This window comes from Lagenorhynchus albirostris, chromosome 21 (assembly GCF_949774975.1).
Source record: "Lagenorhynchus albirostris chromosome 21, mLagAlb1.1, whole genome shotgun sequence".
NCBI classification, from domain to species: domain Eukaryota; kingdom Metazoa; phylum Chordata; class Mammalia; order Artiodactyla; family Delphinidae; genus Lagenorhynchus; species Lagenorhynchus albirostris.
The window spans coordinates 12,080,055-12,224,233 of NC_083115.1; the positions used below are offsets into that span (position 1 = coordinate 12,080,055).

Below are 144,179 nucleotides of genomic sequence, written 5' to 3' on the forward strand. Positions count from 1 at the left end.
TTATAAAATCTATTTTATAATTAGAAAAAGGACAACAACAACAACAAATCCAACTGTAAATACACAGGAAGGGCGGCAGAGGGGCCTGGCTGTGAGGACAGGGTTAGAGAGCAGGAGTCGGGCCTGGGTCTGGTGCGGGAACAGTGTCAGCGTGATGGGGAACACGCCAGGCCTGGCTGCTGGGAGCAGTCAAGATTACTAATGGCAGGACAGACAGTAACAGCAACAAAAGGAGAGCGAGGTCCAGGGCTGGGAAGACAGTGCTAATGAGAACACTGAGAAACATTCCAGGCAAAAGGGTCACCCAAAAATGTAAGCAAGCCTAGAGCCAAGATTAGTTATAGCCAAATAAGTCTCGCAGGATTCAGGGGGTGCCGGCAGCTGGGTGAACGCTCGGGCACCTCTGCGTCTCTGAATCCGGCAACGCGATGCTTTGTGTAAATACTGACTTTTTAGGGAAGACAGAGAGGAGCCTCTTTCTTTTTCCACTGCAGGGATTAAGAAAAGTTTATTGATTTTTAAACAGGCTGTTTCTAATCTGGGCTTATTTTAGATCTAATAAGACTGTTATCATTATTTTTTAATTGAGTACAGGGAAGGGAATTCAACGTCAATCTGTGGATAAAGTATTTTTAATTGCTTTGGAAGAGTTACATTAAAACTGAGATTGTAGGTCACACGCGAGTCCCAGGGCACTGGTCCCACAAGGATATTCTACTGGAAGCAGTACGTCGCCCCTGCTCTCAGCCCAGCATTAAAATGGCTGGGCAGACGAGCTGGCAACCTTTGAAAGAAGCAACCTTTCAGTTATGCTGGGCAAACTTCTATTCCTCCTTCCAAGACCCAAGTCAAGTGTTGTATGACATCTTCTCAAATTCTCTCAGGTATCAAAATCTCTCTGAGGTGATAAAAATCACCTCCCTTTCTACCTCACAGGTTATTCTAAGGAATGAGTGAGCCCAGTTTTTATGGAAGTGCTTTGGAGTCTGCAAGGCACCACGTAAATGATGGATGATGTTATTATAAAATATCTGCAGGGAATGCCCTGGCGGTCCAGTGGTTAGGACTCTGCGCTCTCACTGCTGAGGGCCCGGGTTCAATCCCTGGTTGGGAACTAAGATCCCACAAGCTGTGAGGTACAGCCAAAATAAATAAATAAAAATATTTTAATTAAAAAAATAAAAATAAAAATATCTGCAAGTTAATGGTATGTGCCTGTCAGCGGGCTAGGTAACTGTACCTTGGTACAAAGACGCTTCTGGGAGGAAAAAAGTCGACCAACATTGACGATGGATAATTCAACCTATTTGAGTTCGGCAGGACATGTGGCTTGCATCCCATATTCCTGACTCTTTCTCCACCAGCTGCTCAGAGCTGGGACCGCTGGCTTCACTGATGCGCACCCCTCAGTGCAGGTTCCTTTGGCGCTCAGGCAGGAAAGGATTACAGAGTTTAAGCACCACCCCCCATACCTGTGGGTTTAGGGACCCTGGACCCCTAGCTGACCCCTGGGCTCACATCGTGGTCCCAGCTGTGCTTGGCGGCCAATCCCATGGGGTGTCCAGAGCCTCAGAGAAGCCCAGGGCTTCATCACCACTGGACAGGGCATCTGTGTGGCCCCAGGTGTAATTCTGGACAGGGCATCTAAGATCCAGACTCAGGACCGCCTGATCCCTGGATTTCCTGGGCTGCTTCCCCCTCTCCAGGTGGGAACTTGCTGCCACCAGGGACCTAAATGAGGTTTGAGACCCGAGACTCTGTCAGTGGCCGGACATGCCTTCCCTGTCCTGTTCCACGTGGCGGGCCGAGCTGGACCCCCCTCCTCCCCACCTGCCCTGTTTTGCCAAGGAAGCGCCCTGCTTAGTGCCGGTCTTAGGTTTTAACAAGTTTCTTAACTAATTTGTTGTTTGTCTCTACATATATTCAGGTGTGATCTCTCCCATTATACCTCTCCAAACTGCCAAACCTCTACCAATATTTGAATAGTGTCCTGCTCTAATTTAGAATCCCTGCTCTCATTTCAAATATACTGAGGACCCACATAGCAATAACAACCACAACAATCAAATAGCGACTGTTTATAGAGCACATCCTATGTGCCTGGCACCGAGCTGAGTGCTGGACCCTCCCTGTGAGGTGTGTCATCGTCTCTTTACAGGTTAGGACCCTGAGCCCCAGGGTGGACAGCTGGTGGGTGACAGAATTGGGATTCCGCCCAGAGCTGTGTGGTCCCAAAGCCTGTGCTCGTGGCCGTGATGTGACACAGGTGAGCAGACGACTCAGGTGCATAAACTGCGTGGAATGGATAGAAACACAGCCGAGTTCCTGCAATGGACATAGGTTGTGGTACGTACTTTTGAAGGTTTTATTACATTTCCAAGTTACACGTTATTTTTTTCCTCTGGCAAATCCAAAGGGCCCACGTCCATCCTATCCTGTCTTCTCCTCCAGTGCTTTGCCATTCATATCCAAAGCATCCTGCTAGGAGCTGTGGGAAACAGGAAGAGTAATCAGATGTAGCTTCCGCGTTCAAAAGGTTTTAATGTAGGAGATGAATAGGAAACGACGTGAGAGCTGAATGAAGCTTTAAGTCAGTCTCTTTTCTGTTTCCTTTCGGCTACCTAGAAATGGCTCGATTTCTTCTGTGGAATATCTCAAATTGGGGAAAGGCCTTGAATTCAACAGCGAATGGCTGAGTTTTAGGAGTCCAATTTTTTTTTTTTTTTTTTTTTCCCGGCACGTGGGCCTCTCACTGCTGCGGCCTCTCCCGTCGCGGAGCACAGGCTCCGGACGCGCAGGCTCAGCGGCCACGGCCCACAGGCCCAGCCGCTCCGCGGCACGCGGGATCTTCCCGGACTGGGGCACGAACCCGTGTCCCCTGCAACGGTAGGCGGACTCTCAACCACTGCGCCACCAGGGAAGCCCAAGGAGTCCAATTTTTATGTGTGCTTTAAGGGGCAAGGATAAGACTTGAAGGGTGAGGGTATGTGATACTGTCCATTGCTGTGAAAGGTTGCAGTCTGCCCAGGGATTCGGAGAGGGGAATCAATTTTACATTCGGTCACCCTGGAAGCCATTCTGTTTCCCAGTCCCTCCAGCCTGCCTTGAATTATGGTTGGGTTCAGTTAGCAAAGCTTTATTGACGGCCCACTCTGAACCAGATAGAGCGTGGGGAAAGCAGGGTGCTAAAGTTGCGAAGGACATGGTCTTTGACCCGGAAGGGTTTATCATCGAGATAGGAGGACAGATTTGTCAGTAAAAGCTGGTCAGTTCAGTGACAGAGGTTGGGTGCTAGGAGAGCCCGGGGAAGGGATTTAGCCCAGTCTTACAGTATGGTGCAGTATGGGCTGTGTGTGTGTGTCTCTGTGTGTGTCTATATGTGTGTCTGAGAGTGTCTATATGTGTGTCTGAGTGTGTCTGTGTGTGTCAATGTTGTAAAAATTAATAAACAGAAACCTCAATTTCTTTTATTTCCTTTTTTTTGGCGGCACTGTGTGCCATGTGGGATCATAGTTCCCGGACCAGGGAGCTAACCCGTGCCCCCTGCAGTGGAAGCTTGGAGTCTTAACCACTGAACCGCCAGGGAAGTCCCCCTCAATTTATTTTAAATGGAGTTGGGAGACCAGAAAGGGGAGATCTCAGGGCCTGTGATGACAGCAGAGCCCACCAGGAAGAAGAAAGACTCCTTTCCTGGTTAGCACTCAGCCAATGAAAAGCCATAGACTCTTTGTTTACTGTAGCTCCCCAACTTCTCTCCTCCCTGTCCCATAAAAGCAATCTCCTTCCCTTGCCCCTGGCTCACCATGGCTGCAGACCCCAAACTGCAATTGCTGGGGAGTAAGAAATTTTCCTCTGCCCCTCTAGGTTCTTCTGGCTAAGAATTAAATGCACATGAGACAGATTAACAAGAGAAAATCAAACAGAAGTCCAGTAACATGTATACATGGGAGAGACCCAGGAAAACTGAGTAACTCATGAAAATGACCCAAGCCCTCACCTTAAGTACCATCTTCAGCTAAAGCCAAAAAAGGATGTTAGGGGTAGTGGTTTGGGACTTCAAAGGGGAGAAAGGCAATGCACATGGAGATGGAAAAGCAAATGTTTAGTAAATAAATGTTTGCTGGGCCTGCAGAGACAGTGGGACCCAGCGTGGACTCGGGTCTCTAGGCATTTCCCCCACCACTCAAGCCCATACTCTCTGCTGATGTCTCTGGTGACAGCTCTGTTCCGGGAACAGGCCCGCTATGCAAACTCCTTTAGGCAGTTAGGGAGAAGGTCAAAGGTTCTGAGCTTTGGGGCCCTTGACTGTTCTCAGCTTGAAATAATCTGCCTGACAAAGAGGCATTTTGGGGTGGCGTCTTGCTCCCCTCCACAATTCTTTGCTGATCCCAAATAAACCCATCTTTGTTGGAGAAATATCTGGCACTCTATTTGTTTTAGGTCAACAGTGTATATACATCTTCCTTGAAGACAAGACACATGACCTAAATCTTGAAAAGGAGATTCCAAGCAAAGAGAAGGGCAGAGCCAGTCAGTACACAGAGGCAACAGTTGACTTGCCGAGACCCATCAACAGGGTTGGGAGGTGAAGAGGGGCAGGGATTATGACTGGGAAGCACGTGGGTTAATCCTGTAATAGCAGAGGGCCCTGGGAAGCAAGGGAGAGACAAGGTTACATTAGCCCCTTGGAGACACTGCTCTGGTGGCAGCCTGGCGACCAGAGTGATGGCGAGCACAGGTGGCGGTGGGACACTGAGCTTAGTCACCAGGGAAAGCAGTCCAGGAGAGAGGCAACCAGAGCCCAGATTCCAGCAGGGGAGAAAGCGATGGAGAGAAGGTGCCACATTATCCTGCTGTCCCACAAGCCAAATGACATTTCCGTCTCTTCCTCACTGGCCTCTCTGCCCGCTCCAGCCCTTCCCCAGCCTTCCATGGCCTTCCGTGATCCAGCCTCTGCCAGGCTCCCCTTAAACAGTGGGGAAGCCGGCAGTCGGGGAGGCGGAGAGACCGATCAGAGAGGGGGCAGAGCAGAGTCAGCCCAGCCTGCCCACCCCCAGAGTCCTTATCTGATCATCACGTAGTGTCATTTGCTCTTTGCAGTTTATTAAGTCCATTACTTCTCCATCGGTCTAATAGAATTGTACACCTAGACACATATGAGGAGTTCTTATGCTGTTACGGGGATAGGGGTTCTAACCCTGGAGTTTTTACAGCACCGGTACCTTTTAATGGAAACAAATTTTCCTTCTTCCTCCTTTCATTGCCCTCCCCTGCCATGCTCCGGGTTATCCAGGTAAAGACTGACCCCTCCCGGGGGGCGGCTGGTGTCTGTTACCACCCGAACAGGCTTCCATGGTGAGAGTTTCCTCATAAGAGCTTGTTCTTTGCTTCTAGAAATCTTTTCAATAAATATCCAGCAGATTAGATTCTCACGTAAACAGTATCTGTTGTGAGGACAGGAGAGAATGACAACGTAATGAGACTGTTAGGAAACCGCTCTGTGACCCCAGCTTTCTTTTTCTGGTGGAATCGAAGGCAGCGGGCATTTTTGAGCACCTGGCCCGTTGAAGCATCGCACTTGGGAGTCGGGTAGGTAGTGAGTGAGGAGGGGAACAGCCCTGAGCTCCAGGAGGTAGGTCCAGCCCATGGAGCTGTTGACTCTGCCCAAGGGACTGGGGTGCTTGTGATGAACTGGGTTTTTCGATGGTGAGTGGGTGTTTGACAGGCAGAGACAAGAGCATTCCGAGCTGAGGAGACAGTGTGACTGACGGCATGCAGGGGGGTGGGGTGCTGGGGCCGGGAGACACGGGGTGTGGCTGGAGACTGGAAGTCATCGAACATGTGGAGGCGTGGTGGATTCTGTGTTTTGGGAAGATGACTAGAGACGGGGGAGTGATGAAAAGCAATCTGGAAGCCGTTACAGGATGAAGGTGATGAAGCCTGCTTCAGGCGGTGGGTGGGACGGAGAGAAAGGGACAGTGTCTCGAGATACTTAGGATTGAGCTGGGCTGGCTGGTGACTGTGTAGGAAGGAATAGCGCATGACAGAAAGTTTGCTAGTTTGGGAGAACAGGTCCTTGAAGCCATGCACTTGGATACCTGAGAAGAGGTAATGCTTCATAAGCTGGTATCATCTCAGGTGACTCTAAGGAGGCAGCTGCCTGGGGATTCGGCAGAAGGTACAAGGAGGACCTACAGGAGGCCCATGAAGAGAGGCTTGCTCTTCGCGCCCAGATGGAATCTGCTAGTTTTTCCTAACGTCTGCAATAGTGCCACTGGTGGCAGCCACTGTATAAACTGGGACGGAATCAAGCGGGACTCACTCCAGACCCCCCCCCGTGAGGCACCTCTGGGAGGCTGGTCAGGTGGAAGCTCACGTTGAATGCAGGGCTAGGAGGCCATCGGGTGGTGCTCTCTAGAAGACGGCCGGAGCTTGGATATCAGGTGATAGCCAGGTTGGAAATCCGGGCCACAATTAGCAGACTGGAGGCAGCTGAAGCCAGGGGCATGGGTGAGATGACTCACGGAGGGCCCCGGACAGAGCAGTCGAGGAGGAGGTGCCAGTGGAAACCGGTATGAAGAGGACGAGGAGAGGGCAGAGGCTGGGAGTCTGCTGTGGGACGGACTGGGCTGGCTAAAGGGCAAGTAAAACCAGTGAAGCCAGTGAGGGGAGGCTGGCAGAGAGGGAGCAAGGGGAATGGGGCGGGCGGGGTGGGGAGGAGGGCGGGGGACGGGGTGTCAGCCCTAGCAACCTGGACTGTCGTGCCCTGACCCGTGTACTAACTTCTCTGCATCCAGGCCCAGCTTAGTTTGCTCCGGGCCCATCCTTCACGGCTCTAAGGGAGGCCACCATCGTGACCTTTGGGGGTTCAAGCCTCTGGGATCAGAGGTAAAACAAGGAGGGTCTTAGAACCTCCCTTCACTCATCTCTTGGATAAGAGCTTCTGGACTACTGGGCCAATGCCACTCTTCCTTGCTTTGCACTGAAAAAAAAAAAAAATCAGCGTAGATAGCATGTAGCAATATTTCTGAGCGTGGCTTTGATCTTGGGGTAGGAACATTCCAGGAGAAAAGCAAGAAAAAACTTCTTAAGAATCTGTCGATTGTAAGCTGAGAGATTGGGTGTTGGGCTGATTGATGGAGGTCCCGCCGCTCAGCAGTCAGGGGAAAAAGGCTCTCCCCTCGCTCTCTGAAGACCAGCGTGGCATGTTCTAATCCTGGCCACCAGCTGCTGCCCTCATGGTTAAGCACCTCTAACATCTACCATGTGTCAGCTGGAAATTTTACTTAAAGAAACAAACAAAAATCCTAATAGTGAAATAGGGTTTGTGTATCTAGGCTCACATCACAGGTGGGATCATGTTCTATAAATGCAAACAAACTTTTTAAAATACATGTATGAAGTTTGATAATCACCTCTGAAGATTTTTAGTGTGGGGATGTGATGGGACAGGGTTGGAGAATTTAACAATGATGTAAAGACTCTACAAGTCAAATTGTTCTTTTACTTTCTCCGCTTTGCATAATCACAGTGTAAACAACACATATATTAGTATTAATGCTTATTCCTTTGGTTAAATAAAAATTCCAATAGACAGGAGGTAGCTTTTAGAGGTTCTTAACTGTGAACGAAGCGAGATAGGGTAGTTTTTCGCCTGAGATAAATCCAAGAAAATTACATTCAACTTGGTGGGTTGGGACCAAATGCAGATTTTTTGAGAAAAAGTAAAGAGACATCGAACCCACAAATTTTCTTTTCAGGAAATTAGTATTTTCAATTTGATTAATGATGGAAATTGACCATGTCTACATTGCCTCCTTTCTCTTCTTATCAATTCAGAAAATAGAATATATTCCATCTGCTGTCCCTCCTCTCACCCCCAATCTTCTTAATCTCATTAAGACAGAATTGCTAAATAATAATAGCTGATGACAGTTTCTGATCAGATGAGGAGAGGTGGATGATCATAGAGATGAAGGGGCATCAGGTAGGTCTGACTGAGGCAGGAGGCTGCCTATGTGGTGAAATCTAGGGGGTCTCATTTTGACAATTTTATTTGACAACTCATTCTCTTCTTTAAATGCCGTGGGGTTGTTTTGTTTTTCTGGACTGAACTGGAAACTATTAGGGTCATTTTTGTTTGGATGTTGTTTGGTTCTCATTCATTTACTTACTGAGTGTGCACCATGCACTGTGCTAGGTACCTGGGGAGAGGTAATGCTTTTATAAACCTCCTTCTGGTATCATCTCAGGTGAAACAGGATGGACTCACCTAAGGATTTGGCAGAAGGCAAAAAGGAAGAGCTATAGGAGGCATATGAAGAGAGACTTGGCCTTTGTGCCCAGGTGGAATCAACTAGTTTTCCTAATGTCTGCAATGGTGCCACTGGTGCCAGCCACCGTCTGCTGTATAAAGTGTGACACTCACTCCAGACCCCGACATGAGGCATTTCTGGGAGACTCGCAGGGACTGCACTAGGGCCGTTGGCTATACAAGTTGGTTCTTGAGGGCAGCATCTCAGATCCAGATGACAGATAACAGAAAAATCCTGTTTGGTTCGATTCTGTGTCTCTCTGACCTGCACTAGAAATATTTCTTGAGAGTCTTATTATAGTTGAAACCTTCCATTATATGTGATGGGAACAATGGAAGTTACTCTTTTTTCTTATTTGTCATGGCTACCAAGAATCACAGAGATGTTTTGCAGACCAAAATACTGGGGACCTTGTTGCCTCCAAATTTTCCAGTCAGAGATGGAAGAGCTAAACGTATGGGAAAAGGACATTGCTAGTTTAATCTTTTTTTTTTTTTTTGGCCGTGCTGCTTGGCTGGTGGAATCTTAGTTCCCCGGCCAAGGATCAAACTCGTGCTCCCTGCAGGGAAGCATGGAGTTCCAACCACTGGACTGCCAGGGAGTTCCCAGTCATTCTTTTTTAATTGCTGAAATGCAAGGCTCAGATGATCCTGAGTTAGAAGAGCAAGCTTGGTGCTGCACTGTACCAGAAGATTCCAATCCAATGGCATCTTGTTCCAAAATTATTTTAAAGCCTTAAAAATGAATGTAGCTGCAACTTCATGAGATGAAATAAAATGGGTATTTGAGAAATGTAATACTGGTTATGAATTATAATAATACTGTCTATGACTTATTAGCCCTTATCACGTTCCAGGTTTCCTGCTAACTGCCTTGTATACTTGCTCTTGAAGCCAAGTCTGACCGGCAGTCACAGTGGTTAGCTAGTTCTCGGGGTTAGGATGTCTGCTTCGCCTCATTTTCCCACTTGCTCTGTTCATGTCTACTTTGTTAATCTTTTTTTTTTTTTTTTTTGGCTACGTTGGGTCTTCATTACTGCACACGGGCTTTCTCTAGTTGTGGCGAGTGGGGGCTACTCTTCGTTGTGGCACGTGGGTGTCTTATTGCGGTGGCTTCTCCTGTTGCGGAGCACGGGCTGTAGGCATGCGGGCTTCAGTAGTTGTGGTACACGGGCTCAGTAGTTGTGGCTTGTGGGCTCTAGAGCACAGGCTCAGTAGTTGTGGCGCACGGGCTTAGTTGCTCCGCGGCATGTGGGATCTTCCTGGACCAGGGCTCGAACCCGTGTCCCCTGTATTGGCAGGCGGATTCTTAACCAATGTGCCACCAGGGAAGTCCCTACTTTGTTAATCTTTTTTTTTTTTTTTTTAAATAGAGTAACTCTGTGGGTCTCTGTGAGGTTTTTCAAGACAGGGTATTAATTAATTAATTTATTTTTGCTGTGTTGGGTCTTTGTTTCTGTGCAAGGGCTTTCTCTAGTTGTGGCAAGCGGGGGCCACTCTTCCTCGTGGCGCGCGGGCCTCTCACTTATCGCGGCCTCTCTCGTTGCGGAGCACAGGCTCCAGACGCGCAGGCTCAGTAGTTGTGGCTTACGGGCCTAGTTGCTCCGCGGCATGTGGGATCCTCCCAGACCAGGGCTCGAACCCATGTCCCCTGCATTAGCAGGCAGATTCTCAACCACTGCGCCACCAGGGAAGCCCCCCTACTTTGTTAATCTTAATGTGTACACATTATTTACCTTAACCCACTTCAAATTTCTTTTGGAAAAAGGCAGCATTCTGATGAATGAAGTACATTTTTGGAATGATTTTTTTAGAGAGTGATTGATCGTGAAGGCTTTAGTTTGTCTCAACTTCTAAAGAATCTATGGTTTACCTGAAAGACAACAGCCATTCTTGTTAAACTATTCTGCTCACGTTTACTTTGTAAGACAGCGGTATTTTACGCAAAGTTGGAAAGCCTTGACTTGGGCTCTGCAGGGGCAAAGGCCTTTCCTCTGCTACCAAGTACAGAATATGGTCCCCAGCTTAGTTTGACTTACAATTTTTCGACTTTAGGATGGCGTGAAAGTGATAGGCAGTGAGCAGAAACCGTACTTCGATTTTGAAGTTTAATCTTTTCCTGGGCTGGCGGCATGCTCTCCGGTGACACTGGGCAGTGGCAGCGAGTCTCAGCTTCGGGTCAGCCCTGCGATCATGAGGGTAAACAGTCAATACACTGACAGTCATTCTGGACCCAGACAACCATCCTGTTTTCCACTTTCAGTACAGTATTCAATAAATGACATGAGATATTCAACACTTTATTATAAAGTAGGCTTTGTGTTAGATGATTTTGCCCAACAGTAAGCTAATGTAAGTGTTCTGAGCATGTTTAATGTAGGCTAGGCAAAGCTATGACGTTCTGTAGGTTAGGTGTATTAAATGCATTTCCAACTTACGGTATTTTCAACTTATGATAGGTGTATCAGGAGGTAACCCCACTGTAAGTTGAAAACGATCTGTACTGTCTGGTGGGGCTTCAGAGGGAGGGTGTGTCATTTCCACACCTGCCCATGGATCATAAGGGACAGGTGGGGTGATTGTCATCTAGAATGAAGTCTGGCTCGCTCTCCTTTATAGTATTTTTTCACGTACACATAATCTTTACACTTGTACTTTATGGACAGTCTACGTGTGTGCATATAAATATAGTATAGATGTGATCATTTCTCTAAGCTGTTTCATTTCTCCGTGAGTCACCCTCCGTAATTATGCACAGTAACCTAATTGAAATATAAACTATTCAAAGAGAATTTACAGATTTCCAGAGAGGACAGGTGACCATTGACAAGGACTCCTGGCCTTGGCAAGCAGTTTTTGAGGGAGCTGTCAGAAGTCTGAGAGGGTCAACGAACACCTTCACTCAAGGGCAGGAAAAGCCACCTCCAGCTGGCAGCTCCCTTCTGGCCCTTGGGTGGTGGTAAGTCGGGATGGGCGCTCCCTCTGGGGCTGGGATCCCATTATCACCCCAGGCAGACTGCCTTCGGAAGAAGCTTCGGGGAGGCAGGGAGGGGACATCAGGTCTGGTCAAGGCTCAGAAATCTGTATTGTTGACTTAAAGATCGTCTCAGGAATTTCCAGGTGCCTAACAAGCAAGGTTTAAAGGGAACTGCACATCAAAGCAAGTGGCCCATAGACTCTGAAGGGGAAGGCAATTCAGTATCCCCAAATGGAAGCTTTGTTATTAGAAGAGCCCTTATCCGGTAGCCTCTGAGGTAAAACCAGTCAAGTCTTGACTACCTGTTTCTGTGTTTTAACTGTGGCGAGTTCTTGTTTTGACCTAGTGAGGCTAAGGTGGGTGGGAGGGATGGACCTTAAAGTGATGGGAGGATTTTTACTTCTAATTTTCTGATAACCATACTGCCGGCCTTGCCTGGAAAATGCTTCCTTACAGTGTCAAGTAGTACAAAATAAAACCAAATAGTCTTTGTGTATTTACACTGGGGCCTTAGTTATATAAAATATATGGATAGGGGTTTCCCTGGTGGCGCAGTGGTTGAGAGTCCGCCTGCCAATGCAGGGGACACGGGTTCGAGCCCTGGTCTGGGAAGATCCCACATGCCGCGGAGCAACTGGGCCCGTGAGCCACAATTACTGAGCCTGTGCGTGCGATGAAGAGTGGCCCCCGCTTGCCACAACGAGAGAAAGCCCTTGCACAGAAACGAAGACCCAACACAGCCATAAATAAATTAATAAAAAAAAAAAAAAAAATATATATATATATGGATAGGAAACATTAGTAGAAAATACGATTAAATGGTACCAGTGGTTTTCTCCTTATTTTGGGGTTGTATATGGTTTTTTTCCCCCAAAATTTTATGTACTGAATGAGACATATTTATAATGAAACTGAAATACGGGAAAACAAAACAGAAAAAACAACCCTACCCTTGTTTTGCAATTTATGCCACACATTTTGTCTGAAAATTCCATCAAATGTAACAGTCTTCAAACTTGGGGGCTGTGTGTCACCTGGAAAGCTTTTAAATTTTTCAGAGACTATGAGGTCTGGCCTGGGGGCTGACGAACAGCCAAGGTAGAGGACCTATGAGCTTGTAAGCAGATAGGTTAGGGGACTTTCCTGACATGAGAAGAAGCCATTTTGGGATCTAAGTCTGGCCACAATGCTCGCCCTTGAACATGTCTCAGTAATTAATGATGCTAAGGGAACAAAGGAATACAGGAACAGAGAAAAGGCAGTCAAACAATAGTGAAACGATAAAGCAGAGTCCTAGTTCTTCCTCAAGGGATATACATAATAATGTCTTTGGGTTCTGCGGGAACAAAGGCTCCCCCGCAGGTAGAGGAGGAATGACCTGACACTCCTGACGTCAATCAACCAAAGCTTGGACTCCGTTGACCTCTGACCCAATTCTGTGCTGAATTCTCCTCTGCTCAAGCCCCTTCATGAATATGCATGTACACTTAGCTTAAAGCTTCCCCAATTTTGTGGTTCAGAGAGACACTGCTTCGGGAAAGATCACCAGTGTTCTCCTTACTTGCTGCAAGTAATAACAAACCCTTCTCCTGATCTGTGGCTTGGTTGTGTCTTTTGGCTTGATGCCCAAAAAGAGGCAAACCCAGTTTTCAGGTAACAGGCTGATGGTTTCCAGACTTCCTCACTAATGGGGGGGGGGGATGATGACCCTCCTGTGAAGTCCATGACAGCAAGACTCTGGCTGGAATCAGAAGCTGAAGGGAGTGTCGGCAGCCACCACTACTGTGAATGGTGGATAACGGGGTGGGTCTCCTGCGTTCGTCCAATTGAACAGATTCCCCATGGGGGCTTCCACGTCCATTATTAGCCTACTGGGTACTGGAAAATGGTCAAACTTAATTCTCAAAGCCATATTCATTTAAATTCATTAAAAAAAACATACAAATCTCACAGTACTCTTGGAAACAGGAGAGAGTTTGTGAAATAAAATATATATGCAACACTGCAGGTTGGGATTCACCTCTTCAGATGGTTGATATCAATCAACAGGCCAACCGTGACAACTTTTAAGCTAAATATTCAAGGAGGCATCTGTCTTTTTAGCTAGTGAGTACGTGGGTGTGTGTGGCAGTGGTAGTGATGGTGGCCAGGATCTGAAACTGTAACATGGGAAGTGACACAAATCCCTCAAGGCTTGGTTTGCAATAAAGATAACATAATGGAGATTTTGATCTAAAAGATCAATAAGTTTTCTCTCTTAATTATCATCTCCATAGGAAATGAGAGTATTTCATTTCAGATTCTAGAGACTCATACAAATGAAAAGTTCCTGAAGTTCAGGCATACGGACAAGCAAGTTCATGTTCAGTTGAGTGGAGCGGGAGACACAGATGGGGTGTCTCTCCGCCTCTGCTCCCCTTTCCAGGGGCAGCGTCACACTTGCTCCACAGGATGCTGCCTTCCTGGCTAGAGCTGATGGGATTAGCAGTGGGACTAACAAGAGTCTCAATCCTGAGAGTTTTGAATTGGGGCTGTGAGGCACTGTTTAGTCATTCCTGCAGGGCAGTGAACGCGGAGGACGCGGAAACTAGGGAGTGAGGGCAGGCACTCCGGGTCAGGGGCACGCATGAGCAGTGGTGGTTGCTTCACTGAGAGATCAGCAGAGCGGATAATTTGAGAGAACTCGAGCGAGGGAAGCTGGCTGCCGGCTTCCTGGGCCAGTCCTCTGTTGGTCCCAGCCAGGCTGGATGCCCTTGGATTCCATTAGCCACATGGAGAGCCTTCCATAAAGTCTTTTTCCCTTAAACTAGTGTGAAGTGATATCTTTATCTTGTGACCCAGAAAGCCTTGACTAGAAAAAAATGGTAACCAAAGCAAAATGCATAACTTAACCAGTAACTAACATTGAGAAAGAAATGTTAATGGAAGCAGACATTAAGAATGCATTAGTCATTTTTTCCCCAATGAAAATTTTAGAGCAGTCATTCTTAGCTTTTGCGGGGGTGGTAGTGGTTAGAATTCTTTAAGAAATTCACAGAAGTTATGGACCGTGACCATCTTTTTAGGAAAAAACCCACAGTTTGCATATAATCCATGGACCACAAGTTAATTAGTGTTTTGATTTGAGCCTTAATAAATGTGCATATATAGGTGTTATTTTCATTATACCTCCCAATTCGAGTATAAGCTTCGTTATACCTCCCAATTCGAGTATAAGCTTCTTTCTGAGGGATAAAACCCGTGTTTCTCTGTAAAATTACTTTAATTCATTACCTGATGGCTCAATTAGTACTGTTCAATGCAGTTATTATTATCTGTTAAATTATTGGATGTATATTTTATCAAAATATTTTATAATGGGACTTCCCTGGTGGTCTGGTGGTTAAGACTCCACACTTCCAATGCTAGGGGCTAGGGTTCAATCCCTGTTTGCAGAACTAAGATCTCACATGTCATGTGGCCCGGCCAAAAAAACCAAATAAACCAAAACAAAAACAAACCACTCTATAATATTGAAAATACTTTTTTCAATTACTAAAATACTTTTTGCATGCAAGCCATGATCTGTGCCCCAAACATCATTAGTCATCAAAGAAATGCAAATCAAAACCATAAGATACCACTACTTCACACCCACTAGGATCGCTAAAATAAAACAGACAAATATTAACAAGTGTTAGTGAGGATGTGGAAAAATTGGAATCCTCATTCGCCGCTGGTGGGAAGGTAAAATGGTGCAACCACTTTGGAATACAGTTAGGTAGTTCCTCAAAAAGTTAAACATAGAGTTACCAGCAATTCTTCTCCACTCCCAGGTATGTATAAGAGAAATAAAAACTTGTCACACAAAAAAACTTGTGCATAAATATTCATACCAGCATTATTCATAATAGCAAAAAAAAAAAAAAAAAACAACTAGAAGCAACCCAAATGTCCATCAACTGATGAACAGATAAACAAAATAAGGTATACCCATATACTGGACTATTATTCAGCCATCAAAAGGAATGAAGTACTGATACGTGCTATTACTTACACGAACCTTGAAAACATTATGCTAAGTGAAAGAAGCCAGTCACAGAAGACCACATATGACATGATTCCATTTACATAAAATGTCTAGAACAGGCAAATCCACAGAGACTGCAAGTTGATTAGTGGTGGCCAGAGGTGAGAAGGAAGGAGGAAGGACTGCTAATGGGTGTGGGGTTTTCTTTTTGGAGTGATGAAAATGTTAAAAAAAAAAAATTAGTCATGATGATTGTATTACTCTGTGAATGTATTAAAGACCACAGAATCATACACTTTTCTCATAAATCTCTCTTTAGTTTTTCCACTTGTCCATACCTTTATTGCTACATCCCAAGCTACCATCATCTCTTGTTAACAAAGTTTCTTTTCTGCCCTGTTTATTCATTCTTGCCCCTCTTCAATCTGCCACCCATGCAGCAGCAGGCAGTGCTGGGTTGCTCAACAGATGAACCAGGCTTGTGCTAACTACACGAGCAAAGCAGGCCACCAAAAAATTGAGGCGGGAAGACTGCCACCATGTCCTGCCTGCTGTCCGCAGTACACAGGGGGGTGTTGCTTCAGGAACTTACTTCAGACATAAACTAAGAAACTAAGACCCCCATCCAGTGGAGGATGTTGACTACATGCTGACCACAAGCATGTAGACCCCAGACTGGTTGGAACCAGAAGACTGATGATTAAGATTTCCAAAACATCACCCTGTTACCTCACCACCAACCAACCAGGAGAATGTCCATGAGCTGATGACCTGTGACCCTCGCTCCTAATGCTGCCTTAAACAAACCCTTGCTCCAAAGCATCAGGGAGTTCAGGTCTTTTGAGCATATGTTGCCCATTCTCCTTGCTTTGTGTCCTGCAAATAAACGCTGTACCTTGCTTCACCACAAAAAAAAAAAGAAAAAAGAAAAAAAAATTGAGGCAAAATTTCTTGAAAAATTTTGTATTTTCTGTAATAGAAACCCCAGCTAAGACAATGAGAAAATGTCTCCCCTAACAAGTTCAGGGTTAGGTAGGCTCTAAGGTTAGGCTCAGCCATGTCTTGGAGCACCTATCTTTCCATTCTGCTGCCTCCCCTCATGGTGGTAAGGTGGCTGCCAGCAGCAAAGAGGCAGCCTATTCCCCTATACACATCCTGTGGCAGAAGGAAAATCTCCTCCCCAACTCTTAAGTCCTTCCCTGGGCTTGAATTAAGCAAATTTAAGTTACATGTGCAATTGTGGACCAGGGAAAGGGCAAACACGCATTGGCACCGACTGACTGAGGTTTACTTGTGGATTGGGTAGACAATTGAACAAAAGTTGAGGATCTACTCAGAAGGATGCAGCGGGGATGGATGCTTGCCCCTGATCTAATACAGCTCTTCTTTTATGCAAAGCTTGAAATATAGGGAAGGGGCCCTTGTATACTACAGAAAGAGGAAGGTGATTTAAGCAAAATGTCATTTACAGCATGACTTTTCCCCCTTCTTATTTCAATATTCAAAACTCAACTGCACTTGATTTTTTGTCATCCAGCACAAACACACTTTAATAATTTATTTATAATTCAGTAAAGAGCTTTCTAATTTTTCTTACTGCATTATGATAAAGTTAAAATATAAAGGCTGACAGCATATGGGATCAGGTGTGGGTCATTCTTTCCCCTATTAAAAAATATATCGGGCTTCCCTGGTGGCGCAGTGGTTGAGAGTCCGCCTGCCGATGCAGGGAACGCGGGTTCATGCCCCGGTCCAGTAAGATCGCACATGCCGCAGAGCGGCTGGGCCCGTGAGCCATGGCCGCTGAGCCTGCGCGTCCAGAGCCTGTGCTCCGCAACAGGAGAGGCCACGACAGTGAGAGGCCCACGTACTGCAAAAAAAAAAAAAAAAAAAAAAAAAAAGTGGATGGGCCTTGAGCACCAGTCCTATTTTTCACAGAGAACAGAGACTGGTTCAAAGGTCTGAATCACAGGAAAGTGGAGTTGGTTTAAGAAACAGAACATCTAAATTCAGAGCCTTAGCCCTCAAACTCACATGAAGTTAGTGTGGAAACTCTTTTGTGAGGGATGCTAACAAAGATTTGAGAAACCTTTCTTTGCTAGGTCCCTGGTGGGACCAGCAATGCTTCTCTGAGGGAGATGCCGTGCCCGAACCCCCGTTTGAATGTGTGTAGCGTCACTGGTTCTACTCCTGGTAAATTCTCTAAAATGTTAGAATATATCTCCCTTTGAAGGGGGCAGGCGAGGAACTGTTTCTAGATTATGTTTAATAAAATATGTTTAAAGTAGCCTTAATATAGGTTGGATTACTAAGGATAATAAAATTCTCTAGGAGAACCCAATTGCTAGCCAAAAGCAGAAAAAATGATGCAGTTTCCCTTCTGTGATAAAACAGCAGGCCTGCAGTGGAATTATAAAGTTCTAAGATTAAATTATCTTCATTTACCTTCATTAGCGGTTGGATTGCACACTAAGAAGTAGACACTAAAATGATAAAAGTGGTGGTGCTTTAGGGTGGGCCATGAAATTAGAAGTATTTCCTCTCTATCCTCTTAATGTCTAAAATGAAATTATATTACTTTTATAAGTAAAAACAACAATAAAAATACCACCACAATTTACCACCACACTTAATTAGTAATAATAAGCAGAAGTAGTTCAAAGTTTTGGACAGAATGACCTGTAGCCTTATCATGAGAATCCCTCTTTGGGTAATTCTTACTGAATTCAGTGGGAAGACCAAACAATTCTTTTGAAATTTTCCTATTGTTTTGTCTCATGCGGTTTAAAAACTTTAAGAGAAACAAAAACTAAGCAAGACAAATCCACAGCTGTTTTCCTAACTAGTATTTAGGAAGCTCACCAAGCTATGGAATCTCTATCTTAGAAGGTTTAACCAGTCCTCCAAATGGCAGCACTGAAAGGGGTTAAGGTTATGAACTCCGGAGCTGAAATGCCACTTACCAGCTGAGTGACCTTGGATGATTACTAAACCTCTCTGTGCCTCAATTTCCACATCTGCAAAATAATGGTAATAAGATTACCTACCTGATTAAGAGTATTAAGTAAGTTAATAAGTTATGTGTAAACTGCTTTAAACAGTGCCTGGCATGTAATAGGTTCTATACAAGTTTAACAAATACATGCAAATTTTTAAAATGTCAGTGAGTTTACTAAGTACATACTTTAGCATTTCTGTATGATTTTCAACATTCTCTCATTCAACATCCTTATCCTTCAAGATTTTTATTAATAATTTCTATTAGGCCTAGACAAGTTAAACTGATGCTTAATGAAATGTATGCTAAATTTAGGACAAGTAATCTAAATGTCTAAGAAGACAGGGTTTGGGCTTCCCTGGTGGCGCAGTGGTTGAGAGTCTGCCTGCTGATGCAGGGGACATGGGTTTGTGCCCCGGTCCGGGAAGATCCCACATGCCGCGGAGCAGCTGGGCCCGTGAGCCATGGCCGCTGAGCCTGCGCGTCCGGAGCCTGTGCTCCGCAACGGGAGAGACCACAACAGTGAGAGGCCCGCGTACTGAAAAAAAAAAAAAAAAAAAAAAGACAGGGTTTATAGTTATGAGATGAAGATCTTGAATGATGTCATGTGTGTGCCCATCAATAAACAGCAGTCCTTCCTAAAGCTTCCCCACAGCATGGGGGCCCCTAAGAGATGCTGATGGTGTACTAGGGAGGAACCCAGGTGGGAATGATGTGTGTGTATGCTGGCAGCTTTAGAACATGAACAGAAGTTCTTGGATGCTCCTCCCTTCAAATGGTAGGACCTAATCACCCCCCCTTGAGTGTGAGATGGACTTAGGGACCTGCTTCTAGCAGATAAAATGCAATGGAAGTGGTGGTGTGCAACGTTAGAGACTAGGTCTTTCCTCGCTTGGATCTGGGAGAAGCTGAAGGAAGCTGAGGGAAGACAGCTGCCCCATCACGAGGACACTCGGTAGCCATGTGGAGAGGCTCAACGTGTGCAGAGCTGAGGCCTCCTGCCGACGGCCATGTGAGGCAGCCACCTTGGAAGTGGACCTTCCAGACCCAGTTGAGCCTTCAGATGACTGCAGTCTGGCTTGAGTGAAACCTGAGGGGCACTGAGCCAGGACCACCAGCTGAGCCGCTCCTAGATTTGACCTGAAGAAACCACGCAAGAAGATAATACACATCTGTTGTTCTAAGCTGCTATATTTTAGGGTAATTTTCTACACTGCATAGATAAACCCCTACAGTGTGTGTTAATGGATGAGGAAGACAGCAGGGTAAAAAGTACCCTTTCTAGACCTGACACCACCTGGTGAAAACCCATCATCTTGACCCAAGAACTATCACCAAACTGCGATGATAAAATGGTTTTTTTCTTCTCCCTGCTTAGTTGCTACTTTTTATGTCATCAGCATGTCAGGGTTTGTCCTACCACTTAGCATAATTGCCTAGAATATCTGTGCTGAAGTTTGAGTATTGAATGCGGTCTCAGTGAGACAGAGACTGTCACCAGGAGAAGGCTGGGGGCCTGGCTATGGAGAAGCCCCAAAGAGTAAAGACTGCAATAAACTGTCTGGGCTTTGATTCTCTGTCCTGAAGGATCATAAACTATTTTATTAGAATATTCAAAACTCACAGACTAAACTGACGGACATGGAGGCAGAACTACACAAACTGAATTCACATGATACTGATGTATAAATCAGAAAGCTTCATCTAAGTTTACTATGTACAGAATGGAATTCTGATGCTCTCATACAGAGCTCCCCCTTTTCCTGAATGACAGCTTAGAGTCCACATCGACAATCAGAAGGTGGCTCAGTTAAGCTTGCAGTTAGAAGACAAAGTGGCAAGTCTTGAGGTATGCTCTTCCCAAGGCACAGCAAGTCTTCATAAACTGATCCTATGGGAAGTAGAGAACACCTCTGGTCACTGAATGGCTCACATCTTTGGATTCAGCACCTCCCCTCCGTGGGTTAACACTATATTCACACTGTCACTTTTGTTTCTCTAAACTCTTGGTAAATTGACATTTTCTTTCCTCAAATGAGTTAATAGTGATTAAAAGCCACAGTGTACCTGGGAAACGTTGAGGCTCTTCTCACATGATGATTAAACTAGTTTGACTCTCTGGGGATATCTTATTACCAAGTCCTCAGGAGGGATCTCACTGCTGTTTTCACATACTACCTGTATAGTTTGGAGCACAGGGCATTTATTAGCATATCAGAGCCTGTCCAGAGATAATACTTCAGAACTGGTACAGCATTTCAAGGGCAGTTTTGTAATTTCTGATCTTTTATCTAGAAATTTTCATGATCAACAAAATCCTAAGTTGATCACCAGGGGTTGAAAAATGAATAAAGAGCAGTTATCAAAAACAGGACATTTATGTGATGTTCTCATTTTTCAAACCACTATATGTAGTAGTGCAGTTTTCTAACTTGAGCCATGAATATTCTTACCAAAATCAAGTCGTTCACAACTGGAACAAAGGCTAATTTGTACCAGTTTCAGAAATTCAAAAATAGTTTTTTACTATCCACAATTAAAAATTAATCTTGTAATAATTTACAATGGAAAAGAATCTGAAAAAGAATACATATATATGTATGACTAAACCACTTTGCTGTATACCTGAAACTAACATAACATTGTAAATCAACTATACTTCAATGAAAAAAAAAGTTTCAAGAGAAAATATTTTAGCATTTAATGTCTTAGTATTAATCAACATCTACTGATTCAAAAGTTAAAAAGTATGTCCCATTGAATGTATGCACTTGAATTATTAAAAAAACTTGGAATTACAATAAAATCCTCAATATTTTGCCCATTATGTAATTAGGTAAATAGAATTATGACAAGGTCGATAATTAGTGATTAGTAATATACCAAAATAATTTCATACATTTATAAATATATCAAAATCTCTTCTAGTTTCATTGTTCTCAGAAACCTAAGAATACCACTCAATGGTCATTTTACTTGTCATTTTCATCAGACACCATTCTTTTTGATTTTGTATTCTACTGAATACATCTTTCCCTGATTAGTTTTGTTTTACTGAAAAAAAAAACAAATCTTTTTCTTGGAAACAAAATGAAGTCTAAATTAATTCAATAGCTGCTGGAATTTCACTGAAATTTTAAACAGCTACAAATCCACATTAGCTTTAATATATAGCTAGTACACAATAAAAATTAAAAGAGCTATTTTGGGAGAGTTGATGCAAGTAGAAAAATTGATTAAAGTATATTCACTGAAAGTCCTGTCATCAACATTTTTATTTAGTTTAGTAAATGTTAGAATATAAATACATAACAATATGTTCTTTCTTATCATGGGTAGTCTTTTATATAACTAAAATTCATGGCCAACATTTTACATAACAAAACAACACAAAATAAGAAATCTGTAAATTATCAGAAATGGGACAAGGACATCAGAAAATAATACATTTTATATAAATTATAGAGGACAGTTACAATGAAAACCCATTTCTTTCCTCTCTAACTCAATTTTACAAGATAAAGTCAACACATATTATTTTGTGGACTGCTAAGAGTGCATAAACACTGTGGCTCTTTCAAAAGACAGTGGTCAAAGACAAATGTTATCTTGATGTCATATATTGTTCTTAGTTCTTAACTGGAGTTGAGCTTCCTTTCATAGTCTTCTTTAGGTGATGGTAGTTTGGCAAGATTTTCATCAGGAAATCCAGCTGTAGTGTCTGGGGCTAAAAAGATAAGAGAATTAAGAACTGACCAGCAGAAAGCAAAGAGTATCAGGTAGAGATGATTATCACCATGTCATGGGATTACAGGTGATTTTCAGACTTTTTTTTTTTGGCCCTGCTGTGCAGCATGCAGGATCTTAGTTCCCTGACCAGGGATCCAGGGATTGAACCTGTGCCCCTGCAGTGGATCCCATTCACTGACTTATTTCTGCTTCTGTTTTTTCAATTTACAATGAACATACATTAAGTTTGGTAATAAGAAAAAGCCAAAAAATTTTACATATAAAAATATATGTTAATCAGTTTTCAACCTTGCTTTCGTAGATTTCACCTTGGTCTCTAAGAATTGAAAAAGTTCCAATTATAGTGGACAACACAAGTAAAATACCCCGAGTACACTGCTTTCTACATGACCTTCAGAGCACACAGCTGTGATACTCACCTGATCTTCACTCTTCATATACCAGCTTTGCTCAAACTTCCCTCACTGTAAATCTCACTGGGAGTACTTGTGAAAATTACGGACTTTTAGGCCCTTGTCCTAAGAACTTTGTTTCCAAAAGTCTGGGTGAATCCTCTGTAATAAGGACCTCTACATGATCCTTACGATCAGCAAGATAATGGAAAACAGAGCTGCATACACACCATTATGTATTAAACCTCAGATATTTCTGCTCACTTAATTCTAATCTCCCTTAACCCAACTCCAGCTTCATTTCTCCCTCTTCAATTGTTTTGCTGTTATGCAGAAAGATAGTGAAAAAATACTGGAGTTGTTCTTATTTCCTTTTTGGTCTATAGAGGTAATACCTGCTTATAATAATAGTAATAATAATAAAAGCCAAACATTACAGCATTACAATAACCCAGAAAGAACTGGAATTTTAATTTCTGATAAAATATGGCTAAGAAGCAAAAGTGCTAAATGTCTTGAAAAATACTTTCTTTGGGGAAAGGGAAGGAGGGTGGGTAATATACTGAGTGTGCCAAACAGTGCGGCTCCAAACTTCAATCAGAATATCTTCTGTCCAAAGGAAGTCCCAAATGCCCTGTCTTACTTATCTCCTACTCTAATGTGAAACTCCCAATACATACTTCCCATTATTCTTGGTTATTAGGAGGGGACAATTTCTCCTAAGACAGGAAAATATCTAAATATACCTGCATACTCACAAGCTGTGCTTATTTTCAAGGCATCTATGTTAGTAAACTAATAGATGAACCCAAGTTGGCTATTCAGTATAAATTTGGTAGGTTCATTCCTTACCCTCGAAGGTTGGTATTTTTAGGAGCAAATCTATATAGTTTGTAAGGCTTGGTGATGCACCTCCAGTGAAAATACATAAGACTAGGAATAATATCCCTGGATTTTCTTTTCCCATAATCAATGTGTCATTGTCATCTTTGGACATATTTCTGATATTAAGGACTCAATAATTACAAAGAAATTATAGTTTTAGGAACGTTTCTCTCATGTTTTATTTTAATTATTTGCTTTTTAAACTGCTGACTTGCTGCCCCATTAAAACAATTATGTAGTATTTTGGGAAAATTAGCAGCCCTGGAAAAGACTCTTTTTAAAAGAGAGGTTCTGGTACCTGTGGTCGCTCAGTCTGCACCCGACGAAGGCAGTCTGCACCATAAATCACTGTGTTCTCAGGGATGACTTCAAACGTGTTCAGGTTGCAGCAGGCCCCGATGATGCAACCACTTGTCAATATTACGTTTCTGCCTACATACGCTGCAGGAAAGACACAGAGAGAACTACCATGTAAGACATTCAATGACTAGAACACTATTTTTTTTCCTAAGATGATGCAAGTCTAAAAATACAAACTGCCCTTAAAAAAATATTAAGAAATCACTTTAGTCCAGAGTTTGTACAGCGCAGAGGCAGGCACCAGACTAGTATCAAGAGCATTCAAAACAGAGCTCTGCTGCTATCTGTGCAATCTTGGGCAAGTCACTGTAAATTCTCTGAGCAAATTCATCTATAAAATAGAGACCATCCCACTTCATAGTTTGCTGTAAGGAATAAATGAGATAGTAAATGTAAAGTGTCAAGCATAGGTTTGACACATAGTAAGTATACAATAAATAGAAAATGACAGTGGGAATCATCATCATCATAATTGGTAATCCAAATTAAATAAAAACCATTATGCAGATTAACAAAAAGCCTAATTTTTTTTTTTTAAAGAAAACATTTTCTTTCATGCCAGTCAAGACCAAGAAAGGAAAGGCACTATTCTAAAAAAGTCTTATCACTCCGGTTCTTTCTGGACAAGCTCTTGGAGCTGCTTCCCAGCAGTGATGGTGACTTACACGCCCCCCACATTGCCCCACCTATGATAAAGTAGCTTACGTTTGTTTCTGATGGGCTAGGGGAAAGCAGTCCTGAAATTCAAGAAAGCAAACTGCTAGAGAAACTAATTTTTTTTTAAAGGAAGGAAGGAAGTTTTTTTTGGTTTTAAAAAATCATTTATTTATTTATTTATTTTTGACTGCAGTCGGTTTTCGTTGCTGCGCGTGGGCTTTCTCTAGTTGTGGCGAGCAGGGGCTACTCTTTGCTGTGGTGCATGGCCTTCTCATTGCAGTGGCTTCTCTTGTTGTGGAGCATGGGCTCTAGGCACGCATGCTTTAGTAGTTGTGGCATGTGGGCTCAGTAGTTGTGGCGCATGGGCTTAGGTGCTCAGCAGCATGTGGGATCTTCCCGGACCAGGGCTCGAACCTGTGTCCCCTGCACTGGTAGGCAATTCTTAACCATTGAGCCACCAGGGAAGTCAGACACTAGTTTTTAGGAGAAATCTTTTTCAAATCTTTCACCTGAAGTTTATGGTTTAACGCAATCCTGATTTAAATGTACATAGCTAGAATTTTAAATTAATGTATGAAACACATTACTAGATTAGGTTCCTTAAAGGCAAAGAATTCATCTCATAGCTGTGTTAGCCCACTTCCGACCACACCTTCCTTCCAAGCACACCGCTTTGCCGTGGTCTGTACTTAGGTTGTTTTCTGGAACACCACAAAGAGAAAGGAGGTAATCAGTTTTCACAATAAAGTTCCAAACATAACTTACCTTTTGATTCAATAACATTATTATCTCCTATTTTCATGGCTTGGGAATCTGTAAGCCAGAGTTAAGTAGACATTGTGAATATGTTCATCTTTCTTCCCTACTAATTCACTCTGTCCTTATCCTGCACTGGGGCAGAGACAGAGGCATGGGAGGGGCCACGCAGGCTGGCCTGGCCAGAACTCCTTGCCCAGGGCAGTCTGCAAGTAAAGTTTTAATCTTTATATAGAAATATCTCAAGTATAAATAAATGTCTTCTATATTTTTAAAGAAATGAGCACCTTATACCCCGATTTTATGAGTAACATATTTTCACAATTGTTTTAAGGAAATGAAAACTAACACCCAATCACTTAAGGGTAGCACTGTTAATGGCTTGATATATCTTTATGTAAATATGTATAATTCCCTTTATGTAACTGGAAATCAAACTGTACAAAATCAAACCGTATAAACGTCTGTAGCTCGCTTTATTCGGTTCACTTCCATTTGCAAGCCTTATCCCATACCATCAAAAATCTTTAAAAACATAATTGTAAATGACTGCTTAATGGTTCTAGTGGTCCATTTTATGCTTGCAGTTTAATTTATTTAAATATTTTGCTATTGTTAAACCTTTAGATTTTCTCCTTCAAGTAGTTTCTATTATAAAATAAGGTTTCGCTGACATCTTGAAAAGATTTTACTATCTTTTTAGAGTATGAAATCAGCAAAGACACTGGTGACACTTGGGGGGAAAAATGCAAAGAATGAAATATTTTCATCTCCATCCACCATTTCCTTGTATCAGACAACATACTGTCAACCTGAAACTATATAGGAATCAAATGGACAGAGTGTGGTTCTTAAACCAGGACTGAAGCCAAGATTACTCTATTTCATGTCTACTGCCACTCAGTCACTGTACCTACCAACAAGATGTAGCAACAGGAGCAAGATGGCTCCTAAAGGTGAGTGTGAGTTTGTGTGTGCATGCATGCACACCTGAAAACAGCATACTTCTTTTACTCGGGTTATTCAATGGAACAGAGGGGATTATACTGTAAATAAGTCCTTTCAAAGAGCTGGATGGCCTAGTCCTAAAAACATAGTTTATATATGTTTATATATACACATAATATAAATTACATAATATATAACATATATTATATGCAATTATATTATGTGTTAAAAAATAATTATATATATATAAAATGTAAGTATTTGATAAATAAATTACAACAATTTCTACAGAGGAGATTTAGGTGCCAAAAGACAGCTGGAAACGATTTATCTTAAATTATGGCAAAGGATACAGCAGCCAACCTCAAACACATTATTGGTGCCAATGACCATAGGTTTGGGCTCTGGATCTTCAGCATCAGGAGTGATATTTTCAGGGTGACTATAAAAAGGAGAGACAAGTTATCAACAAGTTAACAGTGCAGTAAGCAATTCTGTTTTGGAATTTGGGTTCATTCTCTCAATTTACCTCCATCAAGCTTAATATATGTAATGATGTAAGTAATTTCTTAATCCAAGTGAATTATTTATCCTCTATGCTGCAGAAGACTTTATTCTGAGTTGAAAAAGAACTACTGAAATGTAAAGAAGTCATAGGTATGTATAGAAGGTCAACCTTTCTTTGTTTATTTTTTAAACTCAAAGCCCAGTGTGCCTTTCCCAGGACAAGGTAGAAAAGATGCTGGCTAGGACTTTCGGCTTGTTGAAATGGAATCAAAATCATGCCTAACTTGAAAAATTCCCTTTCTTAATAATCATTCAAGATTGTGAAATGTAAACAGATATTCACATAAAATAATCATTTTATGCTGTTAGGTGGATAGCTGAAACATTTAGAACATAAGATGTTTGTGGTCTAAGAGGAAAAAGCCATTTAAAAACAGTGCTTTATCTCTGACAGCTGAGTTACTGCAGAATATAACTTGTTAATTGACTTACACTAAAAGTGCCAAAATATATTTTAAAAAGAAACTGCTTAATATAGTAAGAAACTCCCAAATTCTAAGTAAGCATTAAGAGAAATCAATCTCTTTATCACAGTTAAGTATTTTCCCAAGGTCTTTATTAAAAATTCCATACACTGTTGCTATAAATTAGGTATAAGCTTGAATTTCCTGCCAAAATTTTACCTAGAAAGCTTTACAAATGCTTATAAAAATTTCACAGGTATTATAGTCTAGTTCACTAAGATCATGTACATGTTCTAATATTTTATAAAGTTTAAAAATTGCCTCTAGAACCCCCAATTTTTCAAATATAATTCTGAGTGTTATCCCTCAAAGCATATGAAAATATATATCAGATTTAAGTTCACATGTCTGGGTATGAGAAATAACATTGCAGCCAGAACCAAGACATCCAACTAAAAGACTATCTGAGGCAGTGAGCACAGCACTGGGCCACTGGGGGTGTCCTCAGGAAATGTTCGCTTCAGGAACAGAAGAGGCTGTCATACGTAAGGGGAAGATTATCAGACCGAGACTCGGAGATTCTAGTCATCCACCTACGAGCTATCTCACCTTGGACAAGTCTCTTTACCCCTCTGGTCTTTGCTCTCCTCATTTACTAATTACTTGTGTTGAAAAAGATGCTTAAGATGAATGGATAAAGAAGACGTGGCACATATATACAATGGAATATTACTCAGCCATAAAAAGAAACAAAATTGAGTTATTTGTAGTGAGGTGGATGGACATAGTCTGCCATACAGAGTGAAGTAAGTCAGAAAGAGAAAAACAAATACCGTGTGCTAACACATATATAAGGAATCTAAAAAAACAAAACAAAAAAGGTTCTGAAGAACCTAGGGGCAAGACAAGAATAAAGACGCAGACGTAGAGAATGGACTTGAGGACACGGGGAGGGGGAAGGGGAAGCTGGGATGAAGTGAGAGAGTGGCATGGACATATATACACTACCAAATGTAAAATAGCTAGCTAGTGGGAAACAGCCGTATAGCACAGGGAGATCAGGTCGGTGCTTTGCAACGACCTAGAGGGGTGAAGATAGGGAGGGTGGGAGGGAGGGAAACGCAAGAGGGAGGAGATATGGGGATATATGTATATGTATAGCTGATTCACTTTGTTATAAAGCAGAAACTAACACACCATTGTAAAGCAATTATACTCCGATAAAGATGCTAAAAATTAATTAATTAATTATTTTAAAAAAGAAAAAGATGCTTAGTGTTTCCCTAGTTCTCAAATAGTGGGCTTTGCAGATGTCAGCTGTAAAAGGTCCCTAGAGATGGGGCTGAAATGAAGGAAACACTCTCTGTGGCGCCTGATTCGAGCACCTGTAAGAGTCTCACTCACGCATTTATGATGAGCGCCTGTTCTTCTATTAGGTTACCCTCGCCGATCACTATGGGCCCGGCTTCCGCGATGATGCGTGCTTTAGGGTGGATCACTGTCCTGGGTCCTGTTAAAAGTATGGTGAAAAGAAGTTACTGTTGAAGGCTGCGCTTCCAAGGAGGCTGTTGGGAGGAACGTTTCCTAAAGTAGGTGCCAGGCACCACACTAGGCACGTTACAAATGTTATCACTGCCGTTCGTGCCGGCAGTGATCTCAAGCCGAGGTGAGTGGAGACAGCACACGTTTTGGAGCCGGACAGCCCTGGCTCACCCTCTGTTCTGAAGCCTCTGTTATCTCAGCGGTGAAATGGGGGCGGTGATAATAACAGTCTTGCAGGGCTGTTTTAAGAATTAGATGAAATAATGTTTGTAGACATAGTATTCTGACACGTAGCCAGCAATAAAAATTAATTCCTGGGCTTCCCTGGTGGCGCAGTGGTTAAGAGTCCGCCTGCCGATGCAGGGGACACGGGTTCGTGCCCTGGTCCGGGAAGATCCCACATGCCGCGGAGCGGCTGGGCCCGTGAGCCATGGCCGCTGAGCCTGCGTGTCCGGAGGCTGTGCTCCGCAACGGGAGAGGCCACAACAGTGAGAGGCCCACGTACCACAAAACAAAACAAAACAAAACAAAACAAAACAAAACAAAACAAAAAAAACCCCAAAAAAAACAAAAACAAAAACAAATTAATTCCTTTCCTTCCTTTCCCTCATAAAGGTAAGGCTCTCTTTGCTTATGGTGGTGCTTTCTTATGCTAGTGCATTACAGAATTAGTCCTTTTAATTAGCTAATTAATTAATTTATTTTAATTAATTAATTTTTGGCTGTGTTGGGTCTTCGTTGCTGTGCGCGGGCTTTCTCTAGTTGCAGCGAGTGGGGACTACTCCTTGTTGCGGTGCGCGGGCTTCTCATTGCGGTGGCTTCTCTTGTGCAGCACGGGCTCCAGGCGCACGGGCTTCAGTAGTTGTGGCACACGGGCTTCAGTAGTTGTGGCACGCGGGCTCAGTAGTTGTGGCTTGCGGGCTCTAAAGCACAGGCACAGTAGTTGTGGCGCACGGGCTTAGTTGCTCCGCAGCATGTGGGATCTTCCTGGACCAGGGCTCGAACCTGTGTCCCCTTCATTGGCAGGCGGATTCTTAACCACTGCGCCACCACGGAAGCCAAAAATTAGTCCTTTTATTAAGGGATTAAGAGGAAATATGGGCGAGATGAGAGTTAGAAAATATGGGGACTAACTTTGTTAGTCTTTGTTACTAACTTTGTTAACTTTGTTAACTAGCTTTGTTACTCTGTCACCATCCCTACTGGTCTAGGATGTGATTTTAACCAGGTGAAAGGGGTAACAGCAGGCAGAGGAAGGAGCCAAGCACGGTTACTGGAGTCCTACGACTCTGATAAAAGGAGACCTGAGGCAGTGACTCCAACCTCAAGTCGAGGGGCAGGAAGGGCTCTCATCAAGCCCATTGGCGGGTCAGGGTGAAGGAGGCACTGCACTGCCTAAATCCCGGTAACATCCCCTCCCTATAGGCCTAGCATTTGGGTGATAATGAAACCACTAGTGAGAAAACAGAATCTCTCTCTCCAACACCCGCCCACCCACCCATACCAAGGCCATTTTTATCTGTAAACAAGCAGACAGGAAGTAACTGACTCTGAAAGTAAGAGAGGGTGGGCAGAAGTGCTGACAGAAAGTAGGAGGGGAGTCAGATAGATGGCACTGTCCATGAAATTCAGTATTCTATTGTTTTAATAAAGTATATTAATAACTTGTTAATTTATTCAGTAATCATTATCTGCTTGTGACAGGCAGGGCTGTATGTTACAGGGAAACAAAAAGGAATGTGTGCTATATTTGCCCTTTTGAGCTTGTTTATCTTAAAAATTGGGAATACTTAACATGCTTGCTCAAAAATGTATTAAAATAAAGAGGCATTCCAGGTGCCCAGAAACTGGAAGGAATCTCGGTGCAGCTTATTTTTTTCCCTAACAATGAAGAGCTCAGGATTGAGCTCTTCAAAGGATGAGCTCTTCAAGTCAAAGGATGCACAGAGAGTGGCTTTGTTATTTCTGTCACCTCTGACTCCCCAAATTCTCAGTTACTAAAGTACAATTTCCCTGGCGAATTCTCCTGTTCAGGATAGGAGATTTCAGAATAGAAGACGGAATCACTGAGATCCCCGGGAAGCTTCTCAAGGCGACTGTGACTGTGACCACGTGTGCTTTTTTCCTTTGCTAAACACACACACACACACACACACACACACACACACACTTATAAAAGGAATACATGCTCATTAGAAAAACCTCAATCAAAGCCAAAAGTGAAAGATCCTCTCTCTTCTTGCTAATCCCATTCCCTAGAGATAACTATTCTTAAAAATTTGGAGTATATTATTCCAGACTTAAGTACTACTATATACTTAAAATCTGTAAATATCACTGTATATAAAATATATTTCATTAGAAAGTTAAAAAATAAAGGAGAAAAAATACGAATTACAAGAACATACTTTTTCAAAAAAACAAGGAATAGTACTTATTCTGCAATTTGCTTTTTCACCTAATAAGTCATGGTGATTTTTCCATATAAGTATCTAGCTGGCTATTCTTTTTAATGCCTGATTATTATTTCACATCATATGAATATACCATAATTTATTTAACCAATCCCTTAATAAGGGGCATTTAGAAGTTAACACTTTTGGGGAGAGGTGCTAAAACATTTCTGAAACAAACACTGGATTCCTTTGAAATGAGAAATTTCTTACAGGTCTTCCAGCCATGTGAACCAATTTAAATCTGTAGTTTGCACAATACCAGATTTACATTTTACGTCAAAATATTCCATGATAAAGGGACACGATCTTTCTATTTTAGGTTCTTTATAATTAAAGCCCCAGCTAGCACCCCGCCCCTTGTCTAGAAAGTCCAGGCTCTGGCCTTTATCACTTAAAGGCTATGTGCTTAATCTCTCAAATGCCTCAGTTTTCTCATCTATAAAAAGATGAGTATGATAACCTACCTCACTGGGCTGAAGTGTGGATTATATAAAATAATGTTTGAAAAGGAGATCATAGTTCTTCAAAATGGGAAGTTCATCATAACCTGACACTAAGAGCTAAGAACTTTATCACAGTAAACAAAATAACTCCTTCTGGTCTGAGAAACAGAAGAAAAGGGAGTGCTTTACTTCCCTGATACTCAGGTACTGGGGTAAAACCTCTTTTTAACCAGGGAGGAAAATTCTTCACCATACTGTAAGATAGTGAAAAAGATTAATAATTAATAAAATGAATAATTTTCCATTGCTAGCATTAAAAATCTGACAGGAGGAAGAGATCGTCATGGCTGTGACAGAAAGCAGATCCTTTGCCACAGCTGGATAAGTAGCCAGAGGCACTAGATATTCTGCTGGTACTCAGGCTGCAGCTTTTGACAACAAGCAGCCTTGCAAGAAGCTACCTGAGAAAGGGCTAATAAGACAAAAGTACCACTGGGACCTGTGCTCCTTTAAAAGTTCCTCTAAAGTCCAGCTTTGAAAACAATTGGTATTTTCATCTTTCCCTTTCAAAAATAATATAATACATGTTAATTATACAAAAGAAACCCAAAGAGATGAGCACAAATTTTTAAAAATTAAATAATCCCAAATCCCATGTCTTCTTACACAATATTTAAAAATAATGCTGGGGCTATTTTAGCCAGGTGTTTATTATTGTTATTGTTTTTATCATTATTAATAAGTTTGTTAGTAAGTAACTGGAAAACTGGTTATAAATCTGATGGCCTTGCCCTGGGATATATATAAAGCATTATATGAGACCTGTGAGCAGCTGCTGTGAGACCTGTGTTTAGGACAACACCTCCACCTGGTGGCCGCACTGCCAAACTACAAGTCTTGGAGTTCAGGGCTGAAATGACTTGAAACGTGAAACCTATCTACTTCAAGTTGTGATGTTAACAACAAGGTCATGGGTGACAATAAACTGAATAGCTTCCCTTAACCTCTTGTAGGTCTTTTTTGGGCAGAGACTAGAGAGGTTAGTATGTGTATATGAACCGCAGGACATGTGACTGCTAAGACTTAAACTTGGTGAACTCCTTAAAGGAACCTTCTGACTTAGGTGAGTGAGGCTTTGTCTCTGCGCAGCGCTGGAGGTCGTCACCAGACAGCCCGGCAACCTGAGCACTAGTCCAAGACACTGGAATGTGAGCACAGTCTGCTCCATACTTTTCTGCACGCAAGAAGCATTTTTACCTAGAATGGGTCTGAATTCAAACCAAGCTGAAGGGTCTTGAGGTTAAAATGCTTTAACAATAAAAATCTGTCACCATGGAAAGTTTTTTTTTAAAAGGCTGCTGTGAACTTTCTTGGCGCTCTTTCTGGTGGGGCAGTTTGTATATTTTCTTACCAAATGTGCTGAAACCCTATTTGGCTTATCTCCTTGTTTGGATAAGTGTGTCTAGAGTCGGAGCTGCCTCACTGGCTGATGAATTATTTTTCTAAATGGTTGGCCGGGCTTGACGCAACCCAGCCAGAAAGACATTCCTTGCATCAAATTTCCATTCCCCTCATTTAGTAAAGGGCATTTTTCTTGTCTATCTTTGCCACAGAAAGCAATCTTTGTGGACATTTTCATATGTCAATAAATAGCTCCAAAAGCCACAAGGTCTCTTTTGAAAATGAAAACAATTCCTTTGACCTGTAAGCTGAAGTATCTTTAAGAACTGCTTTATATTCAATGAATTTCTCAAGTCAAAGCCACTGTTCTGCTTTAGTGAAAAAGATTTCCATATAATGTATATATGAAACTTACATAATGTTATAAACCAATGTTACCTCAATTAAAAAAAGATTTCCACAATAAAAGGGAAGCTTATATTAAAAACTCTAATGGAAAGAACGACAGAATAAGTGGGACAAAGTGCTTCCATCACAAAGCTTTGCCACTATACCCAGTTCTGCCTTCACATTACGATGTCCCACCAAGCCCTGTCCTAACCCCAGGAGTCTGCCTTCACCCTGTAACAGGACTACAGGACTGTGCTCAGAGCTACCTTTCTGAAATGTTTTTCAGCTTTCAAAAAAAATTTTCAGGAAATAATGCATGGCCCATGAATCAAGGCAAACTAATTAAAAACAGGCTTCATACTATGAAACCTTATTTACCCAAATTATAATTAACGAGAGTGCTGTTAGTTTTCCCAAGGTCTGTTTCCTAGCTGCCTCTAATGAAAGGGTCAGGTTCCTGCAGAGCCACAGCCATAGGGTTTCTGGTTAAGGACAATACTTCAAAGCTTCGGACTAGTTACTTTGATAAACCAAATACCTGATTTTCTAGGAAAACAGAAGATCAGGTTTAAAGTTCTACTAACTGAAATATAGCAAAGGAAAAAATTACTTTCCTCCTCAAATATTTCAGAATGGAATAATTTGATAAGAGTAAAACTAATAAGGGAATGATAAGTTATGTAAAACATCCTGAAAAATCTATTAATTAAACTACACTTAAATTCATTGCCACTTAAGCCAGAAAACAGAGCTTATTAAGTGCTCAAATCTCATACTGTAACAGAAGACTTACATTAGTTGTTTTGATAAATTAAACAAAAACAGCCGTAAGTTGAAAAATAGTCCATTGACAGAGGAATGGATAAAGATGTGGTATATATATATACAATGGAATATTACTCAGCCATAAGAAAGAATGAGATAATGCCATTTGCAGCAACATGGAAGGACCTAGAGATTATCATACTAAGTGAAGTAATTCAGACAAAAACAAATATCATATATTGCTTATATGTGGAATCTAAAAAAATGGTACAAATGAACTTACTTACAAAACAGAAATAGAATCACAGATGTAGAAAACAAACAGTTACCAGGGGGAAAAGGGAGGGGGAGGGATAAACTGGGAGATCAGAACTGACATATACATACCACTATATATAAAATAGACAACTAATAAGGACCTACTGTATAGCACAGGGAGCTCTACTCAGTACTCTGTAATGACCTCTATGGGAAAAGAATCTAAAAAAGAGTGGGTAGATGTATATGTATAACTGATTCACTTTGCTATACAGCAGAAACTAACACAACACTGTAAATCAACTATGCTCCAATAAAAATTATTAAAAATAAATAAGAAAATAAAAGTTTCCCTAAGAAGAAAATTCCACCCCCCCAAAAAAAACCACAACACTAAAAATAAAAAAACACAACATGGTAGGGAGAGTGAGGTTTAATCAGATAACTTATCTCTACTCTCAGCTTTGATTTAACTTTATATCTCCCAGGAGCTTTTTTAATCTGATGTATTACATCAGAAAAATGAATTAATAGTATCAAAAGATAAGAGATAATTTTATACCAAATATAACATGATAGAAATGACTAAATACCAATACTGGAAAATTTCGATATTTATATATAAAATTAGAGATAAGAAACAGCCACAATGAAAATGAGATAAGAATTGTGTAACATAGAACACTGGGTAACTATATCACTTCTGAATTTTTTCCTTTTCTTTTAAAATATTTATTTATTTATATTTTTGGGCTGCATCAGGTCTTAGCTGCAGCACATGGGCTTCTCTCTAGTTTGGGCACGGGCTCAAGAGTTGCGGCGCGTGGGTCTAATTGCCGCGAGGCCTGTGGGATCCTAGTTCCCCAACCAGGGATCGAACCCGTGTCCCCAGCTCTGGAAGGCAAACTCCCAACCACTGGACTGCCAGGGAAGCCCCTTTCCTTAATTTCAAAAATTGAGATGTTTCTGTAACGTGAGCAAATTTTCTTGTTCTAAAAAACTGGGTCAAAAATAAACCCAACAAATATTAACTTAGATCCATTCTATGATAAACTTCAAATCCCTAGTTTTAAAAAAATTACCATTTCTTATGCTACAATCCGTCACTGAAAATCTGTGTTGAACAATCATTTTATATTTTAACCATCAAAGTTGTGCATGATCAGATGGTAATGAGCTTACATGGAAAGTAGATTTAAATACTGTATTTCTTTACATAATTTCAACATTTACAGAAGGCAGGAGGATAAAAGGGATAAACAAAGGGGAGAAGCACAAAGGAACAAAAGACAGAGGGGGAACAGAAAAGCGAGCGCTGATTCCTGAAACCCCCAGGCCCCAGTCCTATGTAGTGGTCCAGCTCTCCTTTTCACAGGATAAAGCCTTTACTGCTATTCTAGGGATGCTTTGCAAGGACAGGACCTGTTATTTCAAATCTGAAACACACACACAAACACACACAAACATATATGTATACCTGTGCGTACATTTATGCCTGTAGAGACATTTATACCATCTATATATCTACTATACAGTAGATACTGAACACTTATTGTTTAAAGTGAGGAAGAAGTAGAAATGAGAGGGAAAGTAAGTACTATAATCTTATTTTCCTTCTAATTACAGAACACCTTGTGGGCTACTATTAGATGTTATTCCTCGAATCATGAAGAAAACCATAAAAATACTAGAATAAAAATGCAGAGGAGGGACTTCCCTGGCGGTCCAGTGGTTAAGACTCTGTGCTCCCAATGCAGGGGCCTCGGGTTCAGTCCCTGGCTGGGGAACTAAGAGCCCACATGAGGCCAAAAAAAAAAAGGCAAAATGCAGAGGAACATTTTGATAAACATGTGACCATCATAATTTCTCCTCACAAAAAGTTTGCAAGTGGTTTAAGAGTTAACAAAGAGTTAATACAGCACTGGAAAGAAAGAGCCATCACCTAAACTTTGAAATTCTGTCAATTTAAAATATTATAATTAAATAAATCCAACCTGGCAAATTCCTAATGATGTTCCCTAATACTGGCATGATCTTTTTAGTAATTTAATGCTGTATTTCCTTTATTTATTTATTTGGTTATGCTGGGTCTTAGTTGCGGCAGGCGGGCTCCTTAGTTGTGGTTCACGGGCTCCTTAGTTGCGGCTTGCCGGCTCCTTAGTTGTGGCATGCGAACTCTTAGTTGTGGCATGCATGTGGGGTCTAATTCCCTGACCAGGGATCGAACCCAGGCCTCCTGCATTGGGAGTGCAGAGTCTTAACCATTGGGCCACCAGGGAAGTCCCCAATACAGCCACAATCTTAACTGGTTTTATAAGACATGATGCCTGAAGTGGCTGGAGGCTTAGACTTACTGAAATTAAAAAAAATTTTTTTTTCTTTTACAGATACTGTTAGTATAAGGGAACAAGGCATATCTTCTCTCTGCAAGTGTACTTAATTCCCTGAAAGCTCTACTCCAGCAACACACAGTGGCTAGTAAAGATGGGCTCACGTTAATAAAGCTACCAGGGCACCATGTCCAGTGAAAACACATGTAAAAGAACTAGAATGTGCTAAAATGTGCATTTGGGGGAATTCAATCATGTTCATATAAGCAAGTTGCCTCATGTTAAATTGTTCATTTGATTTAAATGTTGGACTTCACCTCTAACAAGGCTACAATGATTTTACACTGTGATTAGCCAACGTTTATTGAGTGCTTACTATCTGTTAGGTATTGGGCAATGACTTTCACAAATATTTATTTATTTGTTTGTTTGTTTGTTTGCGGTACGTGAGGCCTCTCACTGTCGCGGCCTCTCCCGTTGCGGAGCACAGGCTCCGGACGCACAGGCTCAGCGGCCATGGCTCACGGGCCCAGCCGCTCTGCGACATGTGGGATCTTCCCGGACCGGGGCACGAACCCACGTCCCCTGCATTGACAGGCGGACTCTCAACCACTGCGCCACCAGGGAAGCCCCACAAATATTCTTTTATTTTTAATTCTTCAAAAACCTATAAGGTAAAAAAAAAAAAAAAAAAAAAAAAACCTCTGAGGGAGGCACTCCTATTTTGCCTGTGACGAAAGCTGCTAACTACCACTGAACATCCATTCTTTCCTTTTGCCTTGTAACAGAACCCAATAAGGGGGCAGCAACGTGTCCAGCTCAGACTACATCTCCCAGCCTTCTCTGTAGCTAAGTGTGTCCATGAGACCGAGACCAAGGCAAAAGACCATGTGGAACTTTCAGGAAGACTATTTAAGGGGAGCTGATGCACTGGGAGGTACACCCTTTGTCTCCGCTCCTCCCCTTTCTTATCCGAGATCACTCTTCATGCTCTAGCCGTCACATCCTGGCCTGCAAGGCTGGAGTTCCCAGACAATCAACTGACAGGCCCTGAATTGCCTACCCCTGGGCTTTTTACATAAGGGAGTAAACCTTTGAGCGTGTAAGCCACCACTACAAGCAGTTGAACCCAATTCTGATACACACAATTACACAGATGGGGAAAATGAGACAGGTTAAGTGACATACCAGAGGTAACTCAGCAGGTTAAGAGCGAGGATGCTACCCCAAGTCTGTCAGACTCTGTGGTTTATACTCTTAATAGAATGTAAGCTCTGTGAAGGCAGTACCTTTGTCTGCTGTGTTCACTGCTGGGTCCCTAGTGCTAGCACAGTGCCTGGCACGTAGTAGGTACACAATAGCTGTCTCTCAAATAAATGACTTTATTATATTGCCTTGTTAGTTTATCAGACATGAGTTTAAATATAGACTCCATCACACTAAATTCTTTTAGAAATATTAAACACTTAGAGAAATACACTGTTTCTCAATAAAATTAGGGCATCAGTCAAACATAGAAAATAATACCTAATGAATTGTAAAGCACTGAAAAAAATCACAATTCTTGAGAAACAACACTAATAGGCTATTTTCTTACCTATAGTTACATCACCCTTGATTTCACTCTCTACACACACAACTGCTCCAGGTGCAATCTTCACACTGCAGGAAAAAAAGGTAACATTCATCATGTGTAAAGTTTAAAAATACTGTTATAGAAGCTATCTTGACACTGCAATGAGAAAAAGGTTAAAACAAATTGAGGGAAAAATGAAAAATAAACTGTAAGATTTAATATATTATAAACTTCTCAGGTGGCACACCATCCTGAGCTAAAATTATTTATCATGCGTTCTTAAAATGCTTGAGAGGAAAAGAGGCTTTGGACTCTTTTAACACCAACATTGTTTCTAAATAGCAAAAAGCTCAAAACAATCTAGATATTCATTAGTAGGGAACTGTTAATAAATTATGGTATACTATGAACTAATATACAGCATAATAAAGAATGAATAATCCTGTATGTAAAGAGTTGGAATGATCTCCAAGCTACATTGTTAAGTCAACAAAATCAAAGCCAGAGATGGACAGTAACATGCCAGTATTTTGGTTAAGAAGAGGAAAAAGAGGGCTTCCCTGGTGGCGCAGAGGTTGAGAGTCTGCCTGCCAATGCAGGGGACGCGGGTTCGTGCCCTGGTCCAGGAAGATCCCACATGCCGCAGAGCGGCTGGGCCCGTGAGCCATGGCCGCTGAGCCTGTGCGTCCGGAGCCTGTCCTCCGCGACGGGAGAGGCCACAACAGTGAGAGGCCCGCGTACCGCAAAAAAAAAAAAAAAAAAGAAGAGGAAAAAGAATGTTCATTCAAAATATTTAACAATGCAGCAATGTAATATTAATGTAGAAATTTAAAATTTACAAATATTCCTATTTATTCTCTATGTATATGATAAAACTGCTGATCAAGTGATATAAATTGTAGTGCAAATTATTCAAAAAATTAATAATTTATTAATGTTTTTGATATTCTGCCGTGATCTTTTGTTGGACACAGCTGAATCTAGCTAAATGCTACCCTAGCTGAGCCATGAGCTGACATGAAGAACTGTACCAAATGACTTCCCCATTAAACTGATAATCGTTAAGTAACTTGTAGTCATTAATAATTTTTCTTAGTAGTAATGATATTATTCATGGTGTTAAATCTGCTCTCAGTTTCTATGAAATAACAATACCATTTTAGATATTTCTATTTTATATCTGTGTGGATTTTTCAAAATTTTGATTTCTAGCTGTTCATTGCAAGTTTATAGGAATACAATAATTTTGTACATTGACCTTGTATCTTGCAACCTTGCTAAACCCACTTAGTTCAAGTAGTTTTATAGATTCTCTGGGATTTTCCATGTAAACCAGTTTCATGTAAACAATTTTGTTATCTGTGGATAGGGACAGTTTTATTTCTTCTTTTCCAATTTGTATTCATATTATTTCTTTTTCTTCCCTTATTGTCCTGGCTAAGACTTCCAGTATGATATTAAGTAGAAGAGTGTTGAAACCAGACATCCTTGCCATGTTCTAGCTCTATAAGATAAACAAAACCTATCAAAGTTTCTTCTAAGACATGAACTTTGCATTTCAAGTAAATTACTAAAACCTGGTATACAACAGTTGAAGTTTTCTTGACTTGCATGTTACAGCCTTGATTTATAAATTTTTCAAAAAATTGTTTTCTCATTTCAGTATATATCATATTTATATTTAAATATTTGTATCACCACCAGCAAGGACTAGAAATCTAGAGTGCAATGATTCACTCATATCAATATCATTAAGTTCTATAAATATTCATGTATGAAAAAACTTGCTTATTTATTGATTTATTTTTAATTAATTATTTATCTATCTTTGGCTGCATTGGGTCTTCGCCGCTGAGCGCGGGCTTTCTCTAGTTGCTGTGAGCGGGGGCTACTCTTCACTGTGGTGTGCAGGCTTCTCATAGCAGTGGATTCTCTTGTTGCGGGGCATGGGCTCTCTCTAGGCATGCGGGCTTCAGTAGTTGTGGCACTTGGGCTCAGTAGTTGTGGCTTGCGGGCTCTAGAGCACAGGCTCAGTAGTTGTGGCACATGGGCTTAGTTGCTCTGTGGCATGTGGGATCTTCCCGGACCAGGGCTCGAACCCGTGTCCCCTGCATTGGCAGGCGGGTTCTTAACCACTGTGCCACCAGGGAAGTCCCTACTTGCTTATTTTTAACATACAGTAGATACTATAAACAAATTTAATGGTACTTTCTGTTTGTGTTTCATGTCTTTTTTGGATACTTCTTTGATTTTAAAAAATATTATTGCAAAGTTTTATTTTTTCAAATGTTTTACTCTGAAACAGATTCATATGTTTTTAAAATTTGTCCTCCTTGATGACTGAAAATTTTCATTATATGTAACATGAACTTAAACAAGACAACCTTACCATTCTAATAAAATACTTAAGTGTTCAGCACATTCAGCTTTTCTGAAATGACTTTTGAGCATCATTTACAACTGGTGCAATGTGTACAGTAGTACTAGTGTGTAACTGCTTAATATTTGTATTTTCTTGAATATTTCCAAACTATCTCTGGAAGAACAGGTAAGAAACAATCAATACTCACTGCCTTCAGAGAGAGGAGCTAGATAGCAGGGACACAAAGGTAGATGGAAGATTTTTTTCATTATATATCATTTTTTAAATTGTTTGCATTTTGAATCACACAAATGCATTACCTATCCAATCAATCAATCAATAGCTGATCAAATTTTCTTAAGGCCAGGTACTACAGAAGTCCTGGATATGTTTCCATAATCAGGGTGAAACTTTATCCACTTTCCTGGAAAAGTCCCCCTCAAATCATAATCCCTAAAAGTGTCTCCCCCTTTATCTAAAAATACTTTCATGTAACTTGTAAGTATCATTTAATGAATTTTAGACTCCTTAGTTTCCCTTTAAGACCAGTTTTTCTGTTCTTCAAATCATTTCTCCCACTGCTTCAGCAACAATCCTCTTTAACCAAGGAAAAAATGATTATTTTTCATTAGCATTACTTCTCATTACTTTCAGTCTCCAAATAAATAAACTGCTATCACAAATATAACCTGATTACACCATATTCACAATGGCATGGGTTAGAATATTTCTAGACCACTGTTCATAACTGTTCTGTGTCATATTACACCCAGGATGCTTGATATCGTACTAGCAGAAACATGACACAAGTCAATGGAGGGAAGAAATGAAAGGCTGTGTTATGAGATAAATGTGAATACGTGGAATATTCAATACGGTTATATTCTGGTCCATTTCTTATCTCATATTAGTTTGTTCAGGGTGATGAGGTGTTTTGTTTTTCCTTTAATGACGCTATCCAATGATGATGCAGCTGTAATTTAACTGAGACACTAGGACATTTCTGGTGGCAGTATCAGGACACGTCTTTGAAATTACTGTACCAATATGCATCAGGAATCATAAAAATATTCATAATGTGTGATCTAGGAAATCTATTTCTGGAGTTCTATCATCAAGAATTCAATAGGAGGAAAATATATGCACAAATTGGTCATTATAATATTATTCAGAACAGTGAAACATTGTTAATAACACTGATAGCCATAAAAAGGGAGAGGTAATGAAATAAAATATTGCCACCAGCTTACTGGAACACTATGTACTCCTTAACAATAAAAACAAGGTAATATTAGCTTTTTACAGAAAAAGTTAGCCCACCCCTGGTCTACATGGACAACTTATCTCTCCTTTCAAAATACCACTAAAACAACAGTAAAGGAATAAAAGAAGTACTATTCCCAAAGAGCAAGGGAGAGGAGGTAACAGCAGATGAAAGATGTCAAGACTTTCAGAAGCCTGTAAGCAGCAGGAAGAGAGTCACTGAGAGGCTTAGCTTGGGGGCACCAGGCACTAGGGAAGGGGAGAAAAGTGAGGCAACCAAGCAGTCAGATGTCTGCCCCCGTCCTCATCCTCAGGAGCACAGCCGGGTGATGACTGGCCCCTCCATGAGGCGCTGCACTTAAGATATCAAGCCAAAGCCAGGTGACAATGACGGGCAGAGCAACAGTGAGACCACCAGCACCCCTTCCCCATGTCCCTTCCTGGCCTCATACAGAATTTCAGGCAGCAAGGAGATAAGACGATTCTTTTCTACAGAAACTACCAGACATCCTGAGTTCTTCAATGAAAAGCTCAGCTTCCTGCCTGACTTGCTCTACCCTGAAACACATCAGAGGACAAGCCTAATGCATATACCTGGAGCTCCCAGCTGTGCTGTTCTCATGCTTAACAATGGACAGAATGGACAGAAGGCCATTATCAGATACATTCAGGAAGCCTCCAACTAGGAAGGAAAAAACCCAAAACAAACAGGAAAAAAAATAGTTTGAGGAAACACAGTTAATTCAGATAGTAGAAGAAAACATGAAAAACACACAACACTTATAATTGAGAGAAATGAGACACTACTGCATAAATCAAGACAGAAGCCTATGAAAAAGGAACAGAGTCTAAGAAAGAGGTCCTAGAAATAAAAAACATGACTAATATTCAAAATTCACTAGAAGGATGGAGGTTAAAAAAAGAGCTCTCCCGGAAAGTAGAACAAAATGTAAAAAAAAAAAAAAGAGAAAAGGCAAGACGGTTAGAGGACCAATACATGAAGTATAAAAGTAATCCCAATAAAAGTAATATTGAAAGGAGAAAAGAGAGATATTGGTGGAGAATAAACTATGAAAGAATAACACAAGAAAATTCCCCAGGACAAAGGCTATCAATCTCCACTCCAGAAGGACTCAGTGAATGCAAAACACCCATGGGCAAGTACCATTATCATAAAAATTTTGAACACTATAGAGAAGATCCTCAAAAGTTTCCAGGGGTGGGGGGTGGGACAGTCACACACGGAGGAGAAGAAATAATCGGAATGGCATCAGATTTCTTAAAAGCAATACTGGATACTACAACACCAGCAAACAAAGCCTACAGAAATCTGAGTGAAAACTACTTTTAACCTAGAGCTGTTTATCCAGCCAAACTAGCAAACAACTACGGAAGGAAAATAAAGACATTTTTAGACTTGCAAGGACTAAAAAAAAATATCTCCTATGTACTCTTTATTATGAAGCTAATGAAGGATGTACTTAGCTAAATAAAAGTAAACCAGCAGACAAGACAGATTCTAGAAACAGAGGCTCCAGCGTGCAAGGACAGAGGGAAACATCAGGATAACAGCTGTGCATCAGTCTTAGAGAGCAAAGTTGACAGAGGACTTCAAAGGGAAGATTTCTAGGAAAAAAGAAAAAACCAGAAAGATTATGTGATGAGCATTTGTAAAAAATTTGTAAAAAATTTTAAATTTTTTAAAATTAAAAAAATTTTAAATATTTTTTAAAATTTTAAATATTTTAAAATATTTTTATTATATAGGAACAGCACAGCTGGGAGCTCCAGGTATATGCATAATATTTTTAAATATTTTTAAATATCACCACTTCCTTACTGATGTGAAAAACTAAAAAAAGACGTGCAAGAATTTTTCTTCTATAAATTTCTGTGAACAAACCTTCCTACCACAAAGTATTTTTAAAGCTCTAAGTAAAAAGAATATCAAACCAAAAACTAATAATCCCTGGGTCTATCTTCAAGAAATGTTGTTGAGATTAGACACAGCTATGTCTGCTCCCATCATTTTAACAGGCACTGACTTTCTACAAGGAACAAGTTAATAAAATTTTAAAATGATCCATCTGGGTTACTATGTGTCACTTGTCTGCTGAAACCACAGAAAATATAAAACCTTTCTACTGAATAGAAGAAAGAAAAAACTTCAGTAACATGAAGTAGAAAACAGAAAATGGTCCAAACCTCTCATTTTCTAGATGAGGAAACTGAAACCCAGAGACTTTAAATGTCTTGAAGCAAAGTTCATTTCCGGGACATCATTATCCTAACACCAGTCATCTCTTTTCTGTTAGCTGAAAGTTTCCTGGAAACATCCTGTCATTTTGGATATTCTTTCTGTGACAGCTGAATGATGCTGCCCTTGAATGTATCAACATTTGTAAATGTTTTTTCAAGTTGGTTTGTGTGTTCAAAAAAGCAATTTTATTAAGCCCTGGACAAATAAATTAACCTCTATAAAACATCTCATTTTAGACATGATTTCCCATCCCAGTTTTCCATTCCCTCACCCTCCCTCTCGCTATGATTTTTTAATGAAAAAAGTATTATCTAACGTTTAACTTATCCTGGGTAAGCGAGAACAGGTGAAACTCAAAAATGCCCTGTCTTCAGTTTTATGCAGAAGGAAGAGGCTCCAGGCAGTGTGTGTTACAATCAGCACACTTTGTGAGGCAGGAATAATTAAACTCACCGCTAGATCAATTAAAACGTGGTCCGAATATCTCCACGTAGACCTCACTGTACCTGGGAGTGATGGGGCGGACGGGGAAACAGGCAGCTGGCAGAAGGCTTAGCCAAAGACCTACCTATTAAAACAACAATCAACACCACCTTCATCTCCACTGCACACTACTATACACTGCATAATATTCCTTTCCTCTTTATCTTATGAAAAAGATTACAATTACCTGCCTAAAGAGAAGAAAAAACTAAATGTTAATTTATGGCACCCAAAACAAGGTTTGTCAGTTTTCTTTTTCAGAGAGAGTCACCAGAGAGTGCTCAACACTGCTGCTGTGGGAAACAGTTTAACTTAAGCGTGTCCCCATCCCAGCCGCTCCTTTCCACCCAGAGTGCCCAGCCAGTAAGACCACTGGAGAAGCAACCCCAGGGCCTGTCCCCACGCGTCTACAAAGCAGCTAGTTCTGGTCCAGGCGCGGCCCCCCTGGAGCCCGTCTACACAACCACAGCGCCCACGACAGGCACGAAGGGATTGGGGAGCGGCCGGCACTCCCACGTGTGTCGAGGACACAGGGCAGCTACAGGAGCCCCGAAGGCAGCGGAAAGAAAGGGGACAGTTCCTCCGTGTCCGGGTCGGGGGACAACACCCTCCTCCCCTCGCAGCCCCGCCCGAGACCGCTTCCGCGCAGGCGCGTGGCGGAGGAGAGCCGGAGAGGTCGCGGAGGGACCGAGAACCCGGCCCCATTCCGTATACCTTCCCGGGCCGCTCTACCGCTACTCCGTCGTCCCCTCCCTCCGCGGACGCCCAGGTCTGGGCCTTAGGAACCGTCTAAGCCGGGCGCCCGGGATCTAAGACACCATCTAAGTCCCCACCACAGGCGACCAGGAACAGGTTCCACCCCTGCGGAGAGGACAGAACAGGCTTTTCTCAGGCAGCGACCCACCTTTTTTGAGTCTTTTCCGCCATGGTTTGGGCCTGACCTCCAGTTGGATCTACACAACCGCCTGGGCAAAGCGACGATCTCTACGAACGATTGCAGAGCCTGGCAGGATCGGGAAGGGGCGGAGCCTGGGGCTGCTCGCGGGGGCGGGGCGAGGGCGGGGCCGGCTCTGGTGTAAGGTTCCACTTCGCTGGGGTAAGCGGGTTTGTGCCAGGGGGCGGTGCATGGCCACCATCTGGTTTTAGCGCAATCCGGGGATCGATGGACTCGGATTTAAAACAGCCGTTTAGTTTGATCCAACGCACGTCATTGTGACCTCATTATACCCACTGTTCATTCTCAGTCTCCTTTCCTTAAGCATCTTACTGCTAAACTCTGGGCCCTTTTCCCTTTCAGTGTGAGCTCGTTATTCCCGTAAATTAAGTACCCTCTACCTGCTGTCGGTGTCAGGTTAATATCTCTAATTCTGTCCTCCTTGCTGGGCTGATTATTCGATTGCCTACTTCACCTGTCCACTTGGGTGCCTCAAAGTCTTATGAAACCTAAAATGTCCAGAACAGAGCTTTTGATTTACGCCCTTGCCCTCTCTCCAGAGGATCCAAGTTGGTCATTTGATCTCTGTCTAGTAAAGGAGTCCGCCATTCACACAGCTGCTCAAGTAAGAAACTCAACAGTCATCCTTGGCAGTCCTCACCTCTCCATACATAATTCACCGGCAAGTTCTGCAGCTCCTACATCTCATTCTTACACTTTGCATCATTTACTCTGCCACCTCTCTAATCTAACCTCCCCCTGTAGCCTGCCCCTTCCACCCGTGACCTCTGAAATCACACCCCCATCCAAGCCACTCTCCTGTAGCTAAAATCATCCTTTAAAAACCAAATTCAGTTATTTTACTTCCCATTCCTTTTAAAATCCAGCCCCTGCCCAGTTCTCTCTTCTTTAATTTCATGTTCTCTTCCTCTTTCTCTAATCACACTTTCATTCTCCAGGAAGCCAGGCTGAATCTCAGACCCAAAGAGCTTCCACCTGCCCTCGCCACCCCCCCCCCCCGCCCCCGCTTCTGACTCTAGTCTCAGATAGATGTCATATACTGGGCGTATCAGCCAGGGTTCCACCACAGAAGCAGAACCACTAGGAGATAATATATTAAGAGATTTATTGCAGGGAATTGGTCAGCGTGATTGTGGGGCTGGCTAGGCAGGTGAGAAATCTTCAGGGCAGCCTGGAACTCCGACACATGGAGTGAAGCCCTGTCTACAGGTGGACTTTCTTCAGGAAGCTCCAGCTCTGCCCCAAGGCCTTTTAACTGATTGAATCAAGCCCACCCAGATTATCTAGGATAATCTCTATTCCTTAAAATCAGCTGGTTATGGCATTTAATCACATCAACAAAATACTTTCACTACATCACCTAGACTGGCGTTTGATTGAATAACTGAGAACTGTAGCCCAGCTCAGTTGATACAAGAAACTGACCTTCATTCTCAGAGAAGCCTCTCTGACCACTGAGTCAGAACTAGGTCACTCTTATATGTATATATATAACTGAATCACTTTGCTATACACCTGAAACTAGTAAAATATTGTAAATCAACTATAGTCCAATATAAAATAAAATTTTTTAAAAAATAGGTCACTCTTGCTATACTGTTGGTTATCTCCAAGGGATAAGGATAGCATCCATCACCAGCTGTATTTCTTTTCCCACCTCCCCCAAAGACTAAGTTCCATGAAAGTAAGGCCATATGAGTTTGTCCCTACTCTTTACTCACTGACCACAGTACCTGACACATAGTTGATACTCAAAAAAAAATTGTTGAATAAATATATGGATGAATTTAAAACATCCTGTTGTCTCCAAGCATGTAAACACCTATTCATTTTTAAGCAATGTCTGTCTAAATTAATTTGAAAGACTTCCATGGCCCAGTCAGAATGGCCATCATCAAAAAATCTACAAACAGTAAATGCTGGAGAGGGTGTGGAGAAAAGGGAACCCTCTTGCACTGTTGGTGGGAATGTAAATTGATACAGCCACTATACAGAACAGTATGGTGGTTCCTTAAAACACTAAAAATAGAACTACCATATGACCCAGCAATCCCACTACTGGGCATATACCCTGAGAAAACCATAATTCAAACAGAGTCATGTACCACAATGTTCATTGCAGCTCTACTTACAATAGCCAGGACACGGAAGCAACCTAAGTGTCCATCGACAGATGAATGGATAAAGAAGATGTGGCACATATATACCATGGAATATTACTCAGCCATAAAAAGAAATGGAGTTATTTGTAGTGAGGTGGATGGACCTAGAGTCTGTCATACAGAGTGAAGTAAGTCAGAAAGAGAAAAATAAATACCATATGCTAACACATATATATGGAATCTAAAAAAAAAAAAAGTTTCTGAAGAACCTAGGGGCAGGACAGGAATAAGGACACAGACGTAGAGAATGGACTTGAGGACACGGGGAGGGGGAAGGGGAAGCTGGGATGAAGTGAGAGAGTGGCATGGGCTTATATACACTAAGAAACATAAAGTAGATAACAAGTGGGAAGCAGCTGCATGGCACAGGGAGATCAGCTCCGTGCTTTGTGACCCCCTAGGGGGGTGGGATAGGGAGGGTGGGAGGGAGGGAGACGCAAGAAGGAGGAGATATGGGGTTATATGTATATGTATAGCTGATTCACTTTGTTATACAGCAGAAACTAACACACCATTGTAAAGCAATTATACTCCAATAAAGATGTTAAAAAAAAAAAAAAGACCTCCATGGCATGGGTGCTAGTGTTCTCCAGAGAAGCAGAAGCCGTGGGAGACGCACGTTTATTTTAAGGAACTGGCTCACGCAGTTACGTAGAACCCCAGGCTGGAAGAAGTTGATCTTGCAGTCTCAAATCCAAAATCTACAAGTGGGAAATTCAGGCAGGGTTTCTATGAGGCAGAATTGCTTTCTGCGTCGGGGGGTGGGGGGGAACCTCAGTCTTTGCTCTTAAGGCCTTCAGCTGATTGGATGAGGCCCACCCACATTTTGTTTATTTTATTTATTTATTTTTGGCTGTGTTGGGTCGTCATTGCTGCGCGCGGGCTTTCTCTAGTTGCGGGGAGCGGGGGCTACTCTTTGTTGTGGCGCGCGGGTTTCTCATTGCGGTGGCTTCTCTTGTTGCGGAGCACGGGCTCTAGGCGTGGGGGCTTCAGTAGTGGCAGCATGTGCGCTCAGTAGTTGTGGCTCGCGGGCTCTAGAGTGCAGGCTCAGTAGTTGTGGCGCACGGGCTTACTTGCTCCTCGGCACGTGGGATCTTCCCAAACCAGGGCTCGAACCCGTGTCTCCTGCATTGACAGGCGGATTCTTAACCACTGCACCACCAGGGAAGTCACCCCCCATATTTTGGAAGTCACCCCCCACATTTTGGATGGTAATATGTTTTACTAAAAGTCTACTGTTTTAAATCTGATTTTAATCTCATCTTAAAAATACCTTCGCTGCAATAGTTAGACTGGTGATGACCAAACAGCTGGGCAGCATAGCCTGAGTTGACACAGAATTAACCATCATGGCATGCTTGTAAAAAGGACCATTTTATCAACATTAGCTACAGTGTCTAGGGCCTGTAAGCCTTTCGGGGAACCTATAAAATGTTTGAGACCTGCAAATAAAATATGCTGATTCCAAAATGCAGAAAGTACAAGTAAGGATTAATAAATATTTAATTCAATGACAAAAAGCATAACCTTTTCCCTAACAAACTAAGTGCAACTCAATTCTTCTGAACCTAGCAAGTATATTTAATGGGGCTTGTGGTTGCATTTTAATATGTTTACTACGATGTGAGCTTATTCATTGCTTAGGGAGCCCTTTTCTCCCATTAATTGCTCTACTGTTTGTCTAGGTCTTTGTGCCATCTGTGGCCTGGAATAAATTATCCATCTGTTTGGAAACATCCTTCCAGAGCCAATGTAAGCATTCCCCCTTCCCCACTTCCCCTGCATTTTAAAGATTCCTTATCTCTGCAGATGATTGCTTCTTTGTTTGTCCAGTACTGTGTGCCAGTGGTATACTGCACCTGTAGTTCTTTAATGCAAGTATTTGTTGCCATTTCCTTCTCCCTAGTAGATTCAGAGCTACTTGAGGGCAGGAACCGTATCTTATTCATCCTTCTATTCCAAGTGCTTAGCACAGGTCTGTCATAAAATGGTAGCCCAGGGACTTCCCTGGTGGCACAGTGGTTAAGAATCTGCCTGCCAATGCAGGGGACACGGTTTCGAGCCCTGGTCTGGGAAGATCCCACATGCCGCGGAGCAACTAGGCCCGTGAGCCACAACTACCGAGCCTGTGCTCTAGAGCCCGCGAGCCACAACTACTGAAGCCCGCACACCTAGAATACGTGCTCCACAACAAGAGAAACCACTGCAATGAGAAGCCTGCGCACCACAACGAAGAGTAGCCCCCGCTCGCTGCAACTAGAGAAAGCCCGCGAGCAGCAACAACAAAAAAAACCCCCAACACAGCCAAAAATAAATAAATAAATAAATTTATTTAAAAAAATAATAAATAAAATGGTAGCCCAGTAATGCTCATCATTTTTATTATTCAATTGTGTTACCTTCAACTACATTCAACCAACCAGCTTTATCCTCCATGCTTTTACATATGTTATCTAATCTTCATAACAGTTCTGTTGAAGACAACACAATTCTGCTGAATAACAGTCATTATTATATAGAATTTTAAGATGAAGATGTTCAGTCTCGGAGAAGTGACTGATTTGCTCAGAGTTCCCTAGCTAATTGGAGGCTCTCTTTCATGTTTTCTCTTCTGAGCAGAGCTGTCTCCCACTAACAGGGGGGTCCTTGCCCTTAAGATGCTTTTGAATCAGGCTATACTCTCCTGTTCCTTATTTAAGGCTGCTTGCTCTTGCATGTGCCTTCAGAGATGAAAAGTGGTTGGTCTGGGATGGCGTTGTAATGCTCTGGGCTCAGTAGATAGACCTCTACCCGTCAAGAAATGGCCTCTTGTTCTTTTCTTTTTCGCGGTACGCGGGCCCCTCACTGCTGTGGCCTCTCCCGTTGCGGAGCACAGGCTCCGGACGCGCAGGCTCAGCGGCCATACCCGTGTCCCCTGCATTGGCAGGCGGACTCTCAACCACTGCGCCACCAGGGAAGCCCTGGCCTCTTGTTCTTGTCTTGCTTGTAGGCAGTGTCTCTTGGATTTCTTGTCCACGCCCTAAAGAAGAGCTTCTCTTTAAATGTTCCTCTCCACACTTTAGCTTCCTTAAAACCTTTCAAATGTTAACAGGCACTTACTGAGTACATCGTACGCATCCAGCACTGTTCTATATGTAGTGGGGTACAGCAATAAACAAAACAAATTCCTCCCTTGCAGAGCTCAGGGAGCAGGGAGACGGGCAATAAACTAATCGAGAAATAGGTATATAAAGGGTGGTGACTAGGTACTATAAAAAAAAAGAAGAAATAGCATAAGGAAATAGTATAAAGAGCCTAAGGAGGAAAGGGTTGGGAGGGAGAACCGGCCTCCCTTCCTCACAGTTCGTTCCCCCTCCCCAGTCGGGTGAGTTGCCTGTCCACAATTGGAAAATGAGATTTTCCATTTACTTAGTGAGAAGAATATGAAAGTCAGATGACTGGAAAGGCAAATACTGCAGTGTATAAACAAAACCAGAACTTCTGAAAGCAATGCTTTTCATACATATCCTTACTAGGTAATCTAACACCAGATGCGTTTTGGTTTCTATAGTGAGTTCCCTTTATCAGAAAGTCAACTTTTATACTGCTTATCTCCAGTGCTTTTGTTTGCCTTTTGCTCAGCCAGGCCTTCCTAAACCATATAAAAAGATCAAAGAGAACCTGGTTGGGATTTCCAGGAAAGCATCCGTTAAGGATTCTGGAAAGGACAGTATCTTTTGTTCCAGTTCATGATGGATTGGCTTCAGCTGTTCTTCCTCCATCCTGTATCACTTTATCAAGGGGCTGCTTTTCCTTTTGCGCTTCTCTTTAATTATCTCTGCATTATGGATTCATTTTCCACTCATGCCAGGTAGGTTTGATGGCTAATTTTGCTCTTACGTCTATGAATACTATAGTAGATCAAAAAGCCCAGGTTGGAGTGCAGATGTGAATATTAAATACTAATTACACTGGTTGTTTTTAAGTTATCATCACTGCCACCAATTATTCATTGCTCGATCATGATTATGTCTAATAGAGTGAATCGGAACTGGAAATTGACATCATGTCTGCATTGACTCAGCCAAAGTTTGATAGGGTCACGTTAAGTAGGACAAGGACGAAAATAAATGGGGGACAGAGGGATGTCGGGGTGATATAGGAATTCCCCAAATAGATGCATCTATAAATCAACCATATGCCCCAGATGTTCTTGAACAGTCTTAATTTCATGGAATTCTATCGTTTTCAATAAAATTAAATTTTATTAAATATACAACTATGTGATTTTTTTAATGCCTTCGTATGATTTCTCAGAGAAATGAAAAAAGTCAAAATAAATTTTGTTCGATTAGTTTTATCTCTACGTGGGATCCAAAATTATTGTCACTAGAGATTTGATAACTTGATCGAAATGATTTTTTTATACCTGGTAAATTCAATACATTAGAGACAGTCCCTATTTTTAAAAAAAGGTTCTATGGAATATCCTTTTGTAAAGTGAAAATCCATTGCCGAAGTTCTACCTCTTAATAATTCACTTATTTTGGAAACTAGGATTTTTATATATTGGGGATTCATAAGTAAAATCTAGCTGTTTCTAGCAACCAGGATGGCTGAGCTCGATTAAACTATGGCAGGTTATTACATCGTCACAACTGGTTAATGGCACTTTACCTCTGTTTAGGAGACGAGGGAAGCAGTTGTTAAAAAAAAAAGTTTCCTATTGAGAAAGAATCACAAACAATAAAGCAAAACAAATGCAAAAATAAGGGCTAATTCCCATAGGTTAAGATTGCTGGCTTTGGGAGTTAGCCTGGTGAGTCCTGGTCCCTCACTTCCTGAGTGTCCTTGTGTATGTGGATAAACGCTCTGAGTTCATCTGTAAAATGGAAATAATAATGCCGACCTCATGGGATTGTTTTAAGCATTAAATGAAGATATTTCATATAAAAGAATTATTGGCCCAATGCCCAGAATAAAATAAGCACTCCAAAAAATCATGCATCCTGCATTGTACATGTGTAGACATAATAATGTTTACAAATCCCCAGGGCAGCTGCTTTGGGAAAGGGCACTGTTTCATGTTTCACCTCTGCTGTGTAAGGAATAAGTGTTCTCCCCTATTTTCCGATGGCAGGGAGGCGAAGGCTTGGGCGGGTAGAGGAGGAGTCATCCCAAGCATAGTCTGAAGCTCAGGAATGGCCAGGGCCTGTGGAATAGAGCCTCGCACACTGAAGCACCTGCCGTCTCCCTCAAGAAAGAAAGAAATTCTTGCAAAGGCGTGTGCGTCACAGGCCAAGGAACCATGATCTATACCCTGTGACATAGAGATTCATTCACTTTTCCTGTCCCTGACCACTCAGTCCCTGTTTCAGATTTTTTTTCTGGCCTCTTTGTTCAGATTTCTTAACTAGGCACCAGTTAAAAGGAAAAAACAAACAAATCTCCATATACTGTGGAAAGAAGAGCTGAGTCCTCATAATATGGAAACGCCGGTGCCTCTGCAGATCCAGAGGGCATCCGCTGGCTTCCAAAGGAGGCATGCTCCACAAACCACTTCACTGATGTATTTACAACAGGTATTTACAACATTGCAAAAAGCACCAAGTCATGAGAACTTAACGTACAGTAGAGAGGATTAAGGGTAGATATAAAGACAAATATCATGGTATCACTTACATGTAGAATCTAAAAAATGATACAAATGAACTTATTTACAAAACAGAGATAGACCATAGACTCACAGACATAGAAAACAAACTATGGTTACCAAAGGGATAGCTGGGGAGGGGGTAGAGATAAATTTGGAGTTCGGGATTAACATATACACACTACTATATATAAAACAGACAACAAGAACCTACTGTATAGCACAGGGAACTATACTCAATATCTTATCATAACCTATGCTAGAAAAAAATCTGAAAAGGAGTATACATATGTATAACTGAATCACTTTGCTGTACACCTGAAACATTGTAAATCAACTATACTTCAATAAATTAAAAAAACAAAATATTATACTAATGATAGGAGCTTTACTCAAATAAGCAAATACCGTATGGTTTTATTTGTATGAATTTGGAGAACAGGCTAAACTATGTATGCAGACGACAAAAATTATTAAACGATACACTTAAAGACTTTGTAATTGAGTTCTCAAACACTTATCAAAGGGAGGCATTGAGGGCCAGGGTGTGCAGCGCTGTGGAAAGGGAAGAGACTCATCTGTATGAGATGATGTCTAGAGTCCTCCTGGATCCTGGATCCTAGATTCCCATCACTTTGGTGGGGCAGCAAGCGCAGGGCTGGGTGTGACCCCACTGGGAAACATTCCAGACCGGTCCCCACAGGATTGTTGGGGGCAGGTGTCTCCCCACTGGTTGGGCAGACATCAAAGAGGGGTGCCCAGGGTCCCAGAGGCAGAAGTCAAGATTTGTCTCCTGCAGAAGTGGTTTACAAATGGACTCTGCCTCTACCCTCCATGTTTCTCTCCTTCAGAACAGGAGGAATACTGCAGAGTGACAACAGTGTGACTTCTGTAGGGGTGAGGGGGCGCCCACCTCCACTGGGTTCCACAGATGGGCTGCCATGGGAAGTGACTCATCTGTCGCACTGCCCCAAGGCGTTCTGTGTTCCAGGTACCTGTTCCTCCTGGTGGTAGGAGGAGCCCTGGCAGTAGCCGCCATGGGTTCCTTCGCTGTGCTGGTCTTCATCCCCGCTCTGTGCACCGTGGTCCTGATCTACTCGCTGGGCCCCCAGGACGTCCACAGGCTGACTTTCCTCTTTCAGATGAGCTGGCAGACGCTGTGCCACCTGGGTCTGCACTATACGGAGTATTATCTGCAAGAAGCTCCTTCCACGAGGTAAAGCAGCCCGTTCCTGTGTTCCTACGGAGCCCACCAGGGTTTGCGTGCACCGGGGTGCTGGTGGGGAGGACCTGGGCGTGGACTTTGAATCCAAATTCTTCCGCATCCCATCAGTGTGATCTTGAGTGAGTCAGTCAACCTCTCTCAGCCTCAATGTCTTTTCCTGAAATAAAGGGTGTGTGTAAGTGTGTGTTGGGGGGATAGCAATACCTATCTTGCAAGCCCCTTAGGTTAGAGTTAATGAATGAATGTAAGTGTCATTGTATGACTAATCTCCTACTAACTACCATGTGCTGCCTGCATGGCACAGTGCCTGACACTAGCTGTAATTCACATTGTGCCCGAGAAAGGGGGTGAACCAGGAGTCCCAGGGCCCACAGATGAGGCCGGCCTGCAGGTGACTAAGCAGAGTACACACACCTCAGTGTAGGTAGTTTAGACACATAGCCGGCAGCTTCCCCGCTGTTTCAGTAGGACAGGAAAGGTATAAATCTACCATAAACCTTTGCTGCCTTCCCACACACCTGCTCTGCAAGAGTTTTACTTTCACTGACACTCAGCTCTTCCATCCCCCAGAAAAAGGGAAGTCACTCAATCCAGGAAGAAAAAAAATAGGGCGCTAATTACAGTCTAGGGACGTTGTTTTCCTGAGCCAGTGAGATCACCAGGATTAGAGGGAAACAGGCGTCTCTGCCATCTGTTCCTGGCTCTCGCCGTGATCACCATTGGACTGGCTTCATGGTCGCACGGTGAACTGGAGCGGTGACCTGTCGAGGGGGTCACCTCTCTGATTCTAGCTGCCGTGGGTTGCCTTACTCTGCCATCCCTCCCACACCCAGAATCCTATTCTTTATTCTGACTGTTTTCTCCAAAGGCTCCAGGGCCTGCTTCTCTGAAGAAGAGGCAAGATGGTGGGTGGATAGGGAGTGGGGAGTACTGACCGCGATGTGGTGACTTAGGATTTCAGGAAGAAGCCCGGACCTGATAGGGGCTGGAGGAGCAAGTTGAAGAATCTGGCTGCACAGGAGGGAGGCTGAACCTGAGCTGAAGCGGGAAGATGTGTTAGTTTGCTCTGGCTCTCATACAAAGTACTGCAGACAGGGTGGCTTCAACAGCAAACATTTACTTCCTCTGGAGGCTGGAAGTCCAAGGTCAAAGTGTTGGCAGGTTCAGCTTCTCCTGAGGCCTCTCTCCTTGGCTTGTAGATACCGTCTTCTCCCTCTGCTTTCACATGGTCTTCCCTCTATGTGTGTCTGTGTCCTTCTCTCTTCTTATATGGAAACCAGTCATCTTGGGTTAGGGCCCACCCTCATGACCTCATTTTACCTTAATTACCTCTTAAAGACCCATCCCCAAATATACATATTCTGAGGTGCTGGAGGTTAGGACCCCGACATATGAATTTGGGGTGGGGGAGGACACATTCAGCCCTTAACAGAAGAGGACTGACTGAACAGGGGTTAGTGGCATTTGGTGGCTACTTCGCTTACTGTTTGATAGGTCAAGTAAGGAGGTCAGTTGTCCTTAAGTTCTCAGACACAGAAGCAGCAACGGTTGGGAAACAGAGCCATTTTCTCCCCACAGGACAGTGTTCCTGACTGTAGAGTGTGTCACTGTAATTTTCATTGATTTTCTCCATGGTCAGCAGGATCTTCTCTACTGTGTGATGGTGATGCAGGAACAGGTCAGGTGATTGGTTAAGAACACAGCTCAAATTGCTACTGACTCAGGATACACCCTGAACCTCTAGCTTGACTCACCCTTCCTCAGCCCAAATCCCAAAGCCTTCAGAATCTTGCAGTCAGGGACTGGTTCACAGTCCAAATCTCCAACTTCCTCTAGTGTCTAGAGGAAGAACTAAGACTAAACAGAACTAAGGTCTTGTTTCTTCTGTGACAAATTTCTCCCTGATTCTCGATCCTAATCTTTATAAGGTATTCTTAGAAATACGATAATCAACGTTTCACCATAATATTCCTCATCATTCATTTATTTGCCTCTCTAATGATTCATTTCTCCATTTACCTTTCCATCCTGCTCGGAGGAGCCTGTGGTTCTGGATTAATCCAAGAGTCTTTGTGGGGGAACTGCAGGCCATGAGATTGGTCTTAATTGTTCAGAGCCACCCATTTGCCACTGGGTCTTTTTTTTTTTTTTTCCAATATTTATTTGGCTGGGCTAGGTCTTAGTTGTGGAACGTGGGATCTTTAGTTGCGGCCTGCAGACTCTTAGTGGCAGCATGCATGCAGGATCTAGTTTCCTGACCAGGGATCAAACCCGGGCCCCCTGCATTGGGAGCATGGAGTCTTAGCCACTGGACCGCGCTAGGGAAGTCCCTGCCATTGGGTCTTGGGTGAGGCACTGCAAGGGGATAAAGTAAACGTGGAGTGTTTTTACATTAAAAAAAAATCTCTTTCAGGTTCTGCGTCACTCTTTCTTCCCTCATGCTCTTGACCCAGAGGGTCACATCCCTGTCTCTGGACATTCGAGAGGGGAAAGTGGCAGCAGCAGCAGCAGGAGGAGGCATCAGGAACAGGAGCTCTTTGTCTGAGCATCTGTGGGGAGCTCTGCCCTATTTCAGCTACTTGCTCTTTTTCCCTGCTCTCCTAGGAGGCCCCCTGTGTTCCTTCCAGAGATTTCAGGCTCGTGTTCAAGGGCCCAGCAGTTTGTATCCCAGGCACTCTTTCTGGGCTCTGACCCGGAGGGGTCTGCAGATTCTGGGACTAGAGTGTCTGAAGGTCGTGGTGAGGCGGGCGGTGAGCGCAGGGGCAGGACTGACGGACTGCCGGCAACTGCAGTGCGTCTATGTCACATGGTCCACTGCCGGGCTCCTCAAACTCACCTACTACTCCCACTGGCTCCTGGATGACTCCCTCCTCTACGCAGCGGGCTTTGGATCTGAGTTTGGTCAGAGCCCCAGTGAGGAGGGATACATCCCTGATGCGGACATTTGGACGCTGGAAACAACCCACAGGATAGCTCTGTTCACCAGAAAGTGGAACCAGAGCACAGCTCGGTGGCTCCGACGCCTCGTTTTCCAGCAGGGCAGGACCTGGCCCTTGTTGCAGACGTTCGTCTTCTCGGCTTGGTGGCACGGACTCCACCCGGGACAGGTGTTTGGTTTCCTCTGCTGGGCTGTGATGGTGGAAGCCGACTACCTGATTCACACCTTTGCCAATGTGTTCATCAGATCCGGGCCGATGCGGGTGCTCTACAGAACTCTCACCTGGGCCCACACCCAGCTCATCCTTGCCTACATAATGCTGGCCGTGGAGGTCCGGAGCCTCTCCTCTCTCTGTCTGCTGTGGAATTCTTACAACAGCGTCTTTCCCACGGTGTATTGTATTTTGCTTTTTGTTTTAGCGAAGAGAAAGCATAAATTTAACTGACATCTTTCCCCAACTTTCATCTTATACACCCGTGAAACAGACTTTAGAAAGTACCAGATGGCGCCTTGAAGATGCAGGTGTTTGCACTTTTCCGTGATAAAAGTTTTTTTTTTTTTAAGTATTGGATGTATGTACCTGAAGTAGTGTTGACTTACAATGTTGTATTAGTTTCAGGTATACAGCAAAGTGATTCAGTTATACATATATATATTCTTTTTCAGATTCTTTTCCCATATAGGTTATTACAAAATATTGAGTAGACTTCCCAATGCTAGGCAGTAGGTCCTTGTTGTTTATTTTACATGTAATAGTGTGTATATATTACTCCCAAATTCCTATTCACCTTCCTTTTCAATTACTTTGTAGTCTTGGTGTCTGGTTCCAAAAGTCTGTGGAATGAATAAATGCTGATGGTGGGCCGTGTAACGTTTCAGGTGGAAATGCAAAACATCACATGAGATGTAGAGTATTCGGTATACTTTTCCCTTTCTTCCCATCCATGCAGATAGCAGGTTCTAGGTTCACTGTCTCAGGACAGTATGCCACAGGGAGAGAACACATTGTGGAGAAAGGTTTATCAGTAATAAGATTAGTCTACGTGTCTTTGAATCAAATCTATTGTTATAGGAAGAAGAGCCTTGAGGAAAAATAAAGTAGTGCTTTCTCCAAGGTTCGGTCCTGGGGAATCGTAATTGGGTTTGGGTGCACAAAAAGTAAAATGTTCTGTGACTTGACTCCATCAGCCAGGTTTTGTACAGCACTCGGTGTGACTTCTGGGCCAGTGGATAGCTCCAGTACTCAAAACTGTAAGCATGGAGCATCTTTTTTTCTGTCAATTGTTTCCTTGGTGGTAAATTCTGTGAACTTGTTTTCTTCCATTGGGCTCTCCTGAACTGTTCGGTTATTCCTGCCTGGGAGCTCCTCCCCTTTGCTACTGAGATCCCCTGGGTAGACCACCTGCTGCCCCTGCCTGTGCAGCCCGCCTAAAGGGAGAGGCAGTGCTTTCACTGGCAAAAAAGATGTGCCACTGAAGAGGGTACCTTGATGGCTGGTCTTCTGGACTGGGTATTCTCATTCTTGCTACTGGAGGATACGGGTTTCCCCCACCCTAGAGGGCGTGAGACGGGGATGTGTGTGTATGTGATGCAGGTGGACCTGCTGGCTTGGCTGTTCCCACTACAGCGCCCCATGTAATCCCCCTGTGAGTTGCCCAAGCCCGTCCTGGCCCAAGGTTCCACCACTTGCAGTGGTACGGGGCCTCCCCGGAACAGTGCCTCCCTGGCACGGTGCCTCCCCGGCGCGGTGCCTCCCCGGCACGGCTCCCACATTTTAGGGTAGTGTTCGCTCACGCACCTGCCACCGGTGTTTCAGGCTGCAGCTTCTCTCTTCAATTTGATCCCTGATGTTTTCATTTTCTCAAGGATTTCTTAGTTTCAGATTCACCGTGACTTCCCCTTCTTGTTTTAAGTCTGGCAATATATTGATATTTCTCTGTTCTAGAAAAAAATGTGTACCACATCTCAGTTCTGAGGCAGAAGTAGGGGGTGGGAGGATCATGTGTCCTTAGTGCATTGGAAGCACGTGTCACAGCACCAGGCAGTGTCTACTAGATAGTCAACAGACCCTCTTGATTACCCTGAAGTACTCAACAGACAGGGAACAAGGTGGTTACAGCATTTCCAAGAGATACTATGAGGCTGACAGTGACTCGTGTCTGTAATATATTCTCTAGAGAGACTGGATTGTTAAAATGTATTTTTAAAAAGAGTTTGTCGGGCTTCCCTGGTGGCGCAGTGGTTGAGAGTCCGCCTGCCGATGCAGGGGACACGGGTTCGTGCCCCGGTCCAGGAGGATCCCACATGCCGCGGAGCGGCTGGGCCCGTGAGCCATGGCCGCTGAGCCTGCGCGTCCGGAGCCTGTTCTCCGCAACGGGAGAGACCACAACAGTGAGAGGCCCGCGTACCGCAAAAAAAAAAAAAAAAAAGAGTTTGTCTACTTGTGTGAGAAGAGGGAACTGCTTAGCAGTACAGAGAACTGGCAAGAGAAACAGTAATAATGGCTAAAACTGAACAAGCACCATCACTGTGAGCTCTCTGTACGTCACACTTGAACCCTACCGCCACCCTGAGGTAGGTACTACTATCATCCTCATTTTACAGGTGTGGAAATGGGACTCAGAAAGGAGAAAGGACTGGCTTGAGGTGACACATCTAGTGTAAGGAAGAGCCTGGAGACCAGGCAGTGTGACCCCAGAGCCCACAGTGTAACTGCGAGGACGAGATGGTGTGCTACCACGTTGCCCCTCAAGCAGTTTATAAAGCAGATACAGGGCAACGTCAGCAGTATTCTCTTGCCTGGTAAAGATTTTAAACATGGCGAATGATATTTCTAGGTAACAAATACGTATGACAAACCAGTAGTTTGGAAGTGGTGTCCACCTCAGTTGTCTTTTTCCAATGCTCCCTCATTACATCTTCTCCCCATGGCCCTGACAGGGACAACTGAAAACTTGCTTGTCATGCTTGACTTCTCCCTTTCTCCCACACAATTCACCAGCGAATCTGCTTGATCAGTTCCTTTTTAAAAATTTTTTAATTAATTAATTAATTTGTTGGCTGAGTTGGGTCTTCGTTGCTGCACGCGGGCTTTCTCCAGTTGCAGCGGGGGCTACTCTTTGCTGCAGTGCGTGGGCCTCCCAGCGCAGTGGCTTCTCCCGTTGTGGAGCACGGGCTCCAGGCATGCGGGCTTCAGCAGTTGTGGCTCGTGGGTTCTAGAGTGCAGGCTCAGTAGTTGTGGCACATGGGCCTAATTGCTCCGCGGCATGTGGGATCTTCCCGGACCAGGGGTCGAACCCACGTCCCCTGCATTGGCAGGCGGACTCCCAACCACTGCGCCACCAGGGAAGCCCTGATCAGTTCCTTTGAAATATACCCTAAGTCTCACCACCTCTCCCATCTCCATTGTATCTGGGACCCAGAGATGAGGGTGTCAGAATCAAGAAGCTCCCACGACCACTGCTGGTGCGCTCACCACCTCCCGAGCCCCAGGGAGCTGAAGAACCGCCACCAGGACGTTGCTCTGGACACACCCTCGTGTCCATGACCCTGCCTGCCAGCAGAAGACCGGCCAGAGCAGAACGGGAAACTCCCTCCACCTCACTTTTGCTTCCCAAATCGTTTCCTCCTGTGAACACACAAACTTCTCCTTTGGCATATATAGTAATCAGCTTCCTTTGGTCCGTTCTTGTGTCTCGTCTTAGCTCACTAGACTGACAGCTCAGAGAGGGACCACGTGTCCCCATCTTTTTCTGTTCCCCAACAGTACCTAGAATCGGTCCCGCAGTGTATAACTGCCGCTGGGAACAAAGAACTTTTCTAGGTACGGAGTATGGCTCAAACCCAGCTTTTCTTTTCTTTTGGCTGTGCCATGTGGCTGTGGGGTCTTAGCTCCCCGACCAGGGACTGACCTTGAACCTGGGCCCTCGGCAGTGAAACCACTGGACCGCCGGGGAATTCCCACCCCAGCTTTCCTTAATCCTTGGGAGACTAACACCCTCTTCTTCACTACTATACTCATAACTAGGTTTTAGAGCTGATTCTCACCTATGTTTTGGAGCATGACGAAAATAAATAAAAATCCATCCATCTTAGTCCTATCCTAAGAAATTGTTCAATTGTGAACACTTTTAGAAACAATTTTCAAATGTTCTATGTTAAGTATACCTAGCTTTCAGGAAAACATCTGTCCTATTTTGGAGAGGTTCACAAATCTACACAAGTTCACTGACACTTATTTCACACTATATTTACATAATATTAAACAATAACTGATCTGATAAGAGAAAAAGACACTTCTGATATGAAACGCCAAACTATAAATCAGGATAACTAAATTATAAAGTAGTAATGCTCTTAATGCTCTTATTATGACACATATGGAAATACTCATGTTTGTTCTATTTTATTCTATTTGATGGTTCCTATGGTTGTAAACTGCAACAAAGTTTCTCTTTCATAGTATTAGCCGTTCTACTGGCTCCTGAAATAAGATTCCTGACTCCCTCTTTTAGTGCTGCCTCTAAATACACAAAAGAAAACAACTATAATTGAAAAAGGAATGTTTTATGGTCTTAATTTCTCAGCTGTGGAAACACTTTTTGACTCTCTGTTTTATTCCTTCCAGCTGGAATTTACAAGATTAAGAGTTAATATCTGAATTGCTGTGACTACAGCATATAGTCCTACAGTCCTAAACCCAGGGGTGAATTCAAATTATCTTCAAGAGACTGGAAGCAAAATATACAGTACGAAGTTTCCTTTAAAAATAAACAGCAAAACTGTCTCTATCTAGACTTTCTGCAACTGAAAACAGACGGTGAAGAGAGATGTAAGATCTCAGAAGTCAGACAAAGGTCTGTGAGGAACTTAAGCTCGGAATAACTCCTACATGAAAGCGTGGAAAACTGAACTCTAACACTTCTGCTCAGCACTGTGCCATCTCCCTATTTGGCGCTCCTCCCACCCCCCTTATCTGTATACAGTTAACAGTGACAGTTTTTTAAAGAGCCATTTCCGTCACAAAGCATTTCATTTGTGTAAGAGGTGGGAGACACCCTAGTTAACTCCAGTGATGCTGTATTGTGTACAGAAATGTTATATACTTGATTCAGTCAGCTTGGTTACCTCATTTTTTCCCCCTGACCACATTCCATTCTTACTAACATATTACTGACTAGAAAATTAGAAATAAAAGAAGTTAAGGAGTGTTAGAACACTCAGTTGTAAGAAAAGCTGGCAAAGACACAATTCCAGAAAAATACAGGTCAGGGGCCATTTAAAATAGGGGAAAATAGCACAGGGAATTCTGCTCAATATTATATAACAACCTAAATGGGAAAAGAACTTGAAAAAGAATAGATACATGTATACGTATAACTAAAGTCACTTTGCTGTACACCTAAAACTATCACAACATTGTTAATCAAGTATAATCCAATATAAAATAAAAAGTTTAGGGCTTCCCTGGTGGCGCAGTGGTTGAGAGTCCGCCTGTCGATGCAGGGGACACGGGTTCGTGCCCCGGTCCGGGAAGATCCCACATGCCGCGGAGCGGCTGGGCCCGTGAGCCATGGCCGCTGAGCCTGCGCGTCCAGAGCCTGTGCTCCTCAACGGGAGAGGCCACAGCAGTGAGAGGCCCACATACCGCCAAAACAAATAAATAAATAAATAAAATAAAATAAATAAAAAGTTAAAAAAAAAGCTACAAGGATATACTGTACAAACAGGGAGTATAGCCGATATTTTATAATAACTATAAATGTATAACCTTTAAAAATTGTGAATCACTATATTGTACGCCTGAAACTTATATGATATTGTACATCAACTATCAATAAACAATTATAAAAATAAAAAACGGGAAAAATAGTTTATAACTCTAAATTACCAAGGAAAAATCAAAATGTTTTAATATATCCTAAGAAAGTATAAAAGTATATGATCCATTTAATACTTAGGTCAAAATAGTTAAAACAAACATAGTTCTTTTTGAGTTAAGCTTTAGTTGTCTGGAATATGTATTTTACAGGATATGTTCTCTTCCCTGGAACTGCATGAAAATTAGGAGTCCTGCAATAAAACAAGAGCTCCCTAATCTTTTCTGACAGAAAAGATAATACAGGCTTATACAGAAGAAATATGAATTTGAAATTCCCACCAATTTATGCATCAAAAAGCCTCCTGAGATCTAAAATGTACATACCACTTAATAGTAATGTTGCATGGCTGCTTGTTAAATTTGATGTGATTTAAAGTTACCTGACACTTATAAAACTAGTCACATTCAATATAAACATTCTAGAGTTTACTTTTAAAAGTCTGGATTATTTTCACAATGCCCCCAAAATCATATTAAAGCAGACACTAAGAACCTATGATTTGAATTTTTTTTAAAGTATACAATGAGATTATAATTAGGACAACTTGGGACAAGATTCATGTTTGATAAGAGAACAGTACTTTTCTCTGTTCACATTGTACCACACAGATGAATTTTTTTTTTTTTTTTGCTGTACGTGGGCCTCTCACTGTTGTGGCCTCTCCTGTTACGGAGCACAGGCTCCAGACGCGCAGGCTCAGCGGCCATGGCTCACGGGCCCAGCCGCTCCGCGGCATGTGGGATCTTCCCAGACCGGGGCACAAACCCGTGTCCCCTGCATCGGCAGGCGGACTCTCAACCACTGCGCCACCAGGGAAGCCCCAGATGAATTTTTTTTACGTTTAACTGCTTGAAATGTCTGCAAAAAGCAAAATGCTCTAATGATGAATAATAATAAATATATAATAAAACGTGCAGTCATAAAAAAAAGTTCTGAAAATTTAAGAACAAGTACAACCTTGACTTTTGACGGTCAGTAGTCTTTTTATGTCAACAAAACCTTCTATGGCTATTTTTCTAAAAGGTCAGTAAAAATTCTGCTCCCCCAGATTACCAATCCTTTTACTACAGCTCAAAATCATACAGCTTCAGTGTAGTATTTATTACTATGTTTTCACTTTTATTTTGGAAATGAAACTTCTGCAAGAGTAACCTTATAACTAACGTCATCCTTGCTTTATATCACATTGTTAAAATGGATAATGCACTTCAGCAACTGAAGTGTGTTGTATATTTTCATTTCAAAAACACCCACAAACTAAAATAGATATTTAAAATCTTTATTGTTTCATCATCAAAAGTTCTCTTTCCATAGAAGAATGGCAATGCAGGATCAGTGCACATTCTATGGAAAATTCAGACCTCAAGTAACTAGCCTGGAAATCAGAGACAGCACTATGTCAAGCTAGTGTGCAAGGTCAAAGACACAATGCTGCCAGTGCGATTAGTATACAGAAGAAATACGCAGCTCTCAGAAAAAGAGTCTATGGCCAAGTAAATGAAACAGTAGCAGTGCACTGCACTGACATTCTAGAACAGAAAATGGATGGGCGAAGACCAGAGAATGTACTTTTGGCAAAAAAAAAAAAAAGAAAAAAGAAAAAAAATTGAGTAGATCACAGGCACTGAATTCCCAACTGTATCACCAGCTGCCTAATCCACGTGTGGCTGCCCCTCCTCCGTTTTTACGCCTACCACATCCTAACACTGCAAGCTGCTTTCAGCCTGTGTGTAAATGCGACAGCCACACGCACACATTTTTATTCTGCTTCCCATCTCACAGCTCAAAGTAACAACTTGAGTTGGGCGATAAAGCCCGTGGCCTTGAGGCATCTTTAGTAAAAAGTTGAACAAACCCACAATTTGTTCCCATTTTTTGGAGAAATCAACTTTATAAAACAAGACAGTTGTCATGATTACTCCATTTTCGTCTGAAGGCAGAACAGGTTTTATGTAAGTATACTGAATAAACATATAAACAAATGTCCTTAACAAAATACTGTCAGACCAACTTGAACATTTTCAAAACTAGCTCCTGAAAAAAAGTACTGATAATCGTGAGATGGAATGACCACTACAATTTGATCACGCCTGGTTACTGGGAATGTTTTGGTCAGCTTTGTGTCTGAAGCTGCGATACAGCTGGATTTGGCTACTTCGCATTAATTCACACAATCAAGGCCATTTTTAAAAGGTAACAGCAAATCTATGACGGTGAAATAAACATCAAAACAGTTGAGAGGTATACAGGAAACTTGCCTTAAATATTTAAAAATTACATATGATATAACCTTAGGGGATAAGAACTACAATTACCGTGGTCTAAATCTTGAGTTGTTAATACATGAATTATCAGCATAACTAACAAGTCACTTGTTAATCACATCAAGGCCTTGAGGGGCTGGGGCACTCTGAATGTATGGTGGAGCAATCACTCTCCAGGTGTGTTAAAACCTCTAGTTTAACGTGTTATTAAACCATATTGGAAAAGTTATTTTACTTAATATATACAATGTATAAAATAGGTTATAAGGAGGAGGCAGGAAAAGGTTTTCTAGTACGTAGGATGCAAACATACACTTTCCCGTATCAGTAGTAGTTCTGTGTGTGTCCCTTTACCCATGTAAAACATGAAAGTCTGAAAGAAGATTAAAAATTTCACTTATAAATAGAAACAGGATTCAAAAAAATGTAATTTCAATATCGTTTCTTCCCACAATGCAACTCACTCTAATTGTAACATAAATAAAAACCATATCTCAAAAATCTGCTTTTACACTCTTGCCTTTAACAATAAGTTCTTCTAACAATTGAGAATAAAAGCACTCCTTTGTAGCAATTCCATAAAATAATTTGCAATTCACAAAACACCTGCTTTCCAGCAAAACCAGCAATCCTTATGGAGGGCGTGGCATTAATACTTGGCCCCTCTGAGGTATAAATGCAGCTATATTTGCACTGAGTATATCGTCTATAAGGTATGCTAATAGTCTGCATGTTTGCATAAAATTGGGAGTGATGTCATCCTGACTGATTGAAAAACTTATCTTTATAACTTTGTGTAGTAATGGAGGTTAAATAATTTTAAGGAAAAAAAAGTACTTTAGCCCAGTAATAGCCAGCAGAACTCTAGTTCCTAACCAATGCAAATGGTTATTAGATTTAAAAAATATTTAACATTGCATACTGGTTAAAAAAAAAAAACTGAACAGGGAAAACACATAAATATTTAAATTCAGCAGGACAACACAAAAAGCATACTAGAGATAAGTGTGAAACCAGTCAAGCTTTTCCAAAGGAGAAAATCCTTTTAATCCTTCAGCAAGTCTCTGTGAAAATAGTATGCTTACAATACAAGAGAGAAGGAGCGCCTAGAACACCCCCAAGAGGCTCGCTCCACTGCTCGGCATCACTGCCCCACCTCCTGTGTGCACGGACGGCTGAGAAATGACAAGAAGTCCATCTGACAAGAGTTCAGTAATCCCTTTCACCACTGCTGCCAGCTGAAGTCATCATTGCTGCCAAAGACCAAGAAAAAGCCCAGGATAGTTGCAAAGATGACAGTGTTTCCGGTGAGGACAAGTGCACAAGCTCCCCACTCGATCTACAGAAGAAGACAGAAACGCTCAGTTAACAGACATGAAAAACAATAATGAAACGAAAAGTGAATCAAGGCTCTAGTTGTAGCCAATCACGATCCAAAACAAATACAACTTGTAATAATAACTTTGACACTGCTGAACATGTAATGCTGTTCTTATGTGTTGCTGGTTCCTTTAAAGAGACAGAAAGTCATGGAAGATGATAATTATTCAAAAGCAAGCCTAACTTCCAGGCTATGAGGAGGCAGCACAAAATTCTACAATTTTCTGTTTACAAAGAAGTTTGCTCCAACTCTTCATTTGTGAACCTAAAAATTTTATCTAGAGAGCAGATTAAATTTAAAATATCAGAGATGCAAACACATTCGTGCACATTCTTTTCAAGAGGTGGGGAGTCATCGCCCTCTCCATGTGGAAGGGCGGCCAGTCCGTCTTCTCTGCCATCTCCACCCGCCCAGAGATGCAGGAGTGAATCTGACTGGTGAGTCTGGGAAGCCTCTTCTACTCTTTGGTACTTTCCCACCTGCAGAGAACACGGATCTCCCCGGGTCTTCCATGTTTAAGCTATACAGGGCAGGCCTGTGGTTGTTCAGCACTGGCCGAGTCCATGTGCCCAATTCTGACAGTGAAGTACTGGCAAGCCAACTGTCGCTGCCAATGCTCTCCAGTATTTCCACCAGTTAACAACGACAAAAGTAAGATTTTTCTCTCTTATCCTCTAGGCTCCTATGTCTCTCGTCTCTTTTTCATGTCATTTAACAAAAACTTTTTTCCTGAGAAAAACTGAACACAATCTAATGTAAAACCATTAGTAGAAGAATGCTTTCACTTACCACGTGTGCTCTGGCAAATACAATAGGGAGTCCAAAAGCTGAGACCACGATGCCTGTTGTAAGAAATATGGCCAGTTCCTTACAGGCGTTACTCATAGCATCCGTATCATCCACTAATCTTCTTGCTATGCAGTATGGAATAGGTGAAAGGATGTAAAAAAACAGAACAAAGAGAGGCCAATATTGGCTAGAAAAAGAAAAATAAGTTAATGTAGTTTTTGCTATCTTTGTCATTTTCCTCACACAAGATCCACTCTTTTTAAAAATAAGGACCGAAGCATATTGGAAGGTACAAAATATAACACAGTTTAAAAATAAGCTATAACCTGAACACTGAAAAGAGGGACATTTAGAATCACAGTATTCCTAAAGTTATGATACAATGATTAAATATTTCTCAAATTAAAAGAAAACACTTTATGAATTTTAACAGTTGGAATCAAAGCCCAAAATTAAAAATACATATTTTTTCATTTTAGGTTATAAATAAAAAGGGATTATTGAAAAATAGAATTATTAACAGTAATTTTTAAAATTCAAGATTCATGCCCTTGACTTCTAACATCCTTCCTTAGCATGAAGCTGGAACACTCCCAAACTTTCCACAGGTCACTAGGAACTCCCAAAATACTGAAATCAAAATACAGAAAATGAACTGACAGTAATATTGAAGACTTTCAGTCAGAATATGAACTTTAGCACAATAAAAATAGATGGCTTTTAGTCTACAGTCTAGCTATTGTATTGTGCCAATGTCATTTCCTGTTTGTGATCATATAAAACAGTTGTGTAAGATACTAACACTGGGAGATGTGTGAAGGGTATAAGGGACTTCTCTGTACTACTTTTGCAACTTCTTGAGAGCCCATCGTCATTTCAAAATAAAAAGTTAAAAAGAAATAGATGGCTTTTAAAACTGCCATAAAATAAAACACACATCATAATGGCGATTTGCTTGTACTTAGACACTCATGATAAGCAAAGATTTATCTATATGTTTTTCCTAAAAGATCTTTTCCTAAATATTTTGAGAAAAAAAATTACAAATGGGCATAAGTTTAAGGGAAAAAACGTGCAAAAATTATAAAAGCACAAAAAGTGGGGCTTCCCTGGTGGCACAGTGGTTGAGAGTCTGCCTGCTAATGCAGGGGACACGGGTTTGAGCCCTGGTCTGGGAGGATCCCACATGCCACGGAGCAACTGGGCCCGTGAGCCACAACTACTGAGCCTGCGCATCTGGAGCCTGTGCTCCGCAACAAGAGAGGCCGCGAGGGTGAGAGGCCCGCGCACCGCGATGAGGAGTGGCCCCCGCTTGCCACAACTAGAGAAAGCCCTCGCACAGATACGAAGACCCAACACAGCGATAAATAAATAAAGCAAACTGTCAACAAGTAAAAATAAATAAACACAATTATAAAAGCACAAAAAGTGAAAAACCAAGGCTGTCTGTGTCTTCCCCACTCCTACTGATCTGGGTCCTTCCATATTCCCATATAGATAAACTTTAAAGATATGAATGAATCACTGCACTTTTAAATTTAACAATATATCTTTTTTGTTTGTTTGCTTTTTTTTTTTTGCGGTACGCGGGCCTCTCACTGCTGTGGCCTCTCCCGTTGCGGAGCACAGGCTCCGGACGCGCAGGCTCAGCAGCCATGGCTCACGGGCCCAGCCGCTCCGCGGCATGTGGGATCTTCCTGGACTGGGGCACGAACCCGTGTCCCCTGCATCGGCAGGCGGACTCTCAACCACTGCGCCACCAGGGAAGCCCTTGTTTGTTTATTTTTGGCTGTGTTGGGTCTTCGTTGCTGTGTGCAGGCTTTCTGTAGTTATGGTGAGCGGGGGCTACTCTTCATTGAGGTGCGCAGGCTTCTCACTGCGGTGCCTTCTCTTGTTGCGGAGCACGGGCTCTAGGTGTGCAGGCTTCAGTAGTTGTGGTACACAGGTACAGCATTTGTGGCTCACAGGCTCTAGAGTGCAGGCTCAGTAGTTGTGGTGCATGGGCTTAGTTGCCCGCGGCATGTGGGATCTTCCCGAACCAGGGCTCGAATCTGTGTCCCCGGCATTGGCAGGCGGATTCTTAACCACTGCACCACCAGGGAAGCCCTATATTTTTCTTACTAATTTATCCTATTAATTAAAAAAAATTCTCTCTGTCCTAAGGAAAGTAATTGTCAAAAGTCATTTACATGACTTCTTTTGTCAGTTGCTCTTGACTCTGCTTACAGGTTTTTGTTTGTTTTTGCTCAAAAGACATTTTACATTTTCTTGCATTTAATTTAATCAATTGGTTCTCAAAATTAAGCAGTAGTGCTGGGCTACTGTGTTGCTATCCTGCCATTAAAGACTTAGCAGTAGTCAAGGACAGCCAAGGTCTTTTTTGCATGCTGCTGTCCTAAAATCTTTTCAAACACCTTTTAAGTGAAGACTTAAAGTTTGTCCTTGGTAAACGACCATTTCTCAGGATTACTTCTATCGTAGTAAAAAAAATTTTTTTTAATTTTAAAAGTAGAAAAATTTTACACTTAAACACTCAAAAAGACAAAAATTTTACATACTTGTATATTGGAAGGGCACATCCAAGCATCAAAAACATCAGCCCAATTGCTCCTCCAAAGGACAAACTAATCAAAGCTGCAAAGTAAATAATAAAAAGACAAAAAGAAATAGTAATTAAATTAAATTAACACTATTTGTATTAATATTACTATTAGCAGTCTGAACATTACCTGTGATCCCAGAGGCAAAAAGCAAACAAAACACACCAAAAAAAGCAAATGTATTAGTGAATCATCTTCAAAAACTGAAGTTACCTGGTTTCAGAATAAGTCTTTTGTGGCATCTTCAAAGCAAACTACAGTGATACTGATATTCAAAGCCCTGACCTATCGCCAGCACGTCTCCACATTCCCAAATTACTGGTTCCATGTCAAATGAGCATCCCAGTCTGCGAGATCAATGCTCCTCCAGGCATTAGTATGATACTCACTCCTCAGATCATTACAGTTTTGAAAAGTAGTATGTGGAGAAACTCCGCAGTCAACTTTACTGGACTTCAGAAGCCCCATCTATGGGAAACCCTCTCCTGAGCAGTTCCTACTTCCTGCACACACACCCCCAACAGGCACAGGTGAAAAGCGTCCCTGGATATCAGTAGTCAGTAATCTCAGTCAGTTAATTCTGCTACAGATATTTAAATCGTTTGCAAAACAATAGCTGGGTTTCTTTCCCTAAGTTCCTACACATTAGAAAATCTGCAGGATAACACGTACAATCCTTCGGTGGTATCACTGTTTTAAGACATTATCACGAGCAATAGATGCATTCTATAGCTGAAATATAGTTTCTGAAGTCACACACACACTTATACAAAGCATTATGTTTTATAAAGTGTTTTCACATAGATAAGTGAGTAGAAACAACCTCCTTGAATATACATAGTTAACCAATGGCCTAGAATTAAGCAAAGAAACAAATGATCAATTTATTTTGAATTCTATACAACCTATATTTCTGCAACTACAGTGGCTAAGAGAATAACTTACTTTTTTTTTTTAATGATGCAGTCCACTAACCTTAACAGAAACATTAAAATTCAAAAGAGCTGTCGAAGGTCTACAAATTACCAAGACAAAATCCAACATATACAAACCAAAATTAACACAAGGGGTTAAATGCTGCTAAGAACTACTGATATACTTCTCTGAATTAAGATGGTCATAATCAAGGACACCCAATGACATGGGAGCCGGGCAGATTTAGTTTTCATTCAGATCAGTGATGTAGGTCATGTCAACCGTGAACACATTTACTTAGTCCTTAATGCCATTAGATTTTCAGTTGCACAAAGAAAAAGACACATTTGCACTTTAATCTGTAGCAAAAGAGGAACTTCACGTTTATAAGGGAATGCCATGTAAGCAGTGAGGAAAATACCAAGTTCACCGTTTGTTTTATTCAGTTCAAGACAGGTCCTCATAAGCTAACCCCATTTCCTTGCTCGGACACACATCACCCCAGGCTAGCACCCCTTGGTCTTGGCACTGCAGCTGTACCAGCCCCCTTTCCTCTCCTGGAAATCAGCTGGCTCCCTCACCCACAGGGCCTTTGCACATGCTATCCCTTCTACCTCAGATGCTTTTTCATTCACTTATTTCATTCAAGAAATGTCTACATAGAACCAAATACCTAACAGGTGCTGGGGACATGTTAATGAACAGGCAAGGCCATGTCACTCACGGAGCTTGAATTCTTGTCCCAGTCCTTGCCTCTTTCTGCCAAGCGAACTCCTACTTTTCCTTCAGGTCACAGCCCAGTTATCTCTTCCTCAGTGAAGTTTTTGCAAAGCCCCTGACTAGACCGATTCCCATTATGTTTATTTATTCACTTATTCCACAAATATCTACTGAGTGCCTACTGTGTGTCACACACTGTTCTTGACACTGGAGACAGCGCAATGTAAAGAAATCGAAGCTCTTGCTTTCATACATTCTGGTGGGAGAATAAAGCAATTTTTTAAAAAAGTAAGCAAATAAATGTCAAATGCTATGGAAAAAAAAATCAAGTAAGGGGGTGGGAGTGCTATTCTAGATGCATCAGCTGGGAAGGCATCTCTGATGAGGAGACATCTAAGCAGAGATCTATATGAAATGAAGAAGTGAATCAATCTCGTGGCTATCTGGGGGGAACATTCCAGGCTGAGGGACGTGCACGTGCAGAGGTCCTCTTTGCTCTGGATGCCTCCCCTGTGCTCATTTATCACAGCTGCAATGTTATACTGATTTGTATTTGTCTTCCCTTGTAAGCTGTTCACACCACAAGAGCAGGGAAAGAGTTCTTCCGTTGCTGATGCTCAGGCCTCAGCTCTTAACACTCAATAATAAACATGTGTAGAATGAACGAAAGGCAGCAAAGGGAAGAGAGAGAGGGAGATGAAAAAAGAGAAGAGAGCCCAATGCAGCAGAACAGAAACAGCCGTAACTGAGAGTCAGGAGGCACTGGGTCCCAGCTCCTACCAGCCACTTACTAGCTGACTAAGTCATCTAAATATCAGGTCTTTCTTCTATAAAATAAGGGTTGGACTAGATCTAAAATGCAAATACTTCTCTGAACACTAAAGATACTTGTTATAAGACATGCTGAAGAAGTAAAACACCATCTCTGCTTTGTGAAATATAACTGCCAAACAGCTAAGTTCATCACTATAATAACACCTTATTTATTCAAAAGCCATTTATGCAGCATAGACCTGAGACTCCTAAAGGAAACAGAGACATAACATAGATACCACAAAGCCCATACACTAAAGCTAACATTCTTTTTTTTTTTTTTTTTGCGGTATGCGGGCCTCTCACTGTTGCGGCCTCTCCCATTGCGGAGCACAGGCTCCGGACACGCAGGCTCAGCGGCCATGGCTCACAGGCCCAGCTGCTCCGCGACATGTGGGATCTTCCCAGACCGGGGCACGAACCCGTGTCCCCTGCATCGGCAGGCGGACTCTCAACCACTGCACCACCAGGGAAGCCCAAAGCTAACATTCTTTATAAGCAGACACTTAGGCACTTATTCAGAAGTTATTTGTTCATTTTTGTGACAACTGTGTGTGAATTCCAGCGGAATAAAACCTTTTTATTTTAAAGGATCACCTATGCTCACTTATACATATATATTTCAATAGGCAACTCAGGTACCCAGAAAAAAGTTAAGTGAAAAGTAACTTTTCTTTCCTGGATTACTGTTATCTGTATCTTGTGAAGACAAAATTTTGTAAGCTTATTTTGCTTCCTATATTTAAAGAGATGAGAAATAGGAGGGAGAGCTGCATACAAGCAAGAACTGCCCTCTGATTGGGGGGAAGAGACTAAAAAAAAAAAAAAAGGTTAAATCAGGCATAAAAATCTCAAAGAGCATACCAGATTTGCGATAGATAATCTTGGCCAAGAGATAAGTAGCCTTAGGACTTGGTTGCTGAAGTTAACTCTGTTCTATGACAGAGAAAAATTACTTATGTTCCTTTTTTTTTTTTAATTTTATTTATTTTTTGCTGTGTTGGGTCTTCGTTGCTGCGCAGGCTTTCTCTAGTTGCGGCGAGTGGGGGCTACTCTTCATTGCAGTGCGCGGGCTTCTCATTGCGGTGGCTTCTCTTGTTGCGGAGCACAGGCTCTAGGCGTGTGTGCTTCAGCAGTTGTGGCACGTGGGCTCTAGAGCGCAGGCTCAGTAGTGGTGGCGCACGGGCTTAGTTGCTCCGCGTCATGTGGGATCTTCCCAGACCAGGGCTCAAACCTGGGTTCCGTGCATTGGCAGGCAGATTCTTAACCACTGTGCCACCAGGGAAGTCCCTACTTATGTTCTTATTCTCAAAAAAGAGTCTAAAGTCTTTGGGTACACTCTTAAAAAGTTAATGAAGATGATTTCTTAAAAAAAAAAACAACCCAAGGAACTGAAATAAGATTCAGGTATCAAAAAATAATTTTATGTGACATCTCACCTCCCAGTCACGATGGATAAGATAAATGCCAATGGGGTTAAATAAACTGCTCAAAAGTGTTCTCAAAAGTTGTAAAGTTTCTCCAGTCTTATGAAATCAGCAATTAGGCTGATTTATACACAAAACTCCTCATTTGTGTATAAATGGTTGTCCTAGATGACACATCAATGAGGCAAAATTTTATGCTGTAATTGAATGATTTGACATCCAGAAGGCAAAACTTAGATGAGTCTGGTTTCTACTCCCAAAGCCTCCAGGCTGGGGATGGAACAGCCCGATTTATCTAAACTCTCAAAAGACTGGGTGCTAGTTCGTGATTACGAAGAGACTGCAGTAGAAGGGACCAGTTCCCTAACCTGGGAGTTACCAGAAAAATCCAGTATATAACAAAATAATAGGCAAATGGCTTAAGAAATAAGTCATGTGTGGCTGATTCACTTTGTTGTGGAGCAGAGGCTAACACACCATTGTGAAGCAATTGTACCCCAGTGAAGATGTTAAAAAAAATAATAAAATAAAATAAATGTCATAGTACGTCGGAAAAAAAAAAAGAAATAAGTCATGGATTAAATCATAGCAACATAAAGATAGGCCAACAGGAAGAAAACATCCTGAAACAATCATAGCAATCAGAAAATCTTACTGAAACCAAAAGTGTAAGTACAATCCCATCTGAGACACTTTCTGCTGATTAATATTCACCTAAGTCCACAATCACAAAGTTATTTTCTTGAGAGAGAGACTCCTGCATTTATTGACAGTAAAGAAATGGAGAAGAACTGAGAAACTGGCAAAGAACTGAGAAACTGGCAACATCCTAAAAAAAAACAGCATTCTACCATAACTGCCTTTCACACAGGGATTTTAAAAGGTCCGTTAGAGTTCGAAAGGAGACTGGAAAGTAACTCAGCTGGTCAATTGACAAAGTTTTCTATAGGAAATGCAATGTCTTCAGACGTTACAAACAAATAAGAAACAGTAAAAATGTGACTCTGGGGAAGCAGCTCAGCAAAAGCTGTCCTTAAAGCAAATAAAAAACACTGTTATTGAAGTTCTTCACTTCCTGCTTGCCTGCCCCTTCTACAAAGCCTCAGGTCAGGAAATCAATGTAATTCGTTGTCAAGAATTAAGTTGAAAACGTTCGTGATGGTATTTGCTTCTAACCACGCTAACAAAACTACCGAACAGTTGGAAAGCATGCGACATCCCTTATTTCTAAAGGAAACTGACTAATAAACGAGTACTTTTCCATTGAGTTTTAATGAAAAACTCTTTTGCCTTAAAAAAAAAACCCCAACTAAATAAAAACTTTGAAATGTGAAAAAGCCTCAACGTGCAACCGTGGAGAGGGCAGGGAGAAGGAGCCCTTTGGGGTCGCTCACAGGGTCTATCCTGTCAGACCAACACCGCAAATCAAAATGCATCCGTTTTAGGAGCGTAAAGCTCTGAGTACGGGTCCTGAGCGTGGATGTGATCGCCGAGGTTTGGGAAAGAACCATCCCTAAGGCCTTCCAGGGCGTTCCTGGGGGACTCGGTTGGGCTCAGCGCCCGAAGACCGCACTCTTGCCTTTAAATGGGAAATGACACTGATTTACCGTAACTGGCATCTCTAGCGACCCCCTCAAAACCACCCTCTGCCCGCCTCGCTCTCGGACGCAAACTCCTGCAAAACATGTGTGATGGCCCGAGCGGCTGCGGGACTCCGAACACCCCGCGGGCCACTTCGTTCTCCGTACGGGGCGCGACGAGTGGGAGCGAGGCTGCCGAGCTCAGCAGAAAGTGGGGGCTGGCGGACAAGCCGCCGACCCCGCCGTCCTTTCCCCGAGGCCGCCGCCCCCACCTCGGCTCCGAGGGCGCAGGCCGGGGGTTGGGGTCGGGGGTCAGGGCTCTGCCGCCAGCGCAGCGGCCCCGCGGCGCGCGCCCGGCCCCGGGAGGCGGCGTGCGGGGCCTGCGTGGAACCCCTCCCCCTCTCTCGGGGCGGCCGCGCAGCCCTCTGGCCACCCAGCGCCCCAAGCCCACCTTTGATGCCGGCCATGGCGGTGACGTCGCTCCTGCCTCCGGGACCCGAGGCGACGGCAGCGGTGGCCGGGAGACCGGAGACGCGCGGCGGCGGCGGCCAGACAACACCCGGAAGTGCGCTACGCAGCACTTCCGCCGGCGGCTCGCGCTCGCGCTGGGGCGCTGGGGGCGCGCCGGGCTGGGGGCCTTCGGGCTGACCCCTTCCTCCCCGGCTCTGCTCCCGTGGGATCGCCGACCTGCGAGGCTTCCCGGCCCCGCCCCGGTTCCCGGGCCGTGGAGACTCCAGCTCCCGTGTTCCCTGCACTGTCCGGGAAACTCCATCCCGCAGACCCCAACGCGCATCCTGCAACCTCCCCATCCTTCGGGAAGGGAGCGCGAGTCGACGCGGTCCTTTGGGAGGCCTGGTGTGAAGCCTTTGGGGGATCCTTTTGCGTCCTTCAAAGCGCACCCATTTCTTTCTCCTCCCTATCTTGTAATAAAGGAGCAGTAAGGCCAATTGGGTGGTCTGTACTAGGCTTCTCGCTTTCCGACACAGAACTAGGGTCTGGTGAGACCCACCTTCAGAGGGAGGAGCGGCGGGACTCAGTAACAAGTGGATTTAATACAAATCCGAGCTCTTGGGAGTCTGTGAGTTTTTTTTTTGTTTTTTGTTTTTTGTTTTTTTTTTAGTAACAGGGCTAGGGAAAAAGTAAGCAGAGGTACAAATACATTTAGTTAAGTAATCCTACAAATTGATTGAACATTTACTGATATTATGTGTGGGAAACACTGAGGTGAGCAAAACCGGGTACGGTTTCTGTCCTCAAGGAACTTACTGTTTAGTGAGAGAGACAGACACGAAAAAGCGTAACATTGCAACAATGATAATTGCAAAGAAAGTGGATAGATACTCCTGTGACAGTCTTTGATTTAGATCAGTCAGGTGAGATTTCCTCGAGGGAGGGACAACAGCAGGATGAACAGGTGTGTAACTAGGAGAGAAAAGGGAAAATCCATCATGGGGAAGGGACAGTGTTTACAGGGGTGGGGGAGGTGAAGATCACATTTAGGAAGCCTTTTGGGGCACAAGCCCTGGTGGCTGAGGGAAGTGCTAGTCCCCTAATTTCCTTTCTTTTTTTAAATTAATTTATTTTTGGCTGTGTTGCATCTTCGTTGAAGGCACTTATTATTTATCTGAACTATATTATTTGTTGGCTGTCTCTCCCACTAGAGTGTAAGTTTGTACAACGTTTTATGTTTGTTCACCACTGTCTAGAACTGTACACGGCAACTGATGGGATCTCAAATAACAGAAATTCTCTTTTTAAGGTAATTAGTGAACTCTACCTTTCAAAATCCAAAGGTCACTTTCAGGCTCAGCAGCCATGGCCCACGGGCCCAGCCGCTCTGCGGTATGTGGGATCCTCCCGGACCGGGGCACGAACCCGCGTCCCGTACATCGGCAGGCGGACTCTCAACCACTGCGCCACCAGGGAAGCCCCCCAAAGGTCACTTTTTGATCCAAACTTTCAACAACAATGGACACTGGTGACCATTCTTTCTCTCAACTACCATACCACTGTTCTCCTGTTTGTTTCTTATACCTCATCAGAGATTTCTTTTCAGACTCTTTCTAGGAACTTCTGCTCAAGGTTCAAATGTTAGTGTTCTCTTAATTTGGTCCTGGGCCTCCGTCTTTGCTATATCTAAATTCTCTCCCTATGAATTGTATCTCTTCCTGTGGCATTAAATACTGTCTTCTTTTTGATAGCATAACTACCAAGTTTACCTTGGCTTTGAAATTCAGACTTGTATATCCAAGTGTCTATTTGACATGTCTACCTGGATTCCTAAAAGTCACCTCAAACCTAATATGTGGAGACCAGAATTCTCTATTATCTTTATTCCAGTCCCACTTGGTCCCACTCCAAGCCACCACTGTTATGCCTCCTCTTGTTCCACTCTTCCCCAAACTTACTTTGCTTCAGTTGCCCTGGCTTTGTTTGCCTCTCCCAACCCCTAAGTTTTGTTTTATTCATTGCTGTATCCCCAGTGCCTAGAACAGTGCCTGGCAGGTACTGTTAGGTGCTAAATAGATAAAGATGTTAATCAAATTAGTGAATGATGTTCCTCAAAACAGAAACTTAGGGCTTTTGCATCCACTGTTCCCCAGGCGGTGAAGGCTCTCCCCCGATCTTTGTATTTTCTCATCATTCAGGTCTCAAAGCTTCAAAATCACTTCCTCAGCAAGGCCTTCCCTGAAGTTGGCTCCTAGTCTCTACTGTATCACCCTGTTTTATTTTCATCAATGCACTTATCACTATTATTTTTATTTATTAATTTATTATTTAATTTTGTTTATCTTAGTTCTCATCAGTGTAAGCTCCATGAGTACAGGGACCTTGTCTGCATACTCCAAGCTGAAAACAGCGCCAGACACATACTAGGCGTTCAACCTATATTTGTTGAATGAATGAATGAAGGAGAGAAATCCAGGACTGTCAGACCTCAAAGATAATGCCTATGCACTCTTAACTGTTTTCCCTGGCTGGTTCTTTATTTAGGTGGTAGTTTCTCCTCCGGATATCTTGTAAATTCCCACTGTCTCCACGTGGAAGGAAATATGTAAAGGTTCTGAGCTTCTGAAACCAGACAATATATTTCCGTGCTGCCTCTCTCAAATCCACTCTGTATTTAGCAAACTAATGGAACACAAATCATGCTCCAGACGCTATGCTAGTTGCTGAAGACGTGAAGTTGGGTAAGGCACAGTAGCGTCCCTCGGGAAGGTTATTAAGGTTTTGTAAATAACGTGACTACACTTAGATTTTGCGTTGTGATGGTTTCAGTCTTCGCGCTGAACCTTTAGGAGGGCGGCCCTAGGCCCCGCCCACAGCCTCTGCGTCCCGCCCTTGGCTCCGCCCTCAACGGCGGCACCCCGCCCTCGACTCCGCCCGCAGCCGCGCTGGGCTCCAGAGGCGGGGACAACAGCGACCACTCCAGTTCCCCCACGGGCCGCCGCTGTAGTGACGTCAGACTGGCGCACGGACCTTCCCTGCGGCAGGGGTCCTGCGGTAGACCTTCCTTTTTCCGCGGCGGAAGCTGCCGGCGTCGGTGCTTAACGGTGCGCGGCCTTCCGCAGCCAGGGTTCCGACCTGCGAGCTCCCGGCAGCCGCGCGCCATCTTCACCGAGCGCCATGGTTTCGGCCGGCGGGCCGGAAGCGGCTGGACGCTGCGCTCTGTTCAGCCTCCTTTTGCTTCTGTTGATCGCGGGCTCTGCCCGGGGCTGGAACGACCCTGGTGAGTGCTGCCTTCACTCCCCCCTTCCTGCTGCCTTCAAGCAGCGCTAAGAGGCTCCACCATTTCTGTTCGCCGCCCCTTGAGCCCTTCTACCCTAATTCCTCATTTCCATCCTCCTCGCTGTTCATCTCTGCCCTGCCTGGCCTCTTTGCTCTTCCCAGACGTCCTCCTGGACGAGTGTGGACTGTTGGGGAGTGGGCGGGGCGGGACTACTCTAGTGTTGTTAATGTTCCCTTCTCCCTTGCTTGGACTCCCAGAATTTGCCCACCTTCTTCTTTCTCGGGCTACAGCCCTCATCCCCTGGGTCTGGCTGGAAAGCTCGACCCTCACCTGCGCATTTTGCTTTGTTGTCAAGACTGTCTGATGTCATCGTCGCTGACTCTTGTCATGGCTGCCTGTTGCTGTACCTGGCAGTTGCCATGGCACCGGCAGTCCTTGAGTCACACTTCGTGGACAGGGCTGCAAACCTTGGAGGTAGGTTAGCAGAATCATGGACTGTACTATTTATGTGATCACAACTCACGCTGCTTATTCTGACCATTACAGTGACGTTCATTGCGTTACACCAGCTTTTCCTGTTGAATTAAAAAAAATTTTTTGTGTGTGATGGTACACGATAAGTGATTTCTAGGAAAAATAGTTCTTTCATATCACTATGTTATTAGAATTGTCTAACGAATTTTTATGGGATCGAGAATATTCCATGTAATTAATACATATGTGTGTGTATATATATGTATACATACATACATACAGTTTTCCATTTAATTAATGATGCATGCTGTTAAGTTGGAGTGATGTAAAAAATGACTTTCAAACAATGAAAACATCATTTTTGTTTTGGGGAGTAAAGATGTTAAAAGCATGGAAAGTGTACCCATATTGCAGTCGTGATTTGGTGATAGGAAATGCCTGTGTTTTTGAACTTAAGCAACAGATTTATTTCTGTAGCTTCTTATTTTTTATTCTTAAATGCTAAAATGAGAGAGAAGGTGCTATTTGTAAGTACTTGATTTTGAGTACTCCTTTGATGTGGATGTTTTATTACTAATTAATAAAAAGCCAAGTTGGATTTAAATGTCTGTACATTTTCCTTATGTATTTCTAGAAAGTTTTATATACATAGAAGACTTTGATCAGAATTACAATTTAAAAACTGGATTAAAACATTAGTTGAACCCTCAATCATTTCTTGAATAAAAAGAGGAGGTTTAAAAAAAATGGTTTACAGATGAAGAGTCAGGGGAATTAAAAAACGGAGCCAAATTTAAACTAATGATGAACCTTTTCCTGGTTGCTCTTTGTCTACCTACTCTATAAAACTATTGTTCTGGAACAAAAGGCACAAAAATATTTTGCAGAGTAAACACAAACTACTTGGACTTAAATTTCTTTTGAGGAACTATTTTATGAAGGCATTTTATTGAGTTAGTTTTTTTCAAGTAGTTTTATCAAGCAGTAGTCCCTCGTTTGTCTTTTGTTTGACTTTGGTTGTACTCACTTTGTCTTTAGCCAACATAAAGCAAAAATTTGTCCAGAAAAAAAAAATTGTACCAGTTCTAAAGAAATTACCTAAAAATTTTCACAATTCTTTATTGAGCTACTTTGTATTTGTCACTCTTCTGGGTGTTGGGAATATTGCAGTGAACAAAACAGTGTTTTGCCCTGGAGTTTACACCTATTGAGGAGAAATAGAAAATGAACAAATCAGGTAAATAGCATGTTATATTGTGAATAGTGGTTTGGACATTGATAAAAACAGGGTAAGGAGGACAGGGTGTGCAGGCAGAAGCAGGGATTTTCAAAATATACGTTAGTCAGGGAAGAAGTCACTGTTAAGGTGACATTTGATGAGAACCCTGAAGGGATGGGTCTGCTATGACCTGTATTCTATCCCATTCTATTCTGTTCTATATTTTTTTAATATGATCTGTTTTTTTTTTTCTTTTTCTTTTTTTTGCGGTGCATGGGCCCCTCACTGTTGTGGCCTCTCCCGTTGCGGAGCACAGCCTCCGGATGCGCAGGCTAAGCGGCCATGGCTCACGGGCTTAGCCGCTCCGCATCATGTGGGATCTTCCCGGACCGGGGCACGAACCCGTGTCCCCTGCATCGGCAGGCGGACTCTCAACCACTGCGCCACCAGGGAAGCCCTAATATGATCTGTATTTTAAAGGCACATTCTGTGTGCTCTGTGGAAAACAGACTGTGGGAGCGAGAGTGGGTGGGGGGAAGCTGGGAGGCCAGTGAAGGGACTGCTTGTACAGTAAGTCCCGAGAGTGGTGATGGTTGCCGGCGGGGGGTGGGGGGAAAAGCAGTGCAGTTGGTGAGAGTGGTGGGCTTCTCAGCTGTTCTGAAGGTGGAGATGACATGATACTCTGAGGGATTAGATATAGGGGTTAGAGGAGGAGAGAAGACAAAGATAACTCCAAGGTTTTGGATCTTGAGTGACTAGAAGGATGGAATTACCCTTTCCTGACATGTGGGATTGTAGGAGAATCAGGCTTGGGGGAGTTTGGTTTTGTTCATCTTAAGTTTGAGACCTGCAAGTGGATTTTGATTTGTGAGTCTGGACTTCAGGGAAATGTGTGTCACCCTTGACTGATGTACTAGTGGAGTAAGGTTGTGAGCATTTTGTTCTTAGACCTTGTCTTAGTTCGAGCTGCTATCACAAAACACCACAGACTGGGTGGTAAGCAGAATTTATTCCTTGCATTCTGAGGCTGGGAAGTCTGAGATCAAGGTGCGAGCATGTTTGGTGTCTGGAGAGGGCCCTCTTCCTGCTCTGCAGATGACTGTCTTCTTGTTATGTTCTCACATAACAAGAGTTGGGGTGGGGCGGGGTGGGGGTAGGTGGGAGTGAGTGGGTGGATGGGGGCCCTGGTCTCTTCCTCTTCCTACATGGGCACTAATCCCATCACTGGGGCTCCATCCTCATGAGCTCATCTAAAACTAATCACCTCCTGAAGGCCCTGCCTCCAAATGCCACCACATTGGGGATTAAGGCTTCAACATATGTATTCTGATTACAAAACATAGTAACCTTTAGGATCTCTAGGGAGGAAAGATGCTGTAGAGTCATGGTAATGATAACACATAGGTATATGGCTCCTTAAACATTCTCAATAATATTTATCATACTTGATCACATATTATGTGTCGAGTACTCTGCCAGATAATTTTAGTAAATCATATCTAAACTTCACAGTCAATTTTAAGGTTGATATCATTTTAACTTTACAGGTCATTTCTATACAGATAAATTGACTTGGCCAAAGTCATATAGCAAGTTGGTGGTGGGAATTTAGTTCAGTGTTCTTTGCATTATCTCAGCCCTGCTACAACAAATTCAAGTTGTTATTATTCCCATTATTTAGTTTAATAATATTCTGATTTTTTAAACCATTGAACATTTTCATTGTTATAATTTTTTATTTATTAGGAGGTAGTTTGAGTTTAATATAGCATATTTTATTTTAGTATAGTTCTTGGAAATTTAGATATTTGGATCATGTGGAATTAAATTTTTATATAGCTTTAGGTGGATCTTATTCTAGCTGTGTAGTCAGTTATGACAAAACCATTTATTAAAGAAGACATCTTTTTTCCACTAAATTGAAAAGCCTGCTTTTGCTGGTTGGAGAAGAGTTTCTTTTCATTTAAGGAGTAGTCTCAGAATCACTATTCTGTACAGTATTACCGAGATCCCACTTGAGGCTACTGCAACTCATTGTAACTCAGACCCAATTTACTCTACTTCTTAAATTACTTGTGGGTTTGAGATGCATCATTTGTCTTTCCTCACACAGGCTAAGCAGGGCAGAAAGAGTTGTGCAGAACATTGAGTTTTGTCAACGATAAAGGATGCCATTGTGCTTTGTTTTATAAATAAAATATGGTGATGCTTGATAAAAAAAAATACACCTAGAACACAAAAAACCCACTTTATCTTGTATTGAATTTCCACATATATCTGGATTTATTTCTAGACTTTCTTTTGTTTCACAGTTCACTTGTCTGTTTCTGTTACTATCCCATACTATTTTGATTATTTTAATTTTATAGTAAGCTTTATTATTTGGTAAAACAATGCATTTTTTTTTTTTTTTTTTTGTGTTACACGGGCCTCTCACTGCCGCGGCCTCTCCTGTTGCGGAGCACAGGCCCCGGACGCGCAGGCCCAGTGGCCATGGCCCACGGGCCCAGCTGCTCCGTGGCACACGGGATCCTCCCAGACCGGGGCACGAACCCGCACCCCCTGCATCGGCAGGCGGACTCCCAACCACCGCGCCACCAGGGAAGCCCCATTTTTTTAAAATTGACATATTATTGACTTATAATATTAGTGTCATGTTTACAACATATTAGTTTAATATTTTTATAGATTATACTCCATTTAAAGTTATTACAAAACAATGGCTCTATTTCCTTGTGCTGTACAATATATCCTTTTTGCTTATTTAAGCAATGTATTCTTTTTTTTTTTTTCGGTACGCGGGCCTCTCACTGTTGTGGAGCACAGGCTCCGGACGCGCAGGCTCAGTGGCCATGGCTCATGGGCTCAGCCGCTCCGCGGCATGTGGGATCCTCCCGGACCGGGGCACGAACCCGTGTCCCCTGCATCGGCAGGTGGACTCTCAACCACTGCGCCACCAGGGAAGCCCTTAAATGTTGATATATTTTAATGTACGTTACAGGCATCATGATAGGCCATAACTAAATCCTTCAGTATAAGCCTTTTTTTAATGAACTTTTCCCCACCTAGTAAAAATAACATTACATCTAACAAAATTGACCCTAATTTCTTAATATCAACTAATTACTCATTCCATAGCCAGATATCACAGTTGTCCCTAAAATGTCTAAACTAGTTTGTTCAAACCAGGGCCCAGTCCAGGACCAGTCATTGCATCTGACTGAATTATCCCTTAAGTCTTTTGAAAATGTAGAATGGTCTCTTTTTTCATGCTCCTGCTTTGCTTAAGGGATTGGGCCAGTTATCCTTTAGAATATCCTACGTTCTGGATTCTGTTTTCTCATGACATTGTTTTAGCATTTTTTTTTCTTCCTTGTATTTCTAGTAAGCTGAATGCTAGGTCCAAAGGATTGATTAGATTCATATTAAATACTTCTGAGGATTACGTCGTAGGAGATGGTGTAATATCGATCTTTATACCGTTAGCAGTGCTAACTTTGACTCGTGGATTACAGTGGCTTATTTCTCCCCCGTGAAGTTACATTTTTCCCCTTTTGTGACTAGAGAGCACTCCGTGTAATGTTACTTGGCAGCATACCAATATCCATTCACTTAATGATTTTAAAACTAATTAATCCTTTTCTGAATCTGTTTATTTAGGGGTTGTAAGATGGTGATTTTTCTAATTCTATCACTTCTTCTGCATTTATTGATTGATATTCTTCAGTAAAGTTGAGATTTTCCTTATCAACTGAGGCTATTTCAGATTATGGTTCTGGCTGGAAAGTCAGGATAAACATTTAATTTAAAATCTTTAATTGCTAGTTTTCAAAGTGAGGTAATTGGTAGCCACTTTAAGTATAGACAAGTGAGTTTTTGGCTTTCCCTTTAAGTATTATTATGGATTCTTGGGTTTTCATAGATTGCACATGATTTGCCAAGTATAGTCACTATCTTGCTGGTCAGTCTTGCTTTTGGTGTCTTAAGATCTTTCCCATCCCAGGATCATAAACATATTCTTTCTTTTTGTGTTTTCTTCTAGTACTTTTAATTTGTTGTTCATTTTGTGGTAAGTGTTTAACCATCAGGGATTAATTTTTATACGTTGTGCACATGATCAGTTTTCCTAATCCTGTGTTACTGTTTACATTATTATAGATTTAATTACAGATATGTTTTGATTGCTGTAACCCAATTTTCCTTTCTTTGTTGTTACTGGTTTTCAGCTGTCTTTTTACCATTTTATATGTTATTATATTACTTTATATTATTATATTTCTAGTTTTATTGTATTTTGGTGAGAGAAGGGTGACCAGTAAGTCTCAGCTTAGTCAAATTTATTAAGCTCTTTTTTTGGTAAATAAATATAAATAAGATCTGTATTTGCTGACGTGAGGGAATATCCTTGATGTCTGATTAAGTGCAAAAGCATGTGAAGAGTAATGTGTACTGTATGATTCAATTTTATAAAAATAAACTAACAAAAATCAGAACAACCCCTGTATATGTATCTGTTTGTGTGAGCAAGAAGGTACTGACCAGGCTGCTAGTTTTGGTTATCACAGAAATGTGAAATTGGAGGAGGAATGGATTTCTCTTTTTAAAAGGAAAAAGTGTTACTTTCAGATTTAAAAAAATTGTGAAATATGTATATGTATGTATGTGTGTATGTATATATGTGTGTGTATGTATGTGTGTGTATATATGTATATGAATGAAAAGAGCTTGGGAGACCATCTAGGGATGTAGCTTCTTCTCAAGCAGCTTTCACCTTGTAGTGCTTACTTTAGTCAGCTCCAATTCAAGAGCTGCCGTTTCCTGTTGCTTTTAGGGATTCTATTATGTGTGTCAGGTTGGTTCTCAGTTTTCCCACTTGCTGGTCTGGCACTTCACTTATATTTAGGACTCTAGTCACCTAACTATGGGTCCATCTGCTTTCACCTTCCAAAATTCTGTTACCATCTCCTTTTCTGTTTTGCCTGACCTTGTTTGTTCACATCGGCAAAACAATTCATTTATTGTACTTTCAGTGGAATTTAAGAGACAGCAAATTTTGCTAATTTGACAGGTTGAATATAGGGAATTGGATGCTAACAAAATGGTGGAAAGTGATGTCTGCTACATCTGCAGCAGTGAACGCTGGATGGCTCACATCAAGCCTTTTTGCATCCACGACGCTAATTACGGAGCACTGGACAGTGTCAGGAAAACCCTGAGCCCCCATGACTGCCTGCCAGCCTGGGCACAGTCTGAGTTTAAGCTCTGATCTCCAGATCTCACTTAAGTCCCTCCGGTTGACAGAACCGAAATCACTTTTGGGATTTGTAGCTGCAAGAGGTTTTAGGAGTCTTTTAGCTTTGCAAGAAGTCATACCAGTTTGAGGGCAAAATGGGTGTTGAGTGAACCAATCCGCAGTATCTTCCATCATAATCTGAGGATGATAAGTAGGAAGACTATTCATTTTCCAATAACACTTCAAAATTCACTTATGTATTGATACATCAGTGCCGGCCATAATTTCCTTGTTTTGACTTCTTCTTTTTAAACTGCTTTGTCAATATGATTTTTAATTTGTGAAATAGTTTAACTTTTTAATTTTTAAAATTGTGAAATATTTAAAATATTTAAACCCACAGAAGTACACAGTGAAAACCCACGTACTCACCACCCAGTTTTATTGAATCTTTACATTGTACTATATTTGCAAGCAAACCTCCCCCCTGCAAAGTAATAAAACATTAGGGATAGAGAGCGAAAGTCTCTGCTCTCCCTCTGTCCTCAGTGGTGCTCTGAATTTGATGCTTAGTTATTCCAATGCATGTTTTCATACTACTGGTATATACACGTATAGACCTTAACAATATGTAGTACTGTTTTGCCAGTTTTCGCGGTTTATGTAAAGCCATCCTACTAAACATTCTACAACTTGCATTTTGCTTAAAATGTTTTTACTATTTCTATTCTGATACATGAATTCTAGTTCACTCATTTTAACTGCTGTAGAATATTCCACTTTGTGAATAGGCCAAAATTTTATTAAACCGTTCATCTGTTGACAGACGTTTAAGTCATTAAGTGTGCTTCAGGAACATTCATGTGTATGTTTTGCTATTTTAATTAACCATTGATACTATTGTCAATTGTCATACAGTAGTACAACGTTTCAGGTTAATGAACTTTTGGTTCTGATTTTGCAAAAATTATGTGGAACTCATGATATAGAAGCAGTTTAGGGGACATCAATCCTGAAATGAAGGGAGACCTTAAAGGAGTGACTTTCTGACTTTTGTGCAAAAGGCGTGAAGGTTGTTGCGATGGCTTTGGGATTTGGGAAACTGTTCCATCTTCTCTTCCTTAGTCATCCTCAAAAGGCAAGAAAGAGCCTTACTTTTGAAAGTATTTTCGATGACAAGAGTTTTACTAGAATGAATCTTTCTATATGACAAGATATTTACCGTCTGTTTATCTGTGTTCTTACTGTTTCAGACAGAGTATTGTTGCGGGATATAAAAGCTCTTACCCTCCACTATGACCGCTATACTACTTCCCGTAGGTTGGATCCGATCCCACAGTTGAAATGTGTTGGAGGCACAGCTGGATGTGATTCTTATACCCCCAAAGTCATACAGTGTCAGAACAAAGGCTGGGATGGTTATGATGTACAGGTAATACTCTTTATGTTGATGGAAGTCTAAATGGAATCCTTTTCAGTGAAGTGTTTATTAAGACATTATTCAGTATTTTGGGGAAGTACATATAGAAAATCTCCAGTTACCTAAAATATATAAATATAAATCAGTGATTCGGTCTCTGAAAGGAACGTCCTCTGAAAGAAATGAACTGATTTTAAAGCCTGGAAATATTCATTGTAATCTTTATACCAAAACTTTCTCATAAAACATTGGTAAATTTTCAAAACTTTTCATATACTTGGGGGTGGGGGGTAGAGGATTTCTTTTGATTGTCATTTCTCTGTCATTCCTCAAAGAATACCAACCTATCCTTAAAAAATAAAGTTAAGATGATAAGGAATTGTAGATTGTAAGTGGGGGTGGGGTTCCTGTGTCCCTATTGTGCTTCAAATGCTTGATTTTAAAAAGTTGTTTTAGGGCTGGTTACTTACGAGTGAAAGCATTTCAGTGGGCTTTATTGTCTTCAGGTCTTTGGCATTTTGTACTTAGGATAGACCACCTCCTTGAAGTTCCAAAATTTGTTATCCTTTAGAAATGGAGTAGATTTTAAGTGAATTCAGTTTAAATCAATACGAATAGATTTCCACTTCGTATTCTGCCTGCTTTCAGAAAGGATTTAAGATGGTTGGTCATTCGGCCAGAAACTTGCTTTGACAGTTTTCCCTTCCATCAGAGTGGTATTCTTGTTTGATACAACCTTTGTGCCTAGTGTATGCAGTTCAGGGAGAGAGTTCATATTTGCTTGGTGATATGTATTTCACAACATTTTTTCCTAGTCTTGCTAACCAAATCACAGAATCTTCAGGTTAAAGCTGAAGTTACTTTTACTTTTATATTACTTTTCAGTCTTGATGGAAAAAAGTCATTCATTAAACATACATTAAACAGTATTATACAAAAATGAATGATGGAGTCACAACCCTCAAGAAACTCTCTTCCTAGGAGAATAGATAAGACAAGCACTCACATTACATCTAGGTGCCAACAAAGTATTGTAAAGTCACGTACAGCTTGGGGGATTGGGAAAGACTTGAAGAAGAAAGTATTATATGTACTGTGTTAGTAAGGAAGGATAACATTTTTAGAGCTGAAGAGATAGAGAAGGGAGTGAATGGCATGAGCAAAGAAGTATAGAGGATGTCATACATTGACTTATGTTTAGTAGCAGGAGAGAGCCTCTTCTAATTCCAAGAGTATAAATATAATAATTAGAAGCCACTTTTAGTATATGCTATTAAGGAAATGACAATTAACATGAAATACCAATAGACATTGAGTTTATTTACCTAAATCAACAAGCTTATAAATCTTCCTCCAAATAAAATTATTTAAAAAATGGAACAGTGTAGAACAACAACAACAAAATAGAAAAATTGTATATTATCCAAATTAAAAACTTTCAGGCTTCAACAGACACCATCAAGAAAGCGAAAAGGACACACACAATAGGAGAAAGCTTTTGCAGTCATATATCTGATTGGGGACTTGTGTCCAGAGTATATGAAGAACTATTACAACTCAGTAAGAAGACATATAACCAAATTTAACAGTGGGTAAGGCATCTGACTAGACATTTCTCCAAAGAAGATAGGCAGATGGCCAATAAACATGTGAAAAAATGTACAGCATCATTAGCTGAAAAAGTGTGCAGCATCAGGGAAATACAAATCAAAACCACAGTAAGACACCAGTTCCTACAACAGGATGCCTGTGATCAGAAAGGCTAGTAGCAGGTGTTGGTGTGGATGTGGAGAGACCCTCATACACTGCCATTAGGGATGTGAAACGGTGCAGCCACCTTGGAAAACGTGCAGTTTCTCAAAGGTTTAAACATAGAGTTACTGAATGCCTAGTCATTCGACTCCTAGGTGTGTACCCAAGAGACTTGAAAACGTGTGTCCACACAGAAACATACTAAACGTTGTAGCAGCGTTATTCATAAAAGGCAAAAAGTAGAAACAACCCAAGCGTCCATCATTGATGAATGAAGAAACAAAATGTGGTATATCCATACGATGGAATGTTATTTAGCCATAAAAAGGAATGCAGTGCTGATTTATGCTACAACATGTGTGAACCTTGAAAACATTCTGCCAGGTGAAAGAAGCCAGTCACGTAGGACCACGTATTGTATGATTCCGTTTACATGAAATGTCCAGAATAGGGGAATCCTTGCAGACAGATTGGTGGTTGCTTAGAGCTAAGAGACTCGGGGGGAAACAGGAAGTGACTGCTAAAGGAGATGAGATTTCTTTTGGGGGCGATGAAAATATTCTAAAATTGATTGTGATGATGGTTGCACAGCTCTGTGAATACACTAAAAACCATTGAAATGGGTGAGTGTCTAGTATGTGAATTATATCTGAATAAAGCTGATATAGTGTACCTGAAGTTTGAAAGAGGAAGATAATTTGTCCAAAACAGAGAAAAGCAATAGAACCAATCAGATCTCTTTTGGCTTATATCTTTTTTAATGTTGATAGAGAAGCATATTACCTACTCAGCTCAAAATAGTTATAGAATTCAAACTAGACCTGGGCTTTTTTTTTTACGCTGGAAAATTTTGAGCATAGATTCTTTTTGCAGTTTTTCTAAATGTCTTTTTAAAAAAACTTAAGAAAATTACTTAATGGATGGGACCTTGGGGAAGGTAGTCCATGGTTTTTATAGAATTTGTGTAGGAAGTTTTTCTCAAAAGGTTGTATCAACAGCTACCAGATATTCATATATGATGCTGATATTTGAGCCTTAATGTTGAAAATTTTTAAAGAAAGCATTTTTAAAGAAAGCATCTTCAACAGTGGTTAAAAAGTTGACATTTAAAAAATTTGCTTAAAATTAATAAATTAGGGAATGCTTAATATGTACAAAAGAATTCTTTACATCTATATGTAAGGAATAAGGAATAGTAATAAAATGAGCACTCATGTACCCACCACCTAGCTTAAGTAGAATGTTAATATCACCAGTATCTTGGAAGCCCCTGGTTTGCCCTCCCCCAGCACAGAAATACTCGTCCTGAATTATCATTCCCTCGCTTCATTTTGCTGTTTTATGACAGCTATTTAGCCCAAATAATATATATTAAATGAAAAAAAATTCTTTTAGTTCTAATAACCTGTTTCTACTTTTCTTCACAGTGGGAATGTAAGACCGATTTAGATATCGCGTACAAATTTGGAAAAACTATGGTGAGCTGTGAAGGCTATGAATCCTCTGAAGACCAGTATGTACTGAGAGGTTCCTGTGGCTTGGAGTATCACTTAGATTACACGGAACTTGGCCTGAAGAAATCGAGAGAGTCTGGAAAAAACCATGGCTTTAACTCTTTCTCTGATTATTATAATAAGTTGTACTCCCGAGAATCTTGTAGCATCAGTGGAGTGCTTACCATCGTGGTGCTACTTGCTATTGCCTTTGGAGTTTATAAATTCTTCCTTAGTAATGGTCATGATTCTCCTCCACCATATTCTGAGTATCCTCCATATTCCCATCGTTATCAGAGATTCACCAATTCTGAAGGACCCTCTCCTGCAGGCTTTAAGTCTGAGTTCACAGGTATGTTTTCCTAGGCAATGGCAGTAAGTAGGATAGAAGTCAGGTAGTGAATCCTGTGCTGGTTTCTGATATAGAAAATGGTTGCATTGGGAAACCAAAGCAGATTTGTCTTATTTTTTTACTTTCAACTTCTTTTACCTTTTCTGTTCTGTTTCTCTATAAGGTTAATTGTGATTACTATTTTAAGGATGCATGATTAAATTGCAAATCATCTCAATCAAACTTGATCAGATTTGGTAATAAGCATTTACCTTGAACTCTGTCTCGCAACACACATAAAATTTTATTCGCTGAGTATTACAGAGGTCAACATAAAAGTAAAACAATTAAATTTCCAGAAGAAAACATAGGAAAATATTTGTCAGGGTAGGCAAAACTTTCTTAGAATGCAAAAAATACCAGCCAAAAAGAAAAGAGGGATAAATTAGACTTTATTTAAATTAAGAATGTCTAGTCATCAAAGACAACATTAAGAGGGTGAATAGGCGAGCCACAGACTGGGAGAAGGTATTTGTAAAACATATTTTCAACAAAGCACGTGTATTTACAGTACATAAAGAACTCCCACAAATACGAGAAAAGACAGACAACATAATTAAAAAAATGGACAGAGGATTTGAACAGCCATTTTATAGTAAAAGAAATATCCAGATGTCCAATAAAAGTTTGAAAAGGTGTTCAGCATCATTAGTCTTCAGGAAAATGCAGATTAAAACCTGAGTTCTTAATTAACCACCATTTAATCATCTTAATGGCTAACATTAAAAAGACAGAGTACCAAGTAATGGCAAGGATGTAGTTAACTGGAACTTGCTGGAAGGAGTTAAAAGGATAAAACACTTTGGAAAACTGTCAGTATCTACTGAAACTAGACATACGCCATCCAATGACCCAGCAATTTCATTCCTAGATGCATACCTAAGAGAAATGCATGCATGTGTGTGCAAAAAGATCTGCACAAGAATGTTCACAGCAGCTGTATTCACAGCAGCCAAAAACTGGATATAGAATGTCTGTAAACATTAGAATGAGACAAAGTGTTTTTTTTCACACATTGGACTACTTACTATACATAAATTTAGAAAAAAACAAAAACAAAACTGATATATGCAGTGGTGGAGGTCGACTCTCATGGACATAATGATACACCAGAAGAGTACCTCCGTATGATTCTATTTATAAAAAGTTCAAGAATGGGTAAAACCAAAGTGTGGTGAGAAAAGTCAGAGTTGGCTTCTCTCTGACATGGGTGGGTATCTATTGGGAGTTGTCATGAGGGAGTCTCTGCGTGCTAGAAAGGTTTTACTGATGTGGGTAGTGATTACATGCATGGGTACATACATACAGATTTATTATGCTGTACATGTGGGATTAGCACAGTTCCCTTTATGTATATGATACAGCAATTTAAGAAAAACTTTCTCTGAGCAGAAGATATTTTTTTTTTTTTGGTCCCTTGTAAGACCCGACTTCCCAACCAACAAATATCCTCCACTTGGATTCCTCCATTAGACACTCAGGTACAGCTCTCAACCTGGAGCTTCTAGACGTGTCCACACAGTAGAAAGGAAGTAGCTCTGACACGTGGGGTCGTCTTCTAGTAGCTGATCTGGAGCAGGGCAAATGTGACCTTACGGGAAGAAACCACCCTCCCCTGCCTTAAAAACATATCCCTCCTTTTCCTTGTGTTTGGGAAAGGCAGGTGCTCCTTAGTTACAAACCAGTATTTTATTTTATTTATTTATTTATTTATTTATTTATTTATTTTTTGCGGTACGCGGGCCTCTCACTGTTGTGGCCTCTCCTGTTGCGGAGCACAGGCTCCGGTCGCGCAGGCTCAGCGGCCATGGCTCACGGGCCTAGCCGCTCCGTGGTATTTGGGATCTTCCCGGACCGGGGCACGAACCCGTGTCCCCTGCATCGGCAGGCGGACTCTCAACCACTGCGCCACCAGGGAAGCCCTAAACCAGTATTTTATAAATACACTTTTTGAATACACTTGTTTATAAGTTGAAGTATTATTATTTTTTATTTTTATTCTTTTTAAAAATTTATTTTTTTATTTTTGGCTGCGTTGGGTCTTCGTTGCAGTGCACAGGCTTTCTCTAGTTGCAGGCAGCGGGGGCTACTCTTCGTTGCAGTGCGCAGGCTTCTCATTGTGGTGGCTTCTCGTTGTGGAGCACAGGCTCTAGACACGTGGGCTTCAGTAGTTGCAGCATGCAGGCTCAGTAGCTGTGGCTCGCGGGCTCAGTAGTTGTGGCTCATGGGCTCAGTAGTTGTGGCTTGCGGGCTCTAGAGCATAGGCTCAGCAGTTGTGGTGCACAGGCTTAGTTGCTCCTTGGCACGTGGGATCTTCCTGGACGAGGGCTCGAACCCTGGTCCCCTGCATTGGCAGGCGGATTCTTAACCACTGTGCCACCAGGAAAGTCCCCTGAGTATTATTATTAAAGCATACAGATGAAACAATTGAAATGTCATATTATCTTTAGTTCTGTAGACTATGGTTTAAGAGAGAATACATAATCATTTTTATTTTTAGGACCGCATGGTGCAACTTCTGGTTTTGGCAGTGCTTTCACTGGACAACAAGGACATGAAAATTCAGGACCAGGGTTCTGGACTGGCTTGGGAACTGGAGGAATATTAGGATATTTGTTTGGCAGCAATAGGTAAGCTTTGCATTTATCTCACCTGCTCTTTAATTCAGCCTTTCTTTAGAGGCTTCTTTGTTTTACTTACAATTTGACTGGATTTGTTTTGTTAAGGAAAATAAATTATGGTGACATTACCCTATTAAATCAGATTCTCTGGGGATGGGAAAGAATGCCATCTGTGCTTTGATCAATATCATATGTGTTGTTTTCTTTCACATGTCATGCTTATAGATCTGAGTTAGAAGCAAGACTGTTGACTCGACATCTGAGAAGGCAGGAAAGAACACAACATTTGGGGCACAGTTGGCATTCTGGTTTGGTTGGAGAATGATAGAAGCAAGGGTGGAAAGAGCTTGTGACCAGATTTTGGAATGTCTTCAGTTTAAATAGTAGTTTAAGTTTAGATTGTATTTGAATGCGAATTCAGAAAGAAAGAACCTTTATTCACTGTCATTTTCTTTCCTCATAGCAATGACCATAAGAATGGCAGAAATATAAAACAGTGTTTATTTTATGTTAATCCTAATATACCAGAACACTGAGGAAAAAACACTTGATAAAAATTGTTTTCTGATGGTTTAGGAATAGGAGGGTATTTAAAAATCATAGTCACAAGAAAAATGCCTGACACACTTTTGTCTTTATAGAGCAGCAACACCCTTTTCTGACTCGTGGTACTACCCATCCTCATACTCCAGCTCGTGGAATAGGCGTGCTTATTCACCACTTCGTGGAGACCCAGGAAGCTATTCAGCGTGTTCAAGCTCAGAGCCAAAAACCAGAACAGCGTCAGGTGAGAGCAAAAAATCAAGAAGTTCCTATTCAGTAAAGTACAGAAACAATTTGGAACTTAGATGATTAACTATACATTTAGCAGTCATGGTTTTATGTGGTATACTCACCAGAAATATTAGTTGCACAATTAACTGAGATTAAAATATAATTCAGATCTATTCTTTCCTCCCACTTCTGTTCTTTAAAACTCAAACAGAAATTTGGTTTAGATTCATGTCTGTCACTAACCAAGGTTTTAACTTAAACCTTCCTGGACATTGGTTTCCATGTATGTTTAATTCTGGTTAATCTCTAGGGGTCCTTTAAGCTCTAAAATGGGAATTTTCTAGGTAGAAGGTTGAACTTTTCAGTTTGGTAGAACTCAATAAAAATGTATTGAGCCATTATTTAAATCATTGTCAAAAATATGTTTATTGCAAGTGACTAAGAGGAAATTTTGTAAAGAAGCAGAGATAAAATTGAGTTAATATTCATACAGTGGAATACTGTGCAGCAGTAAGAATAAGTAAATAGTTGTATGCGATAATGTGGATAAATTTATCAGATGTAAAGAAAGAAGCCAGACACACAAGAATATGTACAATATGATTGCAACATTCATGTTTTATAAATATACATGTTTAAAAACAAGCAAAACTAATCTGTGGTGTTACATGTTAAGATCGTGGTTGCTTTGGGGGAGAAAAAGAGGTGGTAATAATTGAGAAGATATATAAAGATATAACTACGTAGGACATAATGTGACAAAAGGAACCACATTCTCAGTGGAAACAAGAATTGTAAGAAACTGTATATATCAACTAGAAATGTATGGGACTTAGGTGAAGAAAATCATAAGACATTACCAAATAACCTACAGGAAGATCTGAGAAAAATTGAGTTTCCAGATGGGAACACTGTGGTCTTGTAACCTGTCTGTTAGCATGTTTGCATCTTGGGGGAGCTGGGGGTGCCTAGGTAACCTTTACCATCAAAAGTCCGTGACCCTCCCCCATGTTACTTCTATTTACCGCTGGAGTCGTGAGAGGTAGCAGGGCCTGGCTTAGGCTCCACTGGCCTCTCTGCTGTTTGGCTCAGACTTCGGGTCTTGCCTGTACCACGCTGGCCCCAGCACAGAACATATCTTTGGTTTCCTGACTAAAAGTTATTGCCAGCAAGCGTGTGTGTGTTTAGCAGACTTGATGCTGATTGGATGGCTGGAAGGGCTCTTGTGGGGAGTTGATGCACTGAGTCCTGCAGCCCTGGTCCACAAGCTCATTCTCTCCTTCTTCCCTCGTGTCTCGTATCATTTGCTAACAATAAACGTGTATTACTGTTGTAATTTTATAAGCAATTCTAATGCATTTTTAAAAACTAATATAAAATTTACTCTTCTCATTCTAGGATATGGTGGTACCAGAAGACGATAAGAAAGTAAAAAGTTGGGATCAAACACTGGATGCAAAACTTCTGATTTTTCATCACTTTCTCTTATAAAACGTGCCCCTTGCTAACAGCTGAGGAAAGGGAATATGCAAAAGTTCTGTGGTGTTTTGTCCTGTATAGCTTTTTGTGTTCTGTTATTTGAGGCTAGGGGTTGACATGACAAAATGCTTATCTAGAGAATCATGTTTGTGTAACATGCAGATGTATATTATAGTTTTTGAAAGTGATGACTACTGTAGAATGCTGAGAATGTATTGTGTGATTTCTGACACCTGTGATGCCATAAGAAGCATTAAGAATGAAGGCTTTATACCAATAGACACTGAGTACAGAAATTTTCAGTCTTAGGTGGTTTTAGTTGTTGATTCATTACATCATAGAAGCGATAATAATCTATTTGGTATGTGTTATTGGGTGTTTGCTGTTCTTCAAACATTTAAACCAAACTTTGGACTACTAATTATACTTCCTTGTGTGTTTTGATCATTTCTGAGCTCAGGAGCTTTGAACCTGTCAGTGGTGTGTGGGGTTCTGGTAAGTGAGAACTACCTTTTTAGGAAAAGGTAGAAAATAAGTATCTAGAAGGTTATTGTGAATGGCAGTGTGCTGACAAAAATGCTTGAAGCCTCCGTATTCATTTTTTTAAGAAGTAAAGTTCAAGTGCTTCAGCAAAGGTTTTCTAATAACAGAAGCATGTAGTTCTCTGTGGAATCTCAGATGTTGTAGCAGTCTGTGTCAGTCTTACATTAAAATGACAGAAAAAATAAAAACAAACAAAGGGTTTTATTCTTTCTTTCTACCAGCCTTGACACAAATTGGTGTTACATTTTTACCTTTTTTTTTTCCAAAGGAAAGGGGGTTCATGCAGAAGTTCTCTCTCCCTAAACAGTAATTTCCTGTGGTAGTCTTGCCTTAGCTCCTGGTCACACAAAAAACCTAAATCCAGGAATTCCCAGTTATACTCATTAAACTTCATTATTCTGCTAGGAAAGACAAGAACAGATTTGTGTTGTTATTATCACTACATATACTACTAATTCTTTTTATTTATTTATTTATTTTCTTTTACTGAAGTATAGTTGCTGTAAAATATATGTTACAGATGTACAATATAGTGATTCACAATTTTTTTTTTTTTTTTTTTTTTTTGTGGTGCGCGGGCCTCTCACTGTTGTGGCCTCTCCCATCGCAGAGCACAGGCTCCGGACGCACAGGCTCAGCGGCCATGGCTCACGGGCCCAGCCACTCCACGGCATGTGGGATCTTCCCGGACCGGGGCACGAACCTGCATCCCCTGCATCGGCAGGCGGACTCTCAACCACTGTGCCACCAGGGAAGCCCAATGATTCACAATTTTTATATGTTTTAGTCCACTTATAGGTATTATAAAATATTGGTTTTATTCCCTGTGTTGTACAATATATCCTTGTAGCTTATTTTGTACCTAATAGTTTGTACCTCTTAATTCCCTACCCCTATATTACCCCTCTATCTCTCCTCTCTCCACTAGTAACCACTATTTTGTTCTCTATATCTGTGTAGATACTAATTCTTATACCTACAGTAGTCATTGTACCTTAACCAATGGGTTTCAGGATTCTTGCTTGCTTTTCTTTTTGTTTTGGCTGCACTGCCCACTGGACTGCCAGGGAATTCCCCCAGGATTCTTGCTTTCTTGAAAATTAAGGGTAATTTTGGAGAGCAATGCCAGCTTGTATTTTCCCTGACATAGAACTGCTCATGGTGGCATGCACAAGTATCTGGCTTGGTGACCTTTTGACATCAGAGGGCTGAAAACTCCACCTTCAGATCCTGTTAAGTGCCTGCATTTTTGAAACTAGAGGCCTGTAGCTTAGTTACACCTATGCAGAATGGGATAAATTGCCCAGCAAAGAAAAACCCAAGATACCAGTCAGATTTTTACCACAGTTATCTATGCTGTGTGGCTGACAGGGTCTTGGTGCTCTGGCCGGGTGTCAGGCCTGAGCCTCTGAGGTGTGAGAGCCGGGTTCAGGATATTGGACCACCAGAGACCTCCTGGCCCCATGTAATATTGGTGAGAGCTCTCCCAGAGATCTCTGTCTCAATGCTAAGACCCAGCTCCACTCAATGACCAGCAAGCTCCAGTGCTGGACACCCCATGCCAAACAACTGGCAAGACAGGAACACAACCCCACCCATTAGCAGAGAGGCTGCCTAAAATGATAATGAGTTCACAGACACCCCAGAACACACCACCGGACACGGTCCTGCCCACCAGAAAGACAAGATCCAGCCTTACCCACCAGAACACAGGCACCAGTCCCATCCACCAGGAAGCCTACACAACCCACTGAACCAACCTTACCCACTGGGGGCAGACACCAAAAACGATGGGAACTACAAACCTGCAGCCAGAGAAAAGGAGACCCCAAACACAGTAAGTGAAGCAAAATGGGAAGACAGAAATATGCAGCAGATGAAGGAACAAGGTAAAAACCCACCAGACCAAACAAATGAAGAGGAAATAGGCAGTCTACCTGAAAAAAAATTCAGAGTAATGATAATAAAGATGATCCAAAGTCTTGGAAACAGAATGGAGAAAATACAAGAGAATGGAGAAAATACAAGAGAATGGAGAAAATACAAGAAATGTTTAACAAAGACCTAGAAGAACTAAAGGGCAAACAAATGATGAACAACACAATAAATGAAATTAAAAATTCTCTAGAAGGAATCAATAGCAGAATAACTGAGGCAGAAAGACAGATAAGTGACCTGGAAGATAAAACAGTGGAAATAACTACCGCAGAGCAGAATAAAGAAAAAAGAATGAAAAGAATTGAGGACACTCTCAGAGACCTCTGGAACAACATTAAACACACCAACATTCAAATTATAGGGGTCCCAGAAGAAGAGAAAAAGAAAGGGACTGAGAAAATATTTGAAGAGATTATAGTTGAAAACTTCCCTAATATGGGAAAGGAAATAATCAAGTCCAGGAAGCACAGAGAGTCCCATACAGGATAAATCCAAGGAGAAGCACACCAACACATATTAATCAAACTATCAAAAATTAAATACAAAGAAAAAAATATTAAAAGCAAGGGAAAACCAACAAATAACGTACAAGGGAATCCCCGTAAGGTTAACAGCTGATCTTTCAGCAGGAACTCTGCAAGCCAAGGGTTTGGCAGGACATATTTAAAGTGATGAAAGGGAAAAACCAAGATGATCAGCAAGGATCTCATTCAGATTCGACAGAGAAATTAAAACCTTTACAGACAAGCAAAAGCTAAGAGAATTCAGCGCCACCAAACCAGCTCTACAAAAAATGCTAAAGGAACTTCTCTACGCAGGAAACACAAGAGAAGGAAAGACCTACAATAACAAACCCAAAACAATTAAGAAAATGGTAATAGGAACATATCGATAATTACCTTAAATGTAAATGGGTTAAATGCTCCCACCAAAAGACATAAACGGGCTGAAAGGATACAAAACAAGACCCGTATATATATTGCCTACAAGAGACCCACTTCAGACCTAGGGACACATACAGACTGAAAGTGAGGGGATGGAAAAAGATATTCGATGCAAATGGAAATCAAAAGAAAGCTGGAGTGACAATTCTTGTATCAGATGAAATAGACTGTAAAATAAAGGCTATTACAAGAGACAAGGACACTACATATTGATCAAGGCATCAATCCAAGACGAAGATATAACAATTGTAAATATTTATGCACGCAACATAGGAGCACCTCAATACATAAGGCAAATGCTAACAGCCATAAAAGGGGAAATCGACAGTAACACAATCATAGTAGGGAACGTTAACACCCCAGTTTCACCAATGGACAGCTCATCCAAAATGAAAATAAGGAAACACAAGCTTTTAAAGGATACATTAAACAAGATGGACTTAATTGATATTTATAGGATGTTCCATCCCCAAACAACAATACACTTTCTTCTCAAGTGCTCATGGAACATTCTCCAGGATAGATCATACCTTGGGTCACAAATCAAGCCTTGGTAAATTTAAGAAAATTGAAATTGTATCAAGTATCTTTTCCAACCACAATGCTATGAGACTAGATATCATTACAGGAAAAAAATCTGTAAAAAATACAAACACATGGAGGCTAAACAATACACTACTTAGTAACCAAGAGATCACTGAAGAAATCTAAAAATACCTAGAAACAAATGACAATGAAAACACGACGACCCAAAACCTATGGGATGCCTCAAAAGCAGTTCTAAGAGGGAAGCTTATAGCAATGCAATCTTACCTGAAGAAACAAGAAACATCTCAAATAAACAACCTAACCTTACACCTAAAGCAATTAGAGAAAGAAGAACAAAAAAACCCCCAAAGTTAGCAGAAGGAAAGAAATCATAAAGATCAGATCAGAAATAAATGAAAAAGAAATGAAGGAAATGATAGCAAAGATCAATAAAATTAAAGCTGGTTCTTTGAGAAGATAAACAAAATTGATAAACCATTAGCCAGACTCATCAAGAAAAAAAAGGGAGAAGACTCAAATCAATAGAATTAGGAAAAAGGAGAAGTAACAACTGACACTGCAGAAATACAGAGGATCATGAGAGATTACTACAAGCAACTCTATGCCAATAAAATGGACAACCTGGAAGAAATGGACAAATTCTTAGAAAAGCACAACCTTCCAAGACTGAACCAGGAAGAAATAGAAAATATAAATAGACCAATCACAAGCACTGACATTGAAACTGTGATTAAAAATCTTCCAACAAACAAAAGCCCAGGACCAGATGGATTCACAGGCGAATTGTATCAAAAATTTGGAGAAGAGCTAACACCTATCCTTCTCAAACTCTTCCAAACTATAGCAGAGGGAGGAACACTCCTAAACTCATTCTATGAGGCCACCATCACCCTGATACCAAAACCAGACAAAGATGTTACAAAAAAGGAAAACTACAGGCCAATATCACTGATGAACGTAGATGTAAAAATCCTCAACAGAATACTAGCAAACAGAATCCAGCAGCACATTAAAAGAATCATACACCATGATCAAGTGGGGTTTATCCCAGGAATGCAAGTTATCTTCAATATATGTAAATCAATCAATGTGATACACCATATTAACAAATTGAAGGATAATAACCATATGATCATCTCAACAGATGAAGAAAAAGCTTTCGACAGAAATCAACACCCATTTATGATAAAAACTCTACAGAAAGTGGGCATAGAGGGAACATACCTCAACATAATAAAGGCCATATATGACAAACCCACAGCCAATATCATTCTCAATGGTGAAAAATGGAAACCATTTCCACTAAGATCAGGAACAAGGCAAGGTTGCCCACTCTCACCACTATTATTCAACATAGTTTTGGAAGTTTTAGCCACAGCAGTCAGAGAAGAAAAAGAAATAAAAGGAATCTAAATCGGAAAAGAAGAAGTAAAACTGACACTTTGCAGATGACATGATACTATACATAGAGAATCCTAAAGATGCTACCAGAAAACTGCTAGAGCTAATCAATGAATTTGGTAAAGTAGCAGGATACAAAATTAATGCACAGAAATCTCTTGCATTCCTATACACTAATGACGAAAAATCTGAAAGAGAAATTAAGGAAACACTCCCATTTACCATTGCAACAAAAAGAATAAAATACCAAGGAATAAACCTAACTAAGGAGATGAAATACCTGTATGGCAGAAAACTATAAGACACTGCTGAAAGAAATTAAAGATGATACAAACAGATAGAGAGATATACCATGTTCTTGGATTGGAAGAATCAACATTGTGAAAAATGACTGTACTACCCAAAGCAATCTACAGGTTCAGTGCAATCCCTATCAAACTACCAATGGCAGTTTTCACAGAACTAGAACAAAAAATTTCACAATTTGTATGGAAACACAAAAGACCCCGAGTAGCCAAAGCAATCTTAAGAAAGAAAAACGGAGCTGGAGGAATCAGGCTCCCTGACTTCAGACCATACTATAAAGCTACAGTAATCAAGACAGTATGGTACTGGCACAAAAACAGAAATATAGATCAATGGAACAGGATAGAAAGCCCAGAGATAAACCCATGCACATATGGTCACCTTATCTTTGATAAAGGAGGCAAGAACATACAATGGAGAAAAGACAGCCTCTTCAATAAGTGGTGCTGAGAAAACTGGACAGCTGCATGTAAAAGAATGATATTAGAACACTCCTAACACCATACACAAAAATAAACTCAAAATGGATTAAAGGCCTAAATGTAAGGCCAGACACTATAAAACTCTTAGAGGAAGACATAGGCAGAACACTCTATGGCATAAATCACAGCAAGATCCCTTTTGACCTACCTCCTAGAGAAATGGAAATAAAAACAAAAATAAACAAATGGGACCTAATGAAACTTAAAACCTTTTGCACAGCAAAGGAAACCATAAAGAAGACAAAAAGACAACACTCAGAATGGGAGAAAATATTTGCAAATAAAGCAACTGACAAAGGATTAATATCCAAAATATACAAGCAGCTCATGCAGCTCAATACCAAAAAAACAAACAACTGAATCCAAAAATGGGCAGAAGACCTAAACAGACATTTCTCCCAAGAATATATACAGATTGCCAACAAACACATGAAAGGATGCTCAACATCACTATTTATTAGAGAAATGCAAATCAAAACTACAATGAGGTATCACCTCACACCAGTCAGAATGGCCATCATCAAAAAATCTACAAACAATAAATGCTGGAGAGGGTGTGGAGAAAAGGGAACCCTCTTGTACTGTTGGTGGGAATGTAAATTGATACAGCCACTATGGAGAACAGTATGGAGGTTCCTTAAAAAACTAAAAACAGAAGTGTCATGCGATGCAGCAATCCCACTACTGGGCATATACCATGAGAAAACCATAATTGAAAAAGAGTCATGTACCACAATGTTTATTTCAACTCTATTTACAATAGCCAGGACACGGAAGCAACCTAAGTGTCCATCGACAGATGAATGGATAAAGAAGATGTGGCACATATATACAATGGAATATTGCTCAGCCATAGAAACAGATGAGATTGAGTTATTTGTAATGAGGTGGATGGACTTAGAGACTGTCATACAGAGTGAAGTAAGTCAGAAAGAGAAAAACAAATACCGTATGCTAACACATATATATGGAATCTAAAAAAAAAAAAAAAGTCTCTGAAGAACCTAGGGGCAGCACAGGAATAAAGATGCAGATATAGAGAATGGACTTGAGGATGCGGGGAGGGGGAAGGGTAACCTGAGATGAAGTGAGAGAGTGGCATGGACATATATACACTACCAAATATAAAATCGATAGCTAGTGGGAAGCAGCCACAGAGCACAGGGAGATCAGCTCGGTGCTTTGTGACCACCTAGAGGAGTGGGATAGGGAGGGTGGGAGGGAGGGAGACGCAAGAGGGAGGGAAATGGTGATATATGTATACGTGCAGCTGATTCACTTTGTTACATAGCAGCAACTAACACAACAATGTAAAGCAATTATACTCCAATAAGGATGTTAAGAAAAAAAAAAAGAATTGCTCATGGTACCTCCTAATCAAAAATTCTTATGAAGTAACCTGTCATGGCACAAGGAGAACCGAAAATTTCAAAATGTATGTTTCTTAGCAACATTGGTGGCCACTGTCTAGCTTTTTCTAAACCTTTTTTTCTTTCATCACTAGAGGGCAGTAACGCTCCAGTATACAAAGTGGGCAGTGAAGTCTCTACTTTGAATATTTTGTGGTTTGTTGATGCTGTTGTAGACCTACTAGATAATCTTCCCCCCAGACTGCTACTGGAAGATGAGGGTTGCTTATATTACAGTTGTTTTTCACATGAGATGTTTCTGACATACTAGTAGAACCAGTGTCACTGGTTCCCCATTTTCTGTCACATAGGACTTAATTCTTTTCTATACATAAAAACCAACCCAGATTCTGAGGACACCTCATCTTTTTCACTGTTGCCATCATCTGTCACGTCACCATCATCTGTCACCATCATCTGTCACTCAGTGAGGTCTACTCCGACTACTTGCATCCATTAGGATATACCAGTAACAAATAATCCCCTGTTCCCACTGGGTTAAATCAAATGAGTAGGGCCTTCTGCTCATCAGAGTTACTCGGGGATTCTGGTGCACAAGAGCTTCCTTTCAGCATGTTCTTCTGCTGTGGTTGCAGCAGAGGGAAGGGCATGTGGAGAATCACGCGCTATTCTTAAAGCTTCTGTCCAGAAATGACATGTCATTTCTGCTCTTCGTTGGCCTAACCAGGTCACATGGCCATGCCTAACTTTAATATGGTAGGGAAGTACAATCCTAACATGGGCCTGGAAACGGAAAACCAAATATGTTTACTAATCAACAGTAACGAAACCAAACTACTCTGTTTTACAATTTTAAATAATTTCCAACTCCCCATTTCTGCCCTAGGACTTTGCATCTTCCTTACTCTCTTGCATGTTTTCTGCATAGCACTTATTATCTTCTAACTTATTATATGCTTTATTATTTTTTTTTCTACCTCTTCTCACTAGAGTAGAAGTCCCACAAGGGCAGGCATTCTGTCTATATTGTTCTACACTATATTTGCATTGCTCAGCACAGTGTCTATCTTATAGCAGGCCTTCAAAGAGCACATACTGGATGAATGAATAAGCAATTGATCATATACAAGTTTTGTTCTCATACAATAGCCCACTATATACGCTCTGGCTAGCAAGAGAGGGACAGTGGCATGAGTTAGAGAAATTACTTCCTACAGTTACTCAAAACCGTATTCATCAGGAAAGTCTTTGCAAGTAGGAAATCTTACTGGGAGAATGAATTCTTTTGAACTTGGGAGCTCCAAAAGCATCATGACAATAAGCAGATTGATAATATTATTTACTGTAGTATGCTGACAGCTGGATTCACATATAGTGGCAAACACATAATCAATCATTTTAAATACATGCTTTTATGGTCCCTGCAGAGGCACATGGACGTCCACCCAAAGTGTGGATTGGATTTTGAGACTGATGATGTCTCACATACACAAGAGGGTATAAAAAAGTTTATTACTGACATAATTGAGGTGTCATGGGAGAATAGGGTCGGCCTCTCAAGCAGGTTTGAAATGAGTTTGAATCATGATTAGGGTGTGAAGCTGGGGTGAGAGCTCCGATGCAGGGCCAGGGACACAAGGGGGAGAGGGAGGGGTGAGACTTAAAAGCTGTTAGCAGTCAGACATCAAAAATGGAGTCAGGGCTTCCCTGGTGGTGCAGTGGTTGAAAGTTCGCCTGCCGATGCAGGGGACACGGGTTCGTGCCCCGGTCCGGGAAGATCCCACATGCTGTGGAGCGGCTGGGCCCGTGAGCCATGGCCGCTGAGCCTGCGCGTCCGGAGCCTGTGCTCTGCAACGGGAGAGGCCACGGCAGTGAGAGGCCCGTGTACCGCAAAAAAAACAAAAAAAAAAAAAAAAAATGGAGTCAGAATCTTCATTACATAGACCTTCTTAGTATTAGTTCAGTATTGCTTAACTTCATATTTGTAAAGTGATTCACAATTTGTTAGTTAATGGATTTCATGGAAATGAAAGGATCTACTGTCATTTCCTGTAGGGCAAATGCAGCACTGGTGGGAAATAGACAAAGACACACTCGTGGCTGGCTTCCATCTTTAAGTGTTCTGATGGTTAGATTTATGTCTCAACTGGGCCATGGGTACCCAGATATTTGGACGAACATTATTGGGGTGAGATTAACATTTAAATCAGTAGGCTTAGTAAAGCAGATTGCACTCCCTAGCGCAGGTGGGCCTCACTCACATAATCAGTTGAAGGTCTGACTAGAACAAGAGGGCTGACCTTTCCCCAAATAAGAGAGAATTCCTTCTCCCTGACTGCCTTCGAACCAAAACATCAGCTTCTTCCTGGGTCTCGAGCCTGCCAGTCTTTGGATTGGAACCATACCATTGGTTCTCATGGATGTCCAGCTTGCCAACCCACCCTGTAGATCTCGGGACTTGTCAGCCTCCATTCCAATACTACCTTCTAGAAATAGTAATGTGAAACTTGAAATTGTTTTGTCTCCTTGCTTTCCTCTCCTGCTTCACCCTGGAAGCTTGGACATAGGAGGGAAAAATAGTGAAGGAATGGACAGGTTTCATGGTTACCTTGATTTCAAAGAAGTCAAAGAAAACATTTTTTTAAAAAATTTTTTAGGCAGACAGAATATGGGGTATGTGTGGGATCGAATTAAGACCAGGGCCCACTGGAACAAGCGTTAGGATCTTTTCTTTTTTTTGTCCGCACCACGCAGCATGTGGGATATTAGTTCCCTGACCGGGGATCGAACCTGCTCCCCCTGCATTGGAAGCACGGAGTCTTAGCCACTGGACCACCAGGGAAGTCCCATAGTATTAGGATCTTAAACGGCCAGATTTCCTCAAATTACTGACCGCCTGTTCAAGAACAGCAGAAACACCTACTAACTAAAATTTTGAGTTCCAATAAGACAAACTTTAAAAAAATAAGACTCTTTTGCCTTCACTTAAAAATATGTGAGCATATAACGCATACAGATGGAATCTCAAAAAATGGTACTGAGGAACCTATTGGCAGGTCAGGAATAAATATGCAGACGTAGAGAACAGACTTGAGGACACGGGGTTGGGGAAAGGGTAAGCTGGGATGAAGTGAGAGAGTGGCATGCACATATATACACTACCAAATGTAAAACAGATAGCTAATGCATAGCACAGGGAGATCAACTTGATGCTTTGTGATGACCTAGAGGGGTGGGATAGGGAGGGTGGGAGGGAGGCTCAAGAGGGAGAGGATATGGGGCTATACGTATACTATAGCTGATTCACTTTGTTACAAAGCAGAAACTAACACACCATTGTAAAGCAATTATACTCCAATAAAGATGTTAAAAAAAGAAAAAAATATATAAGCATCATGTAAAGTATGAATTCCAATCTCCACTTTTTTTTTTTTGGCTGCATCACAGGGCATGCAGGATCCTAGTTCCCCGACCAGGGATTGAGCCCGTGCCCCCTGCAGGGGAAGCAGGGAGTGTCCTAACCACTGGACCACCAGGGAATTCCTCCCAATCTCCATTTTTAAAAGTTGAAGTATAGTTGATTTATAATGTTGTGTTAGTTTCAGGTGTACAGCAAACTGATTCAGTTATATATATACATATATGTTCTTTTTCAGATTATTTTCCACTGTAGGTTATTACAAGATATTTAATATGGTTCCCTGGGCTATACAGTAAATCCTTGTTGCTTATCTAATCTCCTTTTTTAAAAGTAGCTTTCATTAGTGTTTTGGAAAAATTGCCCTGTATATTCCCTATCCTCTACTAGTTCTGGCCCATCTGATAATCCCCTACCTACACCGACCCAGCTCACTGGGTCAACGGTCCAGTCATGGGACCTCCTCTCCTGTCTCTACTGCCTTCCATTCTGTTCCCCTCACTTCTCTTCTTTCTGCCTGCGGCCACTCCTCTTTTCTTTTCTTTTCACACTATTAGAGGGTAGGCTCTGGGGGAGTGTAGATGACTAGGGTTGGTAGAATAGCACAAGAGGTAGTGAGAGGGAGAGGAAAGATGGAAACATCAGCTCTCCTGGCTGCACCTCTCCCTACCCCACCTCCAACCACCATTGTCAACCACTGGCTCCAGCACTGGGAGTGGCATCCTCTTTCAATCCCTCAGTCTTTTCTCAGTGTCCCTAATATGCCCCACTCCCAGGCCTCCCTTTGGGGTGATGACTGGCTCTCAGAGCAGCTGTGGGAGGGAAAGAGAGAGGAAACAGTCAGGAAGCTGCAGAGGCTGTCCAGAAGGCGTCACCAGCCCTCCCAAACCACGCCCGAGGTCAGGCATAGGACTGGTTCTCGGTCTAGTCTGGTTAGGAGGTCAGATGCCTAAAGTCAATGCCTTATTTTTTTCAAACCTTAGGTCAAGGTTTTGTTCCCTCTGATATGAGGAAGAGAAACACGTAGACTTCTGGCTGACAAATCAACAGATTATGCTGCTGCTCACAGCCCACAGCTAATCTTAGCTATTTAAAAATATCTGGGTTACTCTTGTGGAAGTGCTTCTCAAATGGGACTTTTCTTCCTCAGATATGGTGTAGAGGAAACAGTATTGAGGATCTCTGCCCTAATATATACTATATCCATCTTCCTTAGGTACATCTTAAGTCTGATTTCCTCCCCATCCCAGGTGCTAGGCTGTTTTCTTACTAGTGACATCACTTATGATAGGAATTTTGTGAGGAGAACAGGTGGGGAACATCTGGACACCTAGTTTTCTCTCCTGTGTCAGATGTTGGCAGAGACCAAACCAGTGAATTCATCCTCAGTGATCAGTTTTACATTTTCTTGTGAATAGTTATTAATTTAAAAATGTATTACAAAACTATCAAATATGAGAAAAGTATGGAGAAAAGTATATCAAATATTCTTGTATCTACTACCCAGGTTTATCAGATCTTAAAATTATATCTATTTCAGATCTATCAATCTATCCACCTAATAAATATTATAATCCATTATATATGTATACAATCTATATGTATATAATATCTATTATATATACAAACTATTATATAAGATATTATGTTGTTGATGGTTTTCTTTGCTGTGTGAAAGCTTTTAAGTTTGATTAGGTCCAATGATTTATTTTTGTTTTTGTTTCCCTTACTTGAGGAGACAGATCTAAAAAAATATTGCTAAGACCGATGTCAAAGAGACTTACTGCCTATGTCTTCTTCTAGGAGTTTTATGGTTTCCCAGGTCTTACATTAAGATCTTTAATTTATTTTGAGTTTCCTTTGTATCAATATATGGTGTGAGAAAATGTGCTAATTTCATTCTTTTACATGTAGTTGTCCAGTTTTCCCATTACTACTTATTGAAGAGACGGTCTTTTCCTCATTGTATATTCTTGCTTCCTTTGTTGTAGATCAATTGACCATATATGCATGGGTTTACTTATGGGCTCTCTACTTTGTTCCTATGATTATTTATTTTATTTATTTATTTATTTATTTATTTTTATTTTTTGATTATTTATTTTTATGCCTGAAAAACTCAGTCCCCTTCAAAAACCCTCCAAAGGCCTGTGCGTTAGGTTGAACTGTATGAAATTGCCACGATCGTAAGTCAAAAGACATCAAAAATTGGCAGTTTCATAAGGTTCGATCTAATACTTGCTTCAGAGTATAAATTCTATTTTTGAAGTTATGAGAGGAAGAAACATCAGAAGGATGAAATTTTGATAACAGAATACAGATGAAGGCTCCCTCTCTGGGGACAGACAGTAAAGTCCCCAGGTGTTGAATTTGTGCCCATTTGAATCCTTCAATTCTGGGCATTTCTTCAATTTTATTGTAATTTAGTGACTCAATTTTAACTTGGCCTAGTTTAGATAAAGTTTTATCAGGAAGTTGCCGAAAAGTTATACATTTCTGTGTGTTGGATTGGCCTATGTATTTGAAATGTAAAAAATCCCATTTTGGAAGTCATCATTGGGAACAGGAGCTGCCCAGCTTGCTAGTTAGTTGGCCAGCACCTCGTTAGTGAGCTGGTAAGGTGGCCTGCTGAGTGACTTGGACAAAGAATCGAGAGTGAATTTACCTACTTCTAGATCTGATCTTCTTGTTAACACCGGAGAGCTGATTAATAACTGTGGAGAAAATAAAGGTCCTGCCGGGTGGCCCACGGGGAGCAGTACTAATTAGAAGCAACATCCTTGCCAAACAGACAGCTCCTGCTATAGGGTTGATGAATAACCTTCCGACACCGGGAGCTGGAATCTAGCCGAATTCTTGTCACTTGCTCCTATAATTTGACTGTGTGATTCACTGACAAGAAAAGTGGCTCCCCGGAGGTAAACCCTCCCACACCCAAGCCCCTCAAATGCTGTCAGATGCCTTTTGAATTCACTCCTCTTTCAGAGATTGGCGATTAGGTAACCTCTCTGACTCAGTTTTTATGAGTAAGGTAAATTAGAAAATTAGTGCCAATTATATCTGCTATGGAAGAGGCTTGAGCCTGTCAAGATGTAGTTACTATATTCAGTAGCACTTAATATGATCTCCTCAAGACTTGGGCCCATCTAGTTCCGTGGCTGGTGGAATTTAGTATCTATTCCTGCCCCCAAAGGGAATGGGGGCTGAATGTTGACTCAAATGACAGTGGTCGGGGGCAGGGTGGGGGGGGAGGTATTACCATATCACCAAGTCTGTCAGAACTTTTAGAAGACAATGGACCATACCTTTCTCTTAAATTCTTCTGTTAAAAAAGTATATAAGTAATCAGTGATAATTTCCATAATAAAGATAAACAAAAGGAAAAACCAGAGTCAGTTGTCCCATGATCACTCAGACCTGGCTTATAAACACCTTGGGTGGACAGTCAGACCCTGAGTGGAGAGAAAATTCAGTCCAGAGCAGATATGGAGAAAAATGAGTTTCATGAAGGGAAAGGCACTTCCTCTGCATAACAGAAAGAGAAAGAAGATAGTAGTTGCAAATGGAGGTTTGGTGGCTGAAATACGAGGGACTTGGCTTGGAGGGCTCTGTACTCTTCATGAAGTGTGAAGAATGGAGTATCAGCTGAGTGTATAAGGGAAGGAGGAAGTCGGAATTTTAGTGGAGGGGAGGGGTATGAAATCATGAAAAATGGGAGAGGTCCTCAGCAGAGAAAGGAAGATTTGCAGCATGGCTGAGTGTAAGTTGGAGGTTGGTCACTATGATTTGACCTTTTACCATTCTGCTTAGTTGGGTTTTTTTCTCCAGCAATAACTAGTGTTTCAGGTTGAGGCACAGAGGAGTTAGGTGGTATTGGATCCATGCATAGTTAGGGTTTTGGTTTGGAAGCAGGAGATCAAGGAGTTGCAGGTATTTGCAAATGCAGTGTTAGATCCTGGAATTGCAGCTGGATGAGGAAGGACACGCTGGATAAAGTGTTTGGAAGTGTCGCGGTGTGTTGGGGACATTGATGAGGTCAAAGAACTCTTGTCTTGGGATTGGAGGAACTTGAGAAAGTGATGTGAAAGCAAAGGTTATGGTAGGAGATTGGGATTTTTGAATTAGTGCCTTTTCTTTATTTTTCCTCCCTCCCTCCTTCTGTCCCTCTTTCCCTCCCTTCCTTCTTTCCTTCCTTTTTCTGAGAAGCTCAATGGAAGATGAAGTATCTTCTGCTGGGGTGATTAGAAAGGCTCAATCGAGGTGAGATTTGAGCTGGCCTTGGAAAGATTTGTACGGGCAAAGAGGCTGCAAGTTACGTGGAGCTGTAATTTTGGTGAATGCATTGCACAAAGTGGAAATTCACAACATTTGCTTTCCCTTGCAACGAACAGCTTTCCTCAGTCGTTGCTGATGCTGTTTTAGAAAGGAACTAATATGCTATGTCAGACAGGCTCTCAGGGGTGTGTGTGTGTGCACGCACGTGTGCGTGCGTATGAACAGGATCTTGACATTTTAATTCAATGACTTCAGTTTGTCATTTTATCAAGTACTTTGCCTTAAGGGGGCTGAGTCATTCTAGGCAAATCTAAAAGAGAATGATAAATTACAAAATTCCTACCAGTAAAGTTTCAAGACAAGAAAGTTCCTGTGGGCTGATTAGCACATTCTTCGCAGTAGGAGTCTGTTTCTTTCTTCTCTCTTTCTCTCTTTCTCTCTGTATAGCTATCTATTTTCTGTGCATTCAGTTATGTTTTGCACTATTTACTGAGTGCTTACTATGTTCTAGTCCCATGGTATGTTCTTTACTTTCATTAGCTCATTTAATCTTCATAACAACGCTATAAGCAAGGTATGATTATTATCCCCATTTTTTACACAGGAAACTGAGACTTAGAGAGGTTAAGTGTTTTGCTTTCATTCACCTACCTGGTAGAGCTGGGTGTCAAATACAGCCTATGGACTTACCACAGTTTGAATAACTTAATCCTATGCTATGTGTGTGCACATGCACACACACACATTTAAAAAATTGAGATGAAATTCACATAACATAAATTCATTTTAATGTGTACTATTCAGTGGCTTTTAGTACATCACAAGGCTTTGTGACCATCACCACCATCTAACTCTGACCATTTTCATCCCTCCAAAAACACACTCCATGCCCATTAGAGTCACTTCCTGTCTTCCCTTCCCACCAGCTTCCTGCATCCACTCGGCTTTCTGTCTCTGTGGATTTCCCTATTCTGAACGTTTTACATAAATGTCAATATGTGGCCTTTTGTGTCTGGCTTCTTTCATTAGTTTTCAAAGCTCATCATGTAGCACAGCTCAGCACTTCATGCCTTTAATGGCAGAATAATATTCCGTTATGTGGATATGCAACGTTTTGTTTATTCATTCTTTAGTTAATGATATTTGAGTTGTTTCCACCTTTTGGTGGAAACTTTTGGTTATTATGAATAGTGCTGCTCTAAACACTTGTGTACAGTTTTTATTTCAACATACATTTTTCAGTTCTCTTAGGTAATACCTAGGAGTAGAATTGCTGGGTTGTATGGTAGCTCTGTTCAACTTTCTGAAGAGCCACCAAACTGTTTTCCACAGTGGCTGCACCATCTTACATTTCCACTGACAATGTAGAAGGGTTCCAATTATTTTATTTTATTTTATTCTATCCTATTGTATTCTGCACTGCGTGGCTTGTGGGATCTTAGTTCCCCGACCATGGACTGAACCCAGGCTATCAACAGTGAGAGCGCAGAGTCCTAACCACGGGACCACCAGGGAATTCCCGAGTTTCAAAAAATTACAGCCATCCTAGTGGGTGTGAAGTGGCATCTCATTGTGTTTTTTTTTTTTTTTCTCACTGTGGTTTTGAGTTGCAGTTCCTTAATGACTGATAATACTGAATTTTAAATTTCATTATTGTACTTTATTTTTACCTCCAGAATATCTGTTTGGTTCCTTTCTATAATTTTTAGGCATTTACTGATATTCTCTGTCTGGCGAGATACCATTCTGTTTCCTTTATTTCTTTGTGTATAATTTCTTTTGCCGCTTGAGCATATCTAAAATAGTTAATATAATGTTTTTGTCTAGTAAGTCCAGAACTCGGGCTTCCTCAGGGGAAATTTCTGTTAATTTCCTTATTTCCTGTTTATTGGCTTTCTTCTCTCTTTTCACACCTTGTTAGTTTTAATTGAAAACTGAACATTTTGGATATTAGCACATGGTAACTCTGCTAATCTGATTCTCCCCCACTACCTAGGGTATTTTGGTACTGCTTGTTGGAGCTGTTGCTTGTTTAGTGACTTTTATGGACTAATTTTATAAAGTCTATATTCTTCGTCATTGTAGCCAATGAAATCTCTGCTCTGTTAGTTTAATGATCAACCAGTGATTCTACAGAGATGTCTTTCACGTCTGGAACCATAACAAACATCTCCTATTCTTTGGAGATGGTCTGGGTATGTTGGGTAATGTCTTCAGTGCTCCGCCAGGGCATTTACAGCCCTGCTTTATCCTTCAGTTCCTGCTTGTGCAGAGCCCAAACACCGGCCAGAAGTGAGAGATCAGAGCTTTCTCAGGTCTTTTCCGAATGCATGTCCAGCCCTGGACATGTGTGTAGCCTCCTAGGTTCCTAGGAATACGTGGGAGCTTTTCAAAGCCCTTATTCTACAAAGCATTTCATCCCCAGCCTTTCCTCCTAAGCTTTTCAGTTTGTCTATTGTTTATTCCAGTGTTTATTCCTTGCCCCAGGTGGCATCAGCTAATATATTTTCTTTTAAATGTTTTTAACAAATGAGTCCCTCACCCACTCTCCCGGCTCCAGGTAGCAGTCTCAGCCTTGGGACAGTTGTGAATTTCTTGAAATAAAGGCCAGCCCTTTGAGCTAGTCTTTCAGGGAACTACCCGACAGTTCGAAACAACCACAATCTTTAAGAATAAAGCTGCTCTTTCCCCCTCCAGTACTAGGTACCTGTACTGGGAATGTGGGCTGTTGCCTTCAAGGCCACTGCCAAGCTGGGCCACTCAAGGATGGGGCCAGGGTAAGTTAAAAGTGCCACAGAGCTCTTTTTCCCAAGGGTCAGCTGTTTTTTTCTTGATTAATGGTTACTGTAAGCTGATTAGATTGCGGCATTCTGAAAAACTTGATTCTGACAAATTTTGCCAGTTTATTCATTGCTTTTATGGAGAGATGGACTTTTAGATTTCCCTACTCTACCATTTACACTGATGTTACTCAGTAATGGAATCCTATGGTATATTGCCTCTTTCAGGAAACTAAATTAATACCAGATGTTTACTTGATCTGCAGAGTCAGAATGTGGATTTGGATAATCTGGGGGATTCTGCCATGGAACCGTGAAGGCTTGGTCATTCCTATTTTATACAGACCCACAGTCTAGGAAGGAAGTTCTGTTCCTTGTAAGATGAAGTTTTGTTCCTTGTAAGTAAGATGGACCCATTCTTCTTCCACCCTTTTTCTAGATGTTTTGTAGACTACAACTCAACCAATGATAAATGCACATCATTAGTATGTGATGATTACTTCAGTTATCTTTATATGATGACCTTCCATGGGCTGAGATAGAAATAGAACTGCAATCTATAAGACTGGGGTATTTCAGTTAATAACTAATATCACCCATCTTATGCTAACGTTTGTTAGCTTAATTTTCAGAATATGATGTTTTCTGATTTAAAAGAAACTGTGTGCTGGTAGCTTTCAAAGCAGCTATAAAAATCCATCTTCTATTGTTATAGGAAAGAAGGGAGTAGGCAAGATAACTTTTTGGTTGATTTTTTTTTTTTTTTGTGGTTAATTCCTTTGATTTAGGGAAATATTTTTACCAACCAGTGCATTCCAGAGAATTTCACCCAAGGAACACATGACTGGCTGAAAGGTGAGACTTGTTTCCCATTAGGGTACAGTTAGAGGTGAATGGTTGGTTCACTGGTGGCTAGTTGGATTTTTCTCATGTCATAAAGGTCTTAGCCTGAAAATCCAACTTTTATCTACTCTGAAAGTCAAACAGATGTGCACATGGTGGAGGACAGTGAATGAGCCCATTGAGAATTCATTTTGTGAGGGCAGACATACGTCTTGGCAAAGAACTCATCCTTAGGGATGAAAAAGTCATGTGTACATGCTTCCTTCAAAAACAATGGGCAAAGTGACAGAGAAGAAGGGATTCTGAGCACAATTTGAGGTCTGTTCTTGGGTTTGCTCCCGCCCCCCGCCAGCCTCATAGTCTCATGACTGAATTCTGTGGAGAAAGAGCTGCAATGGAAGAGCAAAAACGAACAAAAGGGTGATTGTTTCCATCAGTGATCTCGGCAACCTTGGGTCTCATTTGTTAAATGAAGGTGTGAAATTAAAGCCCCTTCTAACTCTAGGGGTCAGTCTGTGATTCTATAATATTATCTGTGAATATGTGATTCTATAATGCTATCCATGAATATGCACATTCTGTGATTCTATAATGCTATCCATGAATACACTCCCCTCCGTTTCTTGGGTTTTTCTGTTAAGTTTCAGAGAGATCACCTGCTCCCTCTGCTCCTGGACTCTCCACACACACCCTTACTGGGTGGAGCGTCTTCTGTTCCAGCGGAAGCAGGAGGCAGGAAGAGTGGTCAACTGTGGGTTCTGTTTCAGAGTCTCGAGGGCTAACCATTCCTCTATGGAACCCCACTACGGGTTCTGTTTCAATCAAAAGTTCTTGCAATCCTTCAGTGACAAGTTTCTGCTTTGTGGGAAGCTCTTGCAGTCAGGCTATTGTTACTGATTCATGCAAGAAAGGCTTCAACATTGACATTCTTTGAAAAAGTGTGGCAGAGATTTCTAGTGCTAAGTGATCTCCAGTTTTTTTCCCCTTCTGGACACTTGGGAGGAATATTCTCCCTTTTCCCTTGCATCTGACTAGTTCTGGCTAATGGTATGTGAATAAAAGCAATACTTGTCACTTCTGGGCTGCAGCATTTATCTGTTGGTGTGAGGCACTCCATTGCTAAGATATATGTCTAGAAGCAGACTTGCTGGGTTGTGTTGTCATGTACAACTTCAACATTATTATATAATGTCCAGTTTTGCTCTCCATAATGGTTGTAATAATTTACATTTTGGCCAAGGTGATGAGAAATGTGATTCTCCACATCAGCACCCAACTTGTGAAAAATTTAGAACATTTTGCAATCTATTGGCTATGCAATACTCTATTTTTGGTATAAATCTGTATTTCCATGATTAGTAGTAAAATTGACAATCCTTTCACATATTTACTGGCCACTGAGGTTTCATTTTCTGTGAACCATTTGTTCCTTTCTGTAGGGATCATGCTTCATTTATCACTGCTCTAAGTATTTTCTCTACATCTTGATAACTGTCCACATGCAGAATCCTGCTTTCACAAGAATGATGTCAGGAAACCTGCATCCCCAGGCTTTCTTGCAGTGAGGGTGCAGTTTAACCTAGGTTTTTCCCATAGAAGACAATTTAGAAGTGAGCAATGTGAGTGGTATCCTTAGGGTCACGGTAGCTGCTGTATCAGATAAATCTCTTCCTCAGGACTGAAACACAATATACACGTGCTTCTCACTCATAACAAAGTCTGATATCGGAGCTCTTGGCGCAGCAGACTTCCACGTGGGCTCTCAGAAACTCTGGCAGTTGAAGAAGCCAGAGAGAACCATTTGTTGGAGGTTTTTACAGGCTCTTCCCAGAAGTGGTATGCTTCTTTTCTTCCTACATACTATTGGCCAGAACTCAGGTATATACCACACCTAACAGCAACAGAAATATAATCTAGTCATGGGTTTGGTGAGTGCATAGGGGTTCTGCGACATGGTGGAATTGCTCTTTTGACTAGCGTGGTGAGAGATGGCTTGTTTCTTGGGAAAGTGATAGTGAGCTTTTGAACGTTCAGCCTTGAGAGCCATAGGAATGAGCCGTGTGGCAAAGGTGGTTCACCAGAAGTCTCTGCAATGTGGTTGGGTGTTGTTCCTGCCCGCATAGTTTCAGTGCCTGGCCTTCTACCCCTCCCAGGAATTCTCTTGGCTGTCTAATATACTTCAGCAAGTTCCTTTTCTGCTTAAGTAGCCTGAGTGGACTTCACAGGTTGTAGCTAAAAATTCTGAGTGTTATAGCTTTCCTTTTTCTTTTGGTTACTTGTATCTTTCCTTAAGATAGGGCCTCAGAGACTATCTCTACTGAAATAAGTAATGGTGTTTTATTCCTGTCTGCATAGTAGCTTCCATGCTCTACTTGTGTTAAAACAAGCCTGTGCTCACATGTGTACAAAAGCATGTCTCCAGTGGATCCATTCTGCAAGTTTCAGGCCCAAAGGCAGCTCTGTAAATCCGAACAAGGTACATTGTCATAATTTTTCTGCAGTTGAGGTAGGATAGGCTCATCTAATCATCGAGAGAAGTTTATTTGGAATCTTATTATTGCCACAAATGATAAGAGGTGGTGTGGAGAAAGCAATCTTCATTCCAGCAAGGAAGCTGCTGCCTCTGCTTCCCTCCCTGTTGGGAGTCCTTCAGGCTGGGCAGTGAAGTTGTGACAAATAGCCGTGAATCCGGCGTGTGATCTCGGAGATCAACCAGGTAAAGAATCAAGACTGACTAAGAGATCATGATTGATCTTTTATAGATTCCTGGGTTTAAGGGAGAGACAAGAGTTGAAAAGTATTAGGGTGGATTACAAAACCCCCCCGATAACTGAGGTTCTTCAAAACCAGTGTCTCGGGCTTCCCTGGTGGCGCAGTGGTTAAGAATCCACCTGCCAACGCAGGGGACATGGGTTCGAGCCCTGGTTCAGGAAGATCCCACATGCCACAGAGCAACAAAGCCCGTGTGCCACAACTACTAAGCCTGCGCTCTAGAGTCCGCGAGCCACAACTATTGAGCCCACGTGTCACAACTACTGAAGCCCACGTGCTCTAGGGCCTGCATGCCGCAACTCCTGAGCCTGCGTGCTGCAACTACTGAAGCCCATGCACCTAGAGCCCGTGCTCCGCAACAAGAGAAGCCACTGCAATGAGAAGCCCGCGCACCGCAACAAAGAGTAGCTCCCGCTCGCTGTAACTAGAGAAAGCCTGCACGCAGCAAGGAAGACCCAATGTAGCCAAAAATAAATAAATAAAATAAATAAATTTATAAAAAACAAAACAGTATCTCCACTTTTTGGTTGATATTGGATTTAAATCATATCAAAGTGTGACCCATTTAATAATGCCATTACTTGATTCTTTCAGCTTAGGCAAATCACTTAAATTCCCTGGGTCTCAATTTCATCACATATGAAAATAAATGGTCTCTTATAGTCACCACTTCTGGGATTTGATTTCACTAGCAGATTTTCCACTGATTCTTATTATTCTTGGTTGTTTTCAATATTCTCCACCAGGTGGCTCTATTCTCTCAATGTAAACCCCTGCCCACAGCCGGCTTTTGAGCCAGGCTTACTTTTGTGGGTTATTCCCCTCTGCACAATTTCTACTCTTCTCCAAGTCTTTAAACAAAACCACTTCATAGGTTAGGTTTGAAGGCATCTTCTTCTTCCTGTCTTCCATAGCACACTACTCTCCTTGCTTAAACCATACATCAACTCAAATAATAATCCAATAATTTATTATTATTATTTTGATGATACCAAGCTATTTTCTACCATAATTTCTATGGTGGGTTATGACCAAGTCTAGTCTGCCACACCTGAAGCTGGCCCACTGGTGCTATTAGAAATAGAGGACAGACATATATCCCTCTGTGCGGCAGGAATTTCCCATATGGCTTAGGAAGTTCCTATGAAAGTCAACAAACTGAGATTCTGGGCTCTTCCATCTTGGTGGATTCCTTACTCTACTTGACCTGATGAAACCACTCAGTTCTGGGGGCTCCCTGTGAGGAATTAGGAGGCAACAGGAGTATTCTACTCAACCGTAGCTTATTTTCATGCATATTCACTTCACAGCTCATTGGGTAGCTAGGTAGCAAACAAAAGCAAAAATAACCTTAAACTAAGTCCAAATCACCATTCTGAAAATCAGATCAGTTTTGTGATGTGGTCCAGCTCAGACCCTAATCCACTATTCCCTTAAAATAATCCTGACATGAAAGATGTATCTGTATATATATGTGTGTGTGATAAGCAATTGAAAAATTAACTTTTCTTCTGCTGTGGACTCAGCTTGAAAGCATGAAAAACACTTTCCCATTTTCCACCCCTGAGTTATGCTGTTTTTGAAGACGTAGGTCCATTAGGGGTGGGGGTCTGTTGGCAGAAGAACGGTGGATAGTATAAGGAAAGGAGGAGATTGGAGACCTGGCATACTCAGTTATTCATTCAACAGATATTTATCACTGGCGTGTGCCAGGCACTTTTCTAGGCATTGGATATATATCAGCAAATAGGATTGGCAAAAATTGGGCTGTCATGGAATTTATGTTCTTCTGAAGAACCCAGAAAACCATAACAAAGTGGTTATGGAAAAAAAGTCCATAAATCAAATGGTTTCTGATACTGATCTGTGCTATGAAGAAGCTATGACAGGGCTGCAGGATACAGAGTGCCAGGAGGAGCTGTTTGAGCTGAGGGCTGGAAGGACGGGGAGGCAGTGGCTACGTCCCCCAGGGCTGGAAAGAGGCTTGTGAGTTTCATAAACAGGGAAGAGCTGAGCTCACTTGAATTCAACATCTCAGAGGTGGAAAGATCTACAAAGGCAGCGGCTGTGTGCGGACTCTCCCTCATGGTTGAACTTGGCATAAAGGAGGGATTAAAACTGCCTGTCACTGAATACACCTAGCATACAGCCTGGACGAGGAGCAAGGCTGTATATATCATCCTGGGGTGATGGTCAGGATCCTCTTTTTTTTTAAATCATATAAGCTCCATGGTTTCTTATGCTCAAGGGAGGGAAAAGAACCTTCTGAAATGACGGACGCTAGACTTTCCATCACTTTTGGAAAGGAGGGTCTTATTAGATTTAATTTGACTAAAAGATAAATAGGCATTTTTTATGCCTCTTGTGTCATGGAGCTGTGTGAACCAGCTACACATATATTACCTATAGTTGCCCACCTGAGTTTTCTTATGAGAACATAGGCGCCTTGAGGTCAGGTACTGGATTTCATGCACAGAAATTTCCAGTGATTTGAAGATTTGAAATTTAAAAGCTAAAACTCAATAGCCATTTCAATAGAAAACAAAAATCTTTTTTTTTTTTTTTTTTTTTAAATCCAAACCGTTGCGAGTGTGGGGAGAGCTCTGTGAAAATTGAGCGTCATTTGGCTGGTCCAGGGTGGGACAAGTAAGTGGTTCGATTTGGAGACCTGTATTCCAGAGGGTCCCAGAATTCTCCTTTTGCTATTGCCGTTGCCCTGCCCAGGGACGATGATTTTCCTCCTCGAGGCCTCCATGATCTGGGTCTCTCCTGTACCCGGCTGTCTCTGTGACCCGTCAGGAGCTGCAGGCAATGAGGTGTAGGCAGAGGTTTCCACGACCTAGAAAACGCAGTGCCCAGTTCCTGTGGGGTGAGTGCCAGACCCTGGACAGTTACGCTGAAGGGGCTGGATCTCGCCCCGGGAAGCAAGCTCCTGTGAGCCGCTGGCTCAGAAAGGGCCGGAATATGCCAAGAAACCTGCAAGGAGAGTGACGCTGCATCTGCCGTGGCCGCTCAGCGCATCCGCCAGGGGCCGCGCTTGCCACCTGTTTCTGTGCGCCCCACTGACGGGGCCCGAGGGGAGGGGGGCCGAGGCTGCCGAAGCAAATGTGAGCGCCCGAGGCGGCCACGTGGCCGGGGGCCAGTCCACTTGGGCTGTGCTCTTTCTCTGCAGCATCTTGGCATCGCGGGAAGGTGCGGTGTCAAAATAGTAGATTCTGTGCCGGTCCCTTGACGGCGTGCCAGGTTTTTGAGTAAGCAGGTGTTGTTAGCTGCCGGAGCTAGTTGCTAAGGTTTGAACCCAGACCGGGAAAAGGGTGGGAGTGGAGGAGGGCAGGGTGGGGAGGGAGAGCAGCTGCAGGGGGGGAGGTGAGTCAGCCGGAAAGAGCCTCCCCCTTCCTCGCCTGCCCACCCCGCTGGCACTGGAACCCGGAGGCCAGCCCAGCCTCCCTTCCTGGCCCTGCCAGCCCTCGACCGCCCAGACCCCCAGACCGGCTCTAGGCTACACTGGACGCTGAGACTCTTCTGTGCGCTTAGGCGAACCCAGCCCTGCTAGTCCTTTGGGGTGTAGATGGAGCTCTCCCCAACCCCCCTCTTTCTTTTTTCCCCCCTCTTTCTTGCAGGCTCCTAACACCCGGAGAGAGGAAGCCTGCAACCAAAGCTTAACCTGATGCCTTGCTTGTGCGGGTGCTTTCCCTGTTTCCTTTAGCTCCGGGCTCTGTGTAGGGAGATGGTGGCCCCATGAATGCACGTTTCCTTCCTGGCGTCCTGTCTCCCTGGGGAGTCATTTCACTCACTGCAAGTCATTTAGCCCTATCCCCACTAGTGAGCAAGTTTTACTGGGCCCCCGGAAGGGTTAAATATATTGTCATCACAAGGCTGCCAAGTGGATTAATGGATGATTTCAAAACACACAAGGCTAAGTGGCAAGAGAAAGCCACTCCCATCTCTGTAACCCTCTTTCCAAAAGAGAGAAAGTTGGAGTCACCGAGTTTGGGCTGCAGGGGGCATGAGGGCCCTTCCCACTTCCAGGAGAGGTGGCTTTAGCTCTGTGACCTTGAATCTCCAGGCATCTGTTTCTTTACATGTAAAATAAAGAGGTTGGTAAAAGGTGAAACGATGGATGACCACAATGTCTTCCATCTTTGAATTGCAAGGTTCTGTCCTAGCAGTTGGCATTGTTAAGAGCTCGCAGGAGAGTCTGCTGGGTGGGTATGGGGCAGCATGGGTGGCCTCGTTTCTGGCTCTAAGGTTGATGGCCCCGAGGGCTGAGCAGATTGATCAAGACCACAGAAGCCAGAAGTCTCCTCTACCTCTGGGTCAACCGAAAAAATTAATCTGACCCTCCCTAAAAAATTAATCTGAACTCACTTTTTCTTCTCTTTTCAGATGTCTTTCAGTTAGAGAAAAATAATTTGGGCAACTTAGAGTAAAATTTTCTCATTCCTATAGTAAAGAACATTTATTAAGAACTTGTTTGAGCTGGAAATACAGATGGAACCAAATTATGGTTTTCTTTTATCGGAATGTTTCTCCCTCTAGTGATGCTGAGCTGGGTCCTGCTGATAAAGTGTTGAAGTCGCAGGAAGACTTGGTGGAGGTGGGGTGGCTACCGATGCTCTCGGGTTCTAAGGCCTGAATAAATTCAAAATATTCGAGTTTCATAGTACCAGCTAAAGCAGCTGCGCAAGATACCTAAGTCAACCCACAGTAACAAAATTTAGTAATTTCTCCAAAGAAAACGTGAATATATTTTTTTGCCTGATGCTCAGAGGTACAAAATGGGCTTTTTGTTTCTTTTCATGTGCTTTGTAGGTCAAGGAATGCGTTTGAGATTTTCCAGACAGAGCGGCATTTCTCCTGTAGTCTCTGATTCTACTTTTTGAAATAGAGTAATTGGTTTTACTAAGAGTGATGACTGGTACAGTAACAGAACCGGGTGGTAGAGAAAACATAGTTTTAATAGCTTTAGTTGTTATTTGGTTGTTGCAGCAGAACTGCTAACTAATGACTGATGCTTATTGTGCCATATCTCTGTGCTGTATCCTTGGCCCTCAAGCATCAAAATCACCCAGGGGTTTTCTTAGAAAGATCACAAGCCTACCCTGGACCTACTATAAAAATTTTTGTGTGTGTGTGTGATGGTTTGTATTTGTTTTTTATTTTATTTTTTTATAAATAGAAGTTTTAATCTGTTTTTAGTAAGTTTTTCAGGTGGTCTGATGGGTGCTAAAGAAACACTGATTGGAATAAAGACACACACTTACTAGAGAATGGACTTGAGGATATGGGGAGGGGGAGGGTAAACTGACAAAGCGAGAGAGAGGCATGGACACATATACACTACCAAACGTAAGGTAGATAGCTAGTGGGAAGCAGCCGCATAGCACAGGGAGATCAGCTCGGTGCTTTGTGACCGCCTGGAGGGGTGGGATAGGGAGGGTGGGAGGGAGGGAGACGCAAGCGGGAAGAGATATGGGAACATATGTATATATATAACTGATTCATTTTGTTGTGAAGCAGAAACTAACACACCATTGTAAAGCAATTATACTCCAATAAAGATGTTAAAAAAAAAAGAAACACTGATTTACATGCAATTCTTAACTGTTATACGCCCTTATGCTATTTATTCTGGCTCTATTTTATGTGGGCCACTCTTGCTTCTCTAACTGGATTGTAAGCTTTTGGAGAGAAACACACAACCAACTTCTTCTGTAGTGTTTGGGATGTACTTGTGCTATTCACCTATGAGGTTTAAGTAAGGATCTGTAATTTGTAATCCAAAGGTTTGGCGCACGTGGGGATTTTGAGGAGTGGTTGCTGGTCCTAGGAAGGAGGATGTGGGGAGGGAAGGAGAGGTCAGGCTTGATGGTTCCAGATGCAACTGCAGGTTTCCCCTCCCTTCTCGGAAAGCATCTGGTGTACGGATTCTTCCTCTCTCTGGAAGTGTGGGTCTCAGGTGTTCTGGCACCAGAGGCAGGGTCTGTTAGGACCAAGTTTGGGGAGTATGTGAGGGTGGAGGAGGGCAGGGGTGGAAATGGTGAGTACAGGGCCTTGTGGTCCTGTTGGCTCAAAGCCTCGGGAGCTTCCGGGGTGGAATCTGAAACTGGACCTGAATACGGAGGGCAAGGAGAGACCAAGAAAGAGGCAGATTGCTAGGTGGCAGGTTCAATAAGCAAAGGAACTTACACACAGGTTTACCTTGGGCTGCTGCGAGACGAGTAGATTTCGGCATCTCCCGGTAGAATCTCAGAAGTTCTGGACAGGGGAGGGCGTGAGAAGCCTCCCATTGCGCTCGGGCTCACAGGTCAACCGGCAGTCACGTCCTCTGCATGACCTCCTCCACCAAGTCCCTGGGACGGTGACCTCTGTGCAATGGCCTTGGCTCTTACTGTGAGGTGCTCTGGTGAAAGGCGAGCTGGAGACCCCGAGGAGGTCCCGAGGTGAGGGAGGCAGGAAATGCGGAAGCGCGAGAACCCTCAGCCCTTGGGAAAATGAGCTGAGCGGCTGCGGGCCGCAGAGTCTCGCTTTAAGAACGTCACGCGATAGCGTGGTTTCTCCGCTCCGCACGCAAGCTGCGTGAACTTCTCCGCGACAGGCGCGAGCCCAGCTGCACCAGGTAAGAGAAGTCGGGGGCAGTGATGGAAGGGGGTCGGCGGCAGGCGCAGGGTGGGCGCAGCGGCCTTTGCCGGCGGGGGCGAGGGGGGAGGCAGCGGGAAGGGGGTCTTCGGAGGCCCATGGCCGTGGCCGTGGCGGGATGAGAGCTGGCTGCGGGGACTGGGTCGCTCAGCACCGTCGCGGACCCAGAGACCGGGTGAGAGGAACCAGAAGGGGAGATGCGCCGGCTGGCCCCTGGGGCAACGGGCAGAGGCTCTTCCGCCAGAGTGGAACCTGCCCCCGTAGAGTGGAACCTGCCCCCGTAGAGTGGAACCTGCCCCCGTGGAGTGGAACCTGCCCCCGTGGCTTCTTCCGGGTTGGGTGCCCTCCACAGAAGGCACCGTCTGGGCCATAAACATTTGCAGGGCAACTTAAGTCAGTGGCTTAGGACTTCTTTCGAAAAGAATGCGCGTGAGGGGGTTCCTGGGTGGCCCAGCCTGAGCTAAGGAAAGCCCGCCTTGCAGCCCGAGCGCCTGGGCCGTGATGGCGGCTGAGAAGGCGGCGCCCTGCGTCTGGCGGGGTGGGGCGGGCGGAGGTCGGCGCCTGGCGCCTGCCCGTTTTCTCTTACACTTCCAGGTTTTCTCTCAAACCTCTGGTTAGTGGAAACCATGTAAATTGTGTGAGACTATTTTATATTATATATAAATATATATTATAAATAATAATATGTATTTTCTAAACTTTCCTATTTTTAAGTAGAAATACTATATTATATAATATAGTATATATAATATAGTTATATAGTAATAAAGTATATCATGTAATTTTATTATATAATCACAATAAATTATGTGATGATAATATGTAGTTATAATAACATATTATGTGATTATATAATATAATTAACATACTATATTATATATTATATGATTAATAATAGACACACATTTATATAATATGTGGTATATGATATAATTAATATAGATATAAATCTTTATATTATGTAATTATAGCTATTATAGATTATCTATTATATATGATTATAACTATATAATAAATTATCTTATCTCCAAGGCGCTTCAAGTTCTGTACTATCTGTTTTACCCTTCCTGTGAATCTAAGAGATGGCCAGGGGGCAGAAATATCGTTTCTACTTATATAAATAGGAAAAAGTAGGATAGAGAATCCAGGAGACTTCTTGGAAGATGACAACACATTATTGTTAGAAAAAGGAACAAGAGATTGTGTGTGGTCCATGGCTGTTTGATGCCACAAGGGCCACTCCCTCAGACTCCTGCCACGGCAGCCTCCGTCAAGCTGGGCTTGCTCTTCTGTTTTCAGAGTGATAATCCTTGTTGGTGTTTCTCAAAGATGAGGCCTGGCTTCTGGGAGGTAAGGATGCCTGAAGTGAAGTTTAAAATTAACTGGGTATCCGCAACCCAAGACACTCAGAGAAGTATGGTGCATACATGGAGATGATGGTTGCTTTTGACATCTGGGTACCTTTTCTCCTCCATCTCTGTTCCTCTTCTTCTCCTGGAAGCCCAAGACCTATCTTCTTAGGTTCCCAGCACCCTCCTGCTGTCCTCTTGTTTTTTAAGCTCCTCTAACTCATCTCCAGCTGCTATGGCAGTAACCAGGCAAGAGACACCTTTCTTCTAAAAGGTCAGTTCTTGGTCTACATTAGCCATTAAAATTAAAATAGACATTGGACCAAACCTCTCACTGTCTGGGCACTCATGTTTCTAAAATCAATACACCTGCTGCTGTACGTTTATTCCCTGTTCTCCCTTCCCCATTCCATCTGGATAATGGTAAGGTCAAGGAGAGGAAGGCACCGACTGCTAATTTTCTCCCAATATCTGTTCTCCCCATCTTCTGTGGTAACAGAACTCCCAATTTTTAGCTCGGCATATAGCTGTCTGGAATAAACACTGCATTTCCCAACTTCCTTCACAGCTGGGTATGACGTTGTGACTAAATTGTAGCCCAGGAGATGCAAGTGGAAATATTGTTTAGCAGGTTTTGAGAACCTTTGTTCATCTTGCTGCCTGAAAGGAAGGTGCTGTCATCTTGGACCACCAGGTCAAGGCTCCACGTGGTAGAGCAACAAGATAGAAGGAACCTGGGTTCCTGTCACAGTGGAGCAAACTTTGAAATTTGGATTATTTACCTGGATTTGTTGAAGCCACTGTTAACATTTTTTGATTGTTTATTTCTTTGTTGATTGCTCCAAGCTAACTTCTAACAAATAGAGTACAATCTAACAGCAGCCTGTATAGATTGCTTCTAACCCAGACCAATTAACCAGGACCCTGGGAGAATGATTGTTCACCATTTCCCAGACAGTGGTGCCTTCCAGGCTGATGCTCATGTGTAGAACTAGGAGAGGTTATGGATGTGTAATCACACAACTTATTCCCTGGTTGACCAGTGGGAGGAGCAACAAGTCAGTAGCCCTCAGAAGTCCAACTTCTCCCTTGAGTACACACATCAGAGCCTTCTGTTCATTCTTTGCCCAAAGCACAAACTCTTCCAGACTCCTCTCTGGAACAACTCCCTCTCCATCCAAGATGGAGCCAAGTAGTCTGCCCAGAACCTAGACTTACATTACTGTTTTCTTCTTTGGAATGTGTTTTATTCTGACCAGAAAGCCACTGCCAAAAGAAGGGGGATGGGCACCAGGTCTATTAACAGTGGGCAATGCGGTTCAGCCGTGGTTGGATATTCCTCTGACTTTTGAAGTCACAGATGCAAAGCATTCCATAGTTCTGCTTTTTATCTTTTCCTTTTCCCCACCTCCTGTCTCTTGCTACATGGTCTGGCTCAGTTCTGCTCAGTTTCTTCTACATTTAGTAATTTAACCCAGTTTATTTCTGCTGGCTACCTTGAGGCCTTTTTCTCTTCCTACATAAAACTTCCCCTCTGTCTTGGGGCCACCCACTTGGCACTGGGTCCCTCACCCTCACCCATTGCTGTCAGCTTTCCAGGTAAGCCATTTAAAGTGAGCTTTCAGTGGTGTATTTAAGGGCAATGAAAACAGCTTTGAAAAGATCCAGGCCCTTGCATAAGACTGGAGTCTGTCCCAAACACTCCCGTCTGGGATTCCCTACTTTTATAGGTTTGGATGTCACAAGAAGGAAAGAGGAGAGGAGTCTGGAACTGGAAGGAAAGAGAAGCAGCCTAGAACTCTGAACACTGGTTCTGAAGTAGAAGAGAGGAATTTATTTCAGCAAAAGAAAAGAAAGCCCTATTTTCCCCTGGGTATAACCCTCATGGAATTTTACACCATGAAGCTAAAGGGAACTCCCGCTCAGATACTCAACCCACTTGGCAGGGATAGTCACGTATTACATTTGCCACGACTGTAATCTTTTCACTGGCAAGTGGAATGCATATTCTTACATGCTGAACTAGTCCTATTTCCCCAGGGGTTTATTTCTAATTATAATGTGTTCATCTTTGTGAAGGCTTTTTATTCACTTTGATTGTGAATAAGCTCCATTTCCCCCCTTATCTTTCTACTGTTATTGATTTGCATACGTATTTCAGCCAGGAAGACATCTGTGAGGACACTAATGTTATTTGCCAAATTGATTTATTTGTCCCTGAACCATAGTCTGGCCTGCTTTGAGGACATACCTTACATTTATTTGTGCTGCCTTTGGATGGTGTGGCTGTTTCTGAAACATTCCCTGGGCTGGGTCTCTATCCCCACATCATGAATCTAGAGCTATTTGGATGGTATCTCATTAGTTTAGATTGTACGGGGCATGAGCATGACTTGTGATTTCCAGTCTGTCCTATGACCACTCCAGGGGCTTAAATCAAACCTTCAGGGAGAGACCAAAACCCTGCCTGGAATTTTTACCTTTGTCCCAAATCCTGAACTGGATGTTACTGGTGCTCTCCCAGAGGCCATTGTAAGGCTGCCTTTCAGACTATCACCTTGTTTTGCCTGTTGCTTCCCTGCTTTTGAAAATACTCTGCGTCTCTCCAGAAATTGCTGGGACCATGGGGTCTTCCGAGCCGGGAGCAGAACTAAGCACAAGTGTGCTTGACCCGAGTGTTCTTAATCTCTAGGGTTAGTTGTCGTCAAAAATTCTGAACCACAGGAACTTTAGAGTAAAAGAAGAGTAAACATTAACAATTTCATTAACATGAAGCAGTTCAAATTTGTCTCTGATCTGTGTGTACATATACCAGTGACTAAACTGTCATGAATAGGTATGAATATATAATTTTGTGTTCTAGTAATTTTCTTAAGATTCTATTCCAATTTATTTGTATCAACATTACACTCACCTAGACATTCAATAATGACCAGCATTACAATCATCCCTGACAGCCATGCAATTCATATAGTGTGATTTTATTGATAGGCTGTTTTGTTTTTAGTAATTCTTTTCTTTGTTTTTTTTTTAGACATCTTTATTGGAGTATAATTGCTTTACAATGGTGTGTTGGTTTCTGCTTTATAACAAAGTGAATCAGCTATACATATACTGAATCAGCTATACATATACTCTTTTCTTTTACTGTCTGTTTATTGTGTTTTCTCTCCAATTAATAGGGTCCTTGACCTTTAGAAGCAAAAGCCTTGAAATGATCATTTGGCCCCAAGCTACAAGCTGAGAGTTAACAGCTTAGTCCTGACTGGGGAAGGGTCCTGTAGACTTAAAAATTTTATCCTAAGCTAAATATCTGTTAATAAGCAGTTAAAATGAAATTAAAAATTAAAAGCAAAACAAAAAACAAAAGACTATCAATCCTCTAACACAACTGTTCTCATTATTTTATATTCCAAGCTGGTATTAGTACGTATCCGTACAATATACACATTTTACAATTTGTAATTATACTGTAATGCAATTTATAATCTGCTCTTTTCATTTCACATCAAACCACATACAGAGGTTTGAAAGTCATTATTTTAAGTGTCTGAGTAATATAATAGTGAAATGCTGTTGCACATAAAGTTGTGGTCCACGTTCCTGTCTGTATAATTCAAAAAATTCCGTTGCATTATTTCCTGGAATCAGGATCAAAAGGTATATTATATTTCATGATACTTAAACATACTGTCATGTTGCTTTTCCAATATATAATGACGCCAGCAAAGTATGAGTTTATCCGTTTTTCTACAATTTTGACAGTACTGGATGTCACCGTGAAAACGTTTTCTGGGGTTAGCTCACTAATGTAGAATGGTAACTCTGCTCAGTGTTTAAACATGGTAACTGCAGCTAATGGCTAGTGAATTAAATGATCCAAGGTACCTTTAAAAATTTTTTATTCACTCTGAATAATTTGGTAATTATTCAGAGACAGCTTTTCTTTGTGTGACCTAGCTTGGTAACAGTAATGCAATGAAAAATTAAGATACTGTGAGAGAATATCCATTGTGTATCCACATATTGTTGTATTCCTCTTGTCAGGTCGTGGGGGAGTTAAGGCCTCTGATTGAACACTAGAGGGCGCTCGTGGCCACCGAATAGCTCTGCTTCTTCCCATTCCTGTTTCCCTAGCATCGTCTCAGGGAAACTGGCCGTGACACCAATGCACGTAGCCTAATAAATGGTGCTTCATTTACTCCCTGGCATGATAGTCTCAGACGATCAGAAATGCAAAGGGGATGTTCACCCCTTGGAGGCTTGTGTCTTTTCCTTTTCTTCTGGCAATGCACTATTTGGGTGCTTTCAAGAACAAAGATATTGAGAGTTTGCAGTGGAGCATATGAGGACGCTCAAACAAAACCTCTGTGGGGGGATCTGGGCCGCAAAAGCAAACTGGAAGGCTTGCTCAAGTGCATGGGAGCTGAACCTGGACTGTGGCATCCGGAGATCTTAATTGTTCCTTTGGGTTGGGATGGGGACTAGACCAGGAGGGGACCAGAGGAAGGCCGAGAGGCAAGGAAGGAATAGATAGATACACGGGCTCCTGGGAGGGATGGAAAATGAGGGAAAGGGAAATAGCTTTGAGCCCCTGGAGCCTGGATTGATCATCCTACAGGAAGCGAGGAAGAAACGTGGCCCATAATTATTTTGCTCCGATCAAAATAATTAGAACAATATTTGGTCCTGAATCTAGGTAGCCTTTTTCTCTGAGGGGCTCAGAGGAAGTGCTCTCACTAGCCCCGAGGGCAGCTGTGTGAGGATGACTTCCCCAGTACCGCCTGGTTTCCTGAGCAGGAAATCAAGTCCCCCAAAGGGGAGGGCAGGGAGGCTGGACAGAAGCGTTGCCACGTAGTAGTTGACCCTGATTGTGTACAGTCTTCCTGGGGCTGTTGTCTGTAGGCTGGGGCTCAAAAACATCACCTTCCCCCTAAACTCACGCTTTTTCCAGAGCCTTCCTCTTTCAGTGTTCTGTCTCAATTTCTCTTGGCTTTGTCTTCAAACAAATTCAGTTTTCTTTTGCATTAAAAACAAAATCCTTCAAAATCACTCTTCCCCCCAACCTGCCATACCCTGGAGCAAACTTCCTGTCTTTTTCTTTCCAACATCAAGAAAGATGGATCTTTATGTATAACAGGAAGAGATTTGAAACAACCCTGACTGTCCTAGCTGTTGACATACATTTTGGTTTAGGCGAAAGGTGGACTATTACTCAAAAAATTAAACACAGCATTTGAAAACTACCTAATTACACAGGAAAATACTCCAGATAGAATTTGAATGAAACAATCAGGAATAAACCTGCATTAAGGTATGATTCCAAATAAAAAAATACAAACCTCCCTAAAATATGCATATAAAAAAATGTCAGGATGTTCATAGTGTTTATCTCTGGGGTGGGAAATTAAAATTTTCTTCTTTATATGTCCTTGAAATACAAAAATTGGTATTAATTTTAATAATCATAAAAAGGCCATCTTATTGTTTGTCTTGTTTTTTCCCACTTCCTCTAACTGACTATTTCCTTTGCTAAACCTTGCCATCCACCTTTCATTCCCCAGTCTCTCCTGAAGTTGTTCTTTCCAGGGTTACAAAGATCACCTGCTTATTTAATTGAGTGTTTTTTACCTCAACTTTAGCCTCCTCCAATAGGCATCATTTCTACCTTCTCATGATCTTCTAGACATTTCCACCTGGGTGCCTACCAGGATCTCAAGCTCAAAATGTCCAAAATGGAATAAATATTCTTTACTTACAGACCTCAGTCCCTCCCCATTCCCTTCCCCCAACCTAAATCTCTTTCTCATTTTTAAGTTACTTGATCCCATAGACTTGGACTTGAAAGAGTCCCGACTCCTTCCTCTTCTGGGTTCCTTTCTGCCATCCACTCGGGGGCTGAAATCTACTTTCGTAGACATTCAAATCCTATTTTTGGGGGTTCTCATCACACCTTGTCTAGTTCAGATGCTCCCTGTCTGGTACTGTGGGCATTTTGATGGTGTCCTAACCAATTGCTCTGTCTCTGGTCTCTGCCGTGCACTTATAAATCCGTCCTCTGACAGAGGACCACAGCCCAGGCCTGGGCAGGTCTGGATTCCACACACAAGTCTCCATGAGTCCCTCAGGGTCCTTCAAACGCCAAAAAGACTTTCTTAGGCTTTCTGAGGCCTAACTGTCCCTTTCAGTTTTGTTTCCTGCTGTCCGCCCGTGCTTCAGTCAGCTGATCCAGACTACACACCTTTACGCAAACCTATCCACCGAAAGCTTGCTTCCTCCTGCTATTCAGAGAAACCCACATTCGGAAGCAACCAGGCTTAACACATCTAATTCTTTCCTTTTTTTTTTTAATGATTTTTTTTTTTTTTTTGGCCGTGCCACGAGGCATGTGGGATCTTAGTTCCCCCACCAGGGATTGAACTCAGTCCCCAGCAGTGGAAGCGTGGAGTCCTAACCACTGGACCGCCAGGGAAATCCCTCTACCTTTTTATTTTTTTAATAAATTTATTTATTTTGGGCTGTGTTGGGTCTTCATTGCTGCGCATGGGCCTTCTCTAGTTGCAGCGAGCGGGGTCTACTCTTTGTTGTGGTGCGTGGGCTTCTCATTGCGGTGGCTTCTCTTGTTGCGGAGCACCGGCTCTAGGCACACAGGCTTCAGTAGTTGTGGCACATGGGCTCAGTAGTTGTGGCTCACAGGCTCTAGAGCGCAGGCTCAGTAGTTGTGGCGCACGGGCTTAGTTGCTCCGCAGCATGTGGGATCTTCCGGGTCCAGGGCTCGAACCCGTGTCCCTTGCCTTGGCAGGTGGATTCTTAACCACTGCGCCACCAGAGAAGCCCCTATCATGTTTTCTTGTCCATTCTCTTTTGAAAAAAAACCCACAAAAACTCCAGCTTGTTCACCACCCTTTAAAATTTGGCCCCCAGAACTGACTTCAGTATCTGGAGTTGAACAGGCCTTTGGCTGGGAGGGGGCTGGGAGATGGAGTTGATTCTGGAAAGTGAGGCTGACTGTTTGCAGCCACGTCTTTACATGTGGCCCTGGGAGGTCCCTGGGAGAGAGTACGTGACTCTGACTCCCACCTTGGTCCAAGGGTATAAAAACAGGTCTAACAGACCGAGGCGGCTCAGACGAGGAGAATGGGGCCCTTGGGAGGAACTCGCTGTAAGGACAAGAAGAGTTGAGTTGCAAGTGACCCTCAGTGTCAGGTCCAGATGCCTGGAGGGGTGGATAGTACTGGGTAGGGAGCCCTTCCTGACCTCCCCAGGCTATGGTGGGCGGAGCTGGTGTTTCTGGATGTGGCTTACGAGAGGGGTGACACTTAGAGGCACAGGCAGTGTTGCGATGGAAAGTGTTGCGATGTTCCCCCTGCTTAGGGAAGCAGCATGTTCTGCTCCACTTCAAAGACAGGGCACAACAACTATTGAAGCCTGTGCGCCTAGAGCCCGCAAGCCACAACTGCTGAGCCCACGTGCCACAACTACTGAAGCTTGTTCGCCTAGAGCCCATGCTCCACAACAAGAGAAGCCATCGCAATGAGAAGCCCGTGCACCGCAACAAAGAGTAGCCCCCGCTCGCCGCAACTAGAGAAAGCCCACGCGCAGCAACGAAGACCCAATGCAGCCAAAAATAAATAAATTTTATTAAAAAAAAAAAAGACAGGGCACAGCACCATAAGGATGAAAGACTGGCTGTGCTGGAAATATCCTTTGCGATTAGTACTGAAGCCATTGGTTGTAGAGTCTGGCTCCTTGGGCTAAGTTTAAGTCCCTATTCTCCCACCAAGAAGTGAGAAGAAAAGGGGAGTGAATTGCGGACAGTTATAAACCCTCCTGGAGACTGTTGGAAATGCCTAGAGTGAGAAATCCTAGGGGAAGGTTGGACTTCTTGTGAGGCAAACATATGGAGACGAGGCGCATCAGAATCTAGTGTAATGTTTGTAGCATTGTCCTCGTGCACCCACAGGCTGGCAAAGCCTGGGACACCAGCTACGCGGCATGGCCTTTCTCCATTAGATTGTAAGCTCTGTGAGCACAGGACTAGGTCTTTTAATTGTAAACGCGGTGCCTGACTCTTCAAAGGCACTTCATCAAAATTTTATTAATGAATGAATGAACAAAAAGGTTTTATCTATGTACAAGAAAGTAGGATCACCTTTGTTTTAGAGTCTATATTCGTATCTATATTAATGTAACCCAAGACGACCTTGGTGTTTCTGGGGACCCTGCTGCGTTTGTGACTGACCCTCATCTTGCTGTTAACTGGTGGTCCTCAAATTCGGGTGTACTTCTGAATCACCTGTGACATTTAGAAAGCATACTGATGACTGGGCCTGTTGGATCGGAATCTCCTGAATCGGGGTTGGGGCCCAGGCTTGTGTACTCCGTTGGGTTCCTCTGGTTAAACCTCTGCAGTGGCCTGAAGCACCCCCGTAGTTTTCATAAGCATTGCTGCTACATCACATTTCTTTCCTATGTTTTTGTAGTTAAATTTTGAGACTCCTGCTAATTTTTATCTTGTCAGTTTTGGTTCATTGCTTTTGCTCATCATCTTTTTGATCATGGTCCTGTCATTCACTATATTAGCTATTTTCCCCCAGGTTTATGTCACATGCAAATGAGAGAAGCTTGCCTTCTTTTTCATTGTGCAGATTGATGAAAAACATGTTGAACATAAAAAGGTTGGTGTTGAAATGGATTCATCAATTAACACCCAGAAATAAAATAAGCTTAACAATTTTTTTAGAAATAATTTTTTTCCTTTCACAAATGCACTTTGGAGGGAAATAAGCCCAGGACACAGTGAGGGGTTTGGTCTGTGTTTCCAGCTCTGCCAGTACATATGTCTATGACCTTGGGCGAGTCACTTACTCTTTCTGGGTTTAACTTTATGAGGAAAACCACAGGGAGGAGAGATCGGTGCTCTGAGCTGCCCTGAGTCCTTTCCTGTTTTTCTCTCTGGACTTGCTCCCCGCCCTGCCGCCTCCGTTCCATTCACTCCTTCTAGGACCGCAGCCTGGCATGGCCCCTGCTGTCACCAGGCCTGGCCTCTCAGGGGATAATTTCTCTGCCCTCAAGCCTCGTGTAGACAGATCATTTGTTCCATTAGACCAGCCTGGATAAGGTAGAAGTTTTTCAGGAGGACTTTCTAACGGACAAAAACAAATCACACCAAGGAAATAGCAAGGAAACTATATAGATAGAGCAATGGGGGATATTATTCACTCATCAAGGACGTGTTGGGTTTCTGTGATGCATTCATCATTGTTCTGGGTCCTGGGGTTACGGCAGTGAAACAAAGCACTTGTCACATTCTGTAGTGGGAGCTACAGATAAGAAACACAGTCAGATGCGCTCGGTGATGAAATGCTTTGGAGAAAAAAAGTAAAGTCTGGCAAATGGGATGGGGAGTGTGGGTGGGTGATGACTATTTTATGTAGGGTGTTAAAGGAAGGCTTCTCTAATAAGCCAGCCTGTAAGCAGAGATCTGGAGGGCGTGAGGGATAGTGCATGCCTGGGAGGCGTAGGAACAGCCAGGAGCCGTGGGAAGGGGAAGGTTTGCTCAATGGACGAGGAGATGGAAGAGGCAGCAGAGGGGCCAGGATGCCAGGCCCTTATAGGCCCTGGGAGAGACTCTGGGTTTTACTCTGAATGAAATGAGAAGCCATTGGAGAGTCTTTGGATAGAGAAATAACATGATCTGACTTAAGTTTTCAAAGGATCATTCTGGCTGCTGTGCAGTGAATTGACTGTACTGGGGTGAGTGTGGAAGGAGACCAGTTGGTGGTGAAAGTGTTGGGAATGTCAGGGAACTAGGAAGGTCAGCCAGCAGGTGTGTGTGTGTGTGTGAGAGAGAGAGAGAGACAGACAGACACAGTGGTCAAGGGAGAGACTCCAAGATTTTTCACCTGAGCAACTGAAATGATAGGGTTTCGGTTGAGATGGGGGTGGTGAATGTGAATTAGATTTTGGACATGTTAATTTTGAGATGACTTTTTGACATCTCAAGGAGTCAGGGGTTGGTTTGGAAACAGAAACCAATATGGCTTCATCAGGGAGGATTATCATCTCCACGAGGGGTGCTTCAAAGCTAAACTTACATATCTTCATGTTCCCAGGTCCTAAAATCTGCATATCCAGCCTGTCCCACTCATTTCGCATCAATATCCGTATTTGCTGCTTGCTGAGGCTGGTTTTTTCCTTTGGAGAAGCCTGACTTTCTTCAGCTGTGATTTTCATGAACAAGCCTCCATCTCAGGTATTCCTGGCATAGGCTGGGCCCATCCGATGGCTGAGAGAGGCTTCTGGGCTTTTTCTTAATTCAAAACCGGAGTCTTTGCCTGTCTGCTAAATTCTTGTTTCCCCCTAGAGGGTTCCTGCTGTCACTACCTAATTTACAGAGTGAAGATGACTTAGATACCAGGGGCCTGGGTGTCTTTCCAGAAGTAACCACTTCCCCAGGCTCTCTGGCGACTCAGAAAAGTGTCCCCCTTGTCTCTTCACCCCCTTCCATTGCCCTCAAGAATTGGAACACTGCAGGTTTCCAATAGAAAACTACTTTAAACAGAGACAAAGCCTCAGTAAGAGAAGATTCATCCTGTTCGTACTCCTTTCTATAAATTGGAAGATAGATTATCATTAAGACAGATAGTATCCCAAGATTCTGAGTATCAAGGGTCATAACACAAACATTTAAGAAAAAAGAGAAAGAAAAATGAAAGGAAAACAGGAGGAAACATTATTTCTTACCTTGATTTTAAGGACAATTCTAGAGTTAGATCTATAAGATTGTTATTTTAGGTGATGCCTAAGATATCAACTGAACCATTTCTCTGTCTCAGGTCAAGTTGCGACTCAGCATTTTACCCCCATCCCTTTTCACTTTCATTCCTTTTCTGTGAAGGTGTTAATGAGCAGTTAACTGCTTGAGGAAGGGCTTGCAGACAAAGAAGGTTGAATAAAGTCAGGAAACCAATGACAACAGAGAGTTTCAAACCTGTTAATAGCAAATTATCCATGAACTCTGTAGACTCTCGGATTAAACAGGTTAGAGGGGAGCTGCTCTGCCACTGGCTCCCATGAAGACCTGCACCCCATCCCACCCCGTTTCTCTCTCTGGGGTTTTTGCAATAGCTGTTGACATCGTCCTCATACACCTCCAGAGAAGACAGCCTGGTGTTCTTTAGTTGTTGGTAATAAAGGGCAAAGAGACTTCCAGCTAATCCCAGAGATGTATTTCTTCATCTAGAGGGGTTCCGTTCATGGTTAGGCCCTATACTTGAGAAATTGAGAGCCAGGTAGAGGAGAACCTGGCCTAACCCTAGAGGCTGGTTTAACATTTGTGGACCCCCAAACCGTATGCATTGCTTGTGCCAACTTGAGAGTGAGCGTGTGAGGTTCATTCATTCACCTTGTGACTGAGAAGCAAAGTCAGGGCGTGTGAGCAGCAAGGGAAGCAGAGGGAGTGTATGCTCTGTACTCTTGACCTTTGCAGAATGCCTTGACCTTTCCTCCCCCACTACTCCAGAGTTTCCTGTCTTCATGCTCCCCCCGCCCCCATCCACCAAGACTCATCATTCCAGTTATTTTTACTATGAGAGCGCACACTCTCCTCCCCGGTGGGGCTTTGAGCTGGGGACCCACGCAGTGATCTGACAGAGCCAGCTTCTGCTCTGTGTGGACACGACTCACGCCCAGAGTTTCCATCCTCAGTGCTGGCCATTCAGCCCGTTCATTATCTGTGGTTTGTCCATCCTTTCTAAGCCTATTAACTCATCTCTCTCTCGGCCAGGTTGACTCTTGGTTTTATTCCTTTGTTCGAGCCCCTGGGACTGTCTGCAGCATCACCTTCTCAGGGCCCGCTGTCCATACGCTGCCATGTGCAGATACTATTGACATGCCATTTACACTCTCCTGGATCCCTAATCAAAATGTTAAATGGGTCAGAACCTGACACGGCCACTTTTGCCGTCTGCCGTGTGTTGACATTTGTCATTACCACAAGCGTATGGCCTTTTAAGGCAGGAATTAGACCCTACACTCCTAGCAGTCCAGACTAGACCCATTCGAACTTGACTTTCAGCACATGCAGTGATAAACACTCCCATTAGCCATAATCATTAGCCGTATCACTCACAGGGTCAGCTTGGTAGCACTCAAGGAGCTGACCAGGCTGGGGCTAGGGGGCAGTGGGAGTGAGGAGATCTGAACCCACGTTGCTAGCTCTGAGATCCAGTGGGTTTGGTTCTCTGGGTGCTTGAAGTCTGCAAGCACATACCAGTGGTGTCTTGAAACGGGATCAGGTGGGGGAAGGGAGTGCGGACACAGGGCTAGCTCTGCTGTGTCTTTGGGGATGCAAAGCAGATTCTTTTTGGTTTGAATTATTGGCTGCCCTGTCTACTGTGATGAAATTGACGCTTTAGCACATACACAACCTAGAGATTTCTAGAACATTATTTACCTTATTTCCTTGGCTGAATTATTAAATGCTAATTTATACATCTTCTAATTTTGTGGTTTGACTTCTCTTTTTTTTAGAAGTTATCCTGGTTATTTAAAAATTTTATTTTTGAATCTTCTCATTAATTCACTACTTTATTCATTTATTAGCTTGATTTTCTTGATAGGAAAATCTGTTTCTTTTCTTTCTTGAAAATGGAACTTATTGTGTGTGTGTGTATAACTCTGGACTATAGACATGGGTAGAACAGAATCTTGCAGGTTTTCATGTATTTTCTACTTTGGGTGTGAGTTGTTCTTTTTTTTTTTCTATAGAGTCTTGACTAATCCTTCAAAAGTCCACGCTGCAGTGGTTCTTTTTCAAGATAACTGAAATTTCACTTTGAAATTTCCTAGTTTGATTTCTGCACTTTTAACATCCTCTACAATGGACTGTATTCTCCTATTTTTGACCAGAGGAGGAATGAGACATGGGCGTAAGTGACATAAATGCAACGGGCAAAGTGGTAAGTGGCATCATGCTGGTTCCGATGGCTGCGGCAGCGATCCAGTCTCTGCCACGGAGGACACGGACAAACCAGTGTCGTCAGAGAGGGTGCGCGTGGGGACGGAGAAGCCAGAGAAATTCTGTAATTGGAGATCCATTTACTCGAAGCCCTAGAAGAACTTGGAAGGTCTGTGTCGGGAATCTGAAGGCAGGAAAAGAGAGTTTTAGAATAAGTAGCTGAACGTATCATTTCTTGGAACAGTTTCCTGGCAAAGGCAGTAATACAGGCAAGAAGAGGGTGAAAAATCAGCCTTTATGAACTTTGAACCATTTATTTAACTGTGATTGATTGAGCCAGGCACTGAATTAAATGCAGTACTTGCATTAATAATAGTAATTATGATCATCTCAATAATTATGGACAATACTATTTCTCAATAATCCTCGCATCAACCAAGTCAGCTTAGAGAGGGGAAGTAACAAAAGCTTTCCAAGGTTACGCAGCTCATAATAGGATCAGATACCATCCCATCTGATCCCCAAGTCTGAGCCCTGAGCCGTTGCTCTAAATGTTAGAGACGGAGACAGGAATCAATGGTGCCTGCCCCCAAGGATCTTATAATCGAATGGGAAGGAGGTGGGATTTATGTCAGCAAATTAAAAACACATTGTGATAGTTGCCATGACAGAAGCATGCACAGGGTCTCTGGGGTACAGAGAAGGGCAGGTTCAGTTCTGCGTAATAGAGGTATTAAATCAAGATAGAAGGAAGTGGCAATGGGCTGAGTATTGAGAGATGAGTTGGCCAGGAATTTCTCTCAGACCAACTTTCTACACTTTTCTTTGGCTCCTGAGTCACCAGCAATCCTGGATTCAATTGAACTTTCAGGACGTGCCTTTAATTCAACAAGCGTTTATCAAACACTGGCTACACGAAAAGCTCCTTGCTAGAAGCTGGGCAGGGATCCAAACACAAGATTTGGCCTCAGCTATGACGTTGATGTTGAGAGAGGACGTGGGGCAGAGCCTGCAACCCCCAAGCAATTCGGAGCTGGGGGAGGATGGGTGTGGGTGGGTCTCTCGTGGAAACCTCCGTGGAGAAGGTGGCCTCGGGGGTCGGGATTGGTGGGAGTAGCGTGAGCAAAGGCTCGTGTTCAGAGGACAGGCGAGCTGGTCCGGAGCTGAGGATTCTGGTATTGTTAATGGGGGTTGTTGATGCGAATAGGAAGGCTGGAGCCTGCGTCTGGAAGTTCTTTCCTAATGTCAGGCTGAGGGTGTTGTTGCTTCTGACACGGCGTTGCCCTCCAGTCGCCTTGCTGCCCCAGAGCTCACTTCCTACCTACCCCATTCGGCCTGTGATTGGCCTCCTCCACCCCTCCCAGTGCTCGGTGGGGACAGTCAGCTCCTTGTTACCTGGGTTGCCTTGTCACTATCTTCTTAGCTAATTCCAGTGTGGCTTCAGCTTCTGGAATTGGTACTTTAAGATCATACATCTCTTCAGCTTAGGGACTCACTCTGAATATCACAGCTTCTCTTGGCCCCAGACACTGCGTCCGGCACCCTTGTGCCCTGTCTCTGTCTCCCTCTCTCTGGACATGTGCTCTGTGTACTCTACATCTGGTGCATCTCTGACTATAAACATGTAAACTTGTACATTCCTGAGGGTGGTCTCTCTTGGCACCTCTATTGTGATGGAGGGTAGGTAGGTTTTCCCACTTGGAGGGATTGCTCTAAATACTGAATCTTCAAGTCACTCATCTGTAAGTTTATGGTAGTTCCTCTTATTTTCAAACGTAATTCAGAGTATTTCTTCATCACAAAGTTTATTATCATTATGTAATAGTAGGTCTTTTCAATGAGATCCTTCCATTCCCCAGCGGTCTCAAGTCTCCTCTGAAAGTGACTTTTGGAGAAAGGAGAGGAAACAGGAGGTAGTCTTAGGTAATGTCGTGGGAAGTGGTTTTGTTTTCCTTCTGGTTCAGTCTTAGATTTTCAGATCAGTTTACTAAAACAAGTTCAGTAGCCTTTTGGGCAGCGTCCGGTTCTGGGTGCTGTGGGCAATGCCAGTGCATATAAGCCAAGTCTCTGCTTTAACCTACTTTTAGACAAAAACCAGATTATGTTAATAAGCGTGACTCAGTGGGTTGAATGGTGGTTCCCCCAAAATGTAGATCCACACCCTAATCCCTGGAACCTGTTACCTTATTTGGAAAAAGGGATTTACACATGTAATTAGGGATCTTGACATGAGGCGATCATGCTGGACTATCCAGGACTATCTCTGCTACATCACACTCAAAAATCAGCTCAGGGCTTCCCTGGTGGCACAGTGGTTGAGAGCCCGCCTGCCGATGCAGGGGACGCGGGTTCGTGCCCCGGTCCAGGATGATCCCACATGCCGTGGAGCGGCTGGGCCGGTGAGCCATGGCCGCTGAGCCTGCATGTCCGGAGCCTGTGCTCCGCAACGGGAGAGGCCACAGCAGTGAGAGGCCCGCATACCGCAAAAAAAAAAGAAAAAAAAAATTAACAGTGAAACATTACCTCACACCTGTTAGGACGTCTATTATAAAAAAGACAAGAAATAACAGGTACTAGTGAGGATGTAGAGAAAAGGAAACCCTTCTACATTGTTGGGGTGAATGTAAACTGGTAAGCCACTGTGGAAAACAGTATGGAGGTTCCTCGAAAGATTAAAAATAGAACTAACAGATGACCCAGAAATCTGACTTCTGGGTGTATGTTCAAAGGAAACGGAATTATTATCTTGAAGAGATATCTGTGTTCCCATGTTCATTGCAGTATTATTCATAATAGCCTTCCAGGTATGGAAACAACCTTAGTGTCTAAGATGGACAGGTGAATGGATAAAAAAGATGTGATAAAGATACATGGAATATTATTCAGCCATAAAAAGAATGGAATCCTGCCATTTGCGACAACATGGATGAACCTGGAGGACATCATGTTAAGTGAAATAAGCCAGAGAAAGGCAAATACTGCATGGTATCACTTATATGTAGAATCTAAAAAAAAATAAAACAGTCAAACTCACAGAAACAGAGTAAAATGGTCATTGCCGGGGGCTGGGCCGTGGGAGAAATAGGGAGAGAGTGGTGAAAGGGTACAAATTTTGAGTTATAAGATGAATAATGTCTGAGCATCTAATGTAATACATGGTGACTATAGTTGATAATACTATATTGTATAATTGAAATTTGCTACGAGAGTAGAACTTAAGTGTTCTCACCAAAAAAAATAAAAATAAATTTGTGAGGTGATGGGTGTGTTGATTAACTCCACGGTGGGAGCCCTTTCACAGTGTCTATGTATATCAAGTCATTATGCTGCGCACTTTAAATATATTACAGTTATTTGTCAGTAATTGTAACGTAGCTGGAAAAAGTGAACATTGCTGGGAAAAAAAAGAACCTTAGGGTGAATTGGGACTTATTATGTTAGAGCACTGAGTAGAAATATGGTTTCAGACAATGGATTGTCTGAAAGATAAGGGGGATGTTACGGACCTGAAAGGATCCTTTGCCAAAATGTTGGAGCAGGTTTTGCAAGTCAGCTCAGATAGTAGGATAACGTGAACTGCTGTTACAGACTCCAAAATGTATAGTGACTTCAACACAGTAGAGTTCATTTATCCCTCACTGTGCTCCCAAACAGGTGTTCCTGGTCAGCAGGGGCTTTTCTCCAGGCAGTAATGAAGAGACATGGGCTCCTCCATGGAGGCTTCAGCAGCTCTAACACATAGCTCCCAAGGTCCCCGTGCTGAGCTCCCTCAAGCCAGCAGAAGGGGAAGGAAAGGGGAAGGAAAGCTTTAATGACCTCAGCCCAAAGTGGCACACGCCAGGCCTGCTCATGCCCCATGTTTGTGCAGGCTGGACACTCAACTGCATGCCCCATGAAGGAGCTGGAAGTGCAGTTTTGTCTGAGGAGACTGGAGTGTGTGAGAATAGCAGCTGGGGAAATCTCACTCGAAGGCTTTCGCTGAACCACCTGTTTCCATCCTTTGGTTTAGCGGCCCAGCTGGTCTTGTTCCGGGTCCAGCATTCTCAGGTACCTGGGACCATCTTTCTAGAGCATCTTGGGTGATTGGGATTGCGGAGGCTCATGGGCACCATGTTTCCCTCTGGTCCTCGGCCCCTCAACTCAACCCTTTACCCTGGTATCCTCAGGAGGGAGTAGATAAGAGAAGACCTGCCGTTTCACCTCACCAAAGGTGGCTTTTCCCCAGCTGTAGGGCATCAACGAACCACAGGAGAGCAAAGCATTAAAACTAAGGCGAGCAAGCAGACATAAGCAGTGGTGGAAGAGATGCTAACTCTGAATGTTATTAAAAACATTTTCAGTGAGTCTCTACTGGTGTAGAAAATGGCCTTAGGTTCTAGAAAAAAGTTATTTTTGCATTTACTGGGTGCCCTTTTTTAATTAGAAAAGTAATATATGGATAACAGTTTAATGTTGCTCCCTGCAGTGCTAATTTGTTATAGTGCTGTTTCCCTCGGGAACAGTTTTTTAAAATAGATGTGTGTGTTTATGTAAAACAATCAATTACAGAAAACAGTACATGATGTATGTTTTCTATATAAAAAATTCCATTTTCTGAGTGTTATCGAACCATGGAAGTAACAGTATAAGCTTTAAAAGAAAGAAAGAAACAAAAAACCCACTACAACTTTGAATCCACCTTATGTAAAATTAGAAGAAATTATGGGTAAAAATTCTCCTTTATGGAAGGCTGGATAGCATATGTCTTGTTGACGGAAGTCCTTTGAAAATTTAAGTGCAGGTTGCTCTATTGTGTCTCAGCGAGGTAAACTAGAGAAGGTTAGAGCTGTACATTTTGTTAACCACAGAGTACAGGGAACAAAGGCCCCCATTAGGTACTAGCCTGGTGGGGCAAAGGTCCTGTTTAAATTTAAAACTTTCTGGGGACTTCCCTGGCGGTCCAGTGGTTAAGACTCTGCTTCCACTGCCTGGGGCACGGGTTTGATCCCTCGTTGGGGAACTAAGTTCCCACGTGCCTTGCGGCCAAAAAAATAAAAATAAAAATAACAGCTTTCTCTGCTTTATTTCTTGTCATCATGGTGCACTTCCTTTCTTTATGTTTGTGGGCATACAAGGAGAAGAAGCAATAGGCTTTCTAAGTCATTCTGTTTTTTAATGGTATTCTTATAATTTTACTTCCTGGGAAAGTAATGTT

At 42.2% G+C, this 144,179-nt stretch overlaps 5 protein-coding genes across 7 annotated transcripts; 2 read left to right on the forward strand and 3 right to left on the reverse strand.

The window, feature by feature from the left end:
- Positions 1–2,368: 2,368 nt before the first annotated feature.
- LOC132512798 (uncharacterized) lies at positions 2,369–10,540 on the reverse strand. Its single transcript, XM_060136717.1, has 6 exons — positions 10,354–10,540; positions 6,525–6,633; positions 6,099–6,191; positions 5,336–5,444; positions 3,803–3,874; positions 2,369–2,488 (listed from the first exon to the last, which is right to left on the reverse strand). Exons 1-6 carry the CDS (start codon positions 10,538–10,540, stop codon positions 2,369–2,371), a joined length of 690 nt encoding a protein of 229 aa, XP_059992700.1.
- Positions 10,541–21,731: 11,191 nt separating this feature from the next.
- Positions 21,732–45,551, reverse strand: DCTN6 (dynactin subunit 6). Its single transcript, XM_060136557.1, has 7 exons — positions 45,451–45,551; positions 38,200–38,264; positions 28,422–28,527; positions 26,400–26,488; positions 25,108–25,155; positions 23,624–23,766; positions 21,732–22,025 (listed from the first exon to the last, which is right to left on the reverse strand). The coding sequence occupies exons 1-7, from the start codon at positions 45,471–45,473 to the stop codon at positions 21,927–21,929; spliced, it is 573 nt and encodes a 190-aa protein (XP_059992540.1). The 5' UTR covers positions 45,474–45,551; the 3' UTR covers positions 21,732–21,926.
- A 5,843-nt stretch (positions 45,552–51,394) lies between these two features.
- Positions 51,395–57,903, forward strand: MBOAT4 (membrane bound O-acyltransferase domain containing 4). The gene is made up of 3 exons (XM_060136569.1): positions 51,395–51,513; positions 54,287–54,511; positions 56,934–57,903. Exons 1-3 carry the CDS (start codon positions 51,395–51,397, stop codon positions 57,901–57,903), a joined length of 1,314 nt encoding a protein of 437 aa, XP_059992552.1.
- A 6,700-nt stretch (positions 57,904–64,603) lies between these two features.
- On the reverse strand, positions 64,604–76,508 carry LEPROTL1 (leptin receptor overlapping transcript like 1). Its single transcript, XM_060136664.1, has 4 exons — positions 76,281–76,508; positions 70,333–70,408; positions 67,775–67,961; positions 64,604–66,943 (listed from the first exon to the last, which is right to left on the reverse strand). The coding sequence occupies exons 1-4, from the start codon at positions 76,294–76,296 to the stop codon at positions 66,827–66,829; spliced, it is 396 nt and encodes a 131-aa protein (XP_059992647.1). The 5' UTR covers positions 76,297–76,508; the 3' UTR covers positions 64,604–66,826.
- Positions 76,509–79,213: 2,705 nt separating this feature from the next.
- SARAF (store-operated calcium entry associated regulatory factor) lies at positions 79,214–97,778 on the forward strand. Of its 3 annotated transcripts, none has more exons than XM_060136640.1 (6): positions 79,214–79,559; positions 87,739–87,917; positions 91,085–91,502; positions 94,042–94,171; positions 94,804–94,949; positions 96,335–97,778. In XM_060136640.1, the coding sequence occupies exons 1-6, from the start codon at positions 79,457–79,459 to the stop codon at positions 96,358–96,360; spliced, it is 1,002 nt and encodes a 333-aa protein (XP_059992623.1). In that variant the 5' UTR covers positions 79,214–79,456; the 3' UTR covers positions 96,361–97,778. The 3 variants fall into 3 exon arrangements, with proteins under 3 accessions (XP_059992623.1, XP_059992624.1, XP_059992625.1); XM_060136641.1 differs by having other exon boundaries at positions 87,806–87,917; XM_060136642.1 differs by lacking the exon at positions 79,214–79,559 and adding an exon at positions 80,015–80,033 and having other exon boundaries at positions 87,806–87,917.
- Positions 97,779–144,179: the final 46,401 nt, after the last annotated feature.

Excerpts from the sequence above, each read along its gene's own strand:
- LOC132512798 (XM_060136717.1), bottom strand. The coding sequence starts at position 10,540 with ATGACTGTCAGTGTATTGACTGTTTACCCTCATGATCGCAGGGCTGAC. Across the intron at positions 6,192-6,524 it reads TGCTCTGTCCGGGGCCCTCC|GTCCTCCTTGTACCTTCTGC; the intron begins GTGAGTCATCTC and ends GGCCTCCTGTAG. Across the intron at positions 2,489-3,802 it reads GTTTGGGGTCTGCAGCCATG|CTCCTAGCAGGATGCTTTGG; the intron begins GTGAGCCAGGGG and ends TGTTTCCCACAG.
- DCTN6 (XM_060136557.1), bottom strand. The coding sequence starts at position 45,473 with ATGGCGGAAAAGACTCAAAAAAG. Across the intron at positions 38,265-45,450 it reads GCGGAAAAGACTCAAAAAAG|TGTGAAGATTGCACCTGGAG; the intron begins GTGGGTCGCTGC and ends TTTTTCCTGCAG. Across the intron at positions 22,026-23,623 it reads TGCAGACTGAGCGACCACAG|CCCCAGACACTACAGCTGGA; the intron begins GTACCAGAACCT and ends TTATCTTTTTAG.
- MBOAT4 (XM_060136569.1), top strand. The coding sequence starts at position 51,395 with ATGGATTGGCTTCAGCTGTTCTTCCTCCATCCTGTATCACTTTATCAA. Across the intron at positions 51,514-54,286 it reads TCATTTTCCACTCATGCCAG|GTACCTGTTCCTCCTGGTGG; the intron begins GTAGGTTTGATG and ends TCTGTGTTCCAG. Across the intron at positions 54,512-56,933 it reads CAAGAAGCTCCTTCCACGAG|GTTCTGCGTCACTCTTTCTT; the intron begins GTAAAGCAGCCC and ends AATCTCTTTCAG.
- LEPROTL1 (XM_060136664.1), bottom strand. Across the intron at positions 67,962-70,332 it reads TGTGCCCTTCCAATATACAA|CCAATATTGGCCTCTCTTTG; the intron begins GTATGTAAAATT and ends TTCTTTTTCTAG. Across the intron at positions 66,944-67,774 it reads TATTTGCCAGAGCACACGTG|ATCGAGTGGGGAGCTTGTGC; the intron begins GTAAGTGAAAGC and ends CTTCTTCTGTAG.
- SARAF (XM_060136640.1), top strand. The coding sequence starts at position 79,457 with ATGGTTTCGGCCGGCGGGCCGGAAGCGGCTGGACGCTGCGCTCTGTTC. Across the intron at positions 94,172-94,803 it reads TATTTGTTTGGCAGCAATAG|AGCAGCAACACCCTTTTCTG; the intron begins GTAAGCTTTGCA and ends TTGTCTTTATAG. Across the intron at positions 94,950-96,334 it reads AAAAACCAGAACAGCGTCAG|GATATGGTGGTACCAGAAGA; the intron begins GTGAGAGCAAAA and ends TTCTCATTCTAG.